Source organism: Pinus tabuliformis, chromosome 8 (assembly GCF_031772625.1).
Source record: "Pinus tabuliformis cultivar Carrire ecotype Pingquan chromosome 8, CPIR1, whole genome shotgun sequence".
NCBI lineage: Eukaryota > Viridiplantae > Streptophyta > Pinopsida > Pinales > Pinaceae > Pinus > Pinus tabuliformis.
This window is the reverse complement of record NC_142294.1, coordinates 120878866-121023044: the sequence shown is the minus strand read 5'-3', so window position 1 is coordinate 121023044 and position 144179 is coordinate 120878866.

The following is a 144179-nucleotide window of genomic DNA, read 5'->3' as shown; positions in this document are numbered from 1 at the left end:
TTTGGTCAAAATATAGATCATAAGGTTGCAATCGAAAATTATTGTAGTTTTGCGTAGTAAAATGTAATGAGAAAACGTTGGACAGCTTGAACAGCTACCAATGACAATTTCTCCACATGTGAATATTTTAGCTCAGTTGGATTTAAAGTTTGACTAAGGTAATATATCACATGTTCACTACCGAATTCATCTTCCTGAACTAACACCATTCCAATGGTGGAATGCGAGGCGACGAGATATAAGAAGTAGTCCGGGTTGTAGTTGGGAGGATGCAATAATGGTGCATGGGTCAACGTGTGTTTTAGTGCATCAAAAGATTTGTCAGCTATCTCATCCCAAAATAATGGAGTATTCTGTTTCAACAACCGGGTAAAACCCTTTGTGATCTCGGCGTAGTTAGGAATGAATCGACGTAAAAAGTTTGCTTTCCCTTGCAAACTTTGGAGTTGGCGAAGACTCGAAGGAGGAGGCAATTTGACAATAGCTTCGACCTTCGAGGGATCGACACGAATGCCGGCTTTCGAAACAACAAACCCCAGTAATCGACCTGTTTCTATACAGAAAACACACTTGTGTGGATTCAACCTAATTCGATAATGCCTACACCTCATAAAGATTGCTCGTAAATGGATGAGATGATCAGCTCGATGTAATGAATGAGCAGGTAAATCATCGAGATAGGGTTGCACAATGTGCTTGATGTCATGAAACGTGTAAGACATGGCTCTTTGAAAAGTTTCCCCGACGTTCTTGAGCCGAAAAGGTAATTTGCAATAAGCAAATGTCCCCCATGGACAAATGAAAGCCATTTTTGGTTGATCAGCAGGTAGAATATTTATTTGATTGTATCCGGAAAAACCATCCATGAAGGAGAATATTTCACTGCCGGCACAATCATCAATGATTTGATCGATATAGGGAGTTGGGTAATTGTCTTTTGGATAGGCTCGATTAATATCCCTATAATCGATACATATTCTTATTGTTCCTTGCTTTTTGTTAACAGGAACAATATTCGATACCCAATCCGTTAACAGAATTGGATAAATGAAACCTGCTTTAAGTAATTTTTCAACTTCTGCTTTAATGGTAGCAGCTTTTCACGGGTGGATCTGACGCAAACGTTGCCGGACGGGTTTAGCATCCGGGTAAGTTTTGATTTCATGAACAACAATTGCTGGGTCAATTCCTGGCATTTCCTCATATGACCAGGCAAACACGTCGCGAAATTCTTGAAATAGGGCCTTATATGTTTGAATTTCATTTTCTGTACAAGAGGCACCTATATGAATGTTTTCAACAATTCCAGGCTTAACCGAAATGTCAATAGGAATAGTTCGAGAAATGTTTCCCAAATTTAACTTAGAATCAGGATTTTTCATTGGATTCTGAGGTTCCTTGACATATTCAGTCGTAAAAATAGATGAAAAATCATTTTCAAAGCGATCAATCTCAGGTAAAAACGAAGATCTATGATGAAGATCTTCCCATGGTAAATCATCAACACACAGGATTTCACGAATTTGCTCATCAGTGTGAACAAGTTCGGAAAACGTTGTTGAATCTGAGTTTGATGTTGAAAGTGATTCTTCATGGACCACATTCATTAAGTCAATTTCGGTTGAAGAAGGGTCGGAAAACGACTGCACGGCCTGATACGCAATTTCATATGGACTCAAAGGCATAACATCACCAAATGAATCTATCTCAGATTCGGAAGGTACGATCCAAGGATCATCATAAACAATAGTGTCTGATGAAATCATATGAATAGTTGTAGTAGAAGACGATGCGTTGATATGAGGAAAAGGAAAAGTTCCCAGTAAACTAGAATCTTTAACTAGTCCTACTCCAACATCCTTATAAGGGATAGTTGTTTTGCCGACATGCTGAATACTTTCAGAAGAGGCTGGGTCGGATGAAAAGTAAGTTAGCTGGTCTATAGTTATGATTTTTCCATTATGAGGGAACTTTATAAGCCGAAAGACCAATGAAACAACAACTGTCATAGCGTAAGACCAACTATGACCCAAGAGAAGTTTGTAATCTAGAGGGGCATCAACCACCTCCACATCTAGATTAACAGTTTTGCCTTCAACCCCTATAGGTAAATCCTGTAGAATGCCAAAAGAATGGAACCCACGACCATCAAAGGCCTTTAGAATCATCGGGGATTGATTAAGTGTAGGAGAACCAAGCGATCTCCAACACTGGATCAACATAATACACGTTGAGGCTCCCTCATCAATCACAGTCCTATAACAAGGTCTGTTTTTGACTAACACTAGAATCTGGAAAGCCATTTGATGAGGTAAGCGAGGTGTACTATTTTCTAGATCGAAAATTATAAGGTTCGAGTCCTGAACGTCAACAGCTCCTATAGCCGACAATAGCAATTTACGCTATGCTGGACATGATTGCAGCACTTCCAAAGCCGACATTGCTGAAGGTGAAATAGCCAAATCTTCAACAATGTTATAGTTCTGAGCCGCTCTCGCATGTGGATTGAAAGCTGACTTTCGAAGTATACCCTTGGCGGGCAGTTTGATTACTAAGTCTGGGTTAGGTTTCTCGATCTATAGTGGATCGGAACCGGGAGTTGAAGTTGATGGGTTCGAATTAGAAGATTCTGCTTCCTTACCACCAACAGGACTTTTACTTCCATAATCTTGCGATCGAGTCGCAATCCTAACATGGGACATCATCATTATGGGTTCTTCGGAGGCATTTGAGGAAGAACCTATCATCTTACTGTCTTGACTAGGAAAAGGATCCTTCAAAACAGCAGGCGTTTGGGAACCTTTGACGATTTTCACAACCTCAACGCGATGAGGGCAGTCTCTTGTAAAATGCTCTTTGTCACAAATGAGACAAGGATAACGAGGTTTGCGTTTCTCATCAGTAGATTTCGTTTTTTCTTGTTTCTCTTTCGAATTTTTAGCTGTTTTATTTTTATTCTTTCCTTTCTTTTTACTGCCAGATTTTGATTTCGCCGTAGATGACTCTACAACATGAATATCGGCGGAAATTTCCGCGGAAGAATCTCCTGTCGGGGAATCTGGTAAAGTTATGATAGGAGAAGAATTCTTGGAAGATTTCTTCTTACTTTTGGTATTAATCGTACCAATCATACCATCAGTGGCATGAGACCCTGAAGGAGCTACAGTTATTTGATTTTGTTTAGGAAGGTCGGGGATTTTCTCGTGTAACGTACCTGACTGCGTATAAACTAAGTCAAGGTACTGAGCTTGAGAAATTACTTGCTCTTCAGTAACGACTCCTGCCTTAGCTACATCCTCAGTGATTTTCGGTAATAAATATTTGACAAACCATTCAGCTAAGATCTGATCCAGAATAAAAACTTTCACTAAACGCCGTCGATGTCTCCATTCATGAATGTGATCTGAAATGTAAGTGGACGTTGACTGTTTTAATGAAGTTAATAATTTCGTGCCATTGTCATATCTGACTGGCAACTGAAAATGAGTTAAAAACGAAGTAGCTAACTGACTAAAGTTATAAAAAGTGGCTCGCGGTAACTCAATGTACCACTTGGCCGCAAGACCAATTAGAGTGCATTGGAAAATCCTTAAACGGATTGAATCATATGAAATGGAATTAGACGCACACCAGAGGTGATAAGTCATCACATGGTTCGATGGATCCTCTCCTGATTTGCCTTCAAACTTAGGAATATCACTAGGCAACTTATTCGGCATTGGCGGCCAAAACGAAAGATAGTTAATTGGATCGTTCGTAAGGCACGACAAGTCAGGCAAGTCCAAAGTTGCAATGAACGGTAACTGACGATTAGGGTCCCTGAAACCCTGGGTCATGAGACCAGCCCCAGGAGGAGGATATCTAGGATAACTAGGAATTGGAATTGCATTTGGGATATTATATCCTCCTGGAAAACCAAGATTAACTGGACCGTACTGGGGTTGTTGAGGTTGTTGATATGTATATCCAGGGTACGGTTGATACTGATAGACTAGCTGCTACACAGCAGGACTGAATTGGTACTGTCCCTGGTACGGTTGATAAGTAAATTGAGGTTGACTTGTGACAACCGTACTTGGACCAGGTTGTCCTACAGGCATTTGAACCGAAGTCTGAATTGTGGATCCAGACTGAGGTAAAGATGCTTGAGGAGTTGATACAGGAACAATAGAAACTGGAGCTGTCGATACTCTAGAAGTAGGTGGGGTAGATTAAACAGATGTTGCAGTAGTCATTTGAGGCGGAGTACGAGGCGTACTAGGCCCAGGCTGAGAAACTACGGAAGGTGCAGAAGTTTGAATAGCAGACTGGACAGGTTGCTGGGTTGAACCAGAAACCAAGGGTTGTCTAGATTGAGATGACAACTGCACATTCGGTTGTAAGATCTATTGAGATTGAGATGGATCCCACACTAAGTTCATTTCAGGGTACGGACCCATAGCAGGTTGAGAATATTGAGGACCATAACCGGGTTGAGGGTAGGGTTGATAATTCAAAGGTACATTTCCAGCTCCTTGCACAAATGATTGACCGGAAGGTGGTTGGAAACCTTGGGTTGGGTACCGACCTTGAGGTTGATAACCTTGAGGCACGTACTGATACTGGGGTTGACCTTGAGGTACATATTGATACTGGGGTTGACCTTGAGGTATATACTGAGTCTGGGGTTGACCTTGAGGAATGTACTGTCCTTGAGGTTGCCCCCCAGGCGGTAATTGGCCACCTTGAGGTTGGCCCCCTGGAGATAATTGAGGACCTTGAGGCTGCCCCCTAGGCGGTAACTGGCCACCTTGAGGTTGCGGATTAAGAATAGTACCTGACATCATAAGAATAACTTCTACACTCAACGGCTTAGTTCCATTATTACCAGTTAATAACCGTAGTTCAATAGGTTGAGGAGATGCTCCCGAAAAAATACCAGTAAGTGACTGATACCCAGAAGGAACATAAGGACCGCCGTATAAAAAGGGTTCTGGAGATTGAGAAAACATGGACGACTGTCTTGACATATTTAACGGAGGATAATAACCTCTAGGTGTTGGGTGAAAAGGAATGTGAGGTGGTGAAAAACTTAGTCTCGGGTTTTCCAAAAAATTGGTCAATGAAAGATACCAAGCGTCGCTCCTAGGTGGACTGTAAAAGATCAATTCACGCTCCCTAAGTTCTATAGCTGGTTGATTTTCAGGGATAGGGATACCTTCTTCCGGAGTAACAAGTTCTTCAATAGCAATAAGTCTAGAAGGAAGATTTTGGGTAATGACTCTTTCTACCCTGGGTGAACCAGGACCACTGGAAGTTGGAGAGGCAAATCTTGATGTTGGAGTAGCAGCAGATTCAGTTTCAGGTTCAGATATTTCAAGTTCCTCAACTAAATCACTAGCAGATGAAAAACTACCAGTAACTTCGGAAAATGAAATAGATTGTGGATTATAATCTGTTACTAGAGCTTGATAATCAGGATGTACAACCAATGAAGACTCTCCTTCTTCAGGTGACCCAACTCTACTGTCACTAGGAGTTACAAGGGCTCGTAGCCCTTCAAGCTGGCTTGGTGAAAACTCAGGAGGTTGGTCTCGAAGTTTATGGGACTTCCTTGGTAATTCAGCCACGATTAAATATTTTAACTACTTCACACGCAAACAAAGAAAAATCTCAATGAAAACCACCTAAAGCCTCTAGAGAACCAAACAAATTTGAATCACATGCCTAAAGAATCTAGGAGATAAATCCACACACAAACAGTAACTTTCCGTACCGAAAACACTAGTTGGTGATGAAATCCAACGTCGCAGGATTCAGTACAGAAATGGCGGTTGAAACAGTTACCCCGGCAACCTGCTTAATGAATAGACTGGCACAAGTTTCTCCACTAAACCGTCTCGAGTGAAGAGAACCCCCAGAAAATCCAAGTGAGTCTAGCCGACGTCTGCTCCAGGTACAGTGGGATCTTCCCTCCACCGTCACCTTAGGAAAGAATCCTATAGAATATGGTCACTATGGTTACCAACGGAAACAAATATACCTGGGGGAATAGTCTATGATCCGATACGCACACAATGGCAGAGTAACAAGCTCAATCCCCTTGAAGGCTCTTTGACATAATCCAAGGTTTACGAACAAGTGACCCCAGGCTCCTCGACAATGGTCAATCTGAGGTTTACCGTTTTTAATACGTGAATATCTTCTATCGTTCCCAATGAGGAAGGATTGATTCCCACACTGGTTCAGATATGATCTCGTGCTTCTCCTTTAAGAGGAGCTTTCCCAGAGCATAGATGTAACAATTGGAATTTATCTCCTACCGCAAGATACAACTACTTGTTTGTTTTACTATCTTGGAGAGTTAATTACTTCCTAATCCAAGATACTAGCCTAAGCTATGTTGGTGATAAAGAGCCCTAGAAATAAAAAAATTACTAGATGGATTTTACTTTAAGCGTTATTTTTATTAGTTTTTTCTTAAGTCAAAAGGTGCGGAGATGAAACTTATGGTGTGAAGACTCGACTCCAAATCACTAAAAAATGCACTTAAGATGATAAGCAATCTTTTCCCTTAAATGAATTTCTAGCTAAGAAAGAGTTGAGAATGCAAATACTTGTAAAAACAAATCTTTTCTTAACAATCAAATCAAAAGAAGAACTTTTTGTCTTTTCCAATACACTAAAAAACGAGACAACTAGTTATGTTCACGAAAATTTCCCTTTTCTTTCAAACACTCAAAGACTACTAAAACAAACTTTTTCAAAAGAGATTTTTATTTTTATTTTTATAAAACACTCAAAACTATGGAAAAATCTAATCTTGAGATCTATAAATTCTAAAAAACTATTTGAAGTAAAAGCTTACAAGATTTCTTTTCAAGGATGTTTTACTTAGCTATGATGAAACTAAAGACTAATTTGTCCAGAATCACAAATTAGTAAAAAACAACCAATTTTTGTTTTCTTTTCTAAAAATGAAATCCAAAACTTTCAATACAAGTCCTTTCGAAGTTTCGCAAAGAGAAAAACAAGATGGATTCCTCAACAAAGGCAGATTTTGCAAACGGTCAGACTCATAAGAAGGCCAGCAAAAACCAAGGTGATTTGAGGTTTCTAAGGCTTCTAAGCTCCGAGTTACTACAAGACCAAAATGAAAATCAAGCCCGACACACAAAACTTCTAGGAATTTCACCTAAAACCCTAATGCCAATGGAATGAACCTAAGAAAAGTTCCTGACAAGTCACGTGCAGATCTGGGCAGAGGCTAAAAACACATAAACAAATCCTAAGCTGACTGAAAGAGAAAATCTTAAGTTTTTCAAAATTTTGACAGGGTTCGTAGGCTCCTAGTTTACCCAGGTGCGGTACCGCTTTGTTTGTAAAGCAAAAGTGCGGGTATGTCCACACTGTGTTACAAGCAGAGGGTGCGGTCCTCTCCCAAAAGTATGAAAAACAAAAAATAATTCAAGATTAACTAAACCTACCCAATCCCACACACATCAAGCCAAAAACAGAAACAAAGATACAATTTCTCATGTCAAAGTAAAAGCAAAACAAAAATCAAAAATTCAAGTCCCCAGTATGGTCGCCATTTTGTCGGCCAGATAAGTCGTTCTTGCGGACAAGACCGACCTCCCTAGTATCTAATGATATCTAGCGACAAGCAAACCCAACAAATTCTATCTTTCTCTAAATATGCAATTTATAAGTAAAGGCAAACAAGTGTTTTAGGCCTACCTTGGGTCCAATGCAAGTTTGTGGAAGCCACGCTCCGTTGATCCAAATGAGCTCCCTTGTGAAGAATCTGCAAACACAAACAAGCGCACACATTAAATAGCACCTGGAAAGCCAATATAATAAAGCATATTTATCATGATGATCAAGGAATTCATGAAACAAATCACATAAGACAACTTGTTGAGAAAAATGAATCTGATTGTATTAACTTTAATCAAAGAAGAACTTTACAACCTTAGTGCCTTGATGTTGTACAAGCTCCTCCTAGGGTCCAGCAAGAATCTCCTCTACTTTGACAAGTTTCACTCTCTTCCCAGTGAAGCCAAAAGGTATTTAATCTCTCCTCTCAAGCTTAACTAGGAAGTCTCAATTCCAACAGCATTTACCCTAAAAAATGTTCAGCTTCTAACCTCTCTAGCAACCAACCCAATGCCTTAATTTATAGTGCAATGGAGGGAAACTAGGTCCACCTTCAAAGGGATAAAGCCCTCCTTCAAAGGGATAAGCTCCTCTCATCAAGGGATTAGCTCCTTTAGTTTTGGGATGCATGAACCACCTAGGAGCGAACCATCCACGTCAAGATTCCTTCTAGAATCATCCAAAATTAACCACAAGTGAGTTTTTAAGAATAAACTTGCGCCTTTTTGACTTTCACAGGGGTCCGCACCCACTCCTTTAGAGACAGAGCAGGCAGGTCCACAGGTAACATGACCATGGGGTGCGGGACCGCAGGTAACAATAAGAGAAAGTGCGGAACCAGAGCTTTATTGATTTTTAAAGACTTTCTCTCATTTTCAAAGCCTGACATGAAGAGCTGAGGTTTGAGACTTGCTAAGGAGGACAGTATGAATGATGATAGACGCATACTGACTGCAAATAGTCATGGTGACAATATTTTGTGTAACATGAACACTTAAGATAATTCGGGAAATTGTACAATAACGCAGTAACAAAGGCGCGTGAGTGCCAAAGTCACTGGTTAGGGTTGCGCGAAGGAGGATCGTATACCTTCGCGGAGGTTCTAATAGAGGGAAGAGAAAGTACATCGATAAGCCCTAAAGGCTTATTGATCTGCGCAAAGGAAGGGTTTAATGTATAAAACCGACATCACAACCATCTCAATGTAAGGAAACTTGGTTCCTGCATCCCCCCATACTACTTCGGGTGAGACTTTGGTCCGTGCTCCATGAAATGATGTCAAAAGGGCCAATAGTGTATGGATTTGCTTGGCTGACTAATGCTGGACCTCGGTCAGGGCCCATCAAGCCAAAAAATGGTTTCTTACCAGGACTGGGATCTACAAAACGAGATGTGTGATGTCGCATCATTGGAATCCAACTAAGAAAGAGATTGAAGACTGGTTTGATAGAAAGATCCACGAATTCATAGTGCAAGAAAATAGGAATCCATGCTTGACAAAGGAACAATGGTTGGACAGATATTTGTACACAAAAATTCACGAAATCTTCTTTTTTTCTTTCCTGGTTGAATTATACAAGTGGATTGCGAAGTTGGCAGACGTCCAGGGAAGGTGGAGGATTGACAATCCGATTGTCTGGACCCCGAAGTTAGTGCGGAGACTGGAAGCCTCTGAAGATAAGATCACGTGTAGTGTCGATCATTAGCTCGATCGTATCATAGGAGGGTTTGTGACAGAGTTTGCGGTTGATACTTCGGTTAGCTACAACAAAGCAGAGCGCTGCTTCTTCAAGGGGTAGCGAGGTAAGTACTTGAAATCATTAAATACTTGGATTAAGTTGCTCTTATGTGAAAAGCGGGTCATGCAGTTACCTTAATGTTTGGAGCTACGTGAAGTGGAAGGTCTTTAAGGGACAGAGGGAGAAAAAGTCTTGAGTATAGCCCGTTGATTGAGCCTCCTTTTAGTGATGACGAAGGAGAAACGCAGGCTTCTCCACCGAGCGTTATTCAGTTGATAAGACAAGGGTTCCCCTGAATACCTACACCGCCTCCATCCTCACCTCCACCACTTACCCCATGGCCCACACCGTCACCACCTCCACCACTGTTCAACATGGTGAACTCCATAAAGCTACCTGTATTCAAGGGCGTAGGAAATGAAGACTCAGACCAGTTTTGGTTCGTCGCAAAGGCTGTATGGGAAGCTTAGGGTATCATAGATGTTCAAAAGAAGAAAGCAATGTTGGTTAGTGCTTTGTAGGAACGCGCATTAACGTGGTACATTAAGTACAGTACTGATGACCAAACGTCCGCATTGGCAGATATCCAAACTGCGTTGAATAGGGAATTCAATAGACCTAAGTCTCAAGCACAATCCATTGTGGGATTCAAGGAGATCATGATGAAGCCTAGGGAGACACCCTGGGATTTGGATCAAATATTGAAATGTACGATCCGTGAAGCCAACATGAACCTAACTAATGGGCAACACCATGAATGGTTTGTGGCCTCGCTCCTGCCTCACCTAAGGGTTGCGCTATCACAACAGAAGATTGGGACCCAAGCGGAAGCTTTGGAAATCGCGATGAGACTGCACGATACACCAATGCACGATGCTAATTTGGGGGTTCAACAAATTCATGCGCAGTTGGAGAACCTTTGCCTTGAAATGCAAAGCCTGAAGAAAGACAGAACATCTCGGCTAGAGGCGCGCGAAGAAGTCTGGTGCCTAAAATGCAAAGGTTAGGGGCATGACAAGGATCACTATCCAATCTTTGCGAATTATGTTGCAGCAGGGGGACCAATGCCTCTAAGCCCGGAGGCTACAGCAGGGACAAGTACAGGGCCTGCGCTATGGTGTGCGATATTCCAAGTAGCTGGGAAGCATGCGACTGACAATTGCCATTCGCTGCAGAAATTCGTACAAACACCACATCAGCTCTTCTACAATTTCTGTCAATCAGTAGGTCATGACGAGCGCAATTGTTGTAGTTATGAATTAATGATGGACAAGACACCTGAATACAGGGTGCAGGCATAAACGCGGCCTTCGGACCAAGGCGCTAGAGGAGTGCGAGGTGAGTATCAGGGGCGCGGCCAAGGCCGAGGGCAGCTTATTTGTTACAATTGTGGAGGACCAGGACACTACGCGAGAGACTGCACGAACCTGATGTGACTATCATGTCGCTATTTTACTCAGTTTGACCATGCGACTAAGGATTGCCCTATATTGTTGGCTAAGATTCGCGAAAAAGGGGGCGCAGCTGACACAGAACCTCTAGATGATGAGGGTTGAGCCTCGCGAGGAAGACCCTAAGGTAAACATTATGCTATGAAGTGGAACGTCGACTGGTGAGGATAAAGGGAAGCAACCTATAGAAGGTGAGTGGGTCCACAAAGCACCAGAAAAGGAGACTGGGTTTGATTTGGAGCGCGCAAAAGAAAAATTTATGGAAGCAAAGAAAAACTTCGTTGAGGCCTCTACCTTAGGAATTCAGGAGAAACCGGTTGAAGAAATGTACCCATCCATGATTACCACGTTCTTGGAGACTTGCATGAAACTACTTCGCGATAGTAAGGTTATGAAGGGACTGGAGGAACTGATCAATCAGTGCATTGGAAAGGACAGCGCTACTGGAAAACCACGTGTAGTCAGAAAGCTTGGTAAGCATAAGGCAAGGACGGGACGTGAGATGAGACTCACCGTGCAGATAAGAGAATATGAGATGGATCAAGTTATTCTGGATCTAGGGTCAGACGTGAATGCTTTGCCTAAGCAGACATGGGAGCAGATGGGGAGACCTGTGCTGCAGTGGTCTCCTATTCAATTAAGAATGACAAATCAGCAAAAGATCATCCCCATGGGACGATTGCAGGGAGTAATTGTAGATATTGAAGGCGCGAGCGCATTAGTTGATTTTGAAGTAATAGAAATTGTGGATGACAACAACCCTTACCTTGCACTCCTCGGGATTGATTGGGCTACTGACATGAATGGGGTGATCAACCTGAAGAATCGAAATATGATGTTTGAAAAGAAATCGCTTCACATAGTAGTACCCCTGGATCTTGTAGAAGGACCACGCTATACTGAACCGATCCATGATTATGAAAGCGATGACGATTTGGACCATATATATAAGATAACAGTGCGAGATCAAGATTGGGTGACTCCAACAATGGATGGTCATATTACATGGGACTGCGAAAGTTCCTGCACATCAGACTCAGATGAAGAATTAGAGCACTGGCATAATCGATTACATGAAGTATCTACGTTGCATTGTAATATGATGACTAAAACGTTGCACTGTGTGTCATCGGAGGTAAGGAATTTGCCTTCTTATGATGGGTTGACTGATGTGGATATATTTTTGGATGCATTTGAAAGGGAAGTGCCAGAAACGCATCGCTTCCAGGCCTTGGATTGGGCGTTGCGCGCTACACCCGCAAGATGGTGGGGTACGCACAAGGGTAGTTTCGATGATTGGCACGAATATAGGAGGATGATGAGAATATGCTTTGGATAGCCGAAAGTATGGATGACATACAAGTATGATGGGAGGGATGATCCACGCGATCACTTGGCCAAATGGACTAAAGCTTATGGAGAGGAACCTTAGCCTGAATGGGTGCATCTGTTTTGTCATACCCTGGATGTCATACTAATGAATTGGTACCTGGAGACAGAGCTTCGCCATGGCACTGAATAATGGGATATTTTGCGCTAGGGGTTCGTAATGACGTTCAACTTTGAAGATGGGTTTAGCTATATTAACGAAGCACTACAAGAGGTTAAAGCAACGACCTTTAGGATACCACATGATCCTTTAGATCTAATTCAACCTGATTGGACCACTCAGCTGAGCCACGTGCTGGGATGCTATAACATGACCGTTGAAGAAGAAGACGAGGATCCCAAAAAAATTAATATTCCAGAGACTCAAGGTGACCGCGAAGTTGAAGGACCATAGATAGAAAACCTAGACATAACTGCATCGCTCAAAACTAGGCAGGTGAATATTGGCACAAAAGCAGAGCCAAATTTTGCAAATATTGGGGACTATTAGGATGACACGACAGTAGATAAGGTCGTCAAACTACTCCACGAATATCAGGATTTGTTCCTCACGAAGTTTTTTGACCTGAAAGGAATAATAGGAGACCTGGGTGTCATGAGGACCACCCTGAAAACAGACATGAAACCTGTGAAACAAAGACCTTACCACTTCAATTCGAAGTATAAGGAAAGGGTCCGCGTTGAGTTAGATAAGATGCTTGCGGTAGGTATTATTGAACCGGTGGAAGAATCTGATTGGGTAAGCCCAATAGTGGTTCAGGAAAAGAAATAGAAGGAAGAAATAAGGATATGCGTAGATCTTAGGAAATTGAATGACGCTTGTGTGCATGATCCTTTTCCGACCCCATTCACCAACGAGGTCTTGGATAATGTAGGCAGCCAAGAAGCATACTCTTTCACTGATGGGTTCTCTGGGTACCATCAGATCATGAATCGCACTTGAGGATAGAAGCAAGATGACCTTTGCGACTGAATGGGGATCTTTTCAATACATCGTAATGCCTTTTGGGCTAAAGAATTCGCCAATGATTTTTTCGCATGTAGTCATTGCGATACTCAATGACTTCATCCATAAATTTCTGGAGGTATACTTTGACGATTGGACAATGTTTGGATTGGTCAAGCGCCATGTGGCAAGTCTGCGTCTGATGCTAGATACATGTAAGAGATACCAGATCGTGCTCAATCTGAAGAAGTGTTTGTTTTGTGTCCCCTTTGGGATCTTCCTGGGTCATGTGGTATGCAGACAAGGATTGATGGTAGTCCTCACGAAGATCGCGATGATAATCAACTTGGAGGCAGTGAGGAGTGTGAAACAACTGCACGCAACTCTAGGGTATACCGGATACTATAGGAAGTCCATCAAAAGCTATGCCCAAATTACTGCGCCTATGGAGAAATTTTTGAAAAAGGATGCTACATTCTGTTGGAATGATGAATGTCAGAAGAGCTTGGATGTGCTGAAAGAGAAAATGGTCACTGCGTCGATCCTAGTCTTCCTGGATTGGAAGAAGGAATTTCATGTGCACATGGACGCATCATGTATTGTGCTGGGAGCCGTACTGACACAAGCCGGTGAGGGAGAACTGGATCATCCTATAACATTTGCAAGTAGGAAGTTGTCTAAAGAGGAGAAAAAATATTCCACGACAAAGCGCGAAGGATTAGCTATGGTGTATGCGCTCCAGAAGTTCATGCACTATTTGTTGGGCGGACACTTTAAGATGTATACGGATCATTCTGCGTTGAAGTACCTAGTCAACAAGCCTATGTTGGGGGGGGGATATGTAGGTGGTTGTTGTTGTTCCAGGAATATGACTTCGAAGTTATTGTGAAGCCAGGACTACAGCCTGAGATCGTTCTTCACGCCAACACCAAGAAATGGAATGACAGATAAGAAATGGAACAACAATTAAGAAATCGAACAACAAATCTGAAATGGAACAACAGTTAAGAAATAGAACAGCAACTAAGTCTCACAAGCCGTAACCTCTTAGTCTATCAGATCAAATGCATTAGTCGTAATCTACAGGAATCAAACGACAATCTTTCACTCTTAAGGACGGATTGAATAACACACATCAATGGAACAACACTGATTACTGATAAATTATGGAACAACGCTTGAAAACCATATACGCACACAACACTCTTAAATAGTAATCTGATCCAAGTATCGATCTCAGTTAGAAATAATACGACTGCATTTTAAAACAGAACAACATTGTTCATAAATCCAACAATCGCAAAGAACATAACTTCCAAGATGAACTCCGTAATGTTAATGAACAAGTGCACAGCACAAAGGCTCTGTAATGGAAGAGTAACAGTATTCTGTAAAGGCTAGCAGTATTATATCAACTCTTAAAAGAACATTAATATGATGCAGAGTCAATACAATAGTTCTGTCTGTAGAAACCTTAATAAATTAAACATAACAGAGCATGTGATGTAAACTTATAAAACACATCAGATTACCAAATGACGTCGATAAGCAAACCATACATAAACCAAACGTAATAATACAGGAGCAAGTGTCCTCCAGGGCCGGGCCCTTAGCCTCCAGGGGTAGACCGCTTGAAGTTATTCCAGACTCAAAGATGAAATAGTAACCAATTTTGTATTAATGCATAGAGCAGAATTACAATAAACCAGTTCTTAACGAGACTCGATGATCAAAGTCTTGATCTTAAAAGAAATTACATAAAAGCATAACCGTATCTAACTCTCTCCCGAGCTAACAGTGCTACCCCTTTTATAAGGGTGATGGCGGAGATATCTAAGTGTAGAAATAGATAAAACAGCGATTCGGGATTCGTCGAACCGTTAGTCCTTAGTCATTTCTTTTCTCTCCTGCGCCGAGCTGATATCTCCACCTCCTTTCCTGGGCTGATTTGCTTTGATTTGCTTTGCCTTGTTTGCATTCGGTCTCCCATCAAAGGGACAACGATTAACCTGTCCTTGTCCTTTCCTTTGGAATGACAACTTCTCATTTTTCCTCCTTCCTACATAAGGAAATGACAATTGTCAGCGTTTTCGTCTTGCACATTAATCTCACATGTTTTATTATAATTCTTTATCATTATCCTAGTTCATGATGCAAAAGGTTTGTAAGTTCTAATGAAAAGATACTGAAATAATCATCAAAAACATACCTTCTTTAGTACTCCACACCCCCCCTGCTTACCCTGTTTCATGCCCTCATGAAAACATTATAGTTGACATGTAAGGCAGTGAGAGAATAGGCTGGAGATGGAATCTCATGTGGAGGCCTACAGCCATGATGCGTAACTAGGTATTCAAAGAAATGGCCTGTCTGACCCTCAGGCATCTCATATAGGGCTTGGTATCCGGGTGCAGGGTGCCAAATAATTGGACTCCGGAACCTATATCCTAACTAGGATGGCCCTGCCCTCAAAACTATTTTTCCATAGAGGTGCAAGCGGTTGGCAGCTAATTTAGAATTCTCATACTTAAATGGTTCCCTGAGCTAGTGTTGTGGCCACCAACAACCCCCCTCTTTGTTTGGTATTAGCAATAACACCAAGCAAATGGGGACCCTTAATAAAAATCCAAAAAAACATTTTATCAAAGTTTTTTGTATTTTTGACTCCCTAAAAGCTGTATCGCATTGCGAGAAGAGAGTGAAACGTTTTCCTACGCGTATAATAAGCTGCGAAGAAGCGATGCGAAATTCATCGCATCGCATATATTGTGAAGCACTCTTAAAATGAAAAAACTTAAGGAATCTCCGACGGCCAATATGCGACGTCGCATATCGCAACATCGTATAGCCAGCACACAATGATTAATTACTAAGTGAGATCTGCGATTTGCGATCTGCGATGTTGCGATCTGCGATGAATGCGATCGTCAATTTCTGCGATGACACATCTTGATGACGCGATCCTCGAAACTGCGATGCAAGTCGCAGAAATCACCCATTGCAAATTTTCCCCAGCACAGTATTCAAGGAAAGCTGTCTGTAGACCAAAAATTGAGTGCGCGCCTTAAAGGAATTTAATGATTGTACGCCAAAGTATCCAGGAAGGATTGCGTTGTGTTTTTCGAAGAGTCAGTTCATTATGGGTGTCATGATTATGCATTCATTAGGGCTTAAAGCTTTCATGTCAATCTTTTCTTCATTTACTCTTTTCCTTTGCGTAAACTGTAAGACAGCAAATAACATAAAGCAATGTGCAGGAAACATCTAAGGAAAAGGGGAAAGCGTCGATGCTCGGAGAACAGAGAAGAGATGCCTTCACAAACGGATGCCGAATGCAACAGGACCACAGACTCCAGAGTATCACTTAACAGATACTGATGTCAATAGGCCATCCAAAACTCAGAATCAAAGGCACACAAAAGCAACATGTTTGCAAAAGATCCTGAAGCTTATGCCCGGTAAAGCAAAAAGAAAAAGGCGCAAAAGAGGGAAAACGCACCAGAAAAGCCCGGAACAAAGAACGGAGGCAGTTTTCAATACAGAAAATTGTTCAGAGAGCAAAGTCCCTGACTTATTCAGTCATTCGCAAGGCCGGAAACCGAAATAGCAAAAGCAGAATCAGTTTGAGAGAAATTTGGGTTATTACCAAGTATACACACAGTGTATACACCAAGCCAGAAGGAAGATTTTCGAAAATATCTTCTAACTTGCCAGAAAGTGGTGCCAGCGCTTGTTATTTCTATTTTCGTAGCTCAAACGAAAGGAGAAGACGACCAACCGACTCTTCCCAGGCGAATGTTGCATGCTTACAGCACTAAGGAGCAAATACAGAAACGGTTAGGAGTTAGATTCAATTTTTAGAAATAATTTTGCTTTAGTACAAGGGCGGTCATTTTAAACCGTGTCCTAAATTTATGTAATTAAGATTAATTAGTTAGCAGTATTTAAACCCTTCTCAGGCATTTGGAGAAGGGTCCAGAAATTTGTCAAAAAACTTGTCCTCAGAACATGCACTTTTGCACCCTCGGAGGAGGTTTTTGATGAATGGTTGGATCGATATTTATCAATATTTGCATTCGATATCTGCTACTGATGTTACACTTCTGTACTCTTAGTAGATGTTAGAACAAGTAGAGATAAATCGTTGTTGCTTGAAGCTTATGAGTGGAACCAGTCATAAATGGTACTTTTATCTCTTGACCATTTCTGCTTATATTCTTAAAGTGATATACAGTTTTCAGTTGTTGATATGTTAATGCATGAATGTGTGGGTTACCATTTGGAACTTCTGTACGGTGGAGTCATTTGTTTATGTTTGATATATGAATAACTTATTATGCGATATGCTGTTCACAACTGTTTTGCTTAACTTTTTGTGCAGAGTGGTTTATCTTAATCGATTTCTATTCTTATGATAGCTGAATGATCTTTATTACCAGTTATTGTTCGAAATCTCTTTAGATCGCATAATAGAAGAAATATACCCCGGGTTAGCGTAGATTAGATGTGTTGCTTCCTATTAGATTACAGTAGCATAGAGTTAGTTTAGAAGTTTGAATTAAATTAGCTTTAAGTACTCCTAGATCAGCATCATCCAACTCTACACACACACACACACCCCTTAGATTGGGAAACTGGTCCCATTATCCCCAGTCGGACCCGCTATACCAAACGGATAAGGAGCTGCCAACCAAGGTCCGGACCGGGTGGGTATCCCCCTTGTTGTCGACCCGATTTTCGGGGCTTCAACAGCTAGATATTCGGATTAGGGATTTGATACCGAAATTTAGCTGCATCAATGGCAGGGTCTTTGATAGAGAAAAAGTATTCTAATCCCTGTTGAATGAGTGCCTCATGCATGGGTCCTAATGCTTCAATTACACCTGGAGTCTTCATGAGGTTTCTATGTGCTCTCCACAACTGTACTGGATCCCTAGGCTCAGCCCTTACCCACAAATCTAATCCGTTTTCTTGCCTTTGGAAAGTATTATAGGCTTTAAGCCATTTAATTTGATTAACCCCAAATGAAATAAATGCCTGCAATTGGATATCCCCAACAAAAGGGCCAGGGTTCAGCTCGGTCTCCTGGTCTAATACAAGGTTATGTAAATAGAACTCACACAGTAGTCTCTGGACTTTTACCCCATAGTGCTTACAGCAGTCTATAAAATCATTGACGGTGTTAATTTGTATGGGAGCACCTGCTTTAACAGCCTTTATTTTTAATTGCAAATACCGTTCCAGTAAAAACAAGGCATAATTCTTAGCAGGGGCTCTACATGCTAGGACGTCATTGTATAAAGAACACAAGGTATCCATCTTCTTGATAACTATATCTAACCTACGAGTTACCTTCGCGACTTTCTCTTGTTCCCTTCGCCACCCTTCAAAGGCCTGGCTTTCGGATAGATTGACGTTCCTAAGCTGCTGCTGTAGCTCTTCATACTTTTCTCGAGGGACCGTTTGCTCTCTAAGCTTTTCTGCTTCTTGCTGAGCTTGCTTCAAACCCTTTCGTAGGGTTACCGTTTTTGGATCTCTTCTCCATGCGGCAGTGGAGGCCGGGAGTTTTACCTAAACTTTCCTATTGTGTTTCTTTGAGTTCATAACCCTTATCACTCCCAAAAGTGGTGCCTCTGTCTGAATTTCCTTATCACGGGTCAACATCTCGTCCATTTCTATCTTAACGTGGATATCAGTCCATTGCTATTCCTTTTCAGTTGGAACAACAGTCTGTTTCTCAGCATCATTTGGAATATCAACCTGGTTTTCGACAGGGTTTTGAACAGCAGGATGGATTCTGGTCCTCCGCCCCTTTGCCTTGAGCGGTTTTGCTGGAGTGGTCACATTTTTCCTTCCCGAAGTCCTTTTTACCCTTTCCCTTGCTTTTAGAATCCTAATCTGCTGGTGGAGCTGGACTATTATATTCAGTAATCTCTGCTATTCCTTTCGCAATTCTTTAATTTCCAAAATTTCCTTAGAAGGAACAGCAGGCTGTTCACTGCGACCTGGACTGTAACTGATTCCCGGATTTTCTCTCTGGGGTGTTTCTTCATTGTTCTGCTTTGGCTATTCCAGGGCAAGAACTCTAACTGGTTCTGTTATTTCTTGGGCGACTTCTCTTTCTGCCCCTGTTTCCTCCAGAATTTCTTCTGGTGTCTTCTGGTTAGGAACGGATTATTCCTGTTCAGCATCTCCTGTCATCGTTTCATCATGAACAGGTAGATTTTCTTCTTCTGCCTCCTTTGCATGTGATTCTTCAGGTGCATTTTCCTCCTGGGGTTTCTTTTCGGCATGGAGGTCTGATGGACTGGGAGGTTGGCCATATTCACCCATATTGGCCAAAACTTCGGCCAATTCATCTTCTCCCACTGGGTCCTGCAATGGGCTACCTTCCTATTGTTCCGTTTCCTCCTCCTACTCGGATTGCTCGTCTTCTTCTTCTTTGTCTCCTTCTTCTTCGGTTTCTTCTTCTTTTTCTCCTTCTTCTTTAGATTGCTCGGCTTCTTCCTCATCGTCCTCCCCTTCTGGCCGTGGGGGTTGCTCATCTTCAATTTCTACCAGTTGGTTGGTGTTTTCTTGGGGCTTCTCCAGCCTCCCTTGTAGTTGTGCTATCCGGATCGATTTCCTGCGTTTTTCTGGCCGCTCAGGTGTACCGGTGGCATGTTTACGCTTTACCAATTCCCTGCATTTTCTGGACGCTCGGGTGTACTGGTGGCATGTTTACGTTTTGGGGATGGTGCGGTCAATCCCCCATTTATCATGGCAATTAGCTCTTCCCAGCTGCTCTGCTATTGGGTGAGGCTATGGCTGACTATTAACCGAATCAACCCATGATGACTAACAACTAACTCTACATGCTGTGCCTTTTTTATGCTCCGTGCAACGTCATGAAGTAACGAATTCAAAAATGCAGGTAAATTTACAGAGCATTTTTGCTTTAGTACAGCTAAGAGTTTAAGATGTCGTGGTCTTACCACGTCTTTTCTACCTTCACAGGTGATGTAGCTTTGAATGGTCTTTGCCAATTCTGCCCACGGCTCTCCTAGTGCTGCTGGCAGAACTCCCTTTCCTCTAATTGCCAGGCTCTGGCCTTCGTCCTGGAAGATTTCTATAATCTTCTGCAATCTCTCCTTTTTTAACGTCCATACAGGTCCAGTGGCTGGTAGTCCCGAGACTTCTGTGATTATGTCATCGGTGACTGCTATGTGTCTCCCCCTCACTGTGGAGTAATCCTCTTGCAAGTTCTGCAAGAATTCAATTGCCACAGTCTCGTTAGACTCCTGCAAGCGGTTGAGATAAGTCAGCCACCCTACTCTTGCCAGGATTTCCTGGGCAGCAGCAGAGACTGTTAACACCTACGGTTCTCTCTGAATCGATCTTCCTCCCATGGTTTCACTATAAACTCTCAATGGAACGACAACTGTTCGTGCTGTTGAAACACAGAGAGGCTGGCAGACGCAAGACTTGTTCAAAATCTAATGTTGTAGAGTATACAATAGAAATGGCTTATGAATAGCAAGTCATGCAGAAAAAAATAAAAAAATAGTATGCCGTTGAGCCGTGCTATACCCTAGTACACAACTTCCCGAATAGTGGGCTGACACGTAATCCAGGGAATGATGAGGTTAACCTCCCCCCCGCAATGTGATAGGTTGTCCCAGCCGTCAAATAAAGGAGCAGCACCCGCTCTGAAGCAGAGTCATAAAGGAACAACGTATGGCAATATGCCATGTTTACAAAAGCAGTGAATTACCGAAATCGAGGCGTAGAGTTGGATCGCTTAATACGTAAGAAACTGTTGTGATATGATGCGAGGCTGGGGGATAGGACATCTGTCGTGGAACGGAATCTCATGCGGTCATTGTCAACTGTTCTGTCATGATTGGTAATAATAGATGTCCATGCATTATATGGTTCGGGAAATAATATATGATTGATTACTAAGGTATAAGAAACAGAAGGGTGCTAATAACTTACCTATTGGTGTAAATAATGTGACTTAAATACCATTAACAGTGCTCTGCTGCCGACAGGTGTCCATAACCTTGGCAGAGTTGTTTATTTCACCCGTGGAACCATGATCCTTTGTGTATACTTAGGAAATGTTGTGTGATGTCAAAATGTAGGCCATTATGCTGGCTTGGTGACCAGTTAGCCATAATGCCATTCACGAGGAAGGAGCGAAAAGTGGGCAGGCCGGCTCGTAATGAGACCTCCTGTTTCAAGGGTTGTTTATTTGATATACCTTTTGGACCATATCCCTGGTGTGATGGCCATAGTGGGAATGCCACTTCGTTTTCATCCTCATGATCATGGTAGGCTGGCTCTTGATGAGACCCCCTATCCTGCATTTGACAACTTATAAGTCATGTTTGCTCCTTTTTCTTTCTTTTTCATAAAGTACTTTCCCTTATTTATACACAAAGGGTGGTTCAACATTCCTTAAGAGTAGGAATGGTGGAAGAAGTCGTAACATCTCAATAGGAAGATATAAACCCTTTGCTCTTATTCTAAATAATAATCAAAGAGGATTAAAAGGGATCAACATGATAAAGATTACCAATCAGAGCAGAATTAGTAGAACAATGACAACAAAAGATAATAAATAAGTGTGTCCTTCCTTCTGTCCTCTTACCAATTCAGAGCAATTTCTTATAAATATAACGATTTATGATTGATTGATTTCAGTATGTTGCGATTTTGTATCCATTGCATAAGTGCATAGCTGTATTCTAAAAGACTTGAAAGAACAGGAGCAATAAGCATCCTCAATTTAGAACAACAAAAGGAACAAGCTGTTTCACAGGGAGAGCAAAAGCATGCAAGTGGTGTTCATTTTGGAAAAATGGACAACAAAAGATCACAAATGTTGTTCCTTTGGAAAAGGAACAACAGAAAACGCAAATGCCATTTAGCAAAGATGGAAAATGTTGTTCCTTTGGAAAAGGAACAGCAGAACACACAGATGTCGTTCCTTTGGAAAAGGAACAGAAGAACACACAGATGTCGTTCCTTTGGAAAAGGAACAGCAGAAATCGAAAACATTGTTCCTTTGGAAAAGGAACAACAGAACATACCAATGCCGTTCCTTTGAAAAATGAACAACGGAAATAAAAAATGTTGTTCCTTTTCCAAAGGAACAGCAAAACACACAAAAATGTTGTTCCTTTTCCAAAGGAACAACAGAAATCAAAAACGTTGTTTCTTTGGAAAATGAACAACAAAACAGGCAAATGTCGTTCCTTTGGAAAAGGAACAGCAGAAATCGAAAATGTTGTTCCAAAGGAATAAAAAAAATCGAAAATGTTGTTCCTTTGGAAAATGAACGACAGAAATAAAAAAATGTCGTTCCTTTGGAAAAGGAACAACAGAACACAAAAATAAAGAAAAAGAACCAAACTACAACAAAATGATGGCTGATCCAAAGGGGATTGCTCTTTTGATACAGGAACAGCCAGAAGAAAATGCTGTTCTTTTGAAAAAAAAGGAACAGCAAAAATAATAACAGCAAAACGTTGATTCAAAAATATGTACAAAAATGATTCAAGAAAAGAAATTATGTACAAACTGTAAAAAGAAATAAATTCCTTAATGAATTATAGGTGAGGAAGACTTATCTTCCTTCCCCAAAATATACATATCAGGGTCTCGGCATACCTGCTGGCAGAAGGACTCCCGAGTGAGTGGTTTGTGATAAAGACGAACTCGGTGGCCATTTGCCTTGAAGACATATCCAGAACCGTCAATAGTGATTAGAGTAAGGGTCCCATTGTCATGTACCTTCTGGATTTCGTATGGTCCCAACCAACGAGTCTGGAGTTTCCCAGGGAAGTCTTGAAACCTGGAGTCGTACAAAAGAGCCCAGTCTCCTTCGTGGAAGACTTTATTTTTAATGAGAGCATCATGCCATTTAGCTCGCTGTTGTTGGATCATGGCAGTGTTTTGAAGTGCAGAGAGCCTAATTTCGTCCAGCTCATTGATCTACTGTAATCGATTAATCCGTGCCTCGGTTAGATCTAAGCCAACTTCCTGTGCTATTCATAATATTTGGATTTCGAATTCTATGGGGAAAATGGGTTGTTTTCCAAACACTAGTTGATAAGGTGAGTAACTAGTGGTGCTTTTCCATGTTGTTCTGTAAGCCCACAGTGCTTCAGGTAGTCTGGAAGCCCAATCACGTCTATGTGACGCTATGGTTTTCGTTAGGATTGCTTCTATTATTTTATTGCTGCTTTCTAATGTAGGAATTTACAGGGTAAGTTCCTCAGAAAGAACACCAAAAGGACACCGCTCACAACCAGATCACAGATCAATACACCAGTATTTTTGACGTGGTTAAAACCCTTAAAGAGGGAAACAGTCCATGGCCTGCGCCAACGTGGCTACTACAGGCAATTTATTAATCAAAGAATGAAAATTTACATAAGCTTCTCTCATGCACGGATTACCCGAATAATGACCCTCCATGCGCTTTAAATAGAACTCATGGACCAATCGGGTGTCAAGCCACGGATCAAGTGTCGGTAATACCGAGGAGAGAGTGAACCATCGGATCACTACATATCGTGACCGTCGGATTGTAAGTTACAAAATGTACAACGGTAAAGAAACACACTTTACCTAACTCTATACCTAACTCTATACTAGACGAAGTTGAACTTAACTATTTCCTATGTGTCGGAATATCCTAACATCCCCCCTTAAGAACAACTTGGGATAGGATTGAAGGATTTACAAATATGACACAATAGGAGAAGGAAGGAGGCACTAGAGCCTATCCCCCCTTAGTGACAACTTCCTGAACTCCAAGCATATATCGAAGTTTAGTGAACTTCGCCTCTGTGAGAGCCTTCGTGAAGATGTCTGCAACCTGATCATCTGTTGAACAATATTGCACTTCAAGAACATGGTCATGAATGAGCTTTCTGATGAAGTGCATGTGTAGTTCAATGTGTTTGCTGCGCTGATGCTGGACTGGATCTTTGCATAGCTGAATGGCACTTTGATTATCACACCAAAGTGTGGTTGGATGCTGCTGCTCAAAGCCAAACTCTGATAGGGTCTGACGAAGCCACAAGGCTTCCTTACTAGCTTCCACGGCACCACGATACTCTGCTTCTGCTGACGAAAGAGAAATGGCAGCCTGTTTCTTACAAGCCCATGTAATAGGTCCTGAACCAAGAGTGAAGACATAACCGGCAGTAGACTTCCGATCATCAGGGTCACCAGCCCAATCAGAATCAGTGAAACCAACTAATAGAGGAGCTGCTTTGGCACTGTAATGAATCCCAAACTGTACTGTACCTCGAACATAACGAAGTATTCTTTTGGCTGCTTTCCAATGACTTTCACGGGGGTTTTGCATAAAACGAGCAACAAGGCCAACAGCAAAGGAAAGGTCAGGACGAGTATGGGTTAAATACAAGAGTTTTCCGACAAGTTGACGGTATAAGGTAGCATCAACTTCAGGAGAAGTACAAGAGACTGAAAGTTTGACTCCAGACTGAAAGGGAGAAGGGGCTGGCTTACAGTCTTCCATGTGAAAATGACGAAGAATATCACAAGCATACTTGGACTGGGAAAGGGAAATACCTTCCTTGGATTGCAAGACTTGAAGACCGAGAAAATAGTGTAAGTGTCCTAAGTCTGTCATTTCAAATTTCTTTTTAAGGCTAGACTTCACATGGTTGATAAGGTTGGGATCACTACCAGTAAGAATAAGATCATCAACATAAAGAACAAGGATGATAAGAGAGTTGCCCACTTTCTTGGTGTAGACAGTATTGTCAGAATAACACTTAGAAAAGCCAGATTCTAAAAGAAAGCTATCCATTTTGGCATACCAAGCCCGAGGAGCTTGCTTGAGACCATAGAGAGATTTCTTAAGTCGACATACAAGGCTGGAGTCTGTTTGGATGAAGCCAATGGGTTGTTCCATATAGATTTCTTCATGCAAGTCCCCATGCAAGAAGGCAGATTTAACATCCATCTGATGGACTTCCCATTTTAAAGAGGCAGCAAGGGAAAGAACAAGGCGGATAGAGTTCATTTTGGCAATAGGGGAGAAAGTTTCAGTGTAGTCGATGCCTTCAACCTGTGAAAAGCCTTTAGCAACAAGACGAGCTTTATGTTTATCAACTTTCCCATCTGGTCCATACTTGGTTCTGTAAACCCATTTACATCTAACAAGTTTGCATCCCTTTGGTAGAGGAACAAGATCCCATGTATCATTTGCCAACAATGAATGATATTCTTCATTCATAGCTGCTTCCCAATGTGGATGGCCTGAAGCTTCTGCAAAAGTGTCAGGATCATGATTTACTGGGGCTTGAGCCAGTAAAGAAGAGGCTCTTTCAAACTGAGAGCGTGTACGTCGCTGATCTGTAGGATCACCGGCAAGATCACCTGCTACATCCCGAGTAGCACGGACCCATCTTGGAAGTTGAGGATCCTGAGAAGGTGGGGGAGGATTGTCATCCTCACTTTCATCATCTGAAGAAGAAATGTTTTCAAAAGTAGAAGAGATAGGAAGAGGTGGCACATCCGTCGGACTAGGCTCGTAGGCCAATTTATTTTCATCAAATTTTACATCTCTTCTAATGATAACATTTTTGGACTTAAATGGAATAAGTCTATAACCTTTTACATCTTCAGAATATCCAACAAAAGTACATTTCTCTCTCTTAGGTTCTAAAGCTTTATGCTTTTCATCTGGAATATGGGCCCATGCTTCACTTCCAAAAACACGAAAGTGACTTACATCTGGTTTAATGGAACTCCAAGCTTCTTCTGCAGTGATATTCTTTAGAACCTTAGTAGGAGTGCGATTGATTATATAATTTGCACAATTAATTGCTTCGGCCCAAAAACTAAGACTGAGTCCTTTAGATTGCAGCATACAATTAGCCATTTCCTTTAAGGTGCGATTTTTCCTTTCAGCTACACCATTTTGTTGTGGAGTGTATGGAACAGTATGTTGCATTTGAATTCCATTTTCGGTGCAAAAGTTGATGAATGTGTTTTTAACATATTCTCCACCATTATCAGTTCTTAGCTTAAGAATTTGATGTCTAGATTGTTTTTCAACAAAGGCTTTGAAGGCGAAAAAAGTGTTAAATACTTCGCTTTTGAGTTTTAAGAAGTATACCCAAGTGCGTCTGGAGAAATCATCAATGAAAGTTAAGAAATACTTGCAGCCAGAGAACGAAGCAACAGGAAGTGGACCACATAAATCACTGTGCACAAGCTGTAAAGGGGTTGAGGCGTGCCAAGAGGCACGTTTTTCAAAACTGTCCCGATGATGTTTTCTGAGTACACATCCGAAACAAACACCATCTCTGCAAGATACCATAGGAGGACCTGTCACCATATTTTCTTTACATAGATGCTGAAGGGAGCGATAGTTTAAGTGACCAAATCGCTCATGCCAAAGTTTGCTCACTTCATCATTATGAGCAACAAATACTGAGGGAAGATTTGATGACCCAAAGTTGTGAAACTTATACAACCTTGTGGAATCATCAGCAATACCAGTAGCTAGAATCTGTTTAGGATCTCTTAGATCCTTGATTACAACATCATGAGGTGAAAATTCAACAATTTTACCTTCACCTGAATGAGTTATCTGATATACAGATAGAAGGTTGCAGGATAAGGTTGGAACACATAATACATCATTAAACTGACCATTGTCTAGATGAACAGTTCCAGTCCCTACAACATTAAGAGATCTATCATCACCAACATATATATTTTTGGTGTTACAATCATTTAAAGAAGAAAACATGGCTTTGTTTTTGGCCATGTGATAAGAGGCTTCAGAATCAATGAGCCACTCATGAGAATGAGAAGAAGAAGATACATTTAATGCATAACCAGACTGAGATGATTGACAACGACATGCAGAAAGTGCCATTCCTGAAGATGAAGTTGAAGTTGAAGTTGAAGAATGCTCCACATGGATGTTATGTTTCTTCATTGCGGCTTCCAAGGCTTCCATCTTCTTAAAGCATTTAGATTCTAAGTGGCCATCTCGATTACAAAAGTTACAATGTCTATCAGTCTTCTTCCATTTGTTTTTATTGGTCTTATCATTTTGCTGAAATGATCTTTCATTTTGAGGGTGAGTTTGCTTAGGACCCTTGTTTGGTTTAGGACCATTCTTTTTAGGATATGACTTCTTAGGATTCTTTGAATTTGGTTGCTGCTGGGCGGCTAACGCTTTCTTGGAAGAGTTTCCAAGATTAAGAAGACCAAGGTGTAAGAGTTTTTCTTGTTCTCTTATTAAAGAATCACAAAAAGAGTCAAAGGAAGGGGCCTTGTAGTCTTTTCCTTGACAAATGAAAGCTTACCTTGTAGAATGGAAGGTGGAAACAAATACAGAGTAGGCTGGTCCCAACTTAGTAAGGATGGAATAAATAAGGTTACTATCTTCTTTCTTAACCTTAACACCTTCCAAGAGATATCTAAGAGTCTTGAATTTGGACAAGAAATCTTCAATGCAAGAAAAATTATTAGGATCCAATGTAAGCAACTCATTCTCAAGTTGATGGGCTCTAATTTCATTTTTAATCCCAAAAACTTTAGTGATTTGTTCCAATGCTTCATGAGGAGTTTCAAGTTCTGCAATATGGAATCTAAGATCAGGAGAAATAGACATCCCTATCAAACCACGTGCTTGATCTTGTCTATTTTCCCATTTTGCAGCCTTGTCTTCATCTTTTGGTTTCTTCTCTTGGTCTGTGGCTATTCTGTAAAGACCTTTACTTCTAAGTAAATCTTCCATGTAGGATATCCACTGGAAGTAGTTAGTGCTGTCAAGAATGACTTGGCATGGACTTTCCATTTTAAAAAAAAATGAAGCTGAAGATGCTGAAAGTAAGTGTTCCAATGGATAGATCTCGAAAAATTAGGCGGTTTTAAAAAAACGGCTCTGAAAAAGGCTTCCGGATGAAGAAGTTATGGCTTTTTGAAAAAAAATTTGTTGAAGTTGCCGGCAAAGTGCGCGAATGTGCGGGAATGAAAAAATCCGCCCCCACAAAATGGAGACTTGAACCCAAGACCTCTACTCTCTTAAAATAGCTTTGAACCAATTGATCTATACAAAAAATTTGAGAGAGAGAGAGAGAGAGAGGGGGGGGCCCTTGGTTTGCGTGCTTGCCTTGAGAAAGCTCTTTTTCCCTACAAAACACAAAACCCAACACGGACATGCAAAGAAAACGAACCTTATGGCTCGAAGTTAGCTTTAGCCGAAAAACTAGATATTTTCAAAAATGAACCTTGCGGCACAAAGTTAGCTTTTGCCGGAAACTAAATATTTTTCTCAATGTTTCTGATTTTCCGAGATCACCCTAAGGCGCAGGGAAAAGAGCATACGCATGAGAAAAATCCTTCCTTTCTGTTTCTGATTTGCCCATATCGCACAGAGTCGCAGGGCAAAGAGCATACACAGAAATGAAAGGTATAGATCTGGTTAGAAAAAAAAGCTAAATAAACAGAAACCGAAATAAGCAGAGAGAAAATAACAGTAAACTGCAAATAAAGACTATATACCTCCAGATCTAAAAAATGACGCAGCTAGGGCTACCGGAAACCTTTTCGTGTGAAACGAAAGGGGTTCCTCACTGGAACAGATGCTTCGAACACACCAGAGCAGTCCTCTCGCCCCGAAAGCAGTCAGAAACAACAGATCTAGGAAACGGCAGTCGGATGCAGTTCTACCGGCTTCAGATTTGGATCACCAATGGACGCGGCCCTTAAATAGCTCTGATACCATGTAGGAATTTACAGGGTAAGTTCCTCAGAAAGAACACCAAAAGGACACCGCTTACAACCAGATCATAGATCAATACACCAGTATTTTTGACGTGGTTAAAACCCTCAAAGAGGGAAACAGTCCACGGCCTGCGCCAACGTGGCTACTACAGGTAATTTATTAATCAAAGAATGAAAATTTACATAAGCTTCTCTCATGCACGGATTACCCGAACAATGACCCTCCATGCGTTTTAAATAGAACTCATGGACCAATCGGGTGTCAAGCCACGGATCAAGTGTCGGTAATACCGAGGAGAGAGTGAACCGTCGGATCACTACATATCGTGACCGTCGGATTGTAAGTTACAAAATGTACAACGGTAAAGAAACACACTTTACCTAACTCTATACCTAACTCTATACTAGACCAAGTTGAACTTAACTATTTCCTATGTGTCGGAATATCCTAACATCTACCTGCCCATTTTCCTATGGGTGGTATGGAGTAGTGATTTTATGCTACACATGATAGTTGTTGAGTGTTGCAGCTATTCTGTTCCCAGCAAACTGTGGTCCACCGTCTGTAATTATTTCTCTTGGAAGGCCATAACATACAAATAGATGGAACAGGAACTGTATGACAGAGTCCTCTGTAGCTCTTGGCAATGCCTCTGCTTCAACCCACTTGGTGACATATTCTGTTGCCACCAAAATATATGTTTTCTGGTTTGATGATGGGTTAATTGGTCCAACGAAATCAAGAGCCCATCGCTCGAATGGTTCGATGACTAGCTGTGGTTTCAGAGGCATCTCATCAGACTGACCAGGGTGTCCTGCTCTCTGGCAACTGTCACAGGCTTGGACAAATTTCTTTTCATCTTTGAAAATCGTGGGCCAATAATACCCTGTCTGCAGCACTTTATGTCTAGTTCTACGATCGGTGAAATGTCCACCACATGGTTCGTCGTGGCAGGCTGTTAAAATGTCAAAGATTTCATCTTCTCGAACGCATCTCCTGATATGCATGTCTGCCCCTGTATGGAACAAATAGCCCCCAATCCAAGAAAATCGAGCACTCCGCTGAACAATCTGTTTCCACTCATTAGGGGTTAGATGCTTCGGTAATTTACCCACTGCTAGGTAATTGGCAACATCAGCATACCAGGGTGTTTGAACAGCCACAACAAACAGATGCTCGTCTGGAAATTGGTCTTCAACTGCTGCTGCATCGATTGGCTTTGGCATTCTTGAGAGAAAATCGGCTACAGGATTTTCTTTTCCAGGTCGATCCTTGATTGTAATATCAAATTCCTGCAATAAAATCAGCCATCTAGTTATTCTGCCATTTGTGATAGGCTTGTTTGCTAGATATTTTATGGCAGAATGATCTGTGTACAAGATAACAGGATATCCAGTAATGTAATGTCTAAACTTATTGACAGCATGTATTACAGCTAGAAATTCTTTTTCAGTAACAATGTAGTTTAATTCAGCAGGGGATAAATTTTTGCTGATGTAGTAAATTGCATATGGTTTTTTATTCTCTTCCTGCCCAAGGACTGCTCCAATGGCTGTATCTGAGGCATCAGATGATATCTGAAATGGCAAATCCCAATTTGGTCCTCGAAGGACTGGGGCTGTGGACACAAGCTTCTTCAGATCCTTGAAAGCACGTTCACATTTTTCTGTCCAAAGAAAATCAACGTTACCAGTTAGTGCATACAGAGGTGCAGCAATGTGCGAATAATGTTCTATAAATCTCCTATAATAACCAGAAAATCCAAGAAAACTGCGTACCTCTGTTTGAGTGGTAGGAGTGGGAATAAGCAAAATTATTTGGATTTTGGCTGGGTCTACCTGAATGCCAGCTGCTGAAATATAATGTCCTAGGATAAGTCCTTCAGTCATCATCATATAGCATTTTTCATGGCTTAAACAAAGCCTGGTAGCAATGCAGCGTTGTAGGACTTTTTCTAGGGTATCCAATGCTGGATCGAAATCATCTCCGTATGGTGTAAAGTCATCCATGTATACTTCAAGTCCTTCATTTATTAAATCTGCAAAAATGCTAAGGATAGCCCTTTGGAATGTGGCAGGAGCATTGCATAAGCCAAAAGGTAGAACTCGGTAGGTAAATGTTCCCCAAGGACAAGTAAAAGTAGTTTTGTCTTGGTCTTCAGGGCAATCTGAATCTGATTGTATCCATTGAAGCCATCCAGGAAAGAAAAGAATTTCTTTCCTACCAAAGTGTCTAATACTTGGTCGATGAATGGGAGAGGGAAGTGGTCTTTTTGTGTTGCTTTATTTAGCTCTCTGTAGTCCACACAGATTCTCCATTTCCCATTCTTTTTTGGTACCACCACAAGCGGAGAGACCCATTTACTATCAGAGATAGGGTAGATAAAATTGACATCTAAAAGTTTTTGAAGTTCAGCTTTTACCACATCTTTTAGATGAGGATTTAGTCTCCTCTGAGGCTGTCGAATAGGTCTCGCATCTTTTTCTATATAAATGTGGTGTGTACATAATTGGGGGTCAATTCCTTTCATATCAGGGTAGTCCCATGCAAATGCTTCTTTATATTTCCTTAACAAATGGATGAGCTTCATTTCTTGTTCGAGTGTGAGGTTCACATTAATATTTAAGGTTTTTCCTGGTTCAATTTCCACAATTTTACTATTTGCAACAGAAGTAACAGGTATTGTTTGATCATGTGTATCTTTCAGAGGATCTTCTTCTAATTCATTATCAAATGCTGCTTCTATCATATGACATTGTGTGCGGGATGTGAGTTTAGTTTGACTAATGAAATTATTAATGGCATCGTCTTCTGTTTGGTCTTTGAAATCAAGTGCCTCTTGTATAGTTAATGGAGATCTAATGTTATCGGTAAGGTATGATACAGGGTGCTTATTAGTTTTGATTATTGTGACACTTGGCTGCGCTGGAGGATATAGAACTAAGTTCTTGATATTTGGTCCTCTGGTTATGGTCATATTTCCTTGCCGGCAGCCAATATAAGCATCGGCAGTGGCAAGCCAAGGTCTACCTAAAATCAATGGATGTCCATCAAGTCGGGTTTTGGGATTTATTATCAGAAAATCGGTTGGATATTCCCAGGAATCAACTGTAGAAATTTTGAATAATTTAACACATATTCAACAGAGATTATCCTGATCATGTACTATTGCGGAATACATACACAATACATAAGCTCCTCTACGTTGATCATCAATATAGCAACATCAATAACAATAAAACATCAAGAGCATTCACACATTAACACAGTATGTAACCCGGGGAAAGCATCTCGCTAAAAACCCCAACTATCTGTATATTAATGATTGAGACCATGTAACATTACAAAGTACAATGATTATCACAAGCAATCCAGTACCGGCTCCACCTGTTACACACAATACAGCTAAGATCTGATCTCCAAATATATTCCACTGCTTGCCTGCCTCCACTGCTCAATACCTGCTCAAGAATGAATGAGAATGGTTTACCAAACTCATATTTCACCTCCAAAGAATCACTCACACCGTGTTAGACGTGAGCAGAGGCTATATTACTAGGCAAATACATGAGCAAACTCATTGGCATACTCAATCCCTTGATTGTGCAAATCCTCATGCACAACTATAGTCACAACTGATAGCAATCTGATCCTCTAACACCTGTCCCTGTTGAACTTTGCACTGACATGCAACTGAGTTAACTGATGTATTCTATAGTTGTATTATGAGTTAATAATTAGTTTAACAACTCATCATTAGTCTATTTGCAGTTATACTAACTACAACTAGTTTAACCAAGTCAAACTGAACACAACTCCATCAACTCTACAATCAACTCCACCAAACTCAACTGATTGAGTTCTAACTAAAGTCATGCATGCAACAACTCAACTGACTCATAAGAAAAGCGTACTTCCTTCTGACAGCTGCATGGGTCACATCTGTAGCTCAAACTGAAGTGCTCCAAGAGAATAAGATCAAGTTTATAGTCCAAATATTATTATGAGACAATAATATTTGACTTTTCTATTTTGGACAACCAGTCTAAAAATAGACTTTGATCACTCCTACCGTGATCACTCCTGCTGTGGTCACTCTTGCTGTGATCATCCCTGCTGTGGTCACTCCTGCTGTGATCATCCCTGCTGGGATCCAAAAATAGAACTTGCGCCATAATTTGCCTGCCGGCCCACTTAGTGAAGGCGACTCTTTTCACTAAGCTCCATCATCTTGTTGCAATCTCAACACTCCCTCTCGACAAGATATGGATTATCAGCAACCCCTATCCTGCCTCGGTGGTACTCGAATTTGCTCCTGGTGAGAGCCTTCGTCAGAATATCAGCATCCTGATCCTCCGTTGGAATGTATGAAAGCAACATGATCCTCCGCTGCACACAATCTCTGATATGATGGTACCTGATGTCCTTACTGCCATATACTCAGCCTCTTGAGCTCCCTGCCCAATCTGCATCCTCCTGTCTGTACCAAGATCCATATCTCGATGTGCCCATCAAGTAGTGCAATACATGCATGCCCGCCTTCCAGAAGAGCTTGGTAGGCTTAACCATAGCTTGTGAAAACTGGTTAACTGCATAGCATATATCGGGTCGTGTATTGACCAAATACATCAGCGACCCCACCAACTGTCGATAAATAGTGGCATCCACTTCTTCTCCCGAAGTGGCATCCTCCTTCCTCCAACCTCAAGGAAGAGGAGTATCAACAGGCTTGCAGCCATGCATGTTGAACTTCTCCAGTATCTCCCGAGCATACTTGCCCTGAGAAACAAACAGTCCACCACTGCGCTGCCATATTTCCAATCCTAGGAAATAGTGAAGGAGGCCCAAATCCTTCATCTCAAACTCTGTAGCAAGATCCTTCTTGCATGACAGTATCAACAGCTCATCACCCGTTAGAATCAAATCATCAACATACAGTACAATGATAAGCAACTTACCCTCCACCAAAATCTAGTATAGGTTAGGATCCGCCTCGCTCTTGGAGAATCCAAGTCCTGTGAAATAGCTGTCTATCCGTGTGTACCAAGCACGTGGTGCTTGCTTCAACCCATACAACGCTCTCTTGAGCCTGCACACATGTGACTCGCTGCTGAAGACCTCAAAGCCTTCGGGCTGCTCAATGTACACCTCCTTCTCAATGACTCCGTTGAGGAACGTAGTCTTCACATCCATCTGATGAATGTGCCATCCCATCTACGCTGAGAGAGCAAGAATCGTCTGTATGGAAGAATACCTTGCGACAGGTGCAAAGGTCTCCTCATAATCAATCCCCTCTATCTGTGAAAAGCCTCGGGCAACAAATCTTGCCTTAGACTTCTCTACACTCCCGTCAGCTGCCTGCTTAACTTTGTAGATCCATCTCGAACCCACCACTAGTTTCCCTTCCGGTCTAGGAACAATCTCCCATGCACTGTTTCTGACAATAGAATCATACTCTTCCACCATGGCGTCTACCCATGCGGGATCCTCCACAGCTTCCTCGAAAGAGGATGGCTCAGTCACAACACACTTGCTCATAAGAGCCATGTATCCAGTGTACCGATCAGGTGATTGTCTCTGCCTGCGTTGGGCTGTAGGTGGTCCTACAACTTTCTCTGCATCTTGAGCCAGTCCCTGAGCTTCTGTTAAGCGCTTTCGCCCTCTGATGGTTGGCGCTGCATGAGTGGTCTCTCCACTCCATGACCCTCGTCCTGTGGCTGATCCACATCCCGAAGCTCATCCTTAGGAACTAATAGCTCCTCATCTGCATGCAAGTGTAGCTCCCTCTCAAGCGAACACTTCATGGCTTTCTCCTCCTGAAATTTTATATCCCGTCGCACAACAGTTTTACCACTGTCTGGCAAATACACACGATAGTTGTGGGGCGTATCAGTGTACCCCACAAATATCCCAACCTCTGCGGTCGGCTCCAACTTCTTCCTGGCATCCTTCGTCACATGCATGTAAACGTTAGCACCAAAAATCCTCAAATGAGAAAGATCAGGCTTCTTACCAGAATAAGCCTCCCGGGTGTACTCATGCCAAGTATCCTATGAGGACAACGGTTTTGCACATAAACTACTGTATTGCATGCTTCCGCCCACAAGTGAAGGGGTAGGCCCTGATCATGCAACATTGCCTGTGCAGCACCCACAATCGTTCTGTTCTTCCGCTTAGCTACCCCATTCTGCTGTGGGTTATGGGGAGCTATGAGCTCTCTACGAATCCCTTTTGCCTTGCAGAAATCCTTGAACTTGTCCGAGATGTATTCACCACCATTATCGCTCCTAAGAGCCTTCACCTTCTTCCTCGACTCCTTCTCGACCAGTGCTTTGAATTCACAGAACTTTGAATATGTCTCGCTCTTCTTCTGCATGAAGAGGATCCAGCACTTACGAGAGAAATCATCAACAAAAATCACATAATACCTGTGTTTTGCTGTCGAAGCAACTGAGAAAGGTCCACACACGTTTGTGTGAATTCTCTCAAGGATCGTCATGGCACGACTATCCTTCTCGTGAAAGGTGGCTTTCACAAACTTCCCCAAAGTACACCCCTTGCACTGATCTGACTGCGCAAGAGTGCCTTTAGGAAGCCCTGTAGTGATCTGCTACAGTATCTTCAAGGCTCCATGGTGAAGGTGACCCAATCTCCTGTGCCACAACTCGCCATCATCCCGGCTCACCAATCCTTCTGCCTTGCCTGCCATTGCTGTGCATCCGTCTACATGCAACTGATAAAGGTTCCTCACTCGAACCCCTATCTTCCGGGTCTCACCAGTTGTCTTGCTGCGCAGGAAGGCCTTTCCCTCGCTGAAAACAACATCATACCCCTTGTCTTCTAACATCGCCACTGAGATAGGATTCTTCTTCAATCCTGGAACATGCATGAATTCCTTCAATACGAAGGGTTTACCAGACTCCCTCTCAAAGGAAATGGTACTGATACCGGTCGCACTGTATCTACCATCATCGCCCATCTCGATGTGCACTCCAAGATCTTCGTCCTCCATATCAGAGAACAAATCTCTATCTTCCGTCATGTGAAAAGATGCACCACTGTCCAAGAACCACACCGATCCCATCACACTTGAAACCAAGCATGCGATCAATGAAAAATCAAGCTCAAACTGCAAGGCTAGAGCCTGTCCTGCTGCCGATCCAGCAGCCTGCTTGTTCTTCTTCTTCTGCGGACAATTAGTGGCATAGTGTCGGTGCTGGTGACAGTGAAAACACTTCACCTTGGACATATCCTGCTTTTTGCCTTTCGCACCAGACTAAGAAGCTTTCTTGCTCTTCCCTTTCTTTGCTTTGGAAGCCAAAGCGCAATTCTCTTCATCAGATACCTTTGATGAAGATCCATTATCACCTTTATTGTTTCTGAGTTTATCCTTGAGCGCCAGGTCGCTCTTGCTTTGGAATAACATTTGCAATCCGTTGAAAGACATTTCAACAACACTGCTGCAAATTCGATTTCCACCAGCTCCAAACTCAACCGCCTCGGATCTAAGATTCGTGAGAACACAATATTTCTTGTACAGAGATTGACTGTATGGGCATTCACCGGATATCTCACCTCCCAACGGAAGGATGAATCCAGAGGCTACCTGGCCCGATTACAGACTCTGCATGAAGAAATAGAATGTAAACACTTCCTGAATAGTAGATCTGATGATCAACAGCTCTGATACCATGTAGAAATTTTGAATAATTTAACACATATTCAATAGAGATTATCCTGATCATGTACTATTGCGGAATACATACACAATACATAAGCTCCTCTACGTTGATCATCAATATAGCAGCATCAATAACAATAAAACATCAAGAGCATTCACACATTAACACAGTGTGTAACCCGGGGAAAGCATCTCGCTAAAAACCCCAACTATTTGTATATTAATAATTGATACCATGTAACATTACAAAGTACAATGCTTATCACAAGCAATCCAGTACCAGCTCCACCTGTTACACATAATACAGCTAAGTTCTGATCTCCAAATCTATTCCACTGCTTGCCTGCCTCCACTGATCAATACCTACTCAAGAATGAATGAGAATGGTTTGCCAAACTCGTATTTCACCTCCAAAGAATCACTCACATTGTGTTAGATGTGAGAAGAGGCTATATTACTGGGCAAATACATGAGCAAACTCATTGGCATACTCAATCCCTTGATTGTGCAAATCCTCATGCACAACTATAGTCACAACTGATAGCAATCTGATCCTGTAACACCTGTCCCTGTTGAACTGAACATGCACTGACATGCAACTGAGTTAACTGATGTATTCTGCAGTTGTATTATGAGTTAATAATTAGTTTAACAACTCATCATTAGTCTATTTGCAGTTAGACTAACTACAACTAGTTTAACCAAGTCAAACTGAACACAACTCCATCAACTCTACAATCAACTCCACCAAACTCAACTGATTGAGTTCTAACTAAAGTCATGCATGCAACAACTCAACTGACTCATAAGAAAAGCGTACTTCCTTCTGACAGCTGCATGCGCCGCATCTGTAGCTCAAACTGAAGTGCTCCAAGAGAATAAGATCAAGTTTATAGTCCAAATATTATTATGAGACAATAATATTTGACTTTTCTATTTTGGACAGCCAGTCTAAAAATAGACTTTGATCACTCTTGCTATGATCACTCCTGCTGTGGTCACTCCTACTGTGATCACTCCTGCTGTGGTCACTCCTGCTGTGATCATCCCTGCTGTGGTCACTCCTGCTGTGATCATCCCTGCTGGGATCCAAAAATAGAACTTGCACCATAATTTGCCTGCGGGCCCACTTAGTGAAGGCGACTATTTTCACTAAGCTCCATCATCTTGTTGCAATCTCAACACTCCCTCTCAACAAGATATGGATTATCAGCAACCCCTATCCTGCCTCGGTGGTACTCAAATTTGCTCCTGGTGAGAGCCTTCGTCAGAATATCAGCATCCTGATCCTCCGTTGGAATGTATGAAAGCAACATGATCCTCCGCTGCACACAATCTCTGATATGATGGTACCTGATGTCTTTACTGCCATATACTCGGCCTCTTGAGCTCCCTGCCCAATCTGCATCCTCCTATCTGTACCAAGATCCATATTCCGATGTGCCCATCAAGTAGCGCAATACATGCTTGCCCGCCTTCCAGAAGAGCTTGGTAGGCTTAACCATAGCTTGTGAAAACTGGTTAACTGCATAGCATATATCGGGTCGTGTATTGACCAAATACATCAGCGACCCCACCAACTGTCGATAAATAGTGGCATCCACTTCTTCTCCTGAAGTGGCATCCTCCTTCCTCCAACCTCCAGGAAGAGGAGTATCAACAGGCTTGCAGCCATGCATGTTGAACTTCTCCAGTATCTCCCGAGCATACTTGCCCTGAGAAACAAACAGTCCACCACTGCGCTGCCATATTTCCAATCCTACGAAATAGTGAAGGAGGCCCAAATCCTTCATCTCAAACTCTGTAGCAAGATCCTTCTTGCATGACAATATCAACAGCTCATCACCCGTTAGAATCAAATCATCAACATACAATACAATGATAAGCAACTTACCCTCCACCACAATCTGGTATAGGTTAGGATCCGCCTCGCTCTTGGAGAATCCAAGTCCTATGAAATAGCTATCTATCCGTGTGTACCAAGCATGTGGTGCTTGCTTCAACCCATACAACGCTCTCTTGAGCCTGCACACATGCGACTCGCTGCTGAAGACCTCAAAGCCTTCGGGCTGCTCAATGTACACCTCCTCCTCAATGACTCCATTGAGGAACGCAGTCTTCACATCCATCTAATGAATGTGCCATCCCATCTGCGCTGAGAGAGCAAGAATCGTCCGTATGGAAGAATACCTTGTGACAGGTGCAAAGGTCTCCTCATAATCAATCCCCTCTATTTGTGAAAAGCCTCGGGCAACAAATCTTGCCTTGTACTTCTCTACACTCCCGTCAGCTGCCTGCTTAACTTTGTAGATCCATCTCGAACCCACCACTGATTTCCCTTCCGGTCTAGGAACAATCTCCCATGCACTATTTCCGACAATAGAATCATACTCTTCCACCATGGCGTCTACCCATTCGGGATCCTCCACAGCTTCCTCGAAAGAGGATGGCTCAGTCACAACACACTTGCTCATAAGAGCCATGTATCCAGTGTACCGATCAGGTGACTGTCTCTGCTTGCGTTGGGCTGTAGGTGGTCCTACAACTTTCTCTGCATCTTGAGCCAGTCGCTCAGCTTCTGTCAAGCGCTTTCGCCCTCTGGTGGTTGGCGTTGCATGAGTGGTCTCTTCCACTCCATGAACCTCATCTTATGGCTGATCCACATCCTGAAGCTCATCCTTAGGAACCAATAGCTCCTCATCTGCATGCAAGTGTAGCTCCCTCTCAAGTAAACACTTCATGGCTTTCTCCTCCTGAAATTTTATATCCCGTCGCACAACAGTTTTACCACTGTCTGGCAAATACACACGATAGTTGTGGGGCGTATCAGTGTACCCCACAAATATCCCAACCTTTGTGGTCGGTTCCAACTTCTTCCTGGCATCCTTCGTCACATGCATGTAAACGTTAGCACCAAAAATCCTCAAATGAGAAAGATCAGGCTTCTTACCAGAATAAGCCTCCTCGGGTGTACTCATGCCAAGTATCCTATGAGGACAACGGTTCTACACATAAACTGCTGTATTGCATGCTTCTGCCCACAAGTGAAGGGGTAGGCCCTGATCATGCAACATTGCCCGTGCAACACCCACAATCGTTCTGTTCTTCCACTCAGCTACCCCGTTCTGCTGTGGGTTATGGGGAGCTATGAGCTCTCTACGAATCCCTTCTGCCTTGCAGAAATCCTTGAACTCGTTTGAGATGTATTCACCACCATTATTGCTCCTAAGAGCCTTCACCTTCTTCCCCGACTCCTTCTTGACCTTTGCTTTGAATTCACAGAACTTTGAATATGTCTCGCTCTTCTTCTGCATGAAGAAGATCCAGCACTTACGAGAGAAATCATCAACAAAAATCACATAATACCTGTGTTTTGCTATCGAAGCAACTGAGAAAGGTCCACACACGTCTGTGTGAATTCTCTCAAGGATCGTCGTGGCGCGACTACCCTTCTCGTGAAAGATGGCTTTCACAAACTTCCCCAAAGTACACCCCTTGCACTGATATGACTGCGCAAGAGTGCCTTTAGGAAGCCCTGTAGTGATCTGCTGCAGTGTCTTCAAGGCTCCATGGTGAAGGTGACCCAATCTCCTGTGCCACAACTCGCCATCATCCCAGCTCACCAATCCTTCTGCCTTGCCTACCATTGCTGCGCATCCATCTACATGCAACTGATAAAGGTTCCTCACTCGAACCCCTATCTTCCGGGTCTCACCAGTTGTCTTGCTGCGCAGGAAGGCCTTTCCCTCGCTGAAAACAACATCATAGCCCTTGTCTTCTAACATCGCCATTGAGATAAGATTCTTCTTCAATCCTGGAACATGCATGACTTCCTTCAATACGAAGGGTTTACCAGACTCCCTCTCAAAGGAAATGGTACCGATACCGGTCACACTGTATCTACCATCATCGCCCATCTCGATGTGCACTCCAAGATCTTTGTCCTCTAGATCAGAGAACAAATCGCTATCTCCCGTCATGTGAAAAGACGCACCACTGTCCAAGAACCACACCGATCCCATCACACTTGAAACCAAGCATGCGATCAATGAAAAATCAAGCTCAAACTGCGAGGCTAGAGCCTATCCTGCTGCCGATCCAGCAGCCTGCTTGTTCTTCTTCTTTTGCGGACAATTAGTGGCATAGTGTCGGTGCTCGTGACAGTGAAAACACTTCACCTTGGACATCTCCTGCTTCTTGCCTTTCGCACCAGACTGAGAAGCTTTCTTGCTCTTCCCTTTCTTTGCTTTGGTAGCCAAAGCGCAATTCTCTTCATCAGATACCTTTGATGAAGATCCATTCTCACCTTTATTGTTTCTGAGTTTATCCTTGAGTGCTAGGTCGCTCTTGCTTTGGAATAACATTTGCAATCCGTTGAAGGACATTTCAACAACACTGTTGCAAATTCGATTTCCACCAGCTCCAAACTCAACCGCCTCAGATCTAAAATTCGTGAGAACACAATATTTCTTGTACAGAGATTGACTGTATGGGCATTCACCGGATATCTCACCTTCCAAAGGAAGGATGAATCCAGAGGCTACCTTGCCTGATTACAGACTCTGCCTGAAGAAATAGAATGTAAACACTTCCTGAATAGTAGATCTGATGATCAACAACTCTGATACCATGTAGAAATTTTGAATAATTTAACACATATTCAATAGAGATTATCCTGATCATGTACTATTGCGGAATACATACACAATACATAAGCTCCTCTACGTTGATCATCAATATAGTAGCATCAATAACAATAAAACATCAAGAGCATTCACACATTAACATAGTATGTAACCCGAGGAAAGCATCTCGCTAAAAACCCCAACTATCTGTATATTAATGATTGAGACCATGTAACATTACAAAGTACAATGCTTATCACAAGCAATCCAGTACCAGCTCCACCTGTTACACACAATATAGCTAAGATCTGATCTCCAAATCTATTCCATTGCTTGCCTGCCTCCACTGCTCAATACCTGCTCAAGAATGAATGAGAATGGTTTACCAAACTCGTATTTCACCTCCAAAGAATCACTCACACTGTGTTAGACGTGAGCAGAGGCTATATTACTGGGCAAATACATAAGCAAACTCATTGGCATACTCAATCCCTTGATTGTGCAAATCCTCATGCACAACTATAGTCACAACTAATAGCAATCTGATCCTCTAACACCTGTCCCTGTTGAACTGAACATGCACTGACATGCAACTGAGTTAACTGATGTATTCTATAGTTGTATTATGAGTTAATAATTAGTTTAACAACTCATCATTAGTCTATTTGTAGTTAGACTAACTACAACTAGTTTAACCAAGTCAAACTGAACACAACTCCATCAACTCTACAATCAACTCCACCAAACTCAACTGATTGAGTTCTAACTGAAGTCATGCATGCAACAACTCAACTGACTCATAATAAAAGCGTACTTCCTTCTGACAGCTGCATGGGCCACATCTGTAGCTCAAACTGAAGTGCTCCAAGAGAAGAAGATCAAGTTTATAGTCCAAATATTATTATGAGACAATAATATTTGACTTTTCTATTTTGGACAGCCAGTCTAAAAATAGACTTTGATCACTCCTGCTGTGATCACTCTTGCTGTGGTCACTCCTACTGTGATCACTCCTGCTGTGGTCACTCCTGTGGTCACTCCTGCTGTGATCATCCCTGCTGGGATCCAAAAATAGAACTTGGGCCATAATTTTCCTGCGGGCCCACTTAGTGAAGGCGACTCTTTTCACTAAGCTCCATCATCTTGTTGCAATCTCAACATCAACAGAGACCATGACATCATGTAGTGTGCCCTCCGGCCTAACCACAGATCGGTCAGCCAATTCTAGCAAGGTAGAGGTGGGTTCTACAGATGTAATGCCTAGCTTTTGGCAAGTAGTGGTTGTTAAGATATTGATTGCAGCTCCTAGATCAACTAAGGCATTGGATAGGGTCTGACCATAAATTTGGACAGTTACAATTGGATTTCCTAGGTCTTCGTATTTAATGGGTGTTTCTTTTCCTGATAGTAAGTCAGATAGAGTGCCGACTACTTGAACTCTTGGATTATTTGTTATATTCCTCCTTGGTTTCTTTATGCACAATTCTTTGATAGTTTTTGCGTATATCGGGATGTCTTGAATGGCTTGGAGGAATGGAATTTTTATGTACAAATTTTGTAATTCTCCCAGAATGTCAAAATCAGGATATTGTATAGGTCGAGGTATGACTAATCGTTCTGGGAACGGGGAGAGGATGTGGTTGCTTGATTATGAGTTTGTTGTTTATTCACATCCTCTTCTTGTGACAGATGTTCTCTGGGTAACTGATGTTCAACCTGAACTGTCTTATCTCCCTCAGTTTCAATAATACGCCCAGATCTTAACTGAAGATCATTACACTCCCTCAGATCGGCTCCTACCTCTGGTGTTTCTATGATTTGGAGAGATTGGACTGGTATGTTATTTGGATTGGGGTTGGGTTGGGCTGGGAGTTGCGGTCTCAGATTAGACTGGGGATTTTGTTGTAAGGTTGGCAGTGTAGGTTGAGGGAGCGGAATGGTTCCTACTAGCTGATGCATCAGGCTCTGCCAGTTTGTCTGCTAGGCTGAACTTTGTGAAGTAGGGGGAGTCCATTGTGGGGGGTATGAGTTACTTTTCCAATATGGTGGAGTATAAGGAAGATTCGGCCAACCAGATTGGCTTGCCTGATTCAGCCACGGGTTTGAGGAAGGAAACGACTGCGGTGACCAGTTTGGAAACGGGGATTGGGATTGACTTTGCCACATATTATATTGTTGAGCATTATACTGCGGAGGCTGAAAAGAAGAAGTTGGGTCTGGAAACATACCAGATTGTCTCGGCTGCCACTGACAGTGCTAGTTGAGCAAATACACTGATTCTGGCTCTTCTTCTGCTTCCTTATATACTGCTTTCAATCCAGGAAGTGAGGGACAGCTCTCCGTAAGGTGATCTTTTGTACAGATGGCGCATGTTTGGACTACATCCAGTGGACACTCCTTATGGCTATGCTTTTTCCTGCATCGGGGACAGAAGACTGCCAAATTCTGTTCTGCCTCCATTTGCTTATGTTTGGCTTGCATAATATCAAGTTGTGTAGTTAGTGTCCCTAGTATATCAGTTTTAAAATTTTCCAATAAATTTCCAATTTCTACACACGTTACTCCTTCTGTCGAAATTTTATTATCTCTTACAAACCGATCATGTTCTGCCGGTTTTACTCTTGTGCTGCCTCTCGAGCTCCTGATACATAAATCAATAATGTCAGCAAAACTTTCTTGATAAATATCTCCTTTTCCCATAATGTTTAATGTTTCAATCCATTGTTCCTTCATGCCCCTTATTAATGCTGTTTTTAACACATTATCAGGTAAAGGTAGTGATGCATAAGGAGATCTTTGAAGATTATACTGAAAACGTTCCACATACTCCTCTAATGTTTCATTTGGTCTAGCTGTCATCTGGAATATTTCGTCCTTCAGTTCTCTAGACCTGCAATAGTCCTGATATTTTTTTAGAAAAGATTCTTTCATTTGATCCCAGTTATTTATAACCCCGCCACCTAATCCCATAAACCATCTTAAAGTTTCCCCTTTTAATGTAGAGGGAAATAGTTTCAGTTTCTGGGGGTCGGTGGTGTAATCATATCCCCTGCACAGTACATCAAATTCAAATAAAAATGCATCCGGGTCTTCTGATGTAAGACTGTGGAATGTAGGGATATGTTGAAGAGGGATTGCTTTCATAGGCACATTTGCTGCAGAATCCACTATGGGGTATTGTAATGTAGAGGTTTGGGTGTTTGGCTGGTTTTGAGCCATTGGGTCGAATATATGCCAATAACCTTCTGGGATGTCTAGGAGGGTATTCCTAGGTTGAGAGGGAATGGCTTTAACAGAAATAGTTTTAATAGCACTTCCTCTATCTGGGATAATGAGAGTGCCTAATGTCTGAGGAGATTGAGTTTCTTCAAAGATGATTTTTGCAGCACTTCCCTTGTCTGGGCTGTTCAATGGCTAAGTTGTCTCGAGAGGAGATCTCGGTTCCTCGGTTTCCCCTGTCTCTCCTCCTCCTTCGCAAAGATTACTGAAATTCCCTTCCTGCAATAGTTCTGGAGTAGAATTTTCAATTTCTTGAAAGTCCTGCTCTTCAGTTTGACTATGCACCTTAGCAAAGGCTACAGATGGTGATCCTATGGCCTGAAGGGAACTAGTAGGCTGTTTAGAAATGACTTTCCTGGGTCCTACTGAGGGCTGAGATTCTGCTTTCTTGTAGATTTCGTCTATGAAGGTTGGTCGGCCAAGGGTCACCAGCCCCTTAGCTTTTTCTGGCTTGGGTAGAGGTTTGGAATTTTTTTCTGGCTTTTTCTGCTTAGTCATGCACTCAAATTAACTACTAAATTCTACTCAAACAAAACAGCAGCAAATCTGTAGGAAATCGGGCAGAGGAGCAGGGCTTTTACATGCTCCACACGTAGGTTCTTACCTTCCGTTTTTAAAACCTAATTCTTCCCTAGCAGGTTCGTACACTACTCTGAAAAAAAGAACAAATGGCTACACTCTTTCCCTGGCAACGACGTCAAAATGTAGAGCTATAAAAAGGGTCTCTTTCACCTCTAATTACCTCACATTAATATGTCAATCCGGGAATGTTTTGTTATTTCAAAGAGTGTCTCAGTCTGAGGCTATCATTTGTCAGAGTAATGCTAGTAGTACAGTGTTCAGAAATACAAGAGTAAATGGATGATTGTCTACAGCTTAACTACTTCAAAAGATTAAATCACACATTCAAAAGACTAAGCAACTTATCATTCAAGGGTTCGATAGCAATAACCCATCCCTTTGGAAATTGATGGAAAAGGAAATTAGAGAACAGATCGTGGATCTGGGAGCCGGACAGTAGATGCCAATGCTCACTACAGCCTGGGATCGTTCTTCACGCCAACACCAAGAAATGGAACGGCAAATAAGAAATGGAACAACAATTAAGAAATCGAACAGCAAATCTGAAATGGAACAGCAAATTCGAAATGGAACAACAGCTAAGAAATAGAACAACAACTAAGTCTCACAATCCGTAACTTCTTAGTCTATCAGATCAAATGCATTAGTCGTAATCTACAGGAATCAAACGACAATCTTTCACTCTTAAGGGCGGATTGAATAACACACACCAATGGAACATCACTGATTACTGATAAATTATGGAACAATGCTTGAAAACCATATACGCACACAACACTCTTAAATAGTAATCTGATCCAAGTATTGATCTCAGTTAGAAAGAATACGACTGCATTTTAAAGCAGAACAACATTGTTCACAAATCCAACAATCGCAAAGAACATAACTTCCAAGATGAACTCCGTAATGTTAATGAACAAGTGCACAGCACAAAGGCTCTGTAATGGAACAGTAACAGTATTCTGTAAAGGCTAGCAGTATTATATCAACTCTTAAAAGAACAGTAATATGATGCAGAGTCAATACAATAGTTATGTCTGTAGAAACCTTAATAAATTAAACATAACAGAGCATGTGATGTAAACTTATAAAACACATCAGATTACCAAATGGCGTCGTTAAGCAAACCACGCATAAACCAAACGTAATAATACAGGAGCAAGTGTCCTCCAGGGCCGGGCCCTTAGCATCTAGGGGTACATTGCTTGAAGTTATTCCAGACTCAAAGATGAAATAGTAACCAAGTTTGTATTAATGCATAGAGCAGAATTACAATAAACCAATTCTTAATGAGACTCGATGATCAAAGTCTTGATCTTAAAAGAAATTACATAAAAGCATAACCGTATCTAACTCTCTCCTGAGCTAACAGTGTTGCCCCTTTTATAAGGGTGACGACGAAGATATCTAAGTGCAGAAATAGATAAAACAGCGATCCCTTAGGATCAAGGATCCTGAGGGATTCGCCGAACCGTTAGTCCTTAGTCATTTCTTTTCTCTCCTGCGCCGAGCTGATATCTCCACCTCCTTTCCTGGGCTGATTCACTTTGATTTGCTTTGCCTTGTTTGCATTCAATCTCCTGTCAAAGGGACAACGGTTAACCCGTCCTTGTCCTTTCCTTTGGAACGACAACTTCTCATTTTTCCTCCTTCCTGCATAAGGAAAGGACAATTGTCAGCATTTTCGTCTTGCACATTAATCTCACATGTTTTATTATAATTCTTTATCATTATCTTAGTTCATGATGCAAAAGGCTTGTAAGTTCTAATGAAAAGATACTGAAATAATCATCAAAAACATACCTTCTTTAGTACTCCACAGCAGGTTGTCGCGGAGGGATGAGCTGCGTCTGATAGCGCAAGTGACATTATAACCATTCGAAAAATGGGCAATTGACTTTGTGGGACCAATTCAGCCTCAAGGAAAGAAGACGGGTGCGCGGTACATCATCACCGCGACTGAGTATTTGACCACATGGCGGAGGCACAACCTATGAAGGATTGCATAGGCGTGACAACAACAAAATTTATTTTAGAGTATGTCCTGACTAGATTCGGGTGTCCAAAGATTTTGATGAGCAATCGTGGTACGCACTTTCTTAGCAAAACAATCAGTGCGTTGACAAAGGAATTTCAGGTGTATCATCAGAAAAGTATGCATTTTCATTCGCAGGCTAATGGGACGATGGAAGTTTTCAATAAGATACTGGAGAGTGCACTGACGAAGGTTTGCAATGCTCAGAGAAATGACTGGGATGTGCACGTACCCGCGGTGCTATGGGCCTACAGAACGACTTGCAAGAAGCTAACTCGACAAATGCCTTTCAGACTCGTGTATGGCATAGAAGCTGTGATGCCAATGGAATACATTGTACCTAGTTTGCGCATAGTGGCATTCACAGGAATGGTGGATCGCGGAGCCCAGGAAGAGAGGCTCTCGCAGCTAGCGAAGCTTGAGGAGGACTGATTTTTAGTTGGATTTCATCAACAAGTTCAAAAGGAGTGTGAAAAGGCATGGCATGATCGACACATCAAACTGTGCACCTTCAAGGTAAATCATCTATTCCCAGGGAAATTTAGGATGCACTGGCTAGGGTCGTATGTCATCAAGGAGATTACTGATGGTGGAGCAGTTCAGCTGGTCAAATTGAATAGAGAACCCTTCCCAGGAAAGGTGAGTGGCAGCGAATTGAAGCCATACACCAATGATCCAGCTAGGTGACTATATGAGGGAAGCACAGTCTTAGCACTCCAGGTAGCTGAAAGGAAGCGCGGGACTATAAACTACACTGCCCAGGTCGGAGAGCTACGCGATTGGGGAACTGCATAGAACGAAGAAATGTCACAAAGCTCATAGAAGCGCGTAGGGAGCTGCACTACCAAAGGAAAAACTGCACAGGACAACTGGAAAGTGACCGTTAAAGTCACTGTTCATGATTTGACGATGAAAAAAACGACCAAATGGAGCTGGGGGCAACATTTAAGTCAGAATTTATGGACTAGATCTTTGAAAATCTGTTGCCAATCTAGCATTAATGAACCGATTGTGGGGGGAACGGTCGGATTTGAATTCGAAAATGCCTATAAATTACAAAGGGTTGCCCAGCGGAAAACACTTGGCATTTTGAGAATTGAGGTGTTGAGCTCTCAGGCGTGCATGAACCGTGAATACTTTGAAGCTTTGATAGCGAGTTCAGCATTTGAGAAGTTGCCAAAGGAGACACAAGAGTTGTTGAATAGCATCATGTCAACGTCGGCTGAGACTGTAAATGTTGGGGAAGCAATGACGACCGAAGGAGTTGTTCCAGAGGTAGCCATGGCAGCCGAGGGAGCTGCCCCAGAGGTTGCAACTACGGAAGTACCAGCTGAAGTACCTAAGTCACCACGGTCGCCTAGGCCGAGGCCTACCTCGACCAAGGAGGGTCTGAAGAACAAGAAAGGCAAGCAGGTTGCGACACCACAATCGGTGCGCATCACCTAGAAAGCACCCATAGAAGGATAAGCCCACCATGCAGGAAAAGGGCAAGGTGGTTGACCTAGAGCCAGAAGAAGAGGTCGAAGAAATCCCCATGGATGATGAGGATATTGCGATGGAAATGGAGGATGTTGAGGTTGAGGGGTCTGACCCCATTTCTAAGCTACCTGAGTACATTCCTCCATGCAGGGGAAAAATGAAGGTGCCGAAGGATATTGATGAGAGTAAGGTCACCCTGCACACACCCCTACTGCCAGAGAAAATTGTCTTTGAGGGACCGCGCTTGGGGCGTGTCCCCCTTCTAAAATTGGAAGACTGGGATTTAGCTGACACGAAGCATTTCCCTCATTTAGCGATAGACCAACTTATGCACCGTGTCTTCCACAAAAACACTAGAGTGACTGCTTTGGAGCCGAGGAAGTGGCTGAAAGGCATGGACAAGGCAGGCCTGCTAAACCTGCTATGGGTGCCGCATTACAACCATGCACCCATCACAATGATCGTGATCAAGCAACTGATGTGCTTGGTGCACAATGGGTGTTTGTGGCTGGAGGAGCCAATACCCATCACTAACATGCTGATTCGTAGGATCACGCAGCTGCCACACTTAGGAGAAAATCCGGCCATGGTGTTTGGCGGAAAGGTCGGTGAGCATGCCCTTGCTGAGGCAATGAAGGAAAAATTCAAGCTAGTAAAGAAGCCACCTGGCTACTGTTGAAAATGCAACAAGATGATGGATCTTAGTGAAAAGAACTCGCCTTCACTAAGTGGGCCCGTAGGGTATTTTTGGCGCAAAGTCTATTTTTAGACTATGTATATTTTTAGACATATGGATCATGGTCTATGAGTTGCATGATGTTGTTTATGGATGATTGGTCATGTTGGGAAAAATAGATGGACTTCTATTTTTGGTTCACTGCGGAGTGATCAGAGTCTATTTTTAGACTGCCAGGCTAAAAATAGAAACAGTCAAATATTATTAGCCCTTAGTAATATTTGGACTCTAAACATTATCTTATTCTCTTGGAGAACTTCAGTTCGAGCTACGGATGTGGCACATGCAGCTGACAGAAGGAATCACTTGGTTTCTTATGTGTTAGTTGAGCTATTGCATGGAGGACTTCAGTTAGAACTCATGCATGTGAGTTCTGTGGAGTTGGATGTGGAGTTGATGGAGTTGTGTTCAGTTTGACTTAGTTGGACTAGTTGTATTTAGTCTAACTAAAGAATTCACTAGTGATGAGTTGTGTGAATTAAATATTAATTAATTCACTAATTATTAACTCATAAAGAAACTAAATAATACATCAGTTAACTCAGTGCATGGACAGTTCAACAGAGACAGGTGTTAGAGGTAAGTGAAAGGGTGAGTTGTGACTATCAGTTGTGCATGAGATTTGCACATGCATGGGATTGAGTTATGCCAATGAGGATTGCACAGTGTGGGCCAATACCAAGGAAATTATAGCTTGTGCTCACGTGATTTTGGATCAGCCAAGGTAAATAGGAGTTTGGATCAGCCATTCATCATTCATTCTCTTGCAGGATTGTGCAGTGGAGGCAGGCAAGTAGCGGAGGAGATTTGGAGATCAAATCTGAGCTGTATTGTGTGTAACAGGTGGAGATAGTACTGAGTACTTGTGAGGAGTATTGTACTATGTAATGTTACATGTTATCAATCATTAATATACAGATAGTGTGGGGTTTTTAGCTGTAAGCTTTCCCCGGGTTACATACTGTGTTGATATGTGTGATTGATGCTTCAATGTGCGCATGCGATTGATGTTTCATTGTTTTTAATGCTGCTAAATTGATGATCAACGTAGAGGAGGTTATGTATTATGCATGTATTCCGCAATAGTGTATAATCAGGATAATCTCTGTGAATAAGTGTCATATTATTCAAAATTTCTACAGCTACGCCATCACAAGTATCTCTGACCCCATGGCCAAAGTGGCGACGCAAATCTTGGCAGGAAAGGTCATGAGGAAGTGTCACACAGATGAAGTGTTGGCACCAGTGATAGCCTTGGCGGCCCAGTGTGCGAAGGGCGTACAGTTTAACTGGGTGTGCTACCTCTGTGGTGAGTTCCTCGTGAACTGTCGCGAGGCGCAGGATCATAGTAAGACATTCCACTATGCATGGCTACTGCTATCCATAGTGCTGGTTGCGTGGGAGCTACCCAAGGATAACCAGTTTCCTTCGATCGTGCCAGACCTACCGGAAGCAGCGAAGTTTGCTTCATTTTGGACTACGAAGGATCCTTAGCGGATCAAGGACAGCAAGATCTTCTGGATCTTGATGGAGATGAGCATCCATATGGCCATCAACTGCAAGCCACGGTTGTCACCAACAAATTTTGATAAGCTGTAGGAGTACGTGGAATTCAAGGCCGACTTCCACCATGTCTCAATACATGTGTGAAAGGACCCTGAATAGAAGTGGCATGACCTGCCATACTTGGCCACAAATGACGCGATTGTAGAAGTCCTCGACTGCTAGCCAGTAGATTGGTGCACTGCCACGGACTTGACAGTGGGATCTAGCAAGTTCGTCGCACAGTGAAAGAAGGAAGAAGCCAAGCTAAAGATGGAAGAGTTAGCCGTGAAGAAAAGAAAGGAGGCCAAGGTAGAGCGCGCTGCCGCGAAGTAGATGGGTGGGCAAGCAGAGGAAGAGGAGCGTGGCTCTAACCGGAGTTAGAAGTCGCCTTCCTCAGAGACAAAATAAGAGGACGAATAGATAGAGAAGGGACGAGTGGACCCGGAGATGACTCCGTTCCGCACCAAGTACAATAGAGATCTAGAAAAAAGTAGGGCCGCAGAGGAAGTCCAAGGCTAGTAAGACGTCTCTCGACCCTATCACCCTAATGGAGGGCGACTTAAATGACATAGGTGATACGGTGAGGGAAGCCACCATGGAACTGCTGCAGCAGCAGCAACAGGCTTTAGGTGCTATCCAAACGGGTCTGCACGAACTGCAAATCCATGCATCACAGGTATAGATCGGCGCGACATCAACCAATTTGGCGCCTGGCACCTCCAAAGCCGCAGGGATGCTGTGCACACAGGATCCTCGAGCAATAGTGTTGTCGGATGCAGCACTGACTACTGAGATAGAAGCTGACAGGCCCATTGTCAACACCCTCAAGGGAGTTGGACTTAACTTGGTTACGCTTCCCAAAGAGGCGCTTCACCTTTTGCAGGATGGCATGATCGCGGAATTGCAGGCTTGCGAACAGCGTGCCTTACAGGTAATCAGTGAGTAGAAGGTCAACAATGCCTAGATGGTTGTACAACGAGACTCCGCCATTGACCTCGTGAAAGACCTTACGGACAAGAATCAGCGCATGGCTAAGGTCGTGGCTGAGGCATGCAGATCTGTCCCAGAGCTAGACATTCCCGAGGCTGAGCCAGTAGATGTGCGGGTTCGGAAGCTCGTTGCTGGAGTACACGATGCACACACAGAATTGGCAAAGGTCCAGTTGGAACTGAACCTCAAAATCACAGAGTTGCAGTTGAAGGCCCAGCCTTCGACTCCGCCAGAAATCAGAGAACAACGCGAGTCAGCTGTGAAAGACGTCGTAGCAGCAGTGGACAACGCAGTGAAGGACTACATGACACTCTTCGAGCAATCGCTCGAGGTGGTCACTAGCATGCAAGAAGACCCCACTGTGTAGAGGCTGGAAACAGAAGCGCGGGAGCTACAGTAGCGCTACGACAAAGTTAAAGTGATGGTGCGCATTGTCGCCATTACGCAGAGGCTAGCAAAGCTACAGGAGGCCAAGGCTTTGAAAGAGCGGGTATATGCAGCTCAACACAAGGAAGCAGTGTTGAAGGCTCGCTTACAACCTTTGTTGGAAGAGTCACTGGTTAGGGTTGTGCGAAGGACAATCGTATACCTTCGCGGAGGTTTTAAGAGATGGAAGAGAAAGTACATCGATAAGCCCTAAAGACTTATCGATCTGCACAAAGGAAGGGTTTAAGGTATAAAACCAACATCACAACCATCTCATGGTGTGGAAACTTGGTTCTTGCATCCCCCCATACTGCTTCGGGTGAGACTTCGGTTTGCGCTCCGCGAACTGATGCCGAAAGGGCCAGTAGTGTAGGGATGTGCTTGGCTGACTAATGTTGAACCTAGGTCAAGGCCCATCAAGCCAACACATGTACAATAGATATATTGGTTATTTTAGATTTTTTTAGACCTTATCCATTGTGGAGTAGGGAATTTCAAGAATAAAGTGTTACAATATTACAATTATTTGTTATAGAGTTGTAATTTTAAAATAATGAAAGGAAATAAATATTAAATTCTCAACATTGAAAAAACATTATATCATTATGTAGTTTAATATAAACTATCATGAATCAAGTTAAACTTCATATTTATTAAGTATTGAGAGGGATCAAATTTTTCCATATGCAATTATTTTCTCAAAATAAATAAATAAATAAAGTTAAATCTTGGCCAATACTAGATAAATGAATTAAAATTGATTTAGACAAATTTATTTTAAATACCATTCACCCCATTGAAAAATAACGAGCCTAGCTCCATCTTAACCCTCGATCTATCGAGCATTGAGAGGGATCAAACGTCTTTTCATTGTAAAAGAGGTTTGTATCTCAAGAGATTTGATCTCTCCCAGCACTTGATAGATCCCGAGGATAAGATGGATCTAGGTTGGTTTTTATATGCACGCGTACCATATATATAGGCTATATCTATCTCTCCCTCTCCCTCCCTCTCTACTCTCTCCCTCACTCGCTCTCCATCTCTCCCTTGTCACCGTCTCTCTCTCTCCACCTTTCTCTCTATATGTATTTATTCTTCCCTCCCTCTCTCTTCCCTCCAACTCCATCTCTCTCTCCATCTCTCCTCTCTCTTTTTCTTCCTCTCTCTCCCTTTCTCTCCCACCTCCCTCTCCCTCTCCTCCCCATCTCTCTCTCTCTCTCTCTTCGTCGTCCAAATATGTCACTATCTCCCTCCCTATCTCCTTTTCTCTCTCCCCTTCTCTTCCCCCTCCATATTTGTGTCTCCCTTTCTATCTCTCTTTCTTTCCCTTCTCTCCCTCTCTCTCTTCACTCCTCTCATATCTCACACACTCCCAACCCATCTCTCCCTTGTCACTCCCTCTCTCTCCCCACCTCTATCTCTCCATGTATTTGTTATTCCCTCCCTCCCTCCCTTTCTCTCCTACTTCCCTTTGTCTCTCTCCCCATCCCCCTCTCTCTATCCTCCAAGTCTGTCACTATCTCTCTCTCTCTCTCTCTCATTTTCTCTCTCCCCCCTCCATATTTATGTCTCCCTCTCTCTTTCCTCTTCTTCTCTCTATCTTCCCTCCTCTCCTCCCTCCCTCTCTCCCTTGTCTCTCCCTTTCTCTCTAACTCTATATCTTTATGTCTTTCTTCTTCCCTTCTTCTCTCTCCCCTTCCAACTCCATTTCTCTCCCTCCCTCTCTCTCACACACTCTCTCTCCATCTCTCCCTTGTCACTCCCTCTCTCTCTCCACCTTTATCTCTCCATGTCTTTGTTATTACCTCTCTCTCTTGCCCCCCCTCCAACTCCATCTCTCCCTCCCTCCCTCTCTCATTCTCCCATCTTTCTTCCTCTCTTCCCCCCCCTCCAACTCCATCTCTCCCTCCCTACCTCTCTCATTCTCTCTCTTCCTTCCTCTCTCTCCCTTTCTCTCCCACCTCCCTTTGCCTCTCTCCCCATCCCTCTCTCTCTATCTTCCAAAACTGTCACTATCGCCCTTCCTCTCTCATTTTCTCTCTCCCCCCTCCATATCTATGTCTCCCTCTCTTTCTCTTCCCTTTATCTCCCTCTCTCTCTCCTCTTCTTCTGTCTATCTTCCCTCCTTTTCTCTCTCCCTCTCTCACTTGTCTCTCCCTTTCTCTCTACCTATATCTCTCTACACCTTTCTTCTTCCCTCCCTCTCTCCCCCCTCCAACTCCATCTCTCTCCCTCCCTCTCCCCTCCCTATCACTCTCTCTCTCCACCCTCCAGCTTTTTCATTATCTCCCTCCCTCTCTCCTTCTCTCTGCCCCCTCCGCTCTCTCTCTCTCTCTCCATCCATATGATGGAGAATTTCCACTTTGTGGAGTTAATGTTATTTGTAATGTCTAAAATATTTTTATTATGAAATGAGTTATGGTTTTTCCACATGTGGTATTGATAAGCCATGTATTGACCCATGGTATTGCAACAAAACCTATTTATAAATTAATAGTATCCATGGTAGAGTGGGGGTGGATATCCATGGTATTGGAACAAAACTTATTTAGAAGTTAATAATATCCATGGTACAGTGCAGGTGGATATCCATGGTTAAGAAACTTGTTATATTATAAGTTTATCGTAAGTATTAAGTTTTTAGGTGCTTATTAAGTTAATTTAAATATGGTTATGGAATAGTTATTAATCCTAGCCAAGGGAGGATTGAGGACTCTAACAATCCATTTGTCTGTTGATCACTATTAGTTTAGCATTGGCGAATGCAAATTATAATGTTTAACTTTGAAAAATAAAACATTTATTTTTACATATTATTAAAAAAATAGAACATTTGATTGGACCATAACTTGAAGGCCAACCTTTGCACAATATAATGCCATGTGGATAACTTCCTTACATATTTTATGCCATAATTTATGGATATAGTTGCAATATTCATGCATGATTTTTAGATATTCCTTAGTGATTTTTTTAACTTAAGATTTGTAGGAAATTCATCCAAAAATAAAATACTTGAAAATAACTTATACTCTCGTAAATAATATATCTACCATCAATTACTTCTCACCATAATTTAAGCAAGTCTTTGCACAAAAAATGGATAGGAATAAGATGTAAAAATATACTTGTAGGAGTTACTTCCCACCATTATTTAAGTTTTTGTAGGAGTAAAACTTAAATGTGTAGACTTACTAGTGATTACTACCCACCAAAATTTATGCAAGTTCTTTTGAGCAAACAATTTAATTATCCACTTCACATTTCATTACCGCCAAAACAAGACTACACGATGATTTATCTGTCAACCATTATTAATTCAGCATTGACCAATGTATCTTAAAATTATTTATGCAATTTTTCTCAAAGCATAATTTCTAACTTGAGTTGGAGGGGCTCTCCAAAACAAAATTACAATACAAAAATTTGAATTTTATTATTTTTATTACTTTTAACTTTTTGTTATTAATTGAGCCAATATTTAAATGTTTACACTACAAGGTATCCACAATAATCGACTCTATATCACTTTTAACATTTTTATTATCTTACATTGACATTAGTTTAAGTTTATTAAATGTTAAATGTTAAACATTTATGCTTGACATCTACCCCATGTTGGGCTCTAAAAGCGCCTATGGGCGCAATTACATATCAATTTAACATATATATATATATATATATCTACTGTAATGACTCCTCCCACATTTACCCACTTTTACAAACTATCCAAGGTAAACATGAGTTGAGTGTCACTATGATGTGACTCGACCTCCAAGTTCCAATTACGAAAGTGTTGAAAAGTGTGCAACATGAAATGCTTGTTGAGAATGCAACAAGATGATGGAGCTTAGTGAAAAGAGTCGCCTTCACTAAGTGGGCCCGCAGGCAAATTATGGCGCAAGTTCTATTTTTGATCACAGTGTGGATGATCACAGTGTGGGTGATCACAGTATGAGTGATCACAGTGTGGGTGACCAAAGTGTGAGTGATCAAAGCCTATTTTTAGATTGGCTGTCAAAAATAGAAAAGTCAAATATTATTGTCTCATAATAATATTTGGACTATAAACTTGATCTTATTCTCTTGGAGCACTTCAGGATGAGCTACGGATGTGGTACATGGAGATCCCAGAAGGAAATACATGGTTACCTATGGGATGACTAATATTTGCATGCAGGACTTCAGTTAGAACTCAAGTGAGTTGAGTTTAGTGGACTGGAGGTGCAGTTGATGGAGTTGTGTTCAGTTTAGCTTTGTTAAACTGGTTGTATTTAGTCTAACTGATCAATAGACTAGAGATGAGTTGGGTGAATTAGTTATTAATTAATTCACAAGTTATTAACTCATAATGCAACTATAGAATACATCAGTTAACTTAGTTGCATGTCAGTGCATGTTCAGTTCAGCAGGGACAGGTGTTAGAGGATCAGATTGCTATCAGTTGTGACTATAGCTGTGCATGATGATTTGCACAATCAGAGGGATTGAGTATGCCAATGAATTGGCCAATATCAAGAATTGTAGCCTGTGCTCACGTCCAACAGAGTGTGAGTGATTATTTGCAGGTCAAATACGAGTTTGGTAAGCCATTCTCATAAGTTCTTGAGCAAGTATTGAGCTGGAGAGGCAGGAAAGCAGTGGAATAGATTTGGAGATCAAATCTGAGCTGTATTGTGTGTAACAGGTGGAGCTGGTACTGGATTTCTTGTGACAAGCATTGTACTTTGTAATGTTACATGATTCAATCAATATAATATACAGATAGTGTGGGGTTTTTAGTGAGATGCTTTCCCCGGGATACATACTGTGTTAATGAGTTTGATTGATGCTTCTATGTGTGCCTGTGAATGTTTCTGCTTCTGTAAATTGATGATCAACGTAGAGGAGATTATGTATTATACATGTTCCGCTTATAATTGTATGATCAGGATAATCTCTGTGAATATGTGTTAAATTATTCAAAATTTCTACATGGTATCGAAGCTGCTTGATTTGTAAAAGAGATTTTTACAGGATATCAAGCGAGGATTGATCATATGATCTAGTATTCAGGAAGTGTTTACATTCTATTTCTTCAGGCAGAGTCTGTAATCGGGCCAGGTAGCCTCTGGATTCATCCTTCTTTTGGAAGGTGAGATATTCGGTGAATGCCCATACAGTCGATCTCTGTACAAGAAATATTGTGTTCTCACGAATTCTAGATCGGAAGTGGTTGAGTTTTTGAGCTGGTGGAATTCGAATTTAATTCCAAAGCAAGAGCGAAACTCAGAAACATTCAGTGTGAGAATGGAGACAGTATGCCCCAGTATCTCACGAAGTTCACCCAATGCCGGGATGAGCTGAGAAGTGTGGGGGTGACTGTCGGATGAGGATGGTGAGTCTAGCACTCCTTGACCTTCCTAAGAGTTGGCATAGCTACCAGGACTCGGTGAATGGAAGGGAGAAATTGCCAGGATGGGAGAGACTTTGGTCGGATCTTGTGCAAGAGGAGATTAGACGGAGCACTAGAGACGGTTCTTCATCCATGCAGGATGAGGAGAATTGTGTCTTAGCGAGTAAGGCGAAGAAGGGGAAGGGGAAGGTTTCTCTTTCCGAATCCAATTCTTCCAATGATGGGAAGAAGGTTGACAAGGCGAAGGTGAGATGCTTTCGTTGTCATGAGTTGGGTCATTATGCTACTAATTGCCCAAAGAAGAAGTCCAAGAAGGGATTCGGGGAAGGATCTGAAGGTGAGGCACTTGCTTCACAGTTTGAGTTGGATTTCACACTCTTCACATGCATGGTTTCATCCATGATGGGAAGTGGTTGGTTTCTTGACAGTGGAGCTTCTTTCCACATGACCGGTGACAAAAGTTTGTTCAGTACTTTGGAGGAGAAAGATCTCCAGATACTCATAGGGATGGGTAATGATGAGAAGTATAGTGTCTCAGGTGTAGGCACGGTTATTTTTCAGAGGGAGCATGGAGCTTGCCTTACCTTGACTGATGTCAAGTATGTACCAGGACTGAAGAGAAACTTGGTGTCGATCGCGATGCTGGAAGACAGAGGCTATGATGTAGTCTTCAGTAAGGGAAAGGTTTTCCTTAGACACATCATCACTAGACAGGTGAAGCAGATTGGTTCACGCGTCAAGAACCTATATGCTCTTGAGGTTCAAGCTGCATGCAAAGCCTTGAGAAGCAAGGCAACTGATGGAGACTTGGTGGTTGAGAGGGAGCATATATTACCTCTCAACATGCAGAGCCAGAAAAAGTCTCAGACGATTGTGGAGGAGCCACGATTGGTGCAGCAGCTTCAGGAGGTTGTGGAGCAGCCACAATAAGGGAAGCTGAGAGGAGATCGAGTAGAGACATCTACTCATGCAGAGACCTCCAGTAGGGGGAAACTTTGAGCCAGGTGGGCTGAGGGATCGCATGCAGCCATACCTCCAGGTAGGAGGTGGGGTGATGTAGATTGATTGTCCTAAGGAGGAGGGGCAGGATCCTTGAGGTACCCAACCTCTTGGATGAGACCTTGCTACAGGAGCCCCAGATGTGTAGTAGCAGGAATTGACTGATTGGGTAGAGACAGATGCGGATGGAGCAGCAGAGAGAGCGACAGTGCAGGGAATCCCAGGACAGTGCATAGCTAGCAGGCTGCAGCAATGCGAGAGGCACAAGTGTTTTGCACAGTGCTAGGTGGCACAAAGAGGTGTGCAATGGTGCGAGATGCATGGAGATGTTGCAGTAGCGCAGATGTCAGAGAGGGAGCACTTGTCAGCAGCAGGTAGAGCTTCAGCATCAGAGGATGTTTCTAGCCCAACAGCGAGGTCAGTTGGGAGGTGCAGTGCAGATGCAATGCTGGGAGATAGAACTAGCAGCAGCACAGATGCAGTCAAAGATCAAAGTGACAGAGTCTAGAGTAGTCAGATACTGAAGAGCACCGAGATGCAGAGTCTTTAGTCGACAGAGGCAATAGCAGTCAAAGACTTTGATGACAGAGCAAGTGGACCAGCTAGATGTGTTGCATGGAGAACATTCCAGAGTTTCAGGATCAGGTTTGAGAGGAAGCCTTTCTTGTTGAGAGGGAGTGTTGAAAAGTGTGCAACAAGAAATGCTTGTTGAGAATGCAACAAGATGATGGAGCTTAGTGAAAAGAGTTGCCTTCACTAGGTGGGCCCGCAGGCAAATTATGGCGCAAGTTCTATTTTTGATCACAGTGTGGATGATCACAGTGTGGATGATCACAGTGTGGGTGATCACAGTATGAGTGATCACAGTGTGGGTGACCAAAGTGTGAGTGATCAAAGTCTATTTTTAGATTGGCTGTCAAAAATAGAAAAGTCAAATATTATTGTCTCATAATAATATTTGGACTATAAACTTGATCTTATTCTCTTGGAGCACTTCAGGATGAGCTACGGATGTGGTACATGGAGATCCCAGAAGGATATACGTGGTTACCTATGGGATGACTAATATTTGCATGCAGGACTTCAGTTAGAACTCAAGTGAGTTGAGTTTAGTGGACTGGAGGTGCAGTTGATGGAGTTGTGTTCAGTTTAGCTTTGTTAAACTGGTTGTATTTAGTCTAACTGATCAATAGACTAGAGATGAGTTGGGTGAATTAGTTATTAATTAATTCACAAGTTATTAACTCATAATGCAACTATAGAATACATCAGTTAACTCAGTTGCATGTCAGTGCATGTTCAGTTCAGCAGGGACAGGTGTTAGAGGATCAGATTGCTATCAGTTGTGACTATAGCTGTGCATGATGATTTGCACAATCAGAGGGATTGAGTATGCCAATGAATTGGCCAATATCAAGAATTGTAGCCTGTGCTCACGTCCAACAGAGTGTGAGTGATTATTTGAAAGTCAAATACGAGTTTGGTAAGCCATTCTCATCAGTTCTTGAGCAGGTATTGAGCTGGAGAGGCAGGCAAGCAGTGGAATAGATTTGGAGATCAGATCTAAGCTGTATTGTGTGTAACAGGTGGAGCTGGTACTGGATTGCTTGTGACAAGCATTGTACTTTGTAATGTTACATGATTCAATCAATATAATATACAGATAGTGTGGGGTTTTTAGCGAGATGCTTTCCCCGGGATACATACTGTGTTAATGAGTTTGATTGATGCTTCTATGTGTGCCTGTGAATGTTTCTACTTCTGTAAATTGATGATCAACGTAGAGGAGATTATGTATTATACATGTTCTGCTTATAATTGTATGATCAGGATAATCTCTGTGAATATGTGTTAAATTATTCAAAATTTCTACAGAAAGTGGGGTTGAAAAATTGACTACTTACAACCATCCCTCAAGGGCTACAGACTACTCAGGAGCCTGAAAACCACCCCAAGTGATCAATCCTTAAGCTGGAACTTTTTTTCACATGAGAAATGCCCCAAATGCACCCTTGACACACTATGCATGCGGTTGGGGGGCTATAAACGCACCCATAGGCCTTCCTTCATGACATTATGACCCAAATTCATCAGTGTAGTGCATGCGATCACGAGATATATGCCACTTTTTTTAGACAAGCCTCCAGACCACTGCCTAAAACTGCCTATAAATTTCCAATTTATATAGGGCTCCAGTAACTAGTAACTCAACCCACAACCTCCAAGGAACATAAGTTATTACAAGGCTTTAGAGTGTTTGTCCCAACCCGCAGGCTCCAGGGACTAGTAACTCAACCCACAACCTCCAAGGAACCCAAGTTGTTTCAAGGCTCTAGAGAATTTGTTCCAACCCACAGCCATAGGAAACCTGGGAACCAATCAGACAACCAAATGGGAAACCCACTACACCATGGCTATGCATGAAATGGCAAGGCAAGGCTAAAACCACTCTTAATCCAAGCAAATCTCCATGCCATTGACAACCCATAATCAAAGGAATCACATGAATATACCATGCATCCAAAAACTAGCAAGGAAATCACACATGCAACTTGTTACCTACAAACTATCCCTGTTGTAGCTACTGATCCAACCTTCTCTTTCGGTTCCTTGCTTTCCTTTGCTTGCTTTCTCCAAATCCATGTGAATGCTAGAATGCTCCAAGGATGCTCCACGAATTCTCTAAGTGTGTAAGAGAGTAAGAGAGCTAAATGCTAAACTGACAAAAGCCTGAAATGACAAAAATACATCAATTGTTTCTCTAATGCCTTTTTATCATAGATGTCTCCTTTTTCTTCAGTTTTCCTTTAATTTCCCTTGCATGCAAATTTGTGTCTATTCACCTTCCTTTTATCTTATTTTCCTTTATTTTCACAATTAAATGCCATTTATTGCCTCTTTTCCTTTGTCGATTTCCATAACCATTATTAATCCACAAGTGATGTCCACTAAGATGTTTGTCCATCATTCAACTTGGAATACGTGTCCTATGACTTTGGTCTTATTTCATTTACATGGAAAATCAACCAGGGGTTGTTACAAACCCCTCTCCCTTGGGGGAACACCATCTTCGGTGTTCAATGACGCTTATAACCAGAAAAACATGTTGCCCATGGAGCTTTATAACACAACTCGATGTAGCATTTACATCATACCAAATTGTTGAAGCCATGAACACCATACTGTTTATTGGAGCTTTATAACAAAGCTCGATGCAGTGTTTATAACACACAACTTATTGGAGTTTTATAACACAACTCATTGCAGTATTTATAATACACTTATGCATATATAAATATAAACCAAAACATGTATATCAAACACATATGCTCAACCAACAATTAAAGAAGGATACAAAGCATGCATCTGATAAACCATCTACCATGTAGCTTCATCAAGCCCAAAGTGCTTTCACTGCACTTTAACCTGCTCGATTGCTCTATTTCGGAGCATGAGTTATTTACACTACAAAATGCACTGAGGTTCTGGTTGGAACTCTCCCTTTGTTTTCACCTGCAATATAGACCAATCAATCACATTATCAACATCTTGGACATATCTCTTAAGCAATGAAACATGGAAAACATCATGGACTTTCACTGTGTACGACAGTGCAAGCCGGTAGACCACTAGTCCAATCCTCTCAAGGATCTCAAAAGGCCCACAATACTGAGGTGTTATCTTGGCATATGACCCAATCCTTAAGGAGATCCTCTTGGGCTTGATGCACAAGTACACATGCTCCCTAATATGAAACTCTTTGAATGCTCTATGTTGATTCGCATAACTCTTTTGCCTCTCCTGTGTTGCCTTTAAATTCTTTCAAATAACCTGCATCTCCTACTCCATCTCAACCAACATATCTGGTTCAATCAATACCATGTTCATTAGATCACTCTAGTTGATTGGAGTATTACAAATCCACCCATAAAGAACCTCAAATGGACTCATTCTCAAGGATTCTTGATACCCATTGTTATATGCAAACTCCACTAGTGGAAGATACTCCTCCCACTTACTGTATTGATGCATGACATACATCCTCAATATGTCCTCAAGAATCTTGTTAACCCTCTTTGCTTGTCCGACTATCTGCAGATGATGAGTTGTATTGAAGGCTAACTCTGTCCCTAATCCTGCAAACAACTCCTTCCAAAACCTAGAAGTGAACTTGGCATCTCCATCTAATATACTCTTCTTGGGAACACCGTGCAAACTCACCATCTCCCTAATGAAGATTTGAGCTACCTCACTAGCTGAATTAGTAGACTTCACTACAATGAAGTGAGTTACTTTGCTCAACCTGTCAACCACAACCATAATGGAATCATGTTGCTTCAATGTCCTCGGCAAACTTATAATGAAGTCCATGGAAATGATCTCCCATTTCCATTCTGGAATCGGAATAGGTTGCAACAAACTAGTTGGATTCTTACACTCTACTTTCGCCTGTTGACAATCCAAACATCTTGTGACAAACTCAACCACCTTTTTCTTCAAATTGGACCTGTAATAGAACTTCTTAACAACTGTCAAAGTCTCCTGGTATCTTGGGTGGCCTAAATATGGCTTGACATGAAACTCCATAAAGATAAGCTTCTTGAGCTCACTGTTATCTGGCACATAAATCATGTTCCTGAATCTCACCAAGCCATATACCCATGTTCCTGAATCTCACCAAGCCATCTACCGTGAGGTGATACTCCTCATTCCTATCACCTTCACCTTGTTGCTACAATCGCTTCTTTAGTTGTTGATACCTATCATCATGTTTCCCTGCATGCAAGATCTTCTCCTGCAAATGTGTCCCATAAGAGCTCACAAATGAAATATGATTTACCTGCATTCTCCTACTGAGAGCATCTGAAACCCTGTTCTCCTTTCCCTTGATGTATCTGATCTCAAAGTCAAACTCACTGAGGTTATCCAACCATCTCACTTGCCTGGCATTCATATTGGTTTGGTCAAACAAGTACCTCAATCCACTATGATCACTCATTAAGGTGAACCTCTTGCCAAAAATATAATGTCTCCACATCTTCAATGCATGAATGATAACTGCCAACTCAAGATCATGAGTCACATAGTTCTTCTAATGCTCAATCAGCTTCCTTGAATGATAACATACCACCTTCCCTTATTGAATCGGGACTCCACCAAGCCCTTCCTTGCAAGCATTTGTACATACCACAAACTCCTTATCAAGATCCGCAATCTTCAAGATTGGAGCATTTGTAAGCAAATGCTTCAACTGCTAAAAACTAGTTGCACACTCCTTAGTCCATTCAAACTTCTTCCCTTTCCTCTGCAAAGATGTAATAAGATAGGCAATCTGTGAGAAGTTCTTGATGAACCTCTTGTAATAACCTACTAGTCCCATGAATGATCTGACCTCATCCACATTCCTTGGAGTTGGCCACTCCATGATAGCTTTAATATTTTCCGGGCCACTGATATCCCCTCCTTGGAAACAACATGTCCCAAGTAATGAATCTGAGACTGAAAGAAACTGCAATTGTTGAGCTTGGCATACAACTAATGCTCTCTCAACAATATCAACATTACTTCCAGGTGTTTTGCATGTTCCTCCTCATTCTTGGAGTATATCAATATATCATCAATAAACATTATCACAAACTTGTCCTACTAAGGACACAACACATTGTTCATCAAACACATAAAAGTGCATGGAGAATTAGTAAGACCAAAAGGAACCACCACAAACTCATAATGTGCATACCTCGTATGAAATGCAGTCTTGTAGATGTCTTCTTCTTTAATGAGCACCTAATGATATCTTGGTCTCAAATCAGTCTATGAGAACATTGCTGATCCCTTCAGCTAATCAAACAAGTTATCAATCTGCAACAATGAATACATGTTCTTGATAATCACCTTGTTCATTTACATGTAATCAATGCATAATTTGAGAGTACCAGCATTCTTCTTTACAAACAATAATGGTGCACCCCAAGGTGACACACTTGGCCTTATGTATCCTTTGTCAAGCATTTCCTTAAGCCGCAAATTCAATTCCACCAACTCTAGAGTGCTCATTTTGTACAGTTCCTTAGATGCTGGTGCATCTCCCGACATCAACTCAATAGAAAAGTTTGCTTTCTTATGAGGAGGAAACTCTTAAATCTCTACTGGAAGCACATCTTGAAATTGCTGCAAAATATGATACCTCTTCGGGACTTCATTATCTTCAACATCCTTCCCTTTCTCACTAGAAATATGAATTGCAAACAATACACATCCTTTCCTGCAACTGTGCTTTGCCTGCATAATTGTAACCATTTTCACTAATCTAGGCTTCTTATTTCCTTGCAATACTCTCTTTTCCCCATCATCATCCAAGCACTCAATAGCCTTAGAATAGTTGTTCACTTTAGTTTTGTGAATGAATAACCAATCCATGCAAAAAATCATACTATATGATCCCAAAGGAAGCACATTTAGATGTGTTGATGTAAGCATAATATTAAGCTCAAATGCACAAACTATCACCCAATGATGAACTCTTTTCTTGGTCCCAGTAGCCAAATGCACCAACCAAGATTTTGCATGCACTTGTTTATTCAAGCAACACTTATCGACCAGGCTAGGACCAATATAACTATAATTAGATTCAATAATAATCAAAATGGAAACAAATTGATCACAAATCTTACCTTCCATCTCAATAATGGATGTTGATGATCAGCCTGCTTGTTATACACCATTGCATAAATCCGAGGAATACTCTGCCCAACATCTCTAACTTTTTATGTCACGTGAGCACTATAAATATGAGGTCTCCACCACAAGTCCAACACCTCAAAGGCTTCCTACCATCGCCCTTATTCTGCTCCTCAGACTGAAATCCATGTCCTCTATCAACAACATTGAACTTCTTATAAGGTGCCACATTCTCCTTGTCATTTACATCCTGAAGCTTTCCTCACTTCTTAGCCCACTTTCCTTTAGTATTCTCATTACCTTTCCAGTCTTTCTTAGGCTCAGACCTACACTTAGACTGCTCATAACAATTCTTTAGCTTCCCAATGAGTGAGGCTCATCATACTCAATCTGGTCTTTAAACGCTAAATACAATCCATTGATGAACCTTTGGACCTTCGTCTTCTCATCCTTGAGTGTAATGCCCTCCTCCCACATTTACCCAAGTTACTGACCTACCGGGGTAAACATGTGATGAAGAGTTAATATGATATGATTCAACCTACTAGATCACCTTAAGGAAGTGGAATCGACAAACCAAAACCCTTAATGACTTCCCTATTATGTACTATAGGACCCCTAATGGCTAAACCACCCTTCTAGGTGCCCAAACCCTAAATTAAACCTCTTTTTTCAATGCCTCGATCTCCCAAATGTTGGCACAACATTGCCTAATTTCGACTGTAACCCTCTAGTTGAACGCATGATGCCTACAAGGGAGTGGTTGCAGTCTTTTTCACCCAGTTATGTGTCTATGATTGCAGGATTTAAGCCACTTTTGTCAGGCTAGGATCCAAACCTCTGCCGAAAACGTAATGAAAATTTCCAGAACCATGAATGACACAAGTACAAATCCTTCCATACAAACCTTAGATAAGGACTTGGCCTAACAAGGCCTAGACATGACATACATTCTATTAAACATATCATGAACACGAAATCTACAGGTCATAAATACACATCTGAACATAGGGATCTAATACTTATCTGAAAATAACCATGAAGGTCTAGTGCCTTCTCATAATAGCTACAATAACATCTATTAGGTCACACATTCATCATTCATTAATCAAAACATGGTAAGAGCCAAGACTAAGATTTGTCATAAAACATACTCATAACCAACATATAACCAATAAAAATAACAAGGATACAACAACCATAAAAATCACATATGAACCAATACATTTACACATGAAATACCAAGGAGAAGGAGCTCTTATTAATGAATTCATAAGCCAACCAAGTATGGGACTTCCAAAAACCACCCGACCATAGATTGGCTGAACCAAATATTTCTTTCAGCCAAACACCCCCATGCCATATTCCAAGCATGAACGTGGGACTCACAACAAAATAAATCCAAGTTTCCTCAAGATTTACCGCAATCCCCATCGGATTACTAGGCCCTAAACAAGCATGGATGCCTCCAGATCTCTCCACCTACACTATGAGGAATTTGCCTGTCTCCTAGTCTCTAGGCTTTACCAAATATCCCACGATTCACCGGTCGAGGATTCCTAAGCCTAATCAAGACTCCACCCTCCAGGCTTTACTGTATATCTCACCATTCACCAGTCGAGGATTCCTAAGCCCGATCAAGGGAACACATCTCTAGGCTTTACCGTATATCCTGCCATTCACTGGTCGAGGATTCTTAGGCCCACCGAGCTAACACAAAATCTAGCTTTACCACAATTCCACCTTCTTCGGTCCAGGGATTCCTAGGCCTTGTTTTCTCCTTCAAAGACCACCTCACTCAGTTTCAAAACCATCCGGCAATCCAACTTAACCAATTAAAAGAGAACCCATTACAAAATGGCTATTCGGAAATGGAAAGGCAAGGCTGAATATCACTGTCACACCTAGCAAAACCCATGCCAATGACAACAAGAGAACCAAACACACATGAATGTGCCATGCATGCCAAATATAGCAAGGAAATCACACATGCAAATCGATACTTGCAAGTAATCCCGTTGTAGCCGCTTGATCCTACTCTTCCTTGCTTGATCTTTGCTTGCTTTTGCCTTCTTTGTCCTTCCTTTTCTTTCCTTGATCCAATTTTAGAGTGCTCCAAGAATGCTCGAAGTGTATGATATAGAGCAGGGAGAGACAACTCCATGCAAAAACTATCAAAAATCTTTTTAACTGATCCCTAGAAGCATTTTTATTAATGATGCCTCTATTTTCTCCATTTTCCATTATTTTCCTTCAATTTTTTCCTCACAAGCAACTTGTGACCTTTCACCTTCCTTGTCTCCTAATTTCATTTATTTTCATAAATAAAATGTCAAATAATGCCACTCTGTCTTTTCAAAGCCTTTGCCTTTACCTTTTCCAATTTCCTTAGCCATAATAAACCAAGTGAACACCCACACTAGGATGTTTTGCTTGACATTTAGCTTGGAATACGTGTCCCATGACCTTGGTCTTATATATTTTTTTTACATGATTTTTTAATCAGGGTTGTTACAGAACCCTCCCCCTTGGGGGAACGCAGTCCTTGATGTTCAATGACACCTATAAATCAACAAACTGCTGAAAACAGAACATACTAGCCATGGAGCTTTATAATACAACTCGTTGTAGTATTTACAATGACATCCCGCTGAAAACATGACAAACATATTGTTTACTCGAGCTTTATAACACAACTCATTACGATATTTACAATAACCCCCACAAATACTTATGCACATGTGCTTCAACCAACAAATAATCATACTGACTATGGAGCTTTATAAATCCAGCTTGATACAATATTTATAATGATATACACATATGTACATTTTCTCTAACCAACAAATAAAAGGATATGATGCCTACATCTACAACAAGGGAATCTAGAGGCTCACACCTCCACCCTTAAAGTAATACCAAAATTCACCTCCTTCCCAAGAAGTCGAAAATCCATTGTCAAAATCAAATCTGCATCAAATGTCCAATGCTACAATCCTATGCCACTCGTCCTCTTAGTGAATAGTTACCAACTCATCGTTCCAAGGTGCACTCCTAATGTGATTATGATTCCATTTGGCAATGATAATGACCAAAATCAAGGTATTCCCCGACTTTCCCTTCTCTGATTCACAGTCTCTCGGGTAATCGGTCACCCCCTTCCGTTCAGTCACACACCTTCCAAGTTCCACGGGCATCCCTTGTCTCAGGAGATCCATCCCTTGGCAAGGTTTCCTCGCATCGAAAGGTCCAAAAACCAAGGCATATCCTTGCCTCAAAACCGTCATACAGGTTATAGCACGCTCATGGAAAGCAATGGACATTATTGGGTACCAGTGTCCCAAAACACTTTGCTCCTGAAGTGCTTTACCAACATATTGCTACCTATTCCAATTCTTTTTGTTGTTGCTACTAACATACCACCCAAACCAGGCATTTCCATGCTTTCCTATACCAAGCATATAATTTCCATTAGATTCAAAACAAATTCAAATAAATTCAAACCATACCTCATTGGTGGCTTGTCAATAAGGTATAGTTTCAATTTTGTTTACTTCCTGTTACAACAAGTCAAACTAGTTTTTTGATAAAATCATCATGTATAAAAATATCACATTCGATTAGCTCAAAACATAACCATCATAAATCAAAATCATGAATCACATGCAATCATCATAAACCGGAATCATAGATCACATGTAACCATCACAAATAAGAGTCATAGATCACATGTAACCATCACAAATAGGAGTCATAGATCACATGCATAATTAAAATTGAAATAGAACACTGATACTTATCCTTTGATCAATCCTTGCTTCTGCCTTTATCCTTTGTCCTTTTCTACACACACTAGATCAATTGCCACCCCTAGCAAACACCCAGTGCCTTTCTTATCTCACATACACAAAACATACAACATCACGCAATACATGCACCTACACCCGACATACAACAAAACGCATACACCTACATCTAGTGTACAACACAACACATACACTTACACCCGGTGTACATCATAACATAATACATATACGTACACAGAGTACAACAAAATGAATACACATATCATGACATCACAACTACACAATGCACATACGTAGTATTGCATGTGCACAACACAACATGTACGATATGCACACAATACCACATGTACAACATATACACAACACCACTTGTATATAGCACCATCTGCACAATGTGTACACAACATCACATGTACATGGCACCATCTACACAACGTGTACACAACGCCACATGTACACCGCACCACCTGTACAACGTGTACACAACACCACGTGCATGACATGTACACAACACCACATGCATGACATGTACACAACACCACATGTACACAGAGCCACATGCATGACATGTATACAACACCCCTTGCACACAACACCACATGCACACAACACCACATGTACAATCATACACACAACACTGTATGTACATAACACCACATGTACAACATGCACACAACACCATATGTACATAGCACTACATATACAACATGTACATAGCACCATATGTACACAACACTACATATCCAACATGTGCACAACACCATATGCACATAACATTGCATATACATCATGCACACAATACAATATATACACAACACCGCATATCCAACATGTACATAACACCATCTATACCCAACACGACATATGCAATATGCACACAACACCATATATACAATAAGGTACAATCACTGAATATACATTATGCACAACATATACACAATAGTAGCTCTGCACATCCAAAACCACACTATCTCTACCAAGCAACCTTGCTTCAATTGTCTCTCTGCCATCCATGCTTATCCTAGCATGACGCGGATCACGTTGTTCCACTGAGTATCTCTCAACATTACATGTCCATAACGTAAACATAGGCATAGTATAAACACATAATATCAACTCATATCCACATGATACTGATCTCATAAATTTGTCAAGGCTACTCTTCCCACTTGATTCCCCATAAGACCAAGAACCTCTTTTGCGCCATTCCCATGCATAAACAATCATTCCTCCACAAGAATGATCCCTTACAACCTTGTCAGACAATCTCATAGATACATACATATATATAAACATTAGCATAAAACAATCATGATCTTGTCAAACAACAACATACATACATATATACATATAAACATTAAAATTAAACAATCATGATTTCTGACAACCCTATCATATAATGACATACATGTATACATATATAGACATCAACATAATCATGATCACAACATAATTACCAAATAGCATAAGGTAAAGGTTAAGAGAACTCCCTTTATTCGTGCACAACATGCACAACATTAAGAACAACAGTTCCCAACTTAGGCAAGGCATATGACGCCTCAATTCCATTTACTTTACCTCTCTTGATTACTTTTCTAATGATTGTCCTACCACCATCCATTTACTTTAATGGACCCAACCAATCCAACTAGTTGTCATACTCTTGCCTTAAATTTCCCTTATACATGCACCGAGCTTCATCCGAGCCTTACGTCACCTATTGGGTTTCATTCAACTCTCCCCATGCTCCATTAATTTCCTCTTTCCCAACCAATTCCCAAGACCATCAAACATAAAAGGCAAGAACAAGAAGAAACCCATGAAAAAACAATAGCAATACAACACCACAAATTGCAATTCAAGCGCAAGCAAATTACAAAGCACCGAAAGCACAAAACTAGCAACAAACATCATGATTCAACCCCATGGGTACCCGATGCTTCCAAGGAAAGCTCAATCCAAGCCTTCCTCTTGATTTCATGGAAGTCTCTTTTGCCATGTAATTTTTGCATCATACTGCTATAAACACATAATTGTTGGTGCATAAATAAACATAACAATATATTGGTTACCTTACCTTGTTGTGCCAAGCACGTTGCCTTGCAATTGGACACATCCATGCCCTCTCTCAAGGGACTCCAATCCTTTGACGAATCCAGCTACAACTAGAAACTAACTAATATACTTGTCAAATACATGTTCATGAATATAACACATATCCACATAATTTCATAAAAAATCAAGGTTAAGAAGAATTCTTGTATGCAAAGCACTCATTTGTTTGGAACTCTGGTTTCCAAACATAGCCAAAGGAATTCTCACCCAATTCCTTTATTTTACCTTTACCTTGTTGCAACTGAGTCTTACTATGTATTGTCATATCACCCAACTTATAGTTATATAAACAAATCAACTATTACCTTATCATGCTAATATCGAGTATTTTGGCCTGCAACTATTTACACATGTCATCCACATGTTCCAAGGATAAAAAAATCATGTCTATTAATTGAAATCAACCTTTGCCAAGACTAATAATCATTAATCATACTACTACAACTAACACCTACTCACACTCAAGTACATATCAACTGTTCTAAGCACATATGTGTTAGCATGATCATCTTAAAACAAGATCATTCCTTCATGCAATCTTATAGACACATACTCATATCATGCAATTAATAAAACATTCAGATAACATATAGATGACATAATAGACACCAAACACTGAAACACCAAATAAACGACATAATCAAACTCATACCTTAATGTATATCAGGGGAGGCTATCTCATCTGCACAATCAATCTAGATTAGCACGATATAACTTCACAACACATCAACTCAAACATAAATAAGGTCACGATATCCATAACAATAACTAGTTAACATGTTCACATCATAAACTCATAAACAATTGTTATTCATGCATAACAATCACATATGCACAGTTAGTTTGGACTAGTACAACACAATATCACAAACAGGTCGACTCATACCTGAATGTCATAACCCTAGTCATCTGCACAGGCCAATCCAAATTGGCACGATACATATAACATCAAGATCTTAAATGCAATGACCATAATCATCATGTGTACGACCGTAATGCATATAACAACAAGTTACTACCATTCATGACTATCCGACACATATGCATATGACCACACTGATTAACTAGCATCTATCATGTATGTAACCATAACTTCAATAGAATGGGAGGCATATACATAACCATAATGCATATAAAAACCATTGACCAACATACCTGCATACCCACCATACAAATGTGTATAATGATCTGCTCTTACCCTGCGGTCCAGTGCTGCAACCTCTCTTTGATAATCAACTTTTCCTGCTCTATCTCAGCCAATACATTAGCATCATAACATACCAACAACATCATGATGACACAAACTACATAATGAATACCACGATGTGTGCCTGACCTACCATGCATGCGTAACCATAACCATGACAATGCATGCATAACAACATATATACATTGACATGCATAAAAAATGCATATATGACCGACATGCATTCATGACAAGCAAATCCCAACAACCACATCCTCAACTCCTACATGACAACACAACTGTAACAATGACCATCACCGTGCATACATAACAAGCACATATACAACCTACATGCATGACAACCACGTTCCGCCCATCCAGTCTAATTATTAAGCCATGCCCTGATACCACTCTGTAACACCCTCCTCCCACATTTACTCAAGTTATTGACCTACTGGGGTAAACATGTGACGAAGAGTTACTATGATATGATTCAACCTCCTAGATCACCTTAAGGAAGTGGAATCGAAAATCCAAAACCATTAATGACTTCCCTATTAGGTACTATAGGACCCCCAAGGGCTAAACCACCCTTTCATGTGCCCAGACCTTGAATTAAACCTCTTTTTTCAGTGCCCTGATCTCTCAGATGTTGGCACAACACTACTTGATTCGACTGAAACCCTCTAGTTGCACACATGATTCCTACAAGGGATAAACTGTAGTCTTTTTCACCCAGTTTTGTGCTTGCGACTACAGGATTTAAGCCACTTTTGTCAGGCTAGGATCCATACCTCTGCCCAAAACTTAATGAAACTTTGTAGAACCATGAATGCCACAAGGACAAAGCCTTCCATAAAAATCTTAGGCAAGGACTTAACCTAAAAAGGCCTAGCCATGATAGATATTCTGTCAAACATATCATGAACATGAAATCTACAGGTCATAAATACACATCTGAACATAGGGGTCTGAATCTTATCTGAAAATCATCAAGAAGGTCTAGTGCTTTCTCATAATAGCTACAACACCATCTATTAGGTCATACATTCATCATTCATTAATAAAAACATGGTAAGATCCATGACTAAGATTTGTCATAAAACATACTCATAACCAACATAAATAACAAGGATACAACAACCATAAAAATCACATATGAACCAATACATTTACATATGAAATACCAAGGAGAAGTAGCTCTTATTAATGAATGCATAAGCCAACCAGGTCTGGGACTTCCACAAACCACCCAACCATAGATTGGCTGAACCAAACCTTTCTTTCAACCAATCACCCCCGTGCCATATTCGGAGCATCAATGTGGGAGTCACAAAAAAACCAATCCAAGTTTCCTTAGGCTTTACCGCAAACCCCCACCAGATCACTAGGCCCTAAAAAAGCATGGATGCCTCTATATCTCTCCACCTACATCATGTTGCCTATCTCCTAGTCTCTAGGCTTTACCATATATCCCGCCATTCAGCGGTTGAGGATTCCTAGGCCTAATTGAGACTCCACCCTCTAGGCTTTACGGTATATCCCGCCATTCACCGGTCAAGGGTTCCTATGCCTGATCGAGGGCACACACTACTATGATTTACCATTTATCTCGCCATTCACTGCTTGAGGATTCCTAGGCCCACCGAGGTACACAAAATATGGCTTTACCGCAATCCCACCTTCTCCAGTCCAAGGATTCCTAGGCCTTGTGTTCTTCTTTAGAGATCACCTCACTCAGTTTCGAAACCATTCGACAATCCAACTTAACCAAATAAAAGAGAACCCATCACACCATAACTATTTGGAAATGGAAAGGCAAGGCTGAAAATCACTGTCACACCTAACAAAACCCATGCCAATGACAATAAGAGAACCAAATACACACATGCATGTGCCATGCATGCCAAATCTAGCAAGGAAATCACACATGAAAATCGATACCTGCAAGTAATCTTGTTGTAGCCGCTTGATCCTACTCTTCCTTTCTTGTTATTTGCTTCCCTTTTCCTTCATTGTCTGTCCTTTGCTTTCATTTATCCAATGCTAGAGTGTTTCAATAATGCTCTAAGTGTGTGAAAGAGAATGGAGAGAGAGCTCCACCCAAAAATTGTCAAAAATCTTATGAATTGATCCTCATAAGCCTTTTTATTAATGAGGCCTCTATTTTCTTCATTTTCCATTATTTTCCTTCAATTTCCTCCTCACATGCAACCTGTGACCTTTCACCTTCCTTTTCTCCCAATTTCTTTTATTTTCATAAATAAAATGTCAATTAATGCCACTTTGCCTTTTCAAAGCCTTGTCTTTGCCAATTTCCTTAGCCATAATAAACCAAATGAACACCCACACTAGGATGTTTTGCCCGACATTCAACTTGGAATAGGTGTCCCATGACCTTGGTCTTATAAATTTTTTCTTACATGAATTTTTAATCGGGGTTGTTACATTGTGGTAGGGAACATACCTCACAACTTTAGAAACTTAGTCATGTACTCTTCATATGTCATAGAACCCATCTTCAACTCATAGAACTCCTTGGCTTTCCCGTTATAATATTTCTCAGACAAGTACTTATTCCTGAATAGTCTTTTAAACTCATGCCAACTAAGCTCCTCTACCCTAATGCCTCTGACACACTTCACATCTTCCCACCAGATATTTGCTTTTCCCTTAAGACTGAAGATAGATATATTGGATTTTACATTTTCTAAATAATCATGCAATCCATAGAACTTCTTCATCCCAAGTAGCCATGCTTCTACATCTTCTGGTTTCTTCACATCCCAATCGAAAATAAGAGGCTTGGCTTTCTTGAACTCTTCTGGAAATACTGTTTCTCACTCCTCTTATAAGGATGTTGGTGGTAACGACGATGATGTCTCTTAGAATCAGAGCTATAATAAAATCCATGAGTGCTAGCTCGCCAATCAGGTGTATCCAAAGATCTGCCACCTCTGATTGTGCCATCCATGTCCAACCTGTATCTTGATCGACACCTGCTGCCATATGCCCCATTTGTCTTTTCCTCTCGTCCCTGACTGATCCTCAACTATCCCTACTTCTGCAAATCTTAAAGACTCTAAAGGATGACTGCATTAACCTTTGCTTGATTTTCTTGAGCTCTGCCAAGCCTTTGTCGTGCCTTAATCAACCAGTTATTATCTTCCTTAAAAATTCTGATTTCTGCCTTCAAACATCTCAGTGTATTTGTTATGTCAGGAGAGTACTCTTCTCCTTGCTGCTCAAATGACCTGTCCCATTCCATTGAATTCACATTAGGCCCATAAGAGGAGTCATGTAAACTCTAGTCCACCATTCTTCTCTTCATCTCTAATCTTCTATCTCCTACAAACATGTCATGTTAGATAAACCAAATAGAGACATAATTAAAATCATACCTCAGTGTATTTCAGGGGAGGCTATCTCATCTGCACAATCAGTCCAATTTAGCATGATATAGATACATAATGACATCAACATATCAACATCATGCATGATAACACAAAACTGCAATAATTACCAAGTGCATAATAACCATAACCATCATAATGCATGCATAACAAAATGCCTTTAGCCCATCTAGTCCAAGTGTTTGAACCTGGAATCTTTGATACCACCTTGTGGTATTAGATATTTCCCAAAGAGAACGAAACTTTCTCTGATACCACCCTATAATGACTCCTCCCACATTTACCCACTTTTACAAGCTCTCCAGGGTAAACATGGAATGGGTGTCACTATGATATTGCAGAGCTTTGAAATTACACCTCTCCTATACATTTTTCCCAGACTTTTTCCCTCACCAGCACTCCATAAGCTATCAGATATTATTGCATATTGATTTTAAAAGAGCATTTAAGTGGTTTTTTGACTATGTTTTTGTGTTTGCTGTTTGAACTAGATTTTGCTCATTAGCTGTGGAATCCAGTCACTTTCCGCCGCTGATTCAACTTTCCGTAGCTGTTTTTGTTAAACTCTATGTTGCAGGTGTCACCAGGCAAAACAAGCCACATGGGCAAGTTAGAAATGACCTGGACATGGATCAGGTCCTATTGGTTCAACCGAATTCATCAAGGGAAGCTGTGGTCAACAATGGTCAAACGGTGGTCCAACGTAAGTCCTACAACAGCCAGACTTTGTTTTCCAACACGTGAAGGGTTCTGAAGGATGCATGGCCGTTCCTAACTCTCTGGGGTCTGTTGCCACCTGTAGACTGACCCATGACGAGAATCTAACAGCCACAGTTGATAGATTTAATATTTTCGGCAACCAGTACGCTAAATCCATGGATGCTGTCTTTTACGTGTCCCCTGTTCACGCAGTTCTACAAGAAAACAGTTATGTAAACTTTGTTATAAATAACGCGTTTCTATAACGCATAGTCTTAGTCTTTTGTGAATGTAATTTTGTTGTTCAAGTTCATTGTGCCGTGACACTAGTTTTATTGCTGTAACTGTGTTTTGAAATATATGAGAAGACTTTGTTTCTACATGATTGCGTGAACATAATCTTGGATTGATAGCCTATTGACCGAGGCTGTGCAGAGGGCCCCTGTACGCTGAGGTTTCGTTTTCATTGTTCTGTAAAGTTTCATGCATTGTTCCCTTATTTCCATTGCATATATTCCACCTGTGTATATTTCAATTGTCATGGTATTAACATTCCACTTCTGTTCATGATTTTACAGCTTTGTATAACACTGATCAATGCATGTATGTTTCAAGATAGAGTAGGCAGGCTGGGCATCTGCATATAATTTTCACAATGACTAAAGACATGGGATTAATTCTCTGTTGACTTTGTTTTTCCTAGTTTTTAATTCCAGTTCTGTTTTGTTGATTTCAGTTTTGTTTACTTGCTTTGTTAGTTAGCTTAAATATTAAATTTCTCATATCATTGACGGTTACCTCCGAAAGCCATAGCTAGACTAACTGGCGAGGGATCGAATTATGAATGTGTGATTTGATTCTAGTTTTACTTTTATGCAATTAGATATTAAATTGCTCATATCATTGATGGTTACCTCTGAAAGCCATAGCTAGACTAACTAGTGAGGGATCGAATTATGAATGTGTGATTTGGTTTTAGTTTTACTTTTCTTCAATTAGATATTAAATTGCTCATATCATTTATGGTTACCTCCGAAAGCCATAGCTAGACTAAATGGCGAGGGATCAGATTATGAATGTTGTGATTTGATTTTAGTTTTACTTTTCTGCAATTAGATATCAGATTGCTCATGTTATTGACGATTATCTCCGAAAGCCATAGCTAGACTAACTGGCGAGAGATCGAACTATGAATGATGTAATTTGATTTTAGTTTTACTTTCCTTGCAATTTTTTATTTCTTTGAGTGCAGTAGCTTAAATCATTTTTCTGTATTTAGATAGTAGCAGAGATGATAGTTTCATCATCAGTAGTTCATTACTTATTTGTTTTAGATAGCAGCAAATCTTTCATTCTTGTTCAAGCATTACTATCATGATTAGTACATTCTAAGATCTTCTGAAGTATTAAGTGCTGGAAACCATTATAGAGGACATAATTGCCTAAAATCCATATCCATGCTTGCCTTCTAAAGACCCAGAAATAGCCATTCACATTAGGAGATAAACGAAGATAAAAACCCCCAAAACAAATTATAGGAAAGAGGTTATCTTCCACATATAGTGCGCCACACTTCATCAGTTTACGACTTCTGGATTGATAATTAATGTAGCAATTTAGGACACACTAAATTGACCAAACAGATATGACCCGACTCCAAGTTCCAGTTATGGAAGTGGGACCAACTAACCGACAACTTACAACCATCCCTCAAGGAGTACATACCACTCAGGGGCCTGCAAACAACCCCAAGTGATCAATCCATGAGTTGGAACTCTTTTTCATAAGAGAAACTCCCCAACTGCAGCCTTTACACATTGCACATGCGGTTGGGAGGCTATAATCGCACCCATAGGTCTGCATGCATGTGGTTATGACCCAAATTCCTCTGTTTAGTGCATGTCGTTGTGATATCTATGCCACTTTTTTCATGCAAGCCTCTAGACAACTGCCCAAAACTTCCTGTAACTTTCCAGAATCGTAAATAACATGATAAAAAGGATAAACATGCAAAACCTGAACAAGATCTTGACTAGAACATGCCTAGTACATGATAGAAATTTCGTCAAACACATGATAAACATATAAGATATAGGTCATGAATGCATATATGATCATAAACTTCTTAACTTCATCTGAAAACTACCAAGAAGGCTCAATGCCCTCTCAAGTTAGTTGCAATAACACTTGTAACTTATCAACCAACCAATAACTTATCATATCATGAAGTAGAGCCCTAGTTTTAACACATTATAAGACCTACATATAACTAATAAATAACAATAATAGAAACTATGGAAAATCAACCATAAGATCTCCATAATAACCAGTACTAGTGCTCATAGATCACAATAGGAAAATAACTCATAGTAACATATGAAAATGCTAACCAAGTCAAGGACGTCCACGCGCCAAACGACCATAGATTGGGCTGAAACAAATCTTCTTTCAACCAATCACCCTTGCACCATATTCCAATAATGAATGTGGGATCATATGGGTTAAACCAAAATAAAACCAACCAGGGCTTCTAGAGGCTACACCACCTCAACCCTCAACCACAATGATCTCAGCTAACCGGTCCATAAATCACTAATACCAAACCAAATTGGTCTCTATCCAAGCTGCCCAGGGCTCTAGGAACTAGTAACTCAACCGACAACATCTAGGGAACCCAAGTTGTTGCAGGTCTCCAAAGCATTTGTCAAAACTCGTAGGCTCCAGGGACTAGTAACTCAATCCACAACCTCCAAGGGACCCAAGTTGTTTTAGGGCTCCAAAGAATTCGTTCCAACCCCATAATAATAGGAAACCTAAGAAACAATCAAAAAACCCAATAGGGAACCCACTACACCATGGCTATCCAGGAAATGGCAAGGCAAGGATAAAATCATTGTCAATCCAGGCAAATATCCATGCTAATGACAACATATAGCCAAGGAATCACATGCATATACCATGCATCCAAAAACCAACAAGGAAATCACACATGCAACTTGTTACTTGCAAAGTATCCTTGGTGTAGCTGCTACTCCAACCTTCTCTTTTGTTTCCTTGCTTTGTCTTTGCTTGCTTTCTCCAAATCCAAGTGAATTCTAGAATGCTCCAAGAATGCTCTAAGTGTGCAAGAGAGTAAGAGAGCCAAATGCTAAACTGACAAGAGCCAAAATTAACAAAAAACCATAAATTGTTTCTTTGATTTCTCCTTTTTCTTCATTTTTCCTATAATGTCCCTTGCATGCAATTTTGTGTCTCTTCACCTTCCTTTTCTCCTATTTTACTTTATTTTCATAATTAAATGCCATTTATTGCCTCTTTTCCTTTGCCAATTTCCATAGCCATTATTAATCCACAAGTGATGCCCACTAAATTTTTTCCCACCATTCAGTTTGGAATATGGGTCCCATGGCTTTGGTATTGTTTTATTTACATGAAAAATCAACCAGGGGTTGTTACAAATATTCTTTGATGGAGTTGCTCAAGGGGACAAGTGTGGTGGGGGGAGTGATTAAAATGACAAGGACTATATCTATTAGGTTCAAAATTAGTATAAGGAGGGGAACGAACACAAAGGTTGTATTAATTGCATGTTGGGCACTTATGTTTCTTGCAACCTTGAAAAATATTAAATACATACAAATTTTAGGAGATTCAAAATGCCTAATAGATTGGTTGTCAGATAAAGCTTAGATAGAAGTCCTGAATCTTGATCCTTGGAAAGTTAAAATTGCAGAGTTAAAGAAACGCTTCCTAGAAATCAACTTCCAACACATCCACAGAGAGCTAAATACAACAACATATCTCCTATAAAAAAGAGCTCTTGCTATGGACACATGTTTCATCTGTTATGAAGAATGGGTTGGTAGCTCAGCTCAAAGCGCTCATACTATGTTTATTTACTAGACAGATTTGTTTTGTCTTTTCTTTTTAGTAAAACATAAGGCTTTTTCTTCTAGCTTTTATTCTTTTTTCTTAGCCTGGGGACACATCCATGCAAAAAAAAATTCTTGGTATCTTTCAAACCTCTCCTTAAACAACTTCATGTTTCAAGATAAAAGCCAATTTTCTCTGGTTTAGATCTATTTATTAACTTGTCTGGTTTCTGTCTTCTTTTTTTATTTTGACAACCAAATGTAAACATTTCAAATGTTGTTTTGTATATCACTGAAAAAGCCTTTACTTTTTTGTTATTCCAACATGAATAACCAAAAAGTTTCTTCTTCTTTTTTCAGTTGAAAACAAAATATATTCTTATTTATGAGCATAGTGTTTCCTTTGCCATGTTTTATAATTTGTTTTAATTCAAAGGTTTTAATGAAATATACATAACATTGATTATATGTACATATATGTAACTACCCCATCCCACATTTACCCACTTTTACAAGCTCTCCAGGTAAACGTGAGCTGAGACTTACTATAACGTGACCCAACATCCAAGTTCTAGTTATGGAAGTGGGGTCTATTAATCAAAAACTTACTGGAACCTCTCAGGGACACCAAATCACCCAGGTGTCAGACAACAACCACTAGTGATGAGATCCTGAGTTGGAACTCCTTTTTAATTAAGCTCATAGCTCAACCACACACCTAAGTTGTTGTGAGTGTGGTTGCAAAGCTCCAGATGCATGCATAGGCCTCCCTTTGTGCAGTTACAGCCGAAATATCCTAGTTCCATGCATGCGACTATAAAATCAATGCCACATTTTCAGGGCTAGCCTATAGGCCACTAACTAGAACAACCCATAACTTTATAGAATCAAGTCTAAGGTGACGAAAAGTCAATATTATAAGTACTAAGACCAGATCTTGCTCGGAAGTTGCCAAACACATGAGAACGTTTCATCAGACCCATGGTAAACATAGTCACTGTAGGTCATGAATGCACATATGTTCAATGTCTCCTTAACTTCATCAAATAATCATTAAGAATGCTCAATGCACTCTCAACCAGCTGCAACAACACTTGTTAGCTCATGCATTCATATAATCATTCATGAGCCTATTGAATCATAAGCAAGATTTAAAACAAGAGCAAATAATTTAACCAGACCTATAACCAACATATAACCAAAATGAATCCATGAAAAATCAGTGATAAAATCAACACAATAACAAATACATGTGCTCATTGATCACAATAAGAAAATAACTCATATTAACATATGCAAATTCCAATCAAGTCAGGGACTTCCACGTACTACCCAATCATAGGTTGGGCTGAACCAAATTTGTCTTTCAACCAATCACCCCCATGCCATATTCCAAGCATGAATGCAGACTCATATGGGTTAAACCAAGATAGAACCAACTAGGGCTTCCAGAATCCACATCATCTCAACCCTCGACCACAGTGCTTTCACCTAAACCGGTCTAGAAATCATTAACACCAAACAAGCTTGGATGCCTCCAAATTTCTTCACCATATCCAGAGGAATTTTCTGTCTCCACCCATCTTTCAAGAGTTCCAAGAGAAATCCCATCTCCACCCTTGACCCTTGGAAATTTTCTTGAGACCACCTCACCAAGATCCAAAGTCTATCAACCATCCAAAGCTTAAACTAAAACAAGGCACCCACAACACCATGACTATCTAGGAAATGGAAAGGCAAGGCTAAAACAAATGTCACTCCAGGAAAATCCCATGCCAATGACAATAAAAAGCAACCAAATAACCAAATGCATATAATGTGCATCCAAATCTCAATAATGAAATCACACATGCAACCTATTACCTGCAATGTCCTCTTATTGTAGCTGCTTTTTCCAACATTTTCCGTGTTCTCGCTTGATTTGTTTGCTTACTTGCTTGCTTGTCCAAGTGCTTCTCTTCTTTCTCTTCGAGCTCTATTTCTGAAAGTGATCAAAAGCTAAATGGACAAAAGTTGTGAATTGTTTGTTTGATGCCTTTTTATCATTGATGTCTAGTCTCTTCCTTTAATTTTTCTTTTTTCTTTCATTTCCCTCTAATTTCTCTCTAATTTCCCTTGCATGCATATTTGTGTCCCTTCATCTTCCTTTTCTCCTATTTTTCTTTGTCTCTTATATTAAATTGCCATTTATTGCCTCTTTGCCTTTGCCAATTTCCATAGCCATTAATAAACCACAGGTGTTGCCCACTATAATGTTTTGTCCTCCATTCAACTTGGAATATGTGTCCCATGACCTTGGTTTAATTTTATATACATAGAAAATCAACTCGAGGTTGTTACAATATATAAAGAGATAATGACAAGCATTAAGTTTTTATAGAGTTAATTAAATTCAAACATGAAATTTTGAAATATCATAGTTATGAATATTAATCCTCATCATTTAACTTTCTTTTAATGCAATATGCATAAAATGTTTTTTTGTTGTTGAAAAACTGTTTATAATTTTATTAATAAAAACAAAATTGCAATATAACAAATTGAATTTAGTTACCCTTTATTTTCATTATTACTTTTATTACTTTGTACTTCTTTTTTAATTGAGCCCACATTATGTTTTATAAATAATATTTTTTTGATTTAATGCTTCACCACAACATCTCTCCTATAATGGACCCGACATTTAACTTTAGCTCTAACCCATTATTGATCTAATGCTCCACTATGGCGTCTCCCTCGTAATGGAGTGGACATTACTTTTATATATAATGCCTTGTTGATCTAACACTCCACTACAACACCTCCCCAATGCTGGGTTGTAGAGAACTTCTTGGCATAACTAGTGGTCGATGGGTTTGTCAATGGGGATAGTAGGGATATCATTCACAAATATGAGGAAATATTTCTTAGGTTTCCCACAAAATTTCTCTTGGAGAAATTGTATATACTAGGAGATGATGGGTTATTATGGGTGTCATTTAAAAATGTGAGGAAACATCCCTCAAGATTACTTGTAAATTTTAAGATTTAATAAGTTTACTAAGGATGTCATTCACAAAATTGGAAAAACATTCCTTGAGTTCCTCTATAAAGGAGAAAATATATAAAGAAAGAGGAAGGGATATACTTATATATAAATCTTTCATTTCGAATTGTAAAAGTAGTTGATTCAAACCAAAAAGTTTCATTTATGAAGAGATAAATTTTAAATTCAAATCCATCAAATAATGGGTTTGAATGTTAATCATTACAGACCAAAGCTTATCGATTATTCATTGTTGTTTGTAATTCTAAAAGGGACAAGGAAAGTGCATTTATCACAAGTCCCATATTTAGATTGATCATGCAACATGATGTGGATTAAACATGCTACATGTGAATCACATAGGATGGTACTTGGGAAATAGATCATAGTGATAATGGCTTTAGTCTAGATTTTGTGTCACACTTGACAAACAAATCATAGTGTTAATGGATTTAATATTGACTTCACAACTTACTTGGGAAATATATCATAATGACAATGACCTTAGTATTGACATGGCACCACCTAATATCACATTTATTCATCGGCATTCACATTTTTATTTTATTTAATTTTAAGTTGAAATATATGATTATGAAGTACAAAGGGGCGACAACATCATTATTTCTTGAACGCAACTAATTATCCAAAAATATAGAGATCTATTGATTTTTTTAATGTTATAAAAGCGATGTCCATCATTGGTGGTTCCAAAAACACTACTTCTAAAGTTTTGCAATGCAGTCAATTCCTTTAGGTGACTATCTCTAATTAGGGTACTCATAATCAAATGTTTCATAAAAATAAATAAAAATAAATGGCAGCCAATTTCACAACGTATCTTTAATACTAACCTTGCATTTTCAAGGGTAATAGAAAGGTGCAAAATCTATGACCTTTTTGTACTGTATAAAATTTCCCTATGTAGCATCCTCTTCAGGAGAGAAGTAGAATTTTGTTTCATGGATAGTCATCTGAATTATGATTATCAATGTAAACAATTTAAGATCATATGAAAGCATTTTTGACATTAAAACTTGAGAAAATGAAGAGCAAATTATTAAAGTTATCACATTACAATGCAAGGACTAAGTTGGTGACTTCTCAGTTTTCTTGATTTTTTTCATTTTTAATTAATATTTTATCTTTAGTGAAACCTTAGGAATTTTTTTGGAACCTTGGGAATCTAGTCCCTTTAATGTTCTTCAACCAATTGTAATCAAAATATGAAATTGAAAATTGAAAGAAAGATCATTTTCTAAACAAATTCGATGAACCATGCTTTTTCTAAAAACAATAACAAACTTTAAGGATTTGTTTTGTTGTTATGGAGGCCAAAGAAAAATAATATTGCAAGGTGGGGGCTATAGCCACTTCTAAAAAAGGAATTAATATAAGACATTGCCAATTTATTATTCTTCTTTTTATTAAATTCATCCTAGATGTGAATGCATCATATCAAACTTAGCTAGCTTATAATTCAAGGCTTTATGTTCATTGTCATTTAAATTTGGGTCATAAACATGGCAACACCTAATATCAATCACACAACTCATATAAATTTAGAATCATTTTTTTTCTTTTTTAGAAGTTTGACCTCTCCTTCTGACTTGGTCTACATACCTTTTTCTAATATTTATGACTTGTTAATAGGCTCTTGGAAGGCCACACCCCTCAATAAGTATGGGGTCCTCCCATTTCTCTAGGGAATTACCACCTTATTGAGATACCGTGAGCTAATGCAAGTATCCAAACGACTAACACTTGAGCTCAAGCCTAACAATTCTTGAGGTCATAATGTGCCTAAAGGTGGTTAGTGAAACTAACTCACCTACGAGGCTAAGCCCAAATTTAGTAATAAACATAATTTAATATGGTAATTTAAATTATCTTTTGATGAACATTGGTGTATCATCTGAAGTTGCTAAAAATAAAGAATGTAAAGGGCATGGAGATAAAAATGGCTTGATCTTCTACTTCCATGCAATATCGATAAAAGGCATTAACAATGGTCTCAATGTTTTTACAAAGATATTTGTAATATTTCACTTTAAGGATAAATAACATAAGCATCTTGAAGTGAAGAAATTGATTTGGATAAGCAAAAAACCTATTGTACAACCTTAATGAGGAATTGATTGAGATATGTGATGAAACCCTTGTTCACCTACCATGGTTGCACCACCAGCCTCTACCCCTCCTCTCACCTCCCACTATCTTCATCATCAATATTTTCACCTATCCCTACCTAATCATGCCTTGTCAAATTCACTTTGCCTCTTTTGTAAGCAACATATAATTTCTATCCATGCAATTGAATACTTAATAGCGTAAGCAACCTTGGGAGCATCATTTCTTAGTCTACCAATAGACTTCGCTCTCCTTGACTCCCTCCTCCTAAACTATCATGGGCCTCAACCATGCCTTTAATTGAACTCAAAACCTTCATGTTTTCCTTACTATAGTATGGGAATACCCCTTTAATCTCTACTTATGATGTCCATAACTACATTGACCCCCCATGACAAGTGGAAGAACCTCAACTACACTACAACAAATGAAAGATAGGAAACACACACATAGATATATAATACATGACAATGTAGGAGACCATACTTCAATTGGGTTGTCATTGGAAAGTTTAGTAGTGGAGATAACCTTTATAGGAAGGCTATGAAGGGATGGGTCACTACAAAATAGGAAAAGACCATAGGGTATACTCCAAAAATACACCTCAAATATATGAACTTTGCAATCTTTTTTTTCTTTTTCTAAATCACAATAAGATAGAGATAAAATTAGAGTGAAAAGGCCACACTTCAACATTGCCCTTTCTTTATACATGTGTGGTTGGACCTTAGGTTTTGACCCTTCCCATGAGTGTATTATTAAAATACATATATGGACAAAAATACCACACCTTCCATTGGAATTATGGCCACAATGCATTATGAGAAAAACAGGAGATAAGATAGGGAATTTTGTAAAGATCGATGACTATAAACTAGCAATGGACAATTTGGTTGTTGCAAAAATTTGTGTGGAGATGGAATTTAATGAACTGTTTGAAGGAGGCATCAAGCTCACCTATGGAGGAGTTACCCATTAACAATGTTTGGACTTTGTAAGCATCCCAATCCAACATCATTTATGCGCAGAGATAGGCCTCCTCGGGTACACCTACCCAAGGAGAATAATGGAAGGAAAAGACTAAAAGAGCTAAAGGAAGAAGAAAAATCACCTGTAGGTCCTAAAACTTTCTTCCAACAAAAGGCCCTTCACTTAAAAAATATAGTGAAAAAGTCCCGTCTTGCCTAGGAACAATCATCTCCAGTTTACTCCTTCCAAAATTCCATAAGCATCATCAAGAACCTCAGGGAGTTATCCATAAAAGCCATAAATAAATTAAAGGAAGACTTAGATTGGAATAAAAAAATGTCAAAATTTGGAGACTCTTCATTCAAATTTCTTCATTTTATGTCACCACCCCTCAAGCTAACCCTTTTGTCTCTCCTCCACCTACAACCCCCATCCTAGATCCAATACCCACCCTTCACACTACTATCTCCCCTAATCCCCTACCCCCCTCTCTTTAACCTAGACCTCCCTCAAGGAGAAATCCCCCCTCCCTTAGCCACCTCCTCTCACATCAAAACTAGAGCCTTGATGCACAAATATTGCACTAGATGAAAAGATAAAAAACCAACTAAGTCTACCATTCAAACTCTCCATGGAGGCCTTGAAATGACACACTCCTCAAGCTCTAACAAGAAGGTGGTGGGTAAGAAGTTGAAGAAAACAAAGATAATCTCTCAAGTGACATTGAGGCATAACAAGGAAGACAATAAACCATTATTAGGGAATGTAGAGCATATGAATCCCTCAAGGAGGTTGGAAAATGAAATTTCCCTTCTTTAATAACTGAGGCTTGGAATTAGCCCAAAAGATTGGATCACTAAGAAGACTCATTGATGTACATAAGCTTAACATTCTTTTGTCCATGAAACAATGATACCATAATCTAATATCAAACTCTCCTCAAGGAAGCTATTTTCTAAATGGTGGTTTGAATGCACTAGCTCATAAAATATATCTAGTGAACTATTTGTGGCTCAAAAGAAGTCTTTCCATATAATTAGTCACGTTTCTTCACCACGTTGCATATATATCACACTCTTCTTTAAAGAACCCAATCTCATCTTGAATATTCTAAATTTTATGGGGTCATGGCAAATTGAAAGGAAATATAATAAGATTTATCCACTAGAGGTTTACTTGACTCCCTAAACTTCATCATTGGGGGTGTCTAAGCCTCATCATATATGGTGAGGAAAATGTGGCCGTAAATCTTGAAATGGCCCATTAGAAAATGCCTTCCAATTCTCTTTGAATAAGAAAATTTGCTAGATATAACACTGACATCCTTCACTGCAACTTGGGAAAACAATAAGTTTGGGGATGACTACATTGGGAAATGACAGGACAAGATCCTTTCTAAGGAAACACTACATGATCAAATCCATCAATACAAGTTTGGGTTCCTTTCCCCCTAATAGAGACTTAAAACACTCAATGATCATTTTAGGATTGGACAAAGATGCTCCTCGTCTCCCTTCTCCTTTCAAATTCAATCTACATTGGCCCTCACATCCTAACTATGTCTAGTTGATCTCCTATGACTAGATCCCTCTCTTAGTTACTGGAGGAGATCTCGTGAGTCAAATCCACAGGAATCTAATCTCCATCAACATTTTATCTAAGGTATGATGTATTAATATTTTCAAGAATGCCTCCTTGAGGATCAAAATTGTGGAACAACATATATCCCTCCTCAATAAACATAATTATCTCATATCACCAATCCTAAAATGCATTCAAGAACTAATTGATCTAGCTAAAGAGAGGAAGACTCTACTAGCTTAAGAGCAAGCATGCCAGAGAATGAAAAGTAGTGCGACGTGTCTATAAGAGGGCGGTTATGTGTTGTGGCCACAACCCTTCCGATAATTTTTCCAACAAAATAATGGGGACCCTCCATTTTGGCTTTTGGAAATCTCACGTCTTTACTAACATTTTGGTGACTCATGATTCCTCTAAACTTTACTGCTCGAGTTTGGAGCTTTTTCAAGATTTGATCATGTTTTTTGCGTGTTTTTCATTTTGGTTGTTGCAATTATCACCTTACTTGCTAGATTAATAGTGTTTTCTGTTACCTTTCACATTCATGATGATATTCTCTTGATAGTCACAATAAGACGATGTGACACCTTTAGTTACCTCATTCCCTCACTTTTCACATTGGATCACATTGGTTATTGACTTAAAGTACATTTGCAATAGAAAAAAAGCAAATCATTTAACACATTATGCATGTAATTTAATTTTAAATATAATAATGTAAATAATAGAAATAAATTAAAAATAATGTATATATATTAATTTTCATTTTCTATTGTAGTATTAAAAAATTAAATATATTGTAAATAATAACAAAACAAAACCCAAAATATAAATGGTTTACATATCAAAATTACGAAATTAAAAATATATAAAAAATATGTATTGTAGTATTAAAAAATTAAATATATTGTAAATAATAACAAAACAAAACCCAAAATATAAATTGTTTACCTATAAAATTTATGAAATTTAAAATATATTATAAATATTACAAACACAAAAATATGGAGTTGTCTTTAGTGCGACTTTTTGGATTTTTCGGTGCCGGAATTTGGTGGAAAAAATTGAGGTGAAATCTTGATTTGTGTTATTTAAACTGGTTTTTTGACTATATATATGGATTCAGCACCCTGAAAAATCCCAAGCAACTTCGATTGTGTAGGATTACCCATCAAACTTGTGATTTCTGGCAAATTTTAGAGAAATTAAACTAAAAAAACCCACAATAAAACTTCCAAAAAATCACATTAAAAACAACTCCCAAAAATATAATATTATAAAACATTATAAATATATATAACATATAAAACAATACAAAATTACACATCTGTAAATAATAAACATAACCTATTATATTATAATACAATTTATTACAAACCTAACCTATTATATTATAATACATTTTATTACAACACATTGAAAAGGATGGGCCTGGAGTATGCCCTAAAACTGCTTCTGCTTGGCTAAGAGCTCGTCTTCCTCGGACGTAAGGAAACAGGTTAACGGCCCAAGACCCAGAGGCATCTGGCAGGAGTGAAAGCTTGCTCCCTTACGGACCACCAGCGGGTTATTTCAGGTGGCGTGGTTTTCCTTGATAACAATGATGTGTCAATTGACATTCGCGGATAGCAGCCAGAGATGGCTGTCCTCACTGTTGGTTTGACAAACTGAGTTTGATAGGTTTTTCCACCTTTTGAAAAAAAAAAAAAAAAAAAACAAAACAAAAACATTGAAAAGGTGTATGCTGTGTACAAAAACTTTATATTGTAAAAAGTAATTAACGTTAATAATAGATCAAACCCTTAGAAGATATGACAACGCAATATATACCAATACCTAAACAACCACACGAAACATTTTAATTGACACGATGAATGAACAAATGTGTTTTATATAACTGATGCGGAGGTCAAACAATAAAATCGATATTTTCGGTTATATTAATGGGCAACTAATATTTATTAATGCATAGGAACAATATAGGCTATTTTTTAGATTTTGTAATTAATTAAATTTAAAAAATGATATATATTATTTTATGCATTAATAAAATTATAGTTTCAAAAACATTGATAACTATATTAATACACTTTGTAACCCCGCCGCCACTCCACCCTACTGAGACCACTGCTTCGCCTGCTTTCATCTTCATTTGCTTCTCTTCTGCTGGAACAACTGTGGATGGGAAATAAACGACCCTTGCATGAATTCAAAAGTATGAATGTGGGATCATTATAATATTCCCCCAGCTCCATCAGTTGGAAACTTACAAATCCAAAAATCTTCTTCTCTCCAACTCCATAACCAACCTAGACAACCGTCTACAGCCGATGCACATGCCCTCTTAGTCAATTCACCCTTCACACATCAACCAACAAACGACTAATCCCTGCATGCACTCGGACTTGGGTTTCAAGGCATTATGCTTACAAGGGACCCGACAGTCCCCTTTCACTAGTTATTCGGAAATAGATCTGGTAATAAACCAAACTACACAGAATTAAACCCCATATCCTATTTCTATTTCGCACAACGTGTCTTCTCAAATTCAGTTTCTTGGGTTTCAAGAACAAAAAAACACACAAAATGGAAAAAGACAATGAAAATCCCAGAGAGGATTGCCATAGATATACTCACTTCCTTTATCTTATCTGCAAATTTGAAGCTACTTGGTTTTATTGTGCACTAAAATATTTGGAATTAGATAAAATATCAGTCATACTATGAAGCTTGTACTTATGGAATGAAGTTGTTGAATGTGTCTCTTGGATTTGGGCTAGGACTGAACTGAGAGATTGTTGTGCCCAAATGCCTCCCACTTGAACTATCCAGAGCGTTCTGCAAGAGCCAAGTGGCAAATACATGCAGATAAGCTCTTATATGTGCCATATGACACATTCATTCTATGTAACACCTAGGTTGTCAGAGGCATGACACGTTTGAATTTGCATAAGAATTTGGGTGTTTTTGGACATAAAGGGCAACACAAAAAACATGGAGTATTATGTTTATCAGTTATATTATTTTCTTGAACTTTGCTAGGTCTGTTCAATCAAAGAGATCCGCTGGTCAAATCCAATATTTCTCATATCAAAGAGATCAGGTAACTTACTCCAATACTGCGCTTTTATCCGGTAAACAAACTTAATAAAATCCTTGAGGAATGATGTTCATAATGTTACGATATAGTCATACCTCAGTTGCCTTAGTTAATTTTTGAATCAAATTACCTCGATATGATAACAAAACCCCTGACACTTATAAAGTTTTGTGAACAAAATTTTAACTTGTATTTCACCAAAATTCTACAAGTTAAATAAAAAATTTTACAAATTAAAAAAGTGCATTATACGTTCATTCTCTCTCATGATTTTTGATTGAAATTACCTCGATATGATAACAAAACCTCTGACACTTATGAAGTTTTGTGAATGAAATTTTAACTTGTATTTCACCAAAATTCTACAAATTAAATACAAAATTTTACAAATTAAATATAAATACATTATACGCTCACTCTCTCTCATAATGATTTGAGATATTGAGTCGAACTGACATTTAATTATTACTTCATAAATTTCCACTCATTTTTCTAATGGTCCATCCATTTATATGGTTAAAAGGCAACCAATGTATTTGGTGAACACATGCATCTCTTCAGAATAGTGGTTGGAGGAGCATTGTTTCATGGTCTATTGGATGATGTTCAGGCAGTGTGCCACTGCATTTCTTCAACAAACACATGACTATATATATTTTTTTTCTCGAAATTTGAATATTTTATGGGTTTTTTAGTTAACTGTTTTTTTGGTCATTTTTTTCCTTTCTTCCTGGTGAGGTGTTTGGAGGGCACTGCCCAGTCCAGTTCTAATAACATTGCATTCAACTAGGCATTAGTTTATGTACATCATTGTTTACCACCACAACAAACACATATTTGCAAAATTGACCTCACAACTGCACCACGATTTGGCTCATATAGTGCCATAGAAATCTACAACCCAAGAGGTGATTTGCTGGAACGCTAGATCAGTAAATGATTTTATTTTCCCAGAAGCCTTGAAACCAGAGCATTCAGGCCATCGACTCTCCTATGGTCAAACCATTGACTGTTGTGGAAACCGAGACACACATGTTTTTCCTTTACTGTCGTTGTGACTGGTGATATCTGGGTTGAATTGTGGACAATTAAATAAATAGAGTGCAAAGTGATTCACTTCCAAACGCAGGCAAGCTAGTGTCTCCAAAGCCCATTCATCAAGATTTGTCCTTAGGTGTGTGAACGGGAAAAGAATTGGCATTGTCATAATGGAGCTTGAATACATTGACAAAGACTTACGCATATAAGATTTTGAAAGTTCATTATACAACATAGGTCTTTTTATTCAGAGCATTGCGTGTGCACAGTTAAAAAAGAAAAAGAAAATGGATGCATGTTTTAACAAATTCAAATGAAGCATAAGTGCATTGTAAGTTTGGGTAGATCTTGAATGGAGGCCTTGATCCCAAATTTGAACAAAGGTACCCTTTCAAAAGGCAAGATCAAAATTTAATTCCCCATAGTATCTTTGTTGACGAAATAGACAAGCCATAGGCTCACCATTTATGGATCAATGAACATGATAGATAATGGAATATTTATTGGACTTTGGAATTCTTGCACATGGTTGGAACTTGTAATTTATTGTTTTTCTTTCCCAAAACCTTGTGATCATAAGAATTCATCTATGCAGTTAGGCTTATAATCGTAGGTTCCGATGTTTTATTGTTAAAAGTCTATTTATCTTTAATAATTTCAAACTTGATACATGTTTGCAAATTCAAACATGGCTTGTTATAAAATTAATTTGAATATGTAGGTGCTACACATGGGAAAACTCTCTTAGTTAGGTGTTGGACCAACAACCCAAGTTCCTATTAAAGAAGATTTATCAAAAGCAATACCAAGTCAACGATTTCCTGAATGCAAAGGGAATAGTCAAAGGAATAGTTTGTGCATCCAATATATGGATATACATTTGGTACAATATGCCACTACATGTGGACAATAATGTTTTCAAAGTCAATAATTGGTTGGTTGTCTTCAAAGAGTGTAATAAGTATTTCTAATAAGGAATAGTATTTCTAATAAGTGTATTAATTCTTTGATGTTTTTTAACCTTTTTTTTAATATATATATTTTATTGGATTTTATTTAAATTTTATTGAATATTTTTTAAAATAGGTAATGTGAGTTCTAATTTTTTTTTTTTAATGTACTATATTTTAAATAATAGAAACTCACAATTTAAAATTGATGAATGAAAAAATGGATTTCATCTGTGTTAGGGTTTCAATACTTTGTTTTGTGGAGTTTGGCACAACTATCGCGAACAAGTCACCAATTGGTCCCATGGAGACTTTGGGCATGAGGTTTATGGTTTCTGTCATCCAATTTTGATATTGGCTCCGGCTTGGTAATTTTCCAAATGTGCACATTTGCAAACAAAAGAATTAAGTGCTCCCTTTGATTGACCACATTGTTTTCCTGGAATCCAAACATAGTTTGGAGCCAATCAAACAACTCTTAATCTACACCCTCGTCTTATCAGTGTTCCTTTGCACATCTTGGTGCAATTGCTAGTTAAATTTAGCGTGGAAATAATTTTAATTTGTTATTTTCTTCTTTTTAATTAGTTTTAGTTGTATTTCTATTCGAAATTTAGTTTGACATTCGCTTCCTTTAGTTTAAGTTTTTAGATTTAATTGGTTATGATTGGACTGTAATGGTTTAGTTCTTGTTTTCGTTTAGTTTTGGCACATTTAGATTATAATTTAAATATAATTCATTTTTTTGTTATATTTTATTTATATTTTAGTTTTATTTAGGCTCAACTCACTATAGTTCTTATTTCTATTTTTTTTTCTTTTTTTAACAAGATCGGTTACTTTTGTATTTCAAAAAAGAAAGGAGCTAAGTCCTATTACATTCCGGGAACAACTGGTTCTCAAGAGAGGTGCAAAATGGGAGCGCAGTCCCTACCTCAGCCTTTGAGACCTTGATTCTAAAATTCTGAAAATTTATGAAAACATATTGTCTAACAAACTGTCCAAGTAACAAGCAGAATTTACAAAGCATAGTTAGATGATTGCATGATGTTCACCAAAATTGGTTCACTGACTCTTCTGGCTGCTACCCTCTTTTCTTGCTGTACCTTGAAGAAGTCTCTCCCTGCTGACTTTGATTCAGTGAGTTGATGTAATCCACGACATCCTCCAAGTGTTTGCACTTATCCTTCAGCTCTTTGCTTGTCTATTTCACTTTGCTTATGGACATTTATAATCTTCATCTCAGATTGCAGATCTTTTAGAGTTTGGATGAAGCGACCTATCATAAATCTATTAGCCCGACACATCAGACAACTCTCATTCTTTTCAACTTTTTCAAGCGGATTGCAAGACATATTTCCTTTCTGGTTTGATCTTTCAAGAGGATTGCTTTTGCTTGGAGGAGGTTCTTTGTGCTTGAGTTGATGACTTCTTTTGCTACTGCTTCTTTTGCCTTCTGTCTGAAATCTTTGCTCAATCTGCTTGGGATGTTTGTTGGTCCTGTAGTGCTGCTTATATTGCAACTCCCTCTTACAATTACAAAGCGAATTGTTGCTCTGTTTATGAGAAATTTGAGGAGAGAGACTTATGAACTCTGGAACTAAGAGCTGAGAATTTATGTTGGAAGTGAAGCGAAGATGAATGGAATCGTAACAAGTCAGAATGTGACTCAAATGGAGTCTATGAGGCCGGTAATCAAGCAACGAGACAACACTAAAAATATTATCAGTTCTAAAGTTGGTAAGTGGATAGGACTGAGAATGATAACGGAGACCTAAGTCGATGCTTTTACCTTGAGATTGATTCTGCTTATATAATATTAGAGGGGAGAGGATTTTGATCTCTGGATCTAATAACTGGATTTTGATGCTGGAGATTATGTGAATATGGAGGGGATCAGATGAGAATGGAATGCAACTCAGGAGGGGTCTATGTGGCCGATTTTCATGCAACAAGACCACACTAACACTTTTATCAGTCCTAAAAACGAAAAGAAGAAGATGCTGTGAGTAACAACTGAGAAATACGACAATGCTGTTACCTTGGTTATGTGTTTGGCTATTATTGATTTTACCTAGCTCGCATTCAGCTCTAGAATCTCCAGCTGCAAAACTTCGCTGGCATCTGTTTCGCTTGAACTCGTGAAACTCTCTGCTTCTGTGCTCTATGTTTCCTACTATGACCCTCTCCCGCTGCTTTCCAAAGTGCTGAGACTTCCTTTGCTGATACTTCAATTTATAGCTGTTTGTGCCATGCATAAACCTGTTGCTGTGGGTTTCCTTCACGATTTCCTCCCCATACCAGCACAGATGTCCACTACCCAATGAGGATGGAAATCGATGTTTTCTCTGTTTTGATCGTGCCCGATATGACCTTTACCTGCTTCATTCAGCGCACGAGGACAATTACTGGCTTGATTCAGATCACGATGAGTCCTTTTGGGGATTATTTGGATCCTCATCTTTAAACGAGAAGGATAATACTTGATTGTATACACTGACAATTGTAAAGGAATCTCCTGCTCATTGCTGCTAGCTTCCTTTCCTCTGCTTGATGATTTGATGTTATGTGTCCTTCTATGATTTTCGAACCAGTCCTCAAAGGAGAACAAATTAAGGGATGTTTTCTTCATAGATTTTGTTGTTTTCTTTCACATTTCCCGCTTGTCTTTCCACTGCCTTGTTGGCTATTGAGTCTGCTTCTTTGTTTTGAGTTCTTAAGACATGCTTATAAGCTATTTTCCCCATGTTTTTTGTGTTTGATATGATTCTCTGTCTTATTTTGTTTAAGGCTAAACTTTTGAATTCCTTCTTTGCTTCCATCGCTGCTATGATTATTGCAGAGTCCCCAATTATTATTGGATCTTTAATCTCTTTTTTTTTTTTAAATCTTAGTGCCTATCAACAAACTATATGCTTCTGCCCTGTTATTTGTCATCTTTCCTAGACCCCATTCATATGTTGTTATTTTCTTACCATTCGGATCTAAGATTAGGCCACCTGCCCCTGCTCTGCCTAGATTATTCTTTGAGGCTCCATCAAAAAATAATATGTACTTTTTCTGTTCTTTGATCCACTCTGCCATTTCCATGTCGTTCAAACGAAGTTTCCAATCCCTGTTTTTTGCCATACCTTTATTTATTTTTTTGTAGACTCCAGATTTGTCTTCAAGTAGAGCTTTGCTATACCATTCTCTTTCTTCTTGCTACAAGCTATTCTGATCGACTCTTGCTACTCCATTTATACTTATTATTTCCGAAACTTGTCCCTAAGTTTTCGATATAATAGTCCCTATGCTTGGATTTTTCCCCTTAAAGATGCACTTGTTTCTAGCTAGCCATAGTTGCCAGCAAAGAATAGAGGGCAGACATTTCCAAATTCTATTTATTACTGTTTTTTTCTTCTTGGTATAGGGGTAGCTTTGGACCCAATTTTTGTGGAGAATTGACAGCTGCATTGTTGTGTCTATGCTTAGTTCTAATGGACTTATTAACTGCTTCCAACATTCTCTTGCCATAGTGCAATTCATAAATAGGTGTTGAATGTTTTCCTCATCCCTTTGGCACATGACACATTTGGAGGGTCCTTGAAAGCCTTTCTTTTTTAAGTTTTTCTGCAGTGAGAATTTTGCCTTTCAGCAGTGACCAAGTAAAGAATTTAATTTTAGGCAAACACTCATTTTTCCATACTGCTGTCCAGAGATTCCAATCCTCATGACTGTTATAATTTTGAAGATAATTGTAACCTGATTTCACTGTATAATTTCCTCCAGTTGGATCCCAAATAAACTCATCTTGATCTTCTTTCTTTATAGGCGCTGCTCCTACTAAGAGAGTTTTCAGTTCTTCCCATTGGCTTCTCAACCTTGGAGGTAGTGCCGACACTCTCCAATTTGTCCAGATATTTTGTTCCCATTCAGAAATAGAATATAAGGTGGTTAGGCTTGTCTCCTCCATCCAGTCTTTTAATCCTCTTAGATTTTGTTGTTGTCTTAGTGGATTTGCTCCCATTATTCTGTCATCCCATATTGAGATTGTTTTCCCATTCCCAGGACTTTTGGAAATTTGATCTCTTATATGTGGAACGATCTTTTTAACCAATTTCCAGACCTGTGTACAAGGCCGATCTGGAATTATTTCAGTGAGCATTTTTGTCCTTTGGCAGTTTAAATATTTTCTTGTTAAAGCTTTTCCCCACCACTGTTCTTTGCCATTTATCATTCTCCAAACTAACTTGATCCCAAGTGCACTATTCATCAGTCCTGGTATCCGGATTGAGATCCCTCCTTTCTCATAAGGGAGAGTTACTTGTTCCCATCGGACAAGGTGTCTAGTTAATTTAGTGTCCTAAATTGCTCTACATAAATTATCAATCTGGGTATCGTACACTGATGAAGTGTGGTGCACTATATGTGCTTAGTTAACCTTTTTCTTACTTCGTTGTTTTATAGTTTATGTTGTTTTTGGGCGTTTTGTTTCTTATGCTTAATGGAATTAATCTAAGAAAGAAAAGTGAAAATATCTAAATGTTAGTGGTCAACTAAATCTAATGACTTTTAATGTTAAAATCTAATTTCTAAAGAAGGCAGAAAAGGAAATGAACATTATATAAAAACAAATCAAAACTTTGAATAGTTAGATTAATCTAAGCTGACAAAATGTCTATGAAATGAAAGCAAAAATGATAACAGCTAAATGAAGTGTTTTATCACTCTGCTATATAATTTTGGGAGAACTACCTCCTTGTGATAACATTTTCAAGGACTCCATACTTCATTGTTCTAAAACTGAAAATGAAATTTAAATGAAAGACTAAGACTGAAAGTGAAATTGCAACTAATCTACTATAACAACTCAATGAAGTGTTTTATCACTCCGCTATACAATTTTGGGAGAACTATCTCCTTGTGGTACCATTTGGAGGGATTCAATACTTCATTGTTCTAAAACTGAAAATGAAATTGCAACAAAATTAAATACAGAACATGTAAAGGAAAAATAATCTACTGTGTGCTCTAATGCTCCAAGCACCAATTGGAAAATACTTTCTTGGACTATTTTTCTAAGCATAGATTACACAGTTAGATAAATCTACAATCAACTGGTTGAACACACCTGCATGAATTAAACTTGCATAAATGGAAAATCTAAACTATTAAACTTGAAAACAATAAAATGACATACTTGAATGAAATCAAAGCAAAACTACAAAATAAAATTTATTCTACCTTACATTCTAATATGCTCCATGACATCTACTTCACATCTCCTTCCATGTTGGGAACCTCAAAGCTTTATTAAAATTTTTCAAAATTACAAAGTACAACAAGTTGAGCTAACAAAGTTTACCCAGCTTCCAAAGCTACCAAATAAAGGAGAGAGATCTTCTATTTATACAAAAAGATGAGAAGTCATCTCATTAATGAGAGTCCATGAATCTCTCCCTATACCTCTAGAGTTATAATCAAAATAGGAAATGATAAGACACATGTCTTCTTAGAGTTTCAATACAAATAGGAAATGTAACACATATCCTCATGATCCCATGATCCCATGATCCTCTCCACTCAAATTCGAATTTGGCCTTAGGATGCCACATAAAGGTCTTCTAAAAGCTTCCTTTTGACCTACACATGTCAACAATATCATCCCATTTGTTAGATATAAGCATATGCACATTATTTTTTAATTTTTAATCACAAATTCACTTAAAAATGCTAAGAATTAATAAAGTTTGGAAAAACATAAATGTGACCCAATAATGATGAAAATGAGATGAATGTAGTGACATGGTAGTGAAACGAAAGTGAAATGGAGGTGATATAATGGACATGATAGTGAAAGTGTAATGGAAGTGAATGATAATTTCAAGGCCCAACATACCCCCCAACTGAAGCTATTGCACGTCCTCATGCAATATATATTACATTAATTCTTTTGATCCTTGAGCTTTGGCTTAAATTTGCATGATATCATTTGATAACTTCATACTTCTGCAAAGTGTTCCACTTGAATTGCAACATGGTTGGTTCTTGTGTTACAACCATATTTTGTTGTTGCATTCAATTTTGATCTTTGAACTTTGCATAATGATAATTTGATTATTGTTGCAAAGTATATCTTTATTGGATTGCATCATGGTTGGTTCTTGTGTGACAACCATGATTGTGTTTGTATCCAATTATCCTTTAAGCACTTTTGAAAAGCCATTGTATGCTCATAATAATAATGTAATAGTTAATATATTTTGGAAGTATGTGGGCTTCTGAATATGATATGAACATGGCAAGATATGAATATGAATGTATTCCCCCCCAACTGATGGTATTGGCAATTTTATGAAATGAGGAAGAGAAATGTTTTTCCAACAATTATCATTTTATTTTTTTATGGAATTCTATGGTAAAAAGTTAGAAAATGACGTACCTTAACTTACCCTTTGGAAATGGATGAGTTGTATGTGTGGTGGCTACAAAATTCTGATCATAATCTTCTTCAAGTGGCTGGACAAAAAGAGTCATGGATAAAAGAGTCAAGATGACTTTTTATTGCTTCTACTAAAACTTGTTGAATCTACTATTGAATAGTGCTGATCTGTTTTATATTTGCTCCAAAATGCTGAAAATAATAGTCTTCATGTCTTCAAAACTCATTGGCACAATTCCTACTATGTGAATAGATGTTTTGATGTCGAACATAGTAGGAAATTGTTGACTTAGTGGCCATTAATGGATGCCACTAGTCAACACGAGAACTCTCACCATTGATGACAATGAGAGTCAAGATGCCCAAACACATCTTGCTAGGTACGAATAAATTTGCTGATGTCGAGTCACCTAGAAGATCTGATGAACAAGGGACATTAATGTATTCCCATTGTTCGTCGACATGAGGAATTTCCATTAAGACATGCAAGCCTCAAGGTGTTTTTGCAATGAATTTAGACTCAAAGGACTATGGACTCAATAATTTGCATTGAAGCAGGGTTTATTTGCGAAATGAAAATGATAGGAAAGGGAAAATGAAAATGGAAGATGGCAATGGAAAGTAGTAATGGCAATGGGAAATAAGCATGTAACTGAGCCTCTTGCTTTTATTTGTGGGTTAGGAGTGGACAAAAAGTAATGGAAAGTGTATGTGAATGTGAATGGAAAATATGAAGGAAAATGAGGTGAATGGTTTATTATGAAGTATGGATGTAATGGAGACAATAGTATCTGAAAGTTTTGCAAGTGCTTGGATCTGATTTTGCATTAGCATGTGCTCATGCATTGATGTTTTCTTCTTTGTTGCTAATCATCCTCTTATGAAACAAATTGGTCTCTTAAGAGAGACACCATTCATTTGTAGTCATTTGTCCTTCCTCTTGGAACCTACAAAAAAAACTAATACTTCTTTTGCAATGGAATGTAAGACTATCAAAAGAGAGAGATGATCAATCTCCCTAATTATGATATTTACACACAAAACTAAGAATTCGTATTAATGAAACAAGTTCACGAAGGAAAACCAAAATATTTTATACTTGCTTCAGAATTAGTGCCTCAAGTTAACTGTTATATCTTTTGAGCAATTTATTCATTCTTGATTATTTCAAACTTTGATGATGGATTTCTCATTGTGTAGATCTCGTTGATATCTTTCTAATGACACTTGAATCTTCGAAATTTGATTTCGTATGAGAAAGTTAGGCTGATTTGAACAATGAGGTTTTTCAGCTGCAAAATTGATGTTTAGCTGCGGAATGTGCATAGTTTCTGTAGCTAAAAATCTTGAACAGAAAGTTAGCTATGCATTTTTCATCATCAGTCCAAAATTAATCAATACCTTCCAGAAAAGTGAGCAAATAATCTACTTATTTCATTGATTCAAATTTTATTATTATTATTATTATTATTTTCTCTTTTTTGTTTGTTTGTTCTCGGTTGCTTGGAAACATAAATCTTATAGTAGTGGCTATTGGATTCTATTTGTGCAGGTGGCAGATGAAGTCCGTGGCCTTAGGAAACCGCTTCGGATCCCTATCTCTGAGAAACGTGTGCAGAACAGTCATGTTTGCCATAGGTTTCTTTGTTTGACTTTCCTTTGACTAGGGTCTTCTTCGTTGATCTAGGCCAGATGAATAGGATACGATCCATGCCCTGATGTTTTCCAAGCTACCCATGTAGTCCTTTTCCTCTCTTGACACTTGGAACTTGCAAAAGTGTGGATGTAGATGCGGAACAACCGATTAGCTGCGGAATGTGGCTGCGTTCCGTAGCTAAAAGACAGCCAAGACATTAGATTTTTGATTTAAGTTATTGGAAAAGAAATTTTATGCAGCCAAGTACCAGGAAGAAAGTCCAAGACCGCAACTGGTGCACAGGACCAATCATTCATGAGCCTCTGTTCTCTGCTATTCTTCAAAATTTTCTTCACTGTCTGAGAAAAAGAGGATTGTGTATACGGCAATAAAAACAAAAATGTCTGTGAAATGGAAGTAAAATGACTATGAGACAAAGCGACTATACATTTAAGGTATACAAAAAAAATGGAGTAGATGTATGCATCGAATTCGTGGAAACAGAGTGTGTTTCAGGGTATATGAGACAGAGTGGCTGTACGCGTAAAATATGTGGAAAACAGAGTGACTGTTATACACAGGGTTATGAAAACAGAATGAGTGTTGGTATGAGGTAACAGAGTGTATGCACGGGAAAGCGTTTGATAGGTGTGCTAGAGAAGTTTGGTTGAGTCAAAAACAGAGATTCATCATTCATCATGAGACCGTTTGGCATTAAAGACGGAAGGCATGGCATAATCAGTTTGAATCGAATTGGACTCTTTAGATTGAATGCCACAGCATGATTAGTTTTCAAATCGAATTTTCCTTCCTCAAACGTGCCATGTTCAAACAACGTTCCTGAAGCATGCCATGTTCAAACAACACTTTGTTCATTTAATAAAATTCGTTTTTCCTCATGCAACATGCCAAATGGGGCTTCAAAGAAACGAAAAATTCTCCCAAACCGTTGCGAAATTCTCCAAACCATTTCTGGGTTATCTAATTGACCCTGTCCCCAAAAAAACCCATGTTTTTTTTTCCTAATTCATTTTGATTTGGCCGGAATGTGCATTTAACGTTTGACGTTTTTTACAGTTTTGCGTTTTTCTGGAAGTACTGCATTCGGCTTTCTGGGTTTGATTTGCTGTGTAATGGCTCTCGAGGCTAGCTATTTATCTATACAGTAAGGAGATACACATATAATGGAATACATATCTAATGGATTGCATCAATGCAGTGATTCTGCTTCTTCCATAAGCGTGGATACAGATGCCTCTTGAGGAATAAATAGAGCTCTAACAATACACCATTGTTTCTCAATATTTAATTTTTGTTCAAGATTTCCATATAAGTAAGATACACGGTGTAGATGAATGCAAATTAATTGCTTACAAAGGGCTGAAGATGCACCGGAACATATCTGAAACGAAATCACGAAGAGGCCAGAACATCAGATCAATGTGTATGCAGATTTTTCGGATTTTGACGTTGGGAGGTTTCAAAAATTTCTGCCACATAAATTGGATGCCGCATACATTATTTTGAAAGCCACACAAGAGTTTTTTATTTCAATTGGACTCATCTTATTTTTCTTAATAAACACAATAGTCCATGCAATTCGATCTGTTGAATTTGCACATTTGATTTTTTTATTTTTAAATGTTCTTGCAGGTTTGTTTCAAGGCCAAAGCTCAAACAGGAATGCAGGTTTTCTATTGATGGCGCAATGGAAACTGAGATTGGAGATAGCCATTGGTTTTTTTTTTGTTTTTTGTTTTTGTTTTTTTTTTTTCCCTGAAATTGTGAATTTTTATAGAAATGATTAATGGTTCTCAATTTCAGGCAACTAAGGCTTCAAAGTGAATGTTCTAGACCCTAAAAACAGGACTTTGACTATGGTCTTAAGCTGGTTTTTTTATCGATCTGGGCTGGGTGACTAGGATAGAATCCATGTTGAGACGATTCCAGAGATGCCCATGTGGTCGGTTTCTTCGTTTGGCGCCTGTAACTTGCTAAACCTTGGAAATAGCTACGGAACACACAGTTAGCTGCGGAACAGGGCTGCGTTCCATAGCTAATTTGCAAAATCTTATTAAACAAGACACAATGTTTTGAGGGTCACTTCAAACCATAACTAGTCAATCTTGGACAACTGAACCTATCAAAGCAGTTGGATTTTTTTATTGTTTTTTTTCATTGAATCAAATGAAATGATATATATATATATATCTATCTATCTATCTATATATATATATATATATATATATATTAACATAAAAATTATTCTTTTTCTGATCCTCTAGATCACACAAAGTGCAGGAGGAGAGCATACTCGAAAAATTATTTATGTTTTTTTAGACGTAAGAGATAAGGTCTCCTAATTACACTTCCCCAGCAATGGCGCCAAAATGTCTAGTCAATTTAGTGTCCTAAATTGCTCTACATAAATTATCAATCCGGGTATCGTAAACTGATGAAGTGTAGTGCACTATATGCGCTTAGTTAACATTTTTATTACTTCGTTGTTTTATAGTTTATGTTGTTTTTGAGGGTTTTGTTTCTTATGCTTAAGGAAATTAATCTAAGAAAGAAAAGTGAAAATATCTAAATGCTAATGGTCAACTAAATCTAATGACTTTTAATGTTAAAATCTAATTTCTAAAGAAGGGAGAAAAGGAAATGAACATTAGATAAAAACAAATCAAAACTTTGAATAGTTAGATTAATCTAAGCCGACAAAATGTCTATGAAATGAAAGCAAAAATGATAACAGCTAAATGAAGTGTTTTATCACTCTGCTATACAATTTTGGGAGAACTACCTCCTTGTGATAACATTTTCAAGGACTCCATACTTCATTGTGCTAAAACTGAAAATGAAATTTAAATGAAAGACTAATACTGAAAGTGAAATTGCAACTAATCTACTATAACAACTAAATGAAGTGTTTTATCACTCCGCTATACAATTTTGGGAGAACTACCTCCTTGTGATAGCATTTGGAGGGATTCAATACTTCATTGTTCTAAAACTGAAAATGAAATTGCAACAAAATTAAATACAAAACATGTAAAGGAAAACTAATCTACTGTGTGCTCTAATGCTCCAAGCACCAATTGGAAAATACTTTCTTGGACTATTTTGCTAAGCATAGATTACACAGTTAGATAAATCTACAATCAACCGGTTGAACACACTTGCATGAATTAAACTTGCATGAATGGAAAATCTAAACTATTAAACTTGAAAACAATAAAATGACATACTTGAATGAAATCAAAGCAAAACAACAAAATAAAATCTATTCTACCTTACATTCTAATATGCTCCATGACATCTACTTCACATCTCCTTCCATGTTGGGAACCTCAAAGCTTTATTCAAATTCTTCAAAATTACAAAGTACAACAAGTTGAGCTAACAAAGTTTACAAAGCTTCCAAAGCTACCAAATAAAGGAGAGAGATCTCCTATTTATACAAAAAGATGAGAAGTCATCTCATTAATGAGAGTCCATGAATCTCTCCTTATACCTCTAGAGTTATAATCAAAATAGGAAATGATAAGACACATGTCTTCTTAGAGTTTCAATACAAATAGGAAATGTGACACATATCCTCATGATTCCATGATCCTCTCCACTCAAATTCGAATTTGGCCTTAGGATGCCGCATAAAAGTCTTTTAAAAGCTTCCTTTTAACCTACAAATGTCAACAATCTCATCCCATTTGTTAGGTATAAGCATATGCACATTATTTTCTAATTTTTAACCACAAGTTCACGTAAAAATGCTAAGAATTAATAAAGTTTGGAAAAACATAAATGCAACCCAATAATGATGAAAGTGAGATAAATGTAGTGACATGGTAGTGAAATGAAAGTGAAATGGAGGTGATATAATGGACATGATAGTGAAAGTGTAATGGAAGTGAATGACAATTTCAAGACCCAACACAAGGCTAAATTTTTTATTTTCTTGTTTTCCTCTTTGCCAGAGAACTTCTGATAATTAATTCCATTTGTTTGTGAGAATTTCAAGACCCAACACAAGGCTAAATTTTTTATTTTCTTGTTTTCCTCTTTGCCAGAGAACTTCTGATAATTAATTCCATTTGTTTGTGAGCACTTGCCGGAGCCATTATTATGGCATACTAATATATTGGTAGAGCTGAAAGGATGGCCTTTATCATTATTGTTCTTCCTGCAAGGTTGAGCCACATCATTCCCCAACTCTGAATTTTCCCCCTCATTTTTTCTACATTCTTATTCCAGACCTCTGACTTGACCACTTCTTTTGTTAATGGTAATTCCAGGTATATAAAATGGCTCCATTTTAATTGTACTGGTATTTCAATTATATGGGATATTCTCTGCATTGTGTTTATTGAGACATTCCAGCTATAAATTCTGCATTTGTTGTTGTTTAGGAGTCCTCCTAAAACATGGAGAAAGTCATCTAAAATATTTTTAAAACGTTTTGCAATGATGCCAGAAGCTCCCACAATGAGGAGAGTGTCATTTGCAAAGAGGGAGTGGTTAATCTCTTTGACTCCTCTTGAGATCTGGATACTTGTTATTTTTTTTTTTTCTTTGATTTTCTAGCTATACACTTAATGATTCTGCCATAATAATGTAAAGGAAGGGGGAGAGATGACAACCTTGTCTCAACCCTCTAGATCTTTGGAAGAAATTGCTTGAATGGCGGCCTGATCTTTGGAAGAAATTGTTTGTGATAACTACATTAATACACTTTGTAACCTCGCCGCCACTCCACCCCACTGAGACCACTGCTTCACCCGCTTTCATCTTCATTTGCTTCTCTTCTACTGGAACAACTGTGGATGGGAAATAAACGATCCTTGCATGAATTTAGAACTATGAAATCTGGGATCATTATAATATTCCCCTAGCTCCATCAGTTGGAAACTTACAAATCCAAAAATATTCTTCTCTCCAACTCCATAACCAACCTAGACAACTGTCTACAACGGATGCACATGCCCTCTTAGTCAATTCACCCTTCACACATCAACCAACAAACGACTAATCCCTGCATGCACTTGGACTTGGGTTTCAAGGCATTATGCATACAAGGGACCCGACGGTCCCCTTTCACTAGTTATTCGGAAATAGATCTGGTAATAAACCAAACTACACATCATTAAGCCTAATATCCTATTTCTATTTCGTACAACGTGTTTTCTCAAATTCAGTTTCTTGGGTTTCAAGAACAAAAAACACACAAAATGGAAAAAGACAACGAAAATCCTAGAGAGGATTGCCATAGATATACTCACTTCCTTTATCTTCTTATCTGCAAATTTGAAGCTACTTGGTTTTACTGTGCACTAAAATATCTGGAATTAGATAAAATATCAGCCATACTATGAAGCTCATATCATTCATACTATGAAGCTCGTACTTATGGAATGAAGTTGTTGAATGCGTCTCTTGGATTTGGGCTAGGACTGAACTGAGAGATTGTTGTGCCCAGATGCCTCCCACTCGAACTATCCAGAGCGTTTTGCAAGAGCCAAGTGGCAAATACATGTAGATAGGCTCTCATATGTGCCATACGGCACATTCATTCTATGTAACAGCTAGGTTGTCAGAGGCATGACACGTTTGAATTTGCATAAGAATTTGGGTGTTTTTGGACAAAAAGGGCAACACAAAAAACAGGGAGTATTATGTTTATCAGTTATATTATTTTCTTGAACTTTGTAGGTCTGTTCAATCAAAGAGATCCGCTGGTCAAATCCAATATTTCTCATATCAAAGAGATCAGGTAACTTACTCCAATACTGCGCTTTTATCTGGTAAACAAACTTAATAAAATCCCTGAGGAATGATGTTCACAATGTTATGATATAGTCATACCTCAGTTGCCTTAGTTAATTTTTGAATCAAATTACCTCGATATGATAACAAAACCCCTGACACTTATAAAGTTTTGTGAACAAAATTTTAACTTGTATTTCACCAAAATTCTATAGATTAAATACAAAATTTTACAAATTAAAAAAGTACATTATACGTTCATTCTCTCTCATGATTTTTGATTGAAATTACCTCGATATGATAACAAAACCTTTGACACTTATGAAGTTTTGTGAATGAAATTTTAACTTGTATTTCACCAAAATTCTACAAATTAAATACAAAATTTTACAAATTAAATATAAATACATTATACGCTCACTCTCTCTCATAATGATTTGAGTTATTGAGTCGAACTGACATTTAATTATTACTTCATAAATTTCTGCTCATTTTTCTAATGGTCCATCCATTTATATGGTTAAAAGGCAACCAATGTATCTGGTGAATACATGCATCTCTTCAGAATAGTGGTTGGAGGAGCATTGTTTCATGGTCTATTGGATGATGTTCAGGCAATGTGCGACTGCATTTCTTCAACAAACACATGACTATATATATTTTTTTTTCTTGAAATTTGAATATTTTATGTGTTTTTTAGTTAACTGTTTTTTTGGTCATTTTTTTCCTTTCTTCCTGGTGAGGTGTTTGGAGGGCACTGGTTTCATGCCCAGTCCAGTTCCAATAACATTGCATTCAACTAGGCATTTTAGTTTATGTACGTCATTGTTTACCACCACAACAAACACATATTTGCAAAATTGACCTCACAACTGCACCACGATTTGGCTCGTATAGTGCCATAGAAATCTACAACCCAAGAGGTGATTTACTGGAATGCTAGATCAGTGAATGATTTTATTTTCCCATAAGCCTTGAAACCATAACATTCAGGCCATCGAATCTCCTATGGTCAAACCATTGACTGTTGTGGAAACCTAAACACACATAGTTTTTCCTTTACTGTCGTTATGCCTGGTGATATCTGGGTTGAATTGTGGACAATTAAATAAATAGAGTGCAAAGTGATTCACTTCCAAACGCAGGCAAGCTAGTGTCTCCAAAGCCCGTTCATCAAGATTTGTCCTTAGGTGTGTGAATGGGCAAAGAATTGGCATTGTCATAATGGAGCTTGAATACATTGACAAAGACTTGCACATATCAGCTTTTGAAAGTTCATTATACAACAGAGGTCTTTTTGTTCAGAGCATTGTGTGTGCACAGTTAAAAAAGAAAAAGAAAATGGATGCATGTTTTAACAAATTCAAATGAAGCATAAGTGCATCGTAAATTTGGGTAGATCTTGAATGGAGGCCTTGATCCCAAAATTTGAACAAAGGTACCCTTTCAAAAGCCAAGAACAAAATTTAATTCCCCAGAGTATCTTTGTTGACGAAACAGACAGGCCATAGGCTCACCATTTATGGATCAATGAACATGATAGATAATGGAATATTTATTGGACTTTGGAATTCTTGCACATGGTTGGAACTTGTAATTTATTGTTTTTCTTTCCCAAAACCTTGTGATCATAACAATTCATCTATGTAGTTAGGCTTATAATCGTAGGTTCCGATGTTTTATTGTTAAAAGTCTATTTATCTTTAATAATTTCAAGCTTGATACATGTTTGCAAATTCAAACATGGCTTGTTATAAAATTAATTAGAATATGTAGGTGCTACACATGGGAAAACTCTCTTAGTTAGGTGTTGGACCAACAACCCAAGTTCCTCTTAAAGAAGATTTATCAAAAGCAATACCAAGTCAACGATTTCCTGAATGCAAAGGGAATAGTCAAAGGAATAGTTCGTGCATCCAATATATGGATATACATTTGGTACACTATGCCACTACATGTGGACAATAATGTTTTCAAAGTCAATAATTGGTTGGTTGTTTTCAAAGAGTGTAATGTGTTTCGTCTATCTTGTATATTGGTTTTATCATATTTAAAAATTGTATTTATTTTTATTTAGTATTAAATGTGATAATTATTGTTTTTTTCAATTAAAATGAGGAATAGTATTTCTAATAAGTGTATTAATTATTTGATGTTTTTAACCTTTTTTTTTTAATATATATATTTTATTGGATTTTATTTAAATTTTATTGAATATTTTTTAAAATAGGAAATGTGAGTTCTAAATAAAAATTTTTTAATGTACTATATTTTAAATAATAGAAATTCACAATTGAAAAATGATGAATGAAAAAATGGATTTCATCTGTGTTAGGGTTTCAATACTTTGTTTTGTGGAGTTTGGCACAACTATCGCGAGCAAGTCACCAGTTGGTCCCATGGAGACTTTGGGCATGAGGTTTATGGTTTCTGTCATCCAATTTTGATATTGGCTCCGGCTTGGGGATTTTCCATATGTGCACATTTGCAAACAAAAGAATTAAGTGCTCCCTTTGATTGACCACATTGTTTTCCTGGAATCCAAACATAGTTTGGAGCCAATCAAATAGCTCTTGATCTACACCCTCGTCTTATCAGTGTTCCTTTGCACCTCTTGGTGCAATTGATAGTTAAATTTAGCGTGGAAATAATTTTAATTTGTTATTTTTTTTTTTAATTAGTTTTAGTTGTATTTCTGTTCGAAATTTAGTTTGACATTCGCTTCCTTTAGTTTAAGTTTTTAGATTTAATTGGTTATGATTGGACTGTAATGGTTTAGTTCTTGTTTTCGTTTAGTTTTGGCATATTTAGATTATAATTTAAATATAATTCATTTTTTTATTATATTTGATTTATATTTTAGTTTTACTTAGAATCAACTCACTATAGTTCTTATTTCTATTTTTTTTTTTTTTTTTTTAACAAGATCGGTTACTTTTGTATTTCAAAAAAGAAAGGAGCTAAGTCCTATTACATTCCGGGAACAACTGGTTCTCAAGAGAGGTGCAAAATGGGAGCGCAGTCCCTACCTCAGCCTTTGAGACTTTGATTCTAAAATTCTAAAAATTTATGAAAACATATTGTCTAACAAACTCTCCAAGTAACAAGCGAATTTACAAAGCATAGATAGATGATTGCATGATGTTCACCAAAATTGGTTCACTGACTCTTCTGGCTGCTGTCCTCTTTTCTTGCTGTACCTTGAAGAAGTCTCTCCTTGCTGACTTTGATTCAGTGAGTTGATGTAATCCACGGCATCCTCCAAGTGTTTGCACTTATCCTTCAGCTCTTTGCTTGTCTATTTCACTTTGCTTATGGACATTTATAATCTTCATCTCAGATCACAGATCTTTAAGAGTTTGGATGAAGCGACCTATCATAAATCTATTAGCCCGACACATCGGACAACTCTCATTCTTTTCAACTTTTTCAAGCGGATTGCAAGACATATTTCCTTTCTGGTTTGATCTTTCAACAGGATTGCTTTTGCCTGGAGGAGGTTCTTTGTGCTTGAGTTGATGACTTCTTTTGTTTCTGCTTCTTTTGCCTTCTGTCTGAACTCTTTGCACAATCTACTTGGGATCTTTGTTGGTCCTGTAGTGCTGCTTATATTGCAACTCCCTCTTACAATTACAAAGTGAATTGTTGCTCTGTTTATGAGAAATTTGAGGAGAGAGACTTATGAACTCTGGATCTAAGAGCTGAGAATTTATGTTGGAAGTGAAGCGAAGATGAATGGAATCGAAACAAGTTGGAATGTGACTCAAATGGAGTCTATGAGGCCGTAATCAAGCAACGAGACAACACTAAAAATATTATCAGTTCTAAAGTTGGTAAGTGGATAGGACTGAGAATGATAACGGAGACATAAGTCGATGCTTTTACCTTGAGACTGATTCTGCTTATATAATATTAGAGGGGAGAGGATTGTGATCTCTGGATCTAATAACTAGATTTTGATGCTGGATATTATGTGAATATGTAGGGGATCAGATGAGAATGGAATGCAACTTAGGAGGGGTCTATGTGGCTGATTTTCATGCAACAAGACCACACTAACACTTTTATCAGTCCTAAAAATGAAAAGAAGAAGATGCTATGAGTAACAACTGAGAAATACGACAATGCTGTTACCTTGGTTCTGTGTTTGGCTATTATTAATTTTACCTAGCTCGCATTCAACTCTAGAATCTCCAGCTGCAAAACTTCACTGGCATCTGTTTCGCTTGAACTCGTGAAACTCTTTGCTTCTGTGCTCTATGTTTCCTACTATGACCCTCTCCCGCTGCTTTCCAAAGTGCTGAGACTTCCTTTGCTGATACGTCAATTTATAGCTGTTTGTGCCATGCATAAACCTGTTGCTGTGGGTTGCCTTCACGATTTCCTCCCCATACCAGCCCAGATGTCCACTACCCAATGTGGATGGCAATCGATGTTTTCTCTATTTTGATCGTGCCCGATATGACCTTTACTTGCTTCATTCAGTGCACGAGGACAATTAGTGGCTTGATTCAGATCACGATGAGTCCTTTTGGGGATTATTTGGATCCTCATCTTTAAACGAGAAGGATAATATTTGATTGTATACTTTGACAATTGTAAAGGAATCTCCCGCTCATTGCTGCTAGCTTCCTTTCCTCTGCTTGATGATTTGATGTTATGTGTCATTCTATGATTTTCGGACCAGTCCTCAAAGGAGAACAAATCAAGGGATGTTTTCTTCATAGATTTGTTGTTTTCTTTCACATTTCCCGCTTGTCTTTCCACTGCCTTGTTGGCTATTGAGTCTGCTTCTTTGTTTTGAGTTCTTAAGACATGCTTATAAGCTATTTTGCCCATGTTTTTTGTGTTTGATATAATTCTCTGTCTTATTTTGTTTAAGGCTAAACTTTTGAATTCCTTCTTTGCTTCCATCGCTGCTATGATTATTGCAGAGTCCCCAATTATTATTGGATCTTTAATCTCTTTTTTTTAAAATCTTAGTGCCTATCAGCAAAATATATGCTTTTGCCATGTTATTTGTCATCTTTCCTAGACCCCATTCATATGTTGTTATTTTCTTACCATTCGGATCTAGGATTAGGCCACCTGCCCCTGCTCTGCCTGGATTATTCTTTGAGGCTCCATCAAAAAATAATATGTACTTTTTCTGTTCTTTGATCCACTCTGTGATTTCCATGTTGTTCATACGAAGTTTCCAATCCTTGTTTTTTGCCATACCTTTATTTATTTTTTTGTGGACTCCAGATTTGTCTTCAAGTAGAGCTTTGCTATACCATTCTCTTTCTTCTTGCTGCAAGCTATTCTGATCGATTCTTGCTGCTCCATTTATACTTATTATTTTCGAAACTTGTCCCCAAGTTTTCGATATAATAGTCCCTATGCTTGGATTTTCTCCCTTAAAGATGCACTTGTTTCTAGCTAGCCATAGTTGCTAGCAAAGAATAGAGGGCAGACATTTCCAAATTCTATTTATTACTGTTTTTTCTTCTTGGTATATGGGTAGCTTTGGACCCAATTTTTGTGGAGAATTGACAGCTGCATTGTGGTGTCTATGCTTAGTTCTAGTGGACTTATTAACTGCTTCCAGCATTCTCTTGCCATAGTGCAATTCATAAATATGTGCTGAATGTTTTTCTCATCCCTTTGGCACATGACACATTTGGATGGTCCTTGAAAGCCTTTATTTTTTAAGTTTTTTCGCAGTGAGAATTTTGCCTTTCAGGAGTGACCAAGTAAAGAATTTGATTTTTGGCAAACACTGATTTTTCCATACTGCTGTCCAGAGATTCCAATCCTCATGACTATTATAATTTTGAAGATAATTTTAACCTGATTTCACTGTATGCTTTCCTCCAGTTGGATCCCAAATAAACTCATCTTGGTCTTCTTTCTTTATAGGTGCTGCTCCTACCAAGAGAGTTTTTAGTTCTTCCCATTGGCTTCTCAACCTTGGAGGTAGTGCCGACACTCTCCAATTTGTCCAGATATTTTGTTCCCATTCAGAAATAGAATATAAGGTGGTTAGGCTTGTCTCCTCCATCTAGTATTTTAATCCTCTTAGATTTTGCTGCTGTCTTAGTGGATCTGCTCCCATTATTCTGTCATCCCATATTGAGATTGTTTTCCCATTCCCAGGACTTTTGGAAATTTGATCTCTTATATGTGGAACGATCTTTTTAACCAATTTCCAGACCTGTGTACAAGGCCGATCTAGAATTATTTCAGTGAGCATTTTTGTCCTTTGGCAGTTTAAATATTTTCTTATTAAAGCTTTTCCCCACCACTGTTCTTTGCCATTTATCATTCTCCAAACTAACTTGATCCCAAGTGCACTATTCATCAGTCCTGGCATCCGGATTGAGATCCCTCCTTTCTCATAAGGGACAGTTACTTGTTCCCATTTAACAAGGTGTCTAGTCAATTTAGTGTCCTAAATTGCTCTACATAAATTATCAATCTGGGTATCGTAAACTGATGAAGTGTGGTGCACTATATGTGCTTAGTTAACCTTTTTCTTACTTCATTGTTTTATAGTTTATGTTGTTTTTGGGGGTTTTGTTTCTTATGCTTAAGGAAATTAATCTAAGAAAGAAAAGTGAAATATCTAAATGTTAATGGTCAACTAAATCTAATGACTTTTAATGTTAAAATCTAATTTCTAAAGAAGGGAGAAAAGGAAATGAACATTAGATAAAAACAAATCAAAACTTTGAATAGTTAGATTAATCTAAGCCGACAAAATGTCTATGAAATGAAAGAAAAAATGATAACAGCTAAATGAAGTGTTTTATCACTCTGCTATACAATTTTGGGAGAACTACCTCCTTGTGATAACATTTTCAAGGACTCCATACTTCATTGTTTTAAAACTGAAAATGAAATTTAAATGAAAGACTAAGACTGAAAGTGAAATTGCAACTAATCTACTATAACAACTAAATGAAGTGTTTTATCACTCCGCTATACAATTTTGGGAGAACTACCTCCTTGTGGTAGCATTTGGAGGGATTCAATACTTCATTATTCTAAAATTGAAAATGAAATTGCAACAAAATTAAATACAGAACATGTAAAGGAAAAATAATCTACTGTGTGCTCTAATGCTCCAAGCACCAATTGGAAAATACTTTCTTGGACTATTTTTCTAAGCATAGATTACACAGTTAGATAAATCTACAATCAACTGGTTGAACACACTTGCATGAATTAAACTTGCATAAATGGAAAATCTAAACTATTAAACTTGAAAACAATAAAATGACATACTTGAATGAAATCAAAGAAAAACTACAAAATAAAATTTATTCTACCTTACATTCTAATATACTCCATGACATCTACTTCACATCTCCTTCCATGTTGGGAACCTCAAAGCTTTATTCAAATTCTTCAAAATTACAAAGTACAACAAGTTGAGCTAACAAAGTTTACCCAGCTTCCAAAGCTACCAAATAAAGGAGAGAGATCTTCTATTTATACAAAAAGATGAGAAGTCATCTCATTAATGAGAATCTATGAATCTCTCCCTATACCTCTAGAGTTATAATCAAAATAGGAAATGATAAGACACATGTCTTCTTAGAGTTTCAATACAAATAGGAAATGTAACACATATCCTCATGATCCCATGATCCCATGATCCCATGATCCTCTCCACTCAAATTCGAATTTGGCCTTAAGATGCCACATAAAGGTCTTCTAAAAGCTTCCTTTTGACCTACACATGTCAACAATATCATCCCATTTGTTAGGTATAAGCATATGCACATTATTTTTTAATTTTTAACCACAAATTCACTTAAAAATGCTAAGAATTAATAAAGTTTGGAAAAACATAAATGTGACCCAATAATGATGAAAGTGAGATGAATGTAGTGACATGGTAGTGAAATGAAGGTGAAATGGAGGTGATATAATGGACATGATAGTGAAAGTGTAATGGAAGTGAATGACAATTTCAAGGCCCAACATACCCCCCAACTGAAGCTATTGCACATCCTCATGCAATACATATTACATTAATTCTTTTGATCCTTGAGCTTTGGCTTAACTTTGCATGATATCATTTGATAACTTCATACTTCTGCAAAGTGTTTTACTTGAATTGCAACATGGTTGGTTCTTGTGTTACAACCATATTTTGTTGTTGCATTCAATTTTGATCTTTGAACTTTGCATAATGATAATTTGATTATTGTTGCAAAGTATATCTTTATTGGATTGCATCATGGTTGGTTCTTGTGTGACAACCATGATTGTGTTTGTATCCAATTATCCTTTAAGCACTTTTGAAAAGCCATTGTATGCTTATAATAATAATGTAATAGTTAATATTTTTTTGGAAGTATGTGGGCTTCTGAATATGATATGAACATGGCAAGATATGAATATGAATGTATTCCCCCCCCAACTGATAGTATTGGCAATTTTATGAAATGAGGAAGAGAAATGTTTTTCCAACAATTATCATTCTATCTTTTTATGGAATTCTATGGTAAAAAGTTAGAAAATGACGTACCTTAACTTACCCTTTGGAAATGGATGAGTTGTATGTGTGGTGGCTACAAAATTCTGATCATAATCTTCTTCAAGTGGTTGGACAAAAAGAGTCATGGATAAAAGAGTCAAGATGACTTTTTATTGCTTCTACTAAAACTTGCTGAATCTACTGTTGAATAGTGCTGATCTGTTTTATATTTGCTCCAAAATGCTGAAAATAATAGTCTTCATGTCTTCAAAACTCATTGGCACAATTCCTACTATGTGAATAGATGTTCTAATGTCGAACATAGCAGGAAATTGTTGACTTAATGGCCATTAATGGATGCCACTAGTCAACACGAGAACTCTCACCATTGATGACAATGAGAGTCAAGATGCCCAAACACATCTTGCTAGGTATGAATAAATTTGCTGATGTCGAGTCACCTAGAAGATCTGATGAACAAGGGACATTAATGTATTCCCATTGTTCGTCGACATGAGGACTTGCCATTAAGACATGCAAGCCTCAAGGTGTTTTTGCAATGAATTTAGACTCAAAGGACTATGGACTCAATAATTTGCATTGAAGCAGGGTTTATTTGCGAAATGAAAATGATAGGAAAGGGAAAATGAAAATGGAAGATGGCAATGGAAAGTAGTAATGGCAATGGGAAATAAGCATGTAACTGAGCCTCTTGCTTTTATTTGTGGGTTAGGAGTGGAAAAAAGTAATGGAAAGTGTATGTGAATGTGAATGGAAAATATGAAGGAAAATGAGGTGAATGGTTTATTATGAAGTATGGATGTAATGGAGACAATAGTATCTGAAAGTTTTGCAAGTGCTTGGATCTAATTTTGCATTAGCATGTGCTCATGCATTGATGTTTTCTTCTTTGTTGCTAATCATACTCTTATGAAGCAAATTGGTCTCTTAAGAGAGACACTATTCATTTGTAGTCATTTGTCCTTCCTCTTGGAACCTACAAAAAAAACTAATACTTCTTTTGCAATGGAATGTAAGACTATCAAAAGAGAGAGATGATCAATCTCCCTAATTATGATATTTACACACAAAACTAAGAATTTGTATTAATGAAACAAGTTCACGAAGGAAAACCAAAAGATTTTATACCTGCTTCAGAATTAGTGCCTCAAGTTAACTGTTATATATTTTGAGAAATTTATTCATTCTTGATTGTTTCAAACTCTGATGATGGATTTCTCATTGTGTAGATCTCGTTGATATCTTTCTAATGACACTTGAATCATCGAAATTTGATTTCGTATGAGAAAGTTAGGCTGATTTGAACAGTGAGGTTTTTCAGCTGCAGAATTGATGTTTAGTTGCGGAATGACTTTAGCTGCGGAATGTGCATAGTTTCTGTAGCTAAAAATCTTGAACAGAAAGTTAGCTATGCATTTTTCATCATCAGTCCAAAATTAATCAATACCTTCTAGAGAAGTGAGCAAATAATCTACTTATTTCATTGATTCAAATTTTATTATTATTATTATTTTCTCTTTTTCGTTTGTTTGTTCTCGGTTGCTTGGAAACATAAATCTTATAGTAGTGGCTGTTGGATTCTATTTTTGCAGGTGGCAGATGAAGTCCGTGGCCTTAGGAAATTGCTTCGGATCCCTATCTCTGAGAAACGTGTGCAGAACAGTCATGTTTGCCATAGGTTTATTTGTTTGACTTTCCTTTGACTAGGGTCTTCTTCGTCGATCTAGGCCAGATGAATAGGATACTATCCATGCCCTGATGTTTTCCAAGCTACCCATGTAGTCCTTTTCCTCTCTTGACACTTGGAACCTGCAAAAGCGTGGATGTAGCTGCGGAATGTGGCTGCGTTCTGTAGCTAAAAGACAGCCAAGACATTAGCTTTCTGATTTAAGTTATTGGAAAAGAAATTTTACGCAGCCAAGTACCAGGAAGAAAGTCCAAGACCGCAACTGGTGCACATGACCAATTATTCATGAGCCTCTGTTCTCTGCTATTCTTCAAAATTTTCTTCACTGTCTGAGAAAAAGAGGATTGTGTATACGGCAATAGAAACAAAAATGTCTGTGAAATGGAAGTAAAATGACTATGAGACAGAGCGGCTGTACATTTAAGGTATACAAAAAAAATGGAGTAGATGTATGCATCGAATTTGTGGAAATAGAGTGTGTTTTAGGGTATATGAGACAGAGTGGCTGTACGCGTAAAATATGTGGAAAACATAGTGACTGTTATACACAGGTTTATGAAAACATAATGAGTGTTGGTTTGAGGTAACAGAGTGTATGCACGGGAAAGCGTTTGATAGGTGTGCTGGAGAAGTTCGGTTGAGTCAAAAACAGAGATTCATCATTCATCATGAGACCGTTTGGCATTAAGGACGGAAGGCATGGCGTAATCAGTCTGAATCGAATTGGACTCTTTAGATTGAATGCCACAACATGATTAGTTTTCAAATCGAATTTTCCTTCCTCAAACGTGCCGTGTTCAAACAACGTTCCTGAAGCGTGCCATGTTCAAACAACACTCTGTTCATTTAATAAAATTCGTTTTTCCTCATGCAGCATGCCAAATGGGGCTTTAAAGAAACGAAAAATTCTCCCAAACCGTTGCGAAATTCTCCAAACCATTTCTGGGTTATCTAATTGACCCTGTCCCCGAAAAAACCCATGTTTTTTTTTCCTAATTCATTTTCATTTGGCCGGAATGTGCATTTAACGTTTGATGTTTTTTACAGTTTTGCATTTTTCTGGAAGTACTGCATTCAGCTTTCTGGGTTTGATTTGCTGTGTAATGGCTCTCGAGGCTAGCTATTTATCTATACAGTAAGGAGATACACATATAATGGAATACATATCTAATGGATTGCATCAATGCAGTGATTCTGCTTCTTCCATAAGCGTTGATACAAATGCCTCTTGAGAAATAAATAAAGCTCTAACAATACACCATTGTTTCTCAATATTTAATTTTTGTTCAAGCTTTCCATATAAGTAAGATACACAGTCTAGATGAATGCAAATTAATTGCTTACAAAGGGCTAAAGATGCACCAGAACATATCTGAAACGAAATCACGAAGAGGCCAGAACATCAGATCAATGTGTATGTAGATTTTTCCGATTTTGACGTTGGAAGGTTTCAAAAATTTCTGCCACATAAATTAGATGCCGCATACATTATTTTGAAAGCCACACAAGAGTTTTTTATTTTCAATTGGACTGATCTTATTTTTCTTAATAAACACAATAGTCCATGCAATTCGATCTGTTGAATTTGCACATTTGATTTTTTTATCTTTAAATGTTCTTGCAGGTTTGTTTCAAGGCCAAAGCTCAAACATGAATGCAGGTTTTCTATTGATGCCTTAGTGGAAACTGGGATTGGAGATAGCCATTGTTGTTGTTGTTGTTTTTTTTTTTTCCCTGAAATTGTGAATTTTTATAGAAATGATTAATGATTCTCAATTTCAGGCAACTAAGACTTCAAAGTGAATGTTCTAGACCCTAAAAACAGGACTTTGACTATGGTCTTAAGCTAGTTTTTTTATCGATCTGGGCTGGGTGACTAGGATAAAATCCATGTTGAGACAATTCCAGAGATGCCCATGTGGTCGGTTTCTTCGTTTGGTGCCTGTAATCTGCTAAACTTTGGAAATAACTACGGAACACACAGTTAGCTGCGGAACAGGGCTGCGTTCTATAGCTAATTTGCAAAATCTTATTAAACAGGACACAGTGTTTTGAGGGTCACTTCAAACCATAACCAGTCAATCTTAGACAGCTGAACCTATCAAAGCAGTTGGATTTTTTTATTGTTTTTTTTCATTGAATCAAATGAAATGATGAATATATATATATATATATATATATATATATATATATATATATATATATATATATATATATATATATATATATATATTTTAACATAAAAATTATTTTTGTGATCCTCCAGATCACACAAAGTGCAGGAGGAGAGCATCTTCGAAAAATTATTTATGTTTTTTAGATGTAAGAGATAAGGTCTCCTAATTACACTTCCCCAGCAACGGCGCCAAAATGTCTAGTCAATTTAGTGTCCTAAATTGCTCTACATAAATTATCAATCTGGGTATCGTAAACTGATGAAGTGAAGTGCACTATATGCGCTTAGTTAACCTTTTTATTACTTCGTTGTTTTATAGTTTATGTTGTTTTTGAGGGTTTTGTTTCTGATGCTTAAGGAAATTAATCTAAGAAAGATAAGTGAAAATATCTAAATGCTAATGGTCAACTAAATCTAATGACTTTTAATGTTAAAATCTAATTTCTAAAGAAGGGAGAAAAGGAAATGAACATTAGATAAAAACAAATCAAAACTTTGAATAGTTAGATTAATCTAAGCCGACAAAATGTCTATGAAATGAAAGCAAAAATGATAACAGCTAAATGAAGTGTTTTATCACTCTGCTATACAATTTTGGGAGAACTACCTCCTTGTGATAACATTTTCAGGGACTCCATACTTCATTGTTCTAAAACTGAAAATGAAATTTAAATGAAAGACTAAGACTGAAAGTGAAATTGCAACTAATCTACTATAATAGCTAAATGAAGTGTTTTATCACTCTGCTATACAATTTTGGGAGAACTACCTCCTTGTGATAGCATTTGGAGGGATTCAATACTTCATTGTTCTAAAACTGAAAATGAAATTGCAACAAAATTAAATACAAAACATGTAAAGGAAAACTAATCTACTGTGTGCTCTAATGCTCCAAGCACCAATTGGAAAATACTTTCTTGGACTATTTTGCTAAGCATAGATTACACAGTTAGATAAATTTACAATCAACCGGTTGAACACACTTGCATGAATTAAAATTGCATGAATGGAAAATGTAAACTATTAAACTTGAAAACAATAAAATGACATACTTGAATGAAATCAAAGCAAAACAACAAAATAAAATCTATTCTACCTTACATTCTAATATACTTCATGACATCTACTTCACATCTCTTTCCATGTTGGGAACCTCAAAGCTTTATTCAAATTCTTCAAAATTACAAAGTACAACAAGTTGAGCTAACAAAGTTTATCCAGCTTCCAAAGCTACCAAATAAAGGAGAGAGATATCCTATTTATACAAAAATATGAGAAGTCATCTCATTAATGTGAGTCCATGAATCTCTCCCTATACCTCTAGAGTTATAATCAAAATAGGAAATGATAAGACACATGTCTTCTTAGTATTTCAATACAAATAGGAAATGTGACACATATCCTCATGATTCCATGATCCTCTCCACTCAAATTCGAATTTGGCCTTAGGATGCCACATAAAAGTCTTCTGGAAGCTTCCTTTTAACCTACAAATGTCAACAATCTCATCCCATTTGTTAGGTATAAGCATATGCACATTATTTTCTATTTTTCTACCACAAATTCACGTAAAAATGCTAGGAATTAATAAAGTTTGGAAAAACATAAATGTGACCCAATAATGATGAAAGTGAGATAAATGTAGTGACATGGTAGTGAAATGAAAGTGAAATGGAGGTGATATAATGGACATGATAGTGAAAGTGTAATGGAAGTGAATGACAATTTCAAGACCCAACACAAGGCTGAATTTTTTATTTTCTTGTTTTCCTCCTTGCCAGAGAAAACTTCTGATAATTAATTCCATTTGTTTGTGAGCACTTGCCGGAGCCATTATTATGGCATACTGATATATTGGTAGAGCTGAAAGGAGGGCCTTTATCATTATTGTTCTTCTTGCAAGGTTGAGCCACATCATTCCCCAACTCTGAATTTTCCCCCTCATTTTTTCTACATGCTTATTCCAGACCTCTGACTTGACCACTTCTTTTGCTAATGGTAATCCCAGGTATATAAAATGGCTCCATTTTAATTGTATCGGTATTTCCATTATATGGGATATTCTCTGCATTGTGTTTATTGAGACATTCCAGCTGTAAATTCTGCATTTGCTGTTGTTTAGGAGTCCTCCTGAAACATGGAGAAAGTCATCTAAAACATTTTTAAAACGTTTTGCAATGATGCCAGAAGCTCCCCCAATGAGGAGAGTGTCATTTGCAAAGAGGGAGTGGTTAATCTCTTTGACTCCTCTTGAGATCTGGATACCTGTTATTTTTTTTTTTTCCCTTTGATTTTCTAGCTGTACACTTAATGATTCTGCCATAATAATGTAAAGGAAGGGGGAGAGAGGACAACCTTGTCTCAATCCTCTAGAGCTTTGGAAGAAATTGCTTGGCCTTCCATTAATCAAAGGAGCTATCCAGGGATTGGTGATGCAAGTCATAATGATGTCTATGAACTTGGATGAGATGCCGAACTTTTGAAGGACAACAACAAGAAAGTTGTGGTTCACTCTGTCAAAGGCATTGGCCATATCCAACTTGATGACCATTCCCTTTTCTTTTCTTTGTATACTACTGTGTATGGCTTCCTGTACAATTATTACATTATCAGTAATTTGTCTTCTTGGTACAAAACCACCTTGATTTTCTGAGATGATGCATGGCAGAATTTTTTTTAATCTATTTGCCAAAATTTTTGTGATTATTTTGTAGGAAGAGTTACACAAGGAGATAGGCCTGTATCTATCAAAGGAAATTGGGTTTGACTCTTTAGGGATGAGAGCCAAGAAGGAGGCTTTTGTATTTCCCCCAACTTTATTTTTTTTGAAAACATTTTTGATCATTCTCACCAAGTCTTTCTTGATAGTTTCCCAATGGTTCCTATAGAAAGCAATTGTGAATCCATCTGGTCCTGGGGCTTTTTCCGGGTGTAGACTCCACACTGCTTCTCTGATTTCCTCCTCAGTGACCTCTTTATCTAAATCTCTGTTTTGCTGCTCGCTGATTTTATTTTTTATTTTTTATTTGCTGTAAAAATTCCTCACTGTCCACCTGCTGCTCCCTTGCTGAAAGGAGATTTTTGTAGTGGTTGTGAGCTACCTTTTTAATTTCTTCTATTCCTCTTATTTCTTGCCCCTCTACTTGAATTTTCTCAATCTGATTTCTAGCTCTCCTTATTTTCATAATATTATGAAAAAAGGCGGTATTTTTATCCCCCGCTTTCAACCATAAGCATCTTGATTTCTGCCTGCTCTCTTCTTCTTCTTGTCGATTTTGCTTGTATAAGTCCAAAAAGATCTCTTTTTCTTGTGCATAATCTTGCTCACTCTCTTGTTTGTTTTCTTTTTCCTTACTAATGTTGTCCAGTTTTCCTTGAAGTTCTATTTTGTTTGCTTTTTCTTTGAGTGCATTTTCTCTTGCCCATGATTTTAAGTGAAGTCTTAAATTTTTTAACTTCGTTTCCCACACATAATGAGGAGAGCCTGTTACATTGGTTTTCCAACTTTCTCTTATTTGTTTGCCGAAGTCCTCTTTGTTGTCCCATATTTTATTATATTTGAAAGGGAGCGGACCTTGGTTTTCCAGCCTACCCAAGATCAATACCACTGGCTTATGGTTTGAAGCTGACGCATGAATAATTTTACTTTTCACTATGGTGAATGCTGCTGCTATATTTTCATGAATCAGAATTCTATCTAATCTTTCCTTTATGTTATGTTTTCCTGTTCTTTTATTGCTCTAGGTATACTTTCCATTACTTGGGGGAATGTCAAGTAATTTTTGTTCTTCAATGATTTCTTCCAGCGCTGCTCTTGAAGGGTCATTGTAGTAATTACCTCCCAACTTCTCGTCTATATTTCTAATCAGATTTAAATCTCCTCCCAAAATTAGTTTGCCTCTTTGCCTTTCTGTTGCTTCTTCTTTCACTGACTTCCAACATTGTTCTTTGTCTCTGTAGTGGTTGGGGGAGTAAATGTTTATGATGCAATACTCCTCCTTTGTACTGTTATTTTTCAGATCTGTTCTTACCCAATGATTATTGATTTTTTGGTTGACTAGATCCCATTTCCTTTTGTTCCACATTGTGCATATTCCACCTGAGGCTCCATTAGAATCTATAGCTGTTCCTTCAAAGTCTTTTTGTTTTTGAATCATTTTTTGAAATTCTTGCTTGCTTACTTTGGTCTCTTGGATCATAAAGATGTCTGGCTGCTCCTGTTTTATTATATCCCTGACTGCGTTGATTTTAAAGGCGGTTCCAAGACCCCTACTATTCCAAGAGACCGTAATCATTACTTACTGTTTTTATGGTGTGTCCCTCCCTTTTCTTTGTGCTGATATTTTTCGCCGCTTCCCATCTGCTTACCAAGGAAAGAATCCATTGGCTGTTGTGTTCCTATGGCCATTTCCTTTGCTGCTACCTCATCCCTTATTTCTTTATTAGATTTCCTTCCCACTTTTTTTGGTTGTTCCCATACTTGGGTGTTTTCTTTTGCTTTGTTTCTAGTTTGGATTGATCTACTGTGGGCGGAGGAGGGGATGGGATCTGGATGGGGGAGGAGATGAGAGCTAATGCATTGGATGGTGGAGGGGATCTTGGAGAGGGCAAGTCTTCTCCCAAAGGTTCAAATGGATTTGAGGAAGTAATAACTGGAGGGGCGATATTTATTGGAGGTACTGGGGCTGCTTCATTGGTCTCTTGAGGCTGTGAGGAGGTCGTTGCATTTTGTTTATTGAGAGGCTTCTTTCTTTTAACTTGTTCCCATGTGTCTTCTTGAACTTCAGCACTTTCAGCTTCTTTTTTTTTACTACATCTATTTGCAAAATGACCGTATTCATGACATACCTTGCATTTAAACGGGATTTTCTCGTAGTCCAGTTGTTGAATATGAGTCCATTGATCCACCTTGATCCTTATCGCCTCGGGTAGACCTTTCCCCAGGTCTACTTCCACACAAATTCTTGCACAGGCATGCATGTTGTCTTTGGGTTCACACCTGTCAATGTATTTGCCTACCGCATTTCCAATGGCTCTTACCGAGTCATCACCCCAACAATGAAGGGGTAGATGCGGCAGCCTGACCCAAACCGGGACCGCGCTTGGGATATCCATCTCTGGATCGAAGTCTGGCATCCATCTATTCAGGTATAGTCCTCTTGAATCCATAAAATAAGGTCCATTTCTGAATATTAAGTCTCTGTCTTCCTTAGTTTCAAATAGGAAAGTGAAATATCCCCTTCCACAGAAACGAATAGCTATCTTCCCTTGTGTATTTGCGCTCCAATTTCTTTCCACCCATTTCTGAACTGATCTTGGAGAAGGCCAGAGCCCTGTGAACTGTCCCACAAGACCACGTTCTGCTAAGGAAATGGCAGCTTTTCTTGGGAGAGTTGGCGGTAGTGAAATCTCTGGAATGTCCACTAGTTTCTTCACAAATTTGCTGACCGATGGCCTGGTTCTTGGAGCTCCGTTTTCTGATATCAGAGTTGCAAATGCTGCTTCATTTTCATCATTCCCTTGTTGGGAGGGGGAGTCACCCTCTGCAGAGGGGCGCATGGTTTAAAAGAACTCAACAGCAGAAGGCTGCTGAGTAAAGGAACAATGAGTGGCTGCAACGGGTGAGGGAAGTAAAGCTCGCATGGCTCATGAGCGGATCAAACGAAAGAGGATCTCTAAGGAGATCGGGCAATGCCAGAGAGAGCTTAGCAGCAGGAGGCTGCCAAGCGGAGAAGCTGCAAGAGGCAGTAATGGCGGTTAGGTCAGGTGCATGCGTGCGCATGAGTTCTTCTTCTCATATCACTATTTTGTTTTATTTTATTGGAAAGAGAAGATTAAATTAGTTTTAGTAAAAGTTTGTGTTTTGGTTTGTATCAGAAAAAGAGAGAACTTGGAGCATGAAACGAGGTAGACCAAACAAACTCAAAAGGCCTATAAAAGAAGCATAAGTACACACATTTTTTTTGGGAGGAATCAAATCCATAGAAGGGAGGAGATACTGGAGGAGTTCTCAGAGAGGAAAACACTATAGAGAAGATTTCAATTTCATGCACTATTGTAGAAAGTGAAGTCTTTTTTGTAGTTAATTTAGATCTTCAAATTTTTTCAAGGAAGTGTTTGGCACTATTGCCAAAACACTTCTTATGAAAGAGTTTCTTAGAGATCTGAAGACTTAAATGTACAAAGTAATTGAATTTAATTACAAGTCTCATCTTTCTTGCACTTTCGTAAGAATTTATGAGTTTTTATACTTTAGTGCCTTAAACCAGTGTTTGGTTAAATCATGTACCAATTAGTATATTAATAGTCAATTGGAGCACTATTATTGTTGTTGATTGTTTTATGCCTATTATTATTGTACTGAAGCTTTCTTTGCAGGGCTAATAGGGTTTATATATAGGTTGGAAACGAGTTCATGGAAACTAATTTGTAGTGATAAATAATTATTTATTTGTTACTCACAGATTTGTTTTGCTAAATCTTATGTTTTGTAAGAAGAATTATTTCCTTTGCTCAATATAAATTTCAAAAGTGAATTCATATTTAAATTGGATTTAAATATATGTAGAAAAATGTTTTAATAACTAATTATTCAAATCGTTTTTTTTGCATATTTGATTAAACAACTTATATGTCATTAAACAATTTTGGTGACATATAGGTTCACCTTGATTTTAGATCTAATTTTAGTTCCTCCTTCTCTCTTTTAGATAATTTGCTTTCGAATTGGAAGTAATACTATCCTTCTCCTATTTGAGTTAGATTTATTTTTCGTCTTTTGAATCTTAGAATAGGATTTCACTTGAATCTCCATTCCCACTTTGCATAAAGCAAAACTATCCTTCTCCTATTTGAGATAGGTTTATTTTTCATCTTTTGCATATTAGAATAGGATTTCACTTGAATTTCCATTCCCAGTTTTCACAAACCCCTCTTCCATAGGCAAACATCTTAGTTCTTGGTGGTGTGATTGAGTCCTAGTATCAACCAACCTTCTTGATTGTTCTTAATCATGATTCAAATTACTAAAGATCAATCATAAGGAAATGTAACATTTATGTATATAAATTTGTATTATATGTAATCTAACATTTTAAGACATTTTGTAATTATTCCTTTTTTAATATTTAATTACTAATTTTAATTAGTATTAGAATTAGAATAATTGTATTTTTTTTTGTAAACTTGGTAGTACTTTCGCTATTTATATTAACTGGCCAAAATCAGGTTTTTCCATTTGTTCCAGGTGGCCTCAACCTGCCTATAGGAAACCAGGTTGGCCACTTGTCAGCATTAAAAGCTGTCCAAAATTTGTATAAGTCTTTCTCTATCAACCTAATAGCATTATCTATATTATCTATACTGCAAATCAACTTTGAAAAATAAAAGCTATTCGTCATGAAACATAAACAAAATTTATCTGGATCACTGTTTTACTCCTCGTCTGAGGAAATCATGGGGGCTGGGGCTTTGGCACTAGAGCCCAGCATCTCGCTTCTCTTCATATCCTGTAGAGTTTGTTCAATCCTTCCCAGTGCTAGGTTGTTTCGATAAGTTTGTATCTGAATTGCCGATATCTCCTTGAGTAGCTTTGCTCTGATGGGATCTTTCTCTTTGGTGTCCTCCTATGCCTTCGGAACTTCGCTTTCTGCTTGTTCTTTGTTGAGAGTCATGGCCCGGGCCACAACATTCTTCATGACCCAGCATTGTTGGATCGTTTGTTTGAAGAATGTGTGCCGTTCGCGGGTGTTTCCCGGGTCTAGAACCATGTCTTCCCATCCTTCCATGGGAATGTCTTGGTTGTTAATATTGTCATTTAATTCTCACTCCCAACCCGCTAGTTGGGCTCTGACCTCAGGTGGATTCCCTGCCATGTACACGTCAATGAGGGTCTTCATATGCTCATGTCCTATCTTTCTCCCTCTCTTACATTGTTCTCTGCTGGAGCTTCCCACCCCCCCGACTTTCTTTTTACCTGTATCTCTATTTCCCTTCTTGGTCGCTTCTTTTCCATCTCTTCCCATTCTGTCGTTGTCACTGTTGCTGTTGGCTTCTCCTCATTTGCTTGCCTTCACACTGTACTGGATGCAGATTATGATTAAACCTATAACATAACCATGAAGAGTATCAATATCCTATTGGTATAACACCCAATCAATTTTACAATTAATTGAGCCATGTTTGGTGTCCTGCTCAAGACTAGCCGACCTGAGTTTTCTTAGAATTCCCTTCAGCTTTCCCCCTGCCATCTCTTGGTTTTTCTCTTTGCTGACCCTCACTTCTTCTTTTCTTATGTTAGTCTCACTCTGTCGACCATCGCCTGAAAGGTTCGACAAAGACAACCTCACGGGGACACCACTAGGGGGGACTGTATTTCTGTTCTGGACACAGCGAGGAAGTTTAACCATAGAAAGCCTATCGGGGGAACTAAATGGAAGGACCATGGCCCTGTTCTGCACTACACCAGGTAATTTCATTCCCTTCTCGCTCTTCTCTACATTCTTTGTTCTAATTGAAACTCTAGTTTTCCTCTCGTTTTTGCTCAAGAAATTCCAGGTAGGTTTCTCAGGGGCCGCGCTATCTCGTGTCTCATCTCCTGAGGTCTCCATGGTGGATTCCTCTCTATTCCAGATACTTACAACATCTCCTCCAAGCCTCAGTCACCACCTGGCCGGAGCGAGATTCCTCAGACCAACTCCCTTACTAGGTTCACTCTTCTCTCCCCAACTTTCTCCTTTCTCTCTGTGCACCTTCTTCAGAGCCAGAGTTTTGATTCTTTCTTCTCTCATTCTTTTATCTACATTCTCAACCTAGGTGGTGTTCCAAGAGATCCTGGTTTCAACTCTTTCAGAGTCCATACTTTTCTCGGTCTCCTTCCCTAAGACTATATAATTTGACATCACTATACTTCTGAGGTTTAGGAAATGGAGAAGAACATACCGTCTACCAGAGTTGGCCCCGCTTCTTTCCCCGGTGTTATCACTCCAAAATTTATCTAGAGTTGTTAGGAAAGAAATGATAGAGGTAATCACAAACCTACTTTGGAGATTAGGATCTAGCCTTCCTAATGCTCAGAGAGGGCTCTCTCTTTATGATTTAACTTTGTTTAGTTAATTGATTTTAGGATAGTTATGATTGTACTTGGGTTTTGATTTTGATTTGGTGGTGGGATTACTTAGATGGATAGAGGGATGTCATTTACCATTGGGCTATGGGGTCAAATGTCAAGTAAACAGAACTAGATCAAGGTCTAAAGATAATGTTTACAGGGCAAGGTAGCTGAGTAATTTCAGATCTTAATGCTAGATAGTGAAGTGGTTTCAATCAGATCAAAGGAGAAATTAAGGATTCCTTAAACCAGATTATGAAGGAAGTGAAAGAGGTCAACCGGGATGGGAGAGAAATTAAGGATTCTCAGATCCAGATATCAGAAGAAAACATTAAAATGATTAACTATTCAAGACAGAGTGTACTTAAACAAATTCTGAAATAAATTTCCAGTTAATTCATTCAATTTTAGATAACATGCAAGTATGTGAAACACATAAGAAAATAACAATTTGACAAAGAAAATACTTCACTGAAGTAGCTCAACACATGAATCCTGTAATGCAATCTCTTTATTACTCAGTCCAGTCTGCTGACTTGAAAAAATGATACAGTGAACCCTTAGGTTTCAAATCAATACAACTCTACAAATGTCTAGTAATCCACACTCAATACATTGAATTCTGAAGTATTTATACAAAAATAGTTTACAAAATATCCCAAACTATCTTGGGAATTAATCTAGGAAAATGAAATATCTTCATGCAAGAAGATAGAGACAGATGTTCAACTGTTGTATGCTGTCCCTGTTTATTTGGTTGTGTTGTCTTTATGCTTTTGATATTTTGTTGTTTATTCTCTGCCTTGCTGTTGGTTTTCACGCTGGCTGTTCTTTTTACTTTGCCCTTTCAACTGATACACTTTCACCTGATACTCTTTCATTTGGCTGATCTGTCATTTTTCTTTCACTGTGCTGTTTTCACTGTTACTGTGCATTTTTATAGTAGGTCATTTAACTTCTCCCAAATATCTGCATCTAGTAATTTGATATTTACCATTTTCCTATAAATTTCATCTACTTCTGTGTACTTAGCAAAGGTTGGCCTGTTCACAAAAAGGTGCTTTACCTCATGCTGGAGGTAAAACAGGTTCTCAAATGTCTGATATAGAACCTTTCCAGTAGGCATTCCCTTCATAGAAGAATTATTTGCTTGATCCTTTGCCACCTCTCTGATTCTCCTGTTGTAGTCTTCCTGTGGCATCAACTTGTCATTTATCACCAAGGGATTTGGCAGACCTTTCTGCCTCAAAACATCAAAATTTACCATGAACTTGTCTATAGCTAGCTACATGGTTTGGCCTTTGTCCTCAAGGTTTATCATCAAATTCCTCTTGGTGAGAACCTTTTTAACCTCCAGTATGGTGCCTATCCTGTCAGCTATGTCCAGTTCCTGCAATTCATATTTATTTTTAGAGTTAAGGAAATGGATTATTCTAGTGGCTTCTTCTGGCATGTCTCCCAGTTCAGCCTTAACTCTCTGTATTGCTTCTATAGCTTCTTTGACTAAGTCATTTTGCTCAAAGATGACTTGTATAGATGGCCGAATATCATTGATAGAGTCAATGATATTGGCCCATAACCGTTCTTTAGCTTGGCCAAGTGGCTCCTTCAATGTTAGTTCTTTCTCTAAGCTCTTCATTCTTTCAGTCAACCTGGTTGACTTCTGAACTTCCTCCTTGTGCATAATTTGTGCAAGCTTATTCTTGTTCTCTAAACTTGTTATCTTTTCTTTAAGCTTATTTATCTCTGTGGTCTGAATGGACATGTCTTCCATTGCTTTGACCAATTTGCTTGCCTCATCACCTGGCTGAGCTGCTGTTGTTGTTGAACCTGTTGCTGATGTAGATGCTGTTGTAGCTGGAAATGCTGTAGCTAGTGGAGCTGTAGGAGCCAATGAAGTTGCCAAGGTGGATGGTACTGCTATAGTGACTGTTGGAATGACAGTGGCAGTGGCAGTCTCAAGGCTGACCTGTTTCAACTGTATTAAGCTGTCCAACTCCTTCTCCATTTCTTTCAATTGGTCATCAAGTTGTAGAACCAGATCCATCATCTCCTCTTGCTGTGTTTGGCTTTCTAAGCCCTCTTTTGTTTGTGGATACTATGAATGAGGAAGTTTCAGTTGTTTTTTGAGAGCAGCAATATCCTCATTCTTTTTCTTTATCATTTTCTCAGTAGCCTTGACATCATTGGGATCATGTCCAAGCTCAATCACCAAGTCTTCTAGTGACTTGATTCTGTTGTCCTTGGCTTGTGAGGAGGCTTTTTCTAGTTTGTAATGTGCAGTGATATTATCTAGTGAGCCTTGGAGTTTGTGCACAGTCATAACTTTATTTGTCATGGTGGAATAGATCATCTCACATGCCTGCTTATGGAACTCAATTTGGTCAATGGGGTGAAAATCCCTGGCCAAAACTTCAAAATCTATTTTCCTATAGTTTGCTGATGACCTTGGCCGCTGGACTATAGCTTGCATGAATGTCATTTGCATCTTCCTAGTCTTAATTTCAAAGGCTGACATTAACCTATTTTGATTTGCAGGTGTCTGCTTGAAGTACTGGGCATAAGTCTCAATCTTCAATGTCCCATTCCTCAACTTAATTTCCTTGTACCTCTCTTTAATATCTTTCTCTTTATCCACATGCCTGGTAGATGAAGAAACCTCAGTGCTGAGTTGTTTCTCAATAAGTTGGGTGTTTGAGGTAGAAGGCTAGTGTGTTTCTTCTGAAGCTGCTGGGCCTTTATTCCTTCCAACCATTGCTTCTGTGTCAGTGATTTCCATTGAGTCAAAGGTGTCTTCTTGTTCAGTTATAGGATTAATCTTGGGCCTCTTCCTGTAACTGATCTCAAATTGTCCATCTGCAGTTTCCATGGCTAAACTAGAACTTTCTTCCCTAGTTCTTTTCACATTCATGTCTTCATTTGTTGGAGTTTGTAGGATGGGAGTAATATTCATCTGTTCTCCTAAGGCTGGAACCTACAGAAAGGAACTAGTATCAATATGATTTTCCACATCTATCAATGCATTTTCCACATCTACTACAGTACTGTCCATGTCATCAAAGTGTTTTCCAACCATTTAGATTGGTTGGAAAATCTCTCAATGTCTGGCCTGGGATGATGTATGAAAGGACCCAATTTGACTTTGAGCCTTAGTTTATTTATAACTCCACGAGGGTCATATTGCCACATAAAACTATTCTTGAATTTCATCTGCTGTAGAATCTAATCTGCCTCTGGTCCAACTTCCCTATTATTACAAATAAAGGGGCCCAATTGGTTTTTCATTTTGAATTGAGTCTTCTTCTTGGCTACCAGGAAGTTAACTTCATCAGAGTTTATAATATGCCTAAAGTACTCTAATGAAAATAACCTCATGGGGAGGTATTTGGGAAGTTTGTAGGGAGCTAGTTGACATCCATATATCCTTATCTCTGTGTGGTCTTGGTATAAATACCAGTCTCCCACTTTACTGTTCTTTTCCAACTGTAAAACCCTTTTATTTTCTTGACTGATCCTGGGCTAATAACCACTGGTTAGCATGTTTACAATAGGATGCACAAATGAATCAATGAAGTCTTTATAGGAAAAAATAATGGAGTATTCTTGGATCAATGGTGTCCAATAGATGACTGATCTTGGATTGCCTTTGGTGTCTAACTTTTGAATGTTGCTTGGAAACTTAACTAACTGATAATACCGGAACATGTGAAACAAAACTGAAGAGTACTTGAAAACTCTCTCATTTGTTAGTCTGATGAATTTTTCGTGCATTCTGTCTGCTATGAATTGAGCATAGTTATACATTATAGCAAGAGGCTTGCCTGGGAAAAATATAGAAAGGAAAGCTAGGACAACCTCATCCACATGTTCATCTGTGGTGTACCCTAAAATGCAAAAGAGCATGGTAATAATTTGTCTACCTCTCAGAAAAAATGGTGGCAACATAAGGAGGACTATCTGTTGGAGTGTGAGACTCTTTAATGATGAAAGTTTGAATAATCTGACCTTTCTTGGGAATATCTAGCTTGGTGTAGAGATAAAGCAAGCCTTCAAATGAAAGCGGGGTCTCATTTTGACTTGACTGGATTTGCAACATTTGATTTATAGATTCTGCTATAATGGTGAACAATCCCTGCTGATCAGAGGTGACTATAGCTCTCTGAATTGGAATATAGCATGCTTGGTAGAAGTGGATGATTTATGGGAATGGGTGTACCTGTGGGAAACAATACTTGGGAAAATTTGACTCCCAAAGGTGAATGTCATCATTTTGGTTTAAAAACTTGTCTTTACTCCAGCAGTGGATTTTCAGTAGGTAGGCAGGGGAAGCAGTATCTTTAATTTGAAAGTCTCTATCGGCAAGGTGGTCAATATCCAGGTGAGGGGTTTCCAGGGGTCTTACATCCAGAGAGGTTTGGGAAGCCATAATTGGGTTTAATGAATTGAATTATGCTTTCTGTGGCTTTCGAAGTAAGGTTTAGGAGCTCTGGACAGTGGGAGGGTAATTTCAATCTGTAAGAAAGGGTTTAGGATGTATAGTAGGTTTCTCTTCAATTCAGGAAGGTTTTTTAGTTAATTTAATTAATTAACTATTCAATAATTATTATGCATTTTTCAAATTCACAGGGTTGTTCTAGTTTTTTCAAGAATACCTGGAAATTGGCGATTTGGTGTGCAGACGGGGTTCTGTGGTAGCTATAGAGGGTACTGAGGCTTGAAATGGATATTTGCTATTTCAATTTGGTGTCCCTAGTGTCTTCAGGTGGAAATTGGTGGCTAAATTGGTTGCTCAGAGGTTTTGGGTGTCACAAATGGCTTAGCAGAGGTTTACAGTGAAAATGAACGAAAAGTGTGAATTGGGGCTTTTTTAACCGATAACGGTCACATTTTGGCGCGAATATTATTGAATGAACAGTGGGCAGTTTTTCCTTTAGGTGGGGAGGTGGTTCTGTGTGATGTCACACCCCTTTTGGATGGCGGGCGATATTTTTCGCGAGCATGCAATATAATGTGGTGCCGCCACGTAGCCAAACAACGCTTGGCCAAAACCGCTAATCTCACGTGCTCTCGGGTTGTTAACTGTCGGACAATGAATCCACGCGATATGGCTTTACACCGTTGGATTTGGGGGTGGGAGACCAGGGGGATATCGCACATTTTAGTTCCACGGACGAAGTCGGGAAAGTGGTTGGCGGGGCCCGAGGTTTAATTACAAAGATTTGTAATTAATTATTGAATAATGTCGGGATTTAATATAAGCAACGAGCTAATAAAGGTGGGACCCTGGGTTATGTGACGGGGGTTTTTAATTGCATCAGGGTTGGTGGGTTAAAAAGGGTATCAGGGAAATATAAAGTGGGGGACGTTAATTACATAATGCGGGGGCATAGGAAAAACTTAGGATAAATGGTTTTTGTGGGTTTTTAAGGGGAAAAGGGAAATTAATAAGGGGGGAAAGTGATATTTGTAATGGGGAATGGGTTTCACACTAGGGAAAGGGGTTTTGGGAAGGAGGGATGATTTTTGAAGGGTAATTTCTAGGGGAATGTGTGAAACCAAGGGGTAAAGGTCAAAATGAAGGGGAAGGGTATTTATAAGTAATGAAGGGATACTGGGGGAAATTAGCAAATAAGTATGTGGGGGTGTAGTGAAATGAGGGGAAATTAATTAAACAAACTTTGGTGAATATCCTTTCTTTTTCTGAACTCCTCCTGCACATGAAACATAGGATTAAGCATGATAAATGTGCTTTGACTTAGCAACTTTGTGCACTTTGCAAAACCTCTTCTACTACCCTTTTTTTTTACCCTAACATTTTTTCTTCATTTCAATGGGTGCATTTGAGCTTGCTGATCCTTTATTTCCTTTTCTTTTGATAGGTAAACTATCTAATTCTACCCTTATAGCTTCCAATGGATCAGATTAAACTGATGAGCTCATTATTATTCTCTACCTAACTACTGATCTGCCAAGGTTAAACAATTTGGCTAGATCTTTATTCTCTATCTATCAACATGAAATTTAAATCATGAATGAGTCAAGATTAAGCTATTTGACCATCATGGATTGTGGCATTTTTGACAAGCTGCACACAACCTTATTTTGCATAATAAAGTAAAAAATAGTGGCATTTGAATTTGCACACTTTCATGATCTATTTTTATTTCTTTTTGGGGTTCATATTTTTCATTTTTTTGATATTTTTCTTTCTTTTTGTCCTTTGATTATTCTTTTAGGACATACCTTCTTTACATTTTTTAATTTTTAATATGGAAAACATTTTGTAGAAAGCAAAAGTATGTACAATAGTACAAGACTAACCATAGCCAATTCAAAATTATGAATCCTATTATTATAGGACCCTAACACCTGGGCTGCGTCATTGTCCTTCGTCTACCACCTTTCTCTGCTTCTGCTCTTGTTCTCGCCTTCTGCATGTAACTACCAACTGGCTCTTTTCCCATTTGTTTTATTCCCCTTTCCCTTCTGCCCTTCAATGTACCTACCACCTGTCCTTCACATTTACTCGCTGCCCTTTTCCCTATGCCTTCCCCTTGGGATGATGGCCCTTCGTCCCTTCCCGCTCTGGCTCTCATTAACTCACGCATGCCTTCGACTACTCTTGCCGTGAGTCCTCCTTCATTGTCCTGCCACTTGCTGGCATCATTCTGCCCGCTCTCCCGCTGGCTCCCCTGCCTTCCTCGCTGTCTTCCCTTCTTGGCTCCACCTGCCTCCTCTCAGGGCTTGCTCCTTCCCTGCCCTGTCCTTCCACCTGTCCTATCCTTCCACCTGTCCTTCCCATTGTCCTCTCCCTCCACTTCCCGAAGTGATCCTTGTCCTTGCGCTCGTGTGGATGATGTTTGACATCTCCACTTCCCATCTCTGCTGGCCCACCTCCTCTGCTTTGCTACACCCCAATCGGGGGTTCTCCTCGTGCTCCTTGTCTTTTTCTAGTATTTCCACTAGTTTCTTCATTTCCTCCATTTGTGATAGCTCTTCTGCTTCTATATCTAGGTTTCTACCTACCTGGCCGCATCCCCAGTTTTCCAGATTGTCTGCTGCCACATTGCCCATCCTTCGGACATGTGTTGGGATAATGTATCCTATCTGTCGAATTAGCTTGCTGATCTCTTGGACCAGCCAAGCAGTTCTCCAGCTTTGGCTGATTTTTTCCCACTACGTTCCTTGCTGTAGCTTCTTCACCATTTCTATCGCCATTTTCGAGTCTCCTTCTACCTACAGTCTTTGGAATCGTTCTCTTATCGCAATTTCCAGTCCCCTTTTCAGAGCATGAAGCTCTGCTTCATTGTTGGTCGCATTGCCACAGTCCATGGCATAGACTCTGAGTGTTTTCCCCTTGTCATCTCTGAATAATCCTCCTGTCCCTGCCGCTCCAGGGTTCCCTTTTGCAGCCCCATCGAAATTAAGTTTGATAAATTCTTTCTGAGGCCATTTATAGTGATTTGCATCCTCTCCATTGGAGGTATGGTGCTTCCACGAGGATGCATTCAACATACTAGGTTTCAAGTTCAGGCTTTTCATTATTCTTTCTTCCTGTGGGTTGCTTTTCCAATCTTCCTCATACCATTTCTCTGCCAATATTGTCTCTCTTATATTCTGGATTATCTGATTCCATTTTTCTGCTTCTGTTCTTCTTTCTTCTTTGAAGATCAAGTTATTTCTTTCCTTCCATATTTCCCACAGGACGAACCCTAGCGAAATTCTCCAGGCTCGGTTCAGGATTGTATTTTGGTAAGGCTTTTTCCGCCAATTATCTATTGTTGTCTTCATGTTGTTTGGATTCCTATCACTAACTCCGAAGAGTTGATTATGATGTTTCCACAGGTTATCACTGTATCTGCATGTATTGGTCATGTGCTCCATTGTTTCTACTTGTTCTCGGCATAAGTAGCATATCGAGGGTCCTTGTAGCCCTTTTTTTTGCAGTTGATCCCATGTAAGTGCACGCCCATGGCATAGGATCCACATGAAGAAAGCGACCTTCGGCCATGTATTTTCTTGCCATATGCTTTCCTAGATATTTGTTTCTTGATGCTTGAGATGTTCTACTTGTAGTTGGTAACCCTCTTTAATTGTGAACATCCCTTTAATCCTATAACCCCATCTTAGTATGTTTGGCCCTTCTTTTTTTGCTATTTTCCTGGTTGCCATTTCATTTTCGTATAGCTTCCATTGGGGTGTTTCTGGTGCATCTGGCCAGTCCTGTTTTTGTTTCCACTTTCTCTAGTATTCTCTAGGATCTATGCACCAGAAGTTTTTAATTGTTTTTCCCCATGGATGTTGGTATATTGGTGGACTTCTTCTAGCTGAGGCTTACTGTTTAGTTTTTCTCTCTGTTGCCACGCTTCTTCCCAGAAATTGGCTTTGTCACCTCCTCTGATTTCCCAGAAGCTATGGTTGCTGATTAGATTTCTGTTATCTGCAGCTAGGTTTCCTTTTGGTGACCTAGGCATGTCATACTTCCTCTCCCATAGCTATTTCCATAGGTCTACCCCTCCCTGGATCCATCTCCACCATAAGTTTTCCCCCATGACCTGATTCAGTATATAGGGATCTCATAGTCCTAGGCCTCCTTTTAGGGGTTTGCTGAGCCAGTTCCACGATAGAAGTGCCCATTTATTTATTTTTTTGTTTGTTTGTTTTTGCTTTTGTTTTTTTTTGGTTTTTGGTTTTTGTTTTTTTGTTTTTCTAGGCCCTTGCCATAAAAACTTTTTGAAGATGCTTTTGGCATACTGTTTTGGGAGTCGCTTGACTGGCTAGTTGGTATATCGGGATAGATTGTAATACTGATCTTAGTAATATTACGCGACTTGGCATATTTAGTGTCCTGAATGTCCAGTTCTGCATCTTTCTTTGGATTTTCCCCAATAGGGGTTTCCAGTTTGCCACTCTATTTTGTTGATCATTTAGCCAGACTCCTAAGTATTTCGTGTAGAAATTTGAATAATATAACACTTATTCACAGAGATTATCCCGATTATACACTATTTGTGGAATGCATGCATAATACATAACCTCCTCTACCATTGATCATCAATTTGCGGAATTAAAAACAATCGCATGCGCACATTGAAATATCAATCACACATATCAACACAATATGTAATGGGGAAAGCATACAGCTGAAAACCCCCAACTATCTATATATTATAATGATAGAGAACATGTAACAATACATAGTACAATACTCCTCACAAGTACTCAGTACTATCTCCACATGCTACACACAAACTAGCTCAGATCTGAACAAGTCACGGGTTCAAATCTCCTCCACTATTTGCCTGCCTCTACTGCGCAATCCAAGTTGAGAATAGATCTGATCCAAGTTCGAATTCCCTTGGCTTGTACTGCGCAATCCTCATTAGCAATCTCAATCAATGATTGTGCAAATCTCATGCACAGCTATAGTCACAACTGATAGTAGTCTCACCCCTTCACCCACCTCTAACACTTGTCTCCACTGAACTGTCCATGCACTGAGTTAACTAATGTATTCTTTAGTTGATTTATGAGTTAATAATTAGTGAATTAATTAATAATTAATTCACATCACTCATCACTAGTGTATTTGGCAGTTAGACTAAATACAACTAGTTCAACTAAGTCAAACTGAACACAACTCCATCAACTCCTCAATCAACTCCACCGAACTCAATCACTTGAGTTCTAACTGAAGTCCATCATGCAATAGCTCAACTAACCCATAGGAAAAGCGTATTTCCTTCTAGCAGTTGCATGTGCCACATCTGTAGCTCGAACTGAAGTGCTGCAAGAGGATAAGATAATGTTTATAGTCCAAATATTGTTAAGAGCTGATAATATTCGACTGTTCTATTTTTAGACTGGCAGTCTAAAAATAGACTCCGCTCATATGTCTAAAAATAGAGGTCCATCTATTTTTACCAACATGACCAATCATCCATAAATAGCATCCTGCAACTCATAGACCATGATCCATATGTCTAAAAATAGACATAGTCTAAAAATAGACTTTGCGCCAAAAATAGCCTGCGGGCCCACTTAGTGAAGGCGACTTCTTTTCACTAAGCTCCATCATCTTGTTGCATTTTCAACACTCCCTCTCAACAAGATATGGATTATCTGCAACCCCTATCCTGCCTCTGTGGTATTCGAATTTGCTCCTGGTGAGCGCCTTCATCAAGATATCAGCATCCCGATCCTCCGTGGGAATGTATGAAAGTAACATGATTCTCCGCTGCACACAATCTCTGATATGATGGTACCTGATGTCGATGTGCTTGGATCTATCATGAAATACTGGATTAGCTGAGAGTTTAATGCAACTCTGGTTATCACAATAAATCATAGTAGGCTCCAAGTGTGACCCGAACAACCCGACCAGGATCTTCCTCATCCATATAGCCTCGCATGCAGCCAAACTTGCTGCCATATACTCGGCCTCTGCTGAACTGAGTGCCACAGATCTCTGCTTCCTGTTGTACCAAGAAACTACTGTCGACCCGATACTGAAGATCCCTCCAGATGTGCTCTTTTTGTTCGTTGGGCTCCCTGCCCAATCTGCATCCGTGAAGCCACATAGCTTCACCTCATCCTCCTGTCTGTACCACAATCCATATTCCGATGTGCCTTTGAGATAACGCAATACATGCTTGCCTGCCTTCCAGAAGAGCTTGGTTGGCTTAACCATAGCTTGTGAAAGCTGGTTAACAGCATAGCATATATTGGGTCGTGTATTGACCAGATACATAAGCAACCCCACCAATTGTCGATAAACAGTGGTATCCATTACCTCCGCTGAAGTAGCATCCTCCTTCCTCCAACCTCCAGGAAGAGGAGTATCAACAGGCTTGCAGCCATGCATGTTGAACTTCTCCAGTATCTCCCGGGCATACTTACCCTGAGAAACAAATAGTCCATCACTGCGTTGCCAAATTTCCAATCCTAGGAAATAATGAAGGAGGCCCAAGTCCTTCATTTAAAACTCTCTAGCAATATCCTCCTTGCATGAAAGTATCAATAGCTCATCTCCCGTCAAAATCAAATCATCTACATAAAGTACAATGATCAGCAACTTACCCTCCACCACAATCTGGTATAGGTTAGGATCCGCCTCACTCTTGGAGAATCCAAGTCCGATGAAATAATTGTCTATCCGTGTGTACCAAGCACGAGGTGCTTGTTTCAACCCATACAACGCTCTCTTGAGCCTGCACACATGCGACTCGCTACTGAAGATCTCGAAACCTTCGGGCTGCTCTATGTACACCTCCTCCTCAATGACCTAGTTGAGGAACGCAGTCTTCACATCCATCTGATGGATGTGCCACCCCATCTTCGCTGAGAGAGCAAGAATCATCCATATGGAAGAATACCTTGCGACAGGTGCAAAGGTCTTCTCATAATCGATCCCCTCTATCTGTGAGAAGCCTCAGACAACAAATCTTGCCTTGTACTTCTCCACACTCCCGTCAGCTACCTGCTTCACTTTGTAGATCCATCTCGAACCCACCACTGATTTCCCCTCCGGTCTTGGGACAATCTCCCATGCATTGTTTCTGACAATCGAATCATACTCTTCCACCATGGCATCTACCCATGCGGGATCCTCCACAGCTTCCTCGAAAGAGGATGGCTCAGTCATGACACATTTGCTCACAAGATCCATGTACCCAGTGTACCGATCAGGTGACTATCTCTGTCTACGCTGTGCTATAGGTGGTCCTACAACCTTCTCTGCATCTTGAGCCAGTCGCTCAGCCTCTGTAGTGCGCTTTCGCCCTCTGATGGTTGGCGTTGCATGAGTGGTCTCTTCCACTCCATGAACTTCATCTTGTGGCTGATCCACGTCCTGAAGCTCATCCTTAGGAACTAATAGCTCCTCATTTGCATGCAAGTGTGGCTCCCTCTCAAGCGAACACTTCATGGCTTTCTCCTCCTGAAATTTGATATCCCGTCGCACAACAGTCTTGCGACTGTCTGGCAAATACACACGATAGTTGTGGGGCGTAACAGTGTACCCCATAAATATCCCAACCTCTGTGGTCGGCTCCAGCTTCTTCCTGGCATCCTTCGTCACATGCATGTAAACAGGAGAACCAAAAATCCTCAAATGGGAAATATCAGGCCTCTTAACAGAATAAGCCTCCTCGGGTGTACTCATGCCAAGTATCTTGTGAGGACAACGGTTTTGCACATATACTGCAGTATTGCATGCCTCCGCCCACAAGTGAAGGGGTAGGCCCTGATCATGCAACATCACCCATGCAGCACCCACGATCATTCTGTTCTTCCGCTCAGCAACCGCGTTCTGCTATGGGTTATGGGGATCTATGAGCTCTCTTCGAATCCCTTCTGCGCTGCAGAAGTCCTTGAACTCGCCAGAGATGAATTCACCACCATTGTCGCTCCTAAGAGCCTTCACCTTCTTCCTCGATTCCTTTTCGACCAGTGCTTTGAACTCACAGAACTTTGAGTATGTCTCGCTCTTCTTCTGCATGAGGAAGATCCAGCACTTTCGAGAGAAATCATCAACAAAGATCACATAGTACTTGTGCTTTGCTGTCGAAGCTACTGAGAAAGGTCCACACACGTTTGTGTGAATTCTCTCAAGGATCATCGTGGCATGACTATCCTTCTCGTGAAAGGAGGTTTTTAAAATTTTTCCCAAAGTACACCCCTTGCACTGATCTGACTGCGCAAGAGTGCCTTTAGGAAGCCCAGTAGAAATCTGCTGCAGTATCTTCAAGGCTCCATGGTGAAGGTGGCCCAATCTCTGGTGCCACAGCTCGCCATCATCCCGGCTCACCAATCCTTTTACCTTACATGCCATTGTTGCGCAACCATCTACATGCAATTAATAAAGGTTCTTGACTTGAACCCCTATCTTCCGAGTTTCTCCAGTTGTCTTACTGCGCAGGAAAGCCTTTCCCTCGTTGAAGACAACATCATATCCCTTGTCTTCTAACATCGCCACAGAGATAAGATTCTTCTTCAATCTTGGAACATGCATCACTTCCTTCAATATGAAGGGTTTACCAGACTCCCTCTCAAAGGAAATGGTACCGATACTGGTCGCACTGTATCTACCATCATCGCCCATCTCGATGTGCACTCCAAGATCTTTCTCATCCAGATTAGAAAACAAATCTCGATCTCCTGTCATGTGAAAAGACGCACCACTGTCCAAAAACCATACCGATCCCATCACACTTGATACCAAGTATGCGATCAACGAAAAATCTAGCTCAAACTACGAGGCTAAGGCCTCTCTCGCTGCAGATCTAGAAGCTTGCTTATTTTTCTTCTTCTGCGGACAAATTGTGGCATAATGTCCGTGCTGGTGATAGTGAAAGCACTTCACCTTGGACATGTCGTGCTTCTTGCCTTTCGCACCGGAATGAGAATCTTTCTTGTTCTTCCCCTTCTTTGCTTTGGCAGCCAAAGCACAATTTTCTTCATCAGATGCCTTTGATGAAGATCCGTCCCTGGTATTCCGCCTGATCTCCTCTTGCACAAGATCAGACCAAAGTCTCTCCCATCCTGGTGATTTCTCCCGACCATTGGCAGAGTCCTGATAGGAATGCCAACTCTTTGGAAGACCAAGGAGAGCCAAGCTCACCAAGTCCTCATCATCGACAGTCACCCCCACACTTCCCAGCTCATCCCGACATTGGGTGAACTTCGTGAGATACTTGGGCATACTGTCTCCTTTCTCACACTTAATGTTTCTGAGTTTATTCTTGAGTGCCAAATTCCTCTGGTCGTTCTTGCTTTGGAATAAATCTATCAACGCTTTCCACATCAAGTATGGAGAAGCCTTTCCATGCAAGCTGGATACAATGTGATCCTTCATGCCCTCCAACAGAATCCTTCGACACTTTACTGTCTTCTTTTGCCAAGCCTCAACTTGAGTAGCATCAGTAGGCTTTGGGACCTCAGCCTCTATGAACTCCTTCAACCCATTGTCATCTAACACCGCCTCCATCCTGTATTTCCATGCAACATAATTCGAGCTTCCTTCAAGGGCATACTCCAATCGCAATCCGTTGAAAGACATTTCAACTTCGACACCAAGAAAACACTGCTGCAAATTCGAATTCCACCAGTGCAAAACTCAACCGCTTCTGATCTAAAATTCATGAGAACAAAGTATTTCTCGTACAAAGATTGACTGTATGGGCATTTACCAGATATCTCACCTTCCAAAAGAAGGATGAATCCAGAGGCTACCTGGCCCGATTACAGACTCTACCTGAAGAAATAAAATGTAATCACTTCTGAATAATAGATCTGATGATCAACTTTGCTCCGATACCATGTAGTAATTTGAATAATATAACACTTATTCACAAAGATTATCTTGATTATACACTATTTGCGGAATGCATGCATAATACATAACCTCCTCTACCATTGATCATTAATTTGCGGAATTAAAAACAATCGCATGCGCACATTGAAACATCAATCACACATATCAACACAGTATGTAATGGGGAAAGCATACAACTGAAAACCCCCAACTATATGTATATTATAATGATAGAGAACTTGTAACAATACATAGTACAATACTCCTCACAAGTACTCAGTACTATCTCCACATGTTACACACAAACTAGCTCAGATCTGAACAAGTCATGGGTTCAAATCTCCTCCATTGTTTGCCTGCCTCTACTGCGCAATCCAAGTTGAGAATAGACCTGATCCAAGTTCGAATTCCCTTGGCTTGTACTGCACAATCCTCATTAGCAATCTCAATCAATGATTGTGCAAATCTCATGCACAGCTATAGTCACAACTGATAGTAGTCTCACCCTTTCACCCACCTCTAACACTTGTCTCCACTGAACTATCCATGCATTGAGTTAACTGATGTATTCTTTAGTTGATTTATGAGTCAATAATTAGTGAATTAATTAATAATTAATTCACATCACTCATCACTAGTGTATTTGGCAGTTAGACTAAATACAACTAGTTCAACTAAGTCAAACTGAACACAACTCCATCAACTCCTAAATCAACTCCACCAAACTCAATCACTTGAGTTCTAACTGAAGTCCATCATGCAATAGCTCAACTAACCCATAGGAAAAGCGTATTTCCTTATGGCAGTTGCATGTGCCACATCTGTAGCTCGAACTGAAGTGCTGCAAGAGGATAAGATAATGTTTATAGTCCAAATATTATTAAGAGCTAATAATATTCGACTGTTCTATTTTTAGACTGGCAGTCTAAAAATAGACTCCGCCTATATGTCTAAAAATAGAGGTCCATATATTTTTACCAACATGACCAATCATCCATAAATAGCATCCTGCAACCCATAGACCATGATCCATATGTCTAAAAATAGACATAGTCTAAAAATAGACTTTGCGCCAAAAATAGCCTGCGGGCCCACTTAGTGAAGGCGACTTCTTTTCACTAATCTCCATCATCTTGTTGAATTTTCAACACTCCCTCTCAACAAGATATGGATTATCTGCAACCCCTATCTTGCCTCTGTGGTATTCGAATTTGCTCCTGGTGAGCGCCTTCGTCAAGATATCAGCATCCTGATCCTTCGTGGGAATGTATGAAAGTAACATGATTCTCCTCTGCACACAATCT